Source organism: Anopheles maculipalpis, chromosome 2RL (genome assembly GCF_943734695.1).
Source record: "Anopheles maculipalpis chromosome 2RL, idAnoMacuDA_375_x, whole genome shotgun sequence".
NCBI classification, from domain to species: Eukaryota; Metazoa; Arthropoda; class Insecta; order Diptera; family Culicidae; genus Anopheles; species Anopheles maculipalpis.
Window position 1 is genome coordinate 95,498,674 of NC_064871.1, and position 134,869 is coordinate 95,633,542.

Below are 134,869 nucleotides of genomic sequence, written 5' to 3' on the forward strand. Positions count from 1 at the left end.
TCAAAGCGCGCTACAGTCTACCAATATGAATCGATGTTTCCACGCAACGAACCGATACCAACCGATACACAACACGGCAACTTTGTCTGTTACTATTTTCGGTCTCGGCAGGGACCAGTGTTGTATCAGCCAGCAGCCAGCTAAAAGAGTACAATAAAATACCTTGTACAGCAACCGTCATAAAATGTTATACCAACCATTCCGTGTGTTTTGTGGTGTAACACCATCAAGCGCGTGTGTTTGTATCGTGTCTTTCGGCTAGGCTTGAATTTCCTGCTTGAATGAAGAAAAATCGTTGTTGCCGTGCTTTTGGGCCGGCATAGAACGAATATCCAATCTTTTTTTTTTTTTTTTTTTTTGTTTGCGCTCACTGAAATCTAACCCGCTCGCAGGGAGAAAAAATAGTCAACTCATTCAATAAAAACGCAAACTCCCACCGCCCAAACCCCCGGCCAACTACATTCATTCATTCACCAATACACACCACCGTTTGTATGCGCTGCCAGGGTGCGACGCGTACGGTGGAATCGCAAACAAGGATCGCTTTTCCAATATATCTTGGCAATGAATCGAGAAATAAACGTTTGCGTAGCTAAAGTACACTAATTCATTTTTATGTTTGCTCATGTCCTGTTCGCCACCGTTCACCTTTCGTGCCGCCGCGAACAAACGAATCAATAACAAGCGAACGAGCGTACCGAGCTGTGCCGGGGTGCGGTAGAACGAAATGGGGCGAGCAATAGGATACACGATGGTTCGGTGCATTAGAATCGTTTTGGAAGCGCATCGGAAATCTATTATGCCACTTTCCAAGTGAACGATTGCACCGATTGTGGTGCAGGTCAAGGGTGCGAGGTGGGGACGCGTGAGGAAGAAAGGGGGACACGGTATGCAAATGTAGCAATCCCCTATCACGACTCGGTGGGCAAACAATTAAGAAAAATTCTCTTTCACCGAATCCGGGGGCGCAATGAATGAAATGTTGGGCGAGTTGCTGCTGCTAAGGGAAAAAAGGTTGCGAAAGCTTGTGTACGGCGAACTGAATGGGGCCTTTGCAAAGAGGACACATGTGTATGTATGTGAAAAAAAACGAAAACGAAAATTTGTCTGATGGTTTTGATGCATTTAAAAAACGAGTCATTGTAAGGTGTCTCTAAAGTTTTGCAAAAGCAAATTCACAACAATAAATTTAAAATGTTACTAATGACGACTAAAGTACAATCATATTGTTGTAGCTCAATATTTACTCTTGTGCACCGTAGGGTATCTAATGATCAGAATATTAACTGAACAACTCACTGCCCAATGGACGGATACTCTGAATTGCTAACAGTCAAACGTCGGAACATCCTTTCTCCCTGGGCTTTCTGACGTATGCACGAATGACAACTAAGGTTTGACTTACCGTTTCTCTCATGTCCAGGCTGAGACCGGGTATGTTGGAGATTCTGACGTACACATCATCAACAACATCAAACCATCTGAAAAAGGGCTAAACAATTTAGGAAAATCATTTGAATATTTGGTCGCTTTGTGACATTTAAGCTTATCAGAAAATGTTAGAAATTTGGAGGAAAATTTAGACGAAAAGGTAGGCCTTAAAAGTTTTCTTCTGCCCGGTTCAACAATTTACTAAGTTCGGACGAACGGCAGATCAGTCGTCAGAAGGTATAGAATATCCATGACTATATGAATATTGTATGATGAATCCTCCATTGTCACATATAGTCTCGATGTCGAGTTTGTCCTACAATTTTAAAGTTATTTGCCACATATTTTTTTAATCGATTAAGGGTTCTTTTGCTTGACGAGTTCCTGGTCTCATTAATTGTGTAACCCAACCACCCATATTTGAGAGACATCTGACAAAGATGTAATCATTTAAGCCCTCAACCGATACCGACTTGCTGGGTTACAAAGCAACGAGATCTATTAAAATGGCAAAACTAAACAAACAATCTAACAACTGTTAGACATTATTTGAAACCCGATACTTCAAAGTATCATCACCCGAATACTTCATCAATCTCATCAATCGCATAAAACTTACCTCCAAAAAAGCCGCCCGTAAAGCAGATTATACACTCCCAAGGGACTCATAAGCGCCCGGTCCAGTGTAGGCAATGTTTGATCATGTCCCAACGTACAACTCGACAGACAAAACACACCGTCCATCCGACATTCATCTCGGCACTGCCCAAAACTGAGCAAAACTACCAAATTGGGAATTGAAATTGGCCGTCATTCCGATTATTGCAGGCCTCGATGGTTCTTTGCGAACTGCGAATGATGTTCGATGGCGCTGCAGTGCAGTCGATTAATGGTACTAGAAAATAGTTGGAGGAAGTCTCTCTGTGGAGCAAAAAAACGCATGCAGCCATGATTTGTCGAAACGGAGAAAAAGAAACAACATCGAACCTGCGCTTGAGTACTCGTCGCCCGGGCACCACTTCCGGTGCATCGGATTGCTTCGCATGAAAGCCGCTTTTATGCAGCTCGTTTCGATTTCGCAACGTGTGGCGATGCGTGCAATGGCAGATGCATTTTTTGGTGTGATGAAAAGAGCCGCATTCGGGCTTTTTAAAACAAAAATACAACCAGTTGGACGAACCTCAATTTTGGAATTCCAAGTGCAAGAAAAAGCACAAAAATAAAACCTCTCCAAAAAGGGCTCTTCGTTTGATTCACCGATGCAATTCAAGCCGAGAGCCAACAACAGTGGTGCGAGTTTTAGTGCATCGTGGTTTTTTTATATTTTATTTTGCCTTCTTTCTTTGCTCGATCTCCCTCTTTCATGTTGTATGCATTGCTAGAAAATGGGATTTCGATTGGATGAAGTTCATCGATGAGGCAAGTATTAGTTGCGGTGAATTGGTTCCGGCCCGATTGAGGATTTTTTTTAATATAAACTAATACCTTCCAGCATTGCAGCGTGTACCGGGCCGATGCGTTTTGCAATAGTTTCAAGTGTATGCAAACCGGGAAGCGGATTCCATCATGCGTTCGCTTCTAGGCACGCGTGGTCGGGCGTGAAAATTCCAACATTCGGACCCGGCGTGCTGGACCGGAAAGACGTCGATAGCCGGGAGAAAACCCTTGCAGTCCTTCGGATGCTTGGCTTTGGAATGTACGTGCAGCAGGAAGCGGGATTTGGGGTGACCGCAACCGTACAAGCCGGAAGCTTGCACGGTACGGATCGAACCAAACTGGCCCCGATGCTATCGTACGAAAGCCGCCAGCTGGTACCAAGGCCGACCCGGACCAACCAATGCTAAATCACCCACCGACCAAAGACGTACGGGGTTCGGCCATTGAAAACCACATTTTAAATCAATGCACCGCCCCAGCAAGCTGGGACTCCGTCGTATGGCTGCAACCGTCAATTGATATTCACAAATTTCAATTAATTACACGCTTGACCCAATTTACACGCATCTTAACACACAGATTAATTCGGTGTCGATGTGTTCGCCTTGGTACGTACGGGTGTTACCGGCAGCAGTGAAGAAGTCAGATCGCTTTAGCTTCAACGGACGGACCACAGGGACGACGGGATGTTGCTGCTGGTGACGAGCCGGTGGCGGCTGTGGTCCTCGACCTTCTGATTAGACGTCACCGGTCTGGCCGGTCGGTCAATCGACGAAGGTGCCAGCGTTTGTGGAGCTAAATAAGTGACGATTCGATTTGAACCGGCGAAATTATCCTCACACACACACACACACACACACACACGCCCATGCACCTGCAGCCTTTGATGGAAATCTAATTTAAATCACCTAACCCCGGACACACGGAGGGATTGTTTCTCGACGGTTAGGTCACACAGAGGGCACGCTTGGTCACCAAGGTGCGCTGGGCATGGATTAATGGATACGATGAAGACATCGTTTGAACCTGTCCTGGTGGAGATCGCTTTGAGTGCTGAGATGATGCAACGGAAATAATAGAGCTTAGACACGTAATTTAGGCTCAATCAGTCTAAATCACTGCTGACCCCTTAAGAGGGGTGGACATCTTTCCATTGTCCTAACCAATCGAGATCTCGTTTCGACTTTTCTCAAGGAACTTTTCTCATTTTGAAGATAGAAACTGCACTACCAGGGAGATGGAAAATTCTTCCATTACTAGCTCTAAAACACCAGTTAATTCTTAATCTTATTGTTGATCTTAAGGCAAAAAATTTGGAGTTTTGAAGCGTGTTGACTGATCCTCTATGCTATAAGGTACCAATCTACTCGCTGGTCAGTTCGCTTTTGGAATACTGCTAGGTGATTTGGTCGCCATTGGCTAGTATTCTCAAATTCTGTATCGAGAGAATGTATAAATCCATCATAAGGTTTGCTACCATCAAAATCCTTGAGGTGTTGTTGCTTGAGGTTGCTCAGCTTTCAATGACTTGACTTACGTCGATCCGCTGTTCAATAATCCTTCATTATCCTCCCGCCTTCTCCACAATAATGATGGACCTTCGATGCTCTTGGCTATTCCTTGCCAAGTAGCCTCCCACATCACCATAATCCCTACGAAATCGGCAGACAGCTTCTGGCAGATCCTTTAAAGTGAATATATCCAAGTTTTTCTAGCAGCTTTAGAGAAGAGAAATCGCCACGAAAAACTTCTGTGGAAAACAAATATCATAGGAACCCTTACTTGCTCAGTAAGAAATACCTACAGTCGCTGTAAACTCAATCATAGGATTCCAATTAAATCATCAGAACCATCTTGATAGTTGGATAGTAAGTCCTTGTTACAGGAAAACGGTGCAGGATTTGAACCCAGACTCCTGGTAAATTTCAGTCGTTTTTCTGCTTTTTCATCCTACTTCCTGTGTTTTTACCTTATCAACAAAATACTACTTAAGTAATAGAGTAATTTTCTTTCAAAAAAGTCAATAAATCTCCTAACAATACTTAACAATTAAAACAGTCTTAACCATGAAACACAAACATCAGAACTTTATTTCCTTTCAAAAAGCATAAAAATGTCACCAAACTGAAACGCAAAACATTACGAATCAACACACGAACGCAACGATGAAAATTCAAAAAATCGTCACATTTATTAATGGCAATTTACGTTCGTCACTTCCTACGGCTTACAAAATACCTATTTACAATGGACGAAAAACATCAACAAATAATTTTGTTTTGCTAGAGATTAGATTCTGGGTTTTGTTTGTTTTGTTTTAGTTTTTTTTTTTTTTAGCACAAAGCATAAGACTTCGGATTTTGCTCCAACGCGCGCACACTAGATTGAGATCAAGTTTGTTTTTTTTTTTTTGTGTCGAATACAGTTTATCTAAAACATACATGAGCTGAACTACAGGCAGCATTACACCTTCTTGCCCTTCTTGATAACGGCCATTTTGCACTGGGATTATAGTATACCGATATACTTTGGTTTGAAAAATAGGTAACTCATAACTAAACACCCTAACGTTGCACCAATGCAATATGAAATATGTCTCTAATGTGTGGACGTTTCGCATACATGCCGTTAAGCTTTTGCCCCAATAGTTTGAACAAAGAAACGGAAACAGAAGTTACATAGTATTGTTATGTTGGCTAGTAATAATTGCTGCATGCCGAGCGTTAACTTTCTCGTCTTGCTTCTCTCGGTGGCACCATAAACAACACGTGGACTCGAAGTGCGGGAATTATAGCTTTAAATTTACTTCTACACTTGGAACGTACGGAATTAAAGTTTATCTCGTTTGCGTTTGCCGCCATTGTTTCGATGTACGCAGATGCACGGGCGTCTGGCGATTTGGGGGAATTTTAGAGGCAGGCAAGCGGAGAAAGCTATCAACACATCCTTTACTTTGCCTCACTACCCCCGATGCATCGGTTGATGTCTTCATTTGTGATTGGTTTTCCGTACTAATTTACATGTTTTCCCGATACTCGTCGACACTCTGACGCGTCCAATCTATAATTCAACCTCTGTACCAATCCCGCCGTTTTTTGTTTGTTTCTTCCACTGCACTCTTTATTGCTTTACCTAATGCTTCTCGCCCGCACCGAGTCCTCCGCCACCACCGGCCACTCCCGGACCAACACCAGCACCGGGACCGTGCTGCTGTTTCGGGGACTTCTTTGGCAGCAACATTCGCAGCGGGTCCTTGTGGTAGCGTGCAAACACCTCGCGCTTGAACACCTCGAAGTACTTGCGATTGACGTTGTTCTGACGTTCGCGCCACGCCGGTCGGCTCTTCTTGTTCTGCAGGCCCCAGTGCACGGTGAACAGTGGTGTCAGCACCTGGAACTGATAGCCTGCCACAAACATTTCGTACACCTGCAAGCGGAAATATTGTGGCATGGAATTGAAAAAGTAGCAAAAAAGAAAGAAAGAGGGAGAAAGAGGTGCGATAGAGAGATAGAGAGAGAAAAGAAAAATATTTTATTATGCTTCGGTTGAGTTGAGTGGGGTTAAGCTAACGAACGATACCGTAAGCCGATTGACGCAGAAGTATCGTTGAAATACAGCTGCTGAAGTTAGTATTTCTGATAGCGTTGATTCCTTTTTTTATGCAAATATTTGCACTCCAAAAGAGTACATAAGAAACATAAAATAAAGCAAATTTATAAAGCCTCTTATGATTTTGCTACAATTGCACACAATTCAAACAAATAAATTTTAAGATTTTCACACATTTGCCTGTCAAAACTCTTGACTGTTTCTTGACCATTCTTCCAAGACTTGTAATTCAAGGATTTCTACAGCAGTACGATCACCTAAACGTATCCAATTCACACTCAAAGAAAGCTAACAAACGTCTTAAGTCGTTAAACAACACGCATTTACAGTAAATGTTACACACACACACATTTGGAGACGATTCACTAAATCCCGGTGCTGACGATGTGTCACCAAACCCAAAAATGTCCTTCCGAAATCCGCTACTTGCTCCGATAAATTACAACACGCCGATAGTCATATTTCTTTGCAGTGTTTGCTTGCTACCACTGCAGCGTTTATGTCAGCAGTAAAGCACCTAAAAACAACCTAGTCAAGCCTAGCCATCATTTCCAGCAAACCTCTTGCCGCGCTGGTCGCCCATTTTGCAGCCATTCATTGTCAGCTTCTCGAAAGGGTCACGTTTCCGTCATCATCGAAAAAAAGCCAACCACCACCACCACCTTCACAGCACCCACCCACTGATGGGTGTTTGTTCTTTGAGGATGTTAACCCTCCTCCTTCACCCACCAACCCCATTCTTCTCCATCTTAGAACAAAAGGTACGATTTTTAGTAACATTCTCGTTATCCTCCCGAAACAAACAAAAAAAAACCCCCCTCCGATCGTAAAACAAGCCCCAAAATCTAAACAAACCCAAAGCTGACCCAGCCACGACATACATGCGCCCGATAAACGGCTTCCGATTGGTGTCCGGGTACGTGTGTCGAACATTTTTTGTTTGGGGGAGTTTGCAGAGAAGAAATCAATAAGAAACACGATGCATGATGCAAAACCGGCAAGTCTACGCGTTACAAGGTACATCAAACCGAAGCTGTTTGGGGGGGTTTGGGGCTTCCTTTCTCTTTTTTTTTTTCTCGCTTAAGGACAGTGTGAAGCTAAAGTATGTCCTAACGCACACCGTAAAATTGCTCCATCAGGCCGGTACTGAACGGTTTTTGTTACTGGTTGGATGAAGGGCGACTATAAAGTGGGCAAAAAAGAGGCTAACGATATTTTACGTTTAGCTCGTAATAAGAGATAAGCGAAGCTGTTTGATCCTGGTTTTAGACTTGTAGAGTGTTGAATATCTGTTGAGTAAACTAAAACGTAATAAATAATTTTCTAAATCAAGAAAGTAAATACGTTAAATCTTATAGTAGGAACAAGGAGCAAGACTTTTTCTTTTGAATAGTAGAAACACATTTTAAGCCATTTACGCCACAAATTATCCAATCTACAACACAAGATCTTTATGTTTGAACGGCATTTTACACTTTCACTAATAGATTCGCAAATTTGAGCTTACTTTCTATGATAGAACTATTTGAATTGTTCAGAAAACTCCACAAATAACATCTGCAAAACGGTGAGAAGATTTATTGCACACGGTAAGACGGCGTTATGAATTCCAACGCGTTACTGCACGCTTGCCCCGTTAAACAAACAACGTACCACTGGCGGTAATGTGACAGAAATTGAATCATATAATATTTATTGGGGCAAACGCCAAAACCGCTTGCCAACGCTCGTTTCTCGGCAAGGCAAAGGTTGTGTGGTTTGCTATTGGTGGGACAGATTTTTACGTCCGAAAAGGCCTCCTTGGCAGAACTCCCAGAACTAACCCAAACCCTTCGTAAAGGACGAACGAACGAAACGACGGAGCTGGCAGAATCTGAACGGTTCAAAACACTTTCCATCTCATCACTTAACGGCTCGCGCTACCGGCCGCTTCTTGTGTATTCAAACACACGGCCATAAAGTGTTCTTTTGAGAAAATTTAAGAACGGAACGCACTAAACGAAGATGATGTCGCCTGCGAAAAGAGGCAAAGTGTCCTCTGCCCGTGTGCCCGGTACGGGAGAGTTCACATGGGGTCGGCCTAAGCAGGTCATAGCAATGGTTTTAATATAGTTTTTATCAATTCCAAACACGCGCTAGTTAAATGTCTCTGCCGTAGAGAGCCGGGGAGGAAAATCACAAACTCGTTCGTGCACCATCCAGTAAACGACGGTATCGGGGGCACAAAACTACACACTTTGGCAGGGAAAAGTCATCGACTGATGTTCCTTTTTTCCCTATCCTATGCCGTTGGCTGGTGGCAAGTTTAATCTAGCCAGTAACAACAACAAAAACTACAAAAAAACTTGGAGATGGGAGGCTCCAATTTCTGTTCCCTACTTGTCCGAAGCACAAAATTCTCCTTTCCATACACTCGTATTGCACGAGGAAAAGAAGAGTCTACATAAAAAAAGGGGTAAGATTCTTACCTCCACTAAAGAGATCATCAGTATTCACCGATACGGGAGTGTCCCGGGTCCCGGGAAGTTCTTGTTTTTGGGCAATTGAGATGGTTTTTTTTCCCTCTTTCCCGGTTATTGGTTTAACAGTGCCTCAACTCAAAAGGAGATTCTTCGTGTATTGGATTTCTTTCCTATTTTTTTCTTTCTTTTGACACTAACACTTTATGACAAAACCCAAACGATGGTGACCTGGGAACAACCCACGCCGGTTGGTGATATGGTATTATCGGAAAATTATCGAACACCAAAAAAAAAAGGTCAAAAGCGTCAATGGCTTTCGTTGCCATGGGATTGCAAACCGGGGAAAGTAGTGTGCGAAACCCAAAACCCCGGTAAGCGGTAAAATAATAATTGGATTTTTAAATTATTCATGTAAGCTGATTGGAAGGCGGGTAAAATCAAATAAACTTTGCTTGATCGAATTGAGCGTGGTGCGCTCAAGGCAGTGAGCGCAAAGGGGCGGTAATGGCAAAATCTGCAAAACAACAATTCAATGTGCACGGGGCACAGTTGGTTGGCTGGTAGGTCTAAAAATAATCTTTGTAATGTTCATGTTGCTTAGGCTGGATATGCAATGGACTGTTTGTTTGGAACTAAATGTTCATGAGTAAATAAATCAAAAGCAACGATCAACATGATGACGAGCGACTGTGGCACGGCATTGTATGTGCTTTGAGACATTCTTGTGCCTATTTTCGACTAGAAACATTAAGCGACTCGTCTACAGTTGCCTACAACACGATAATTACATGCAATATCGTTTTCGCCCATAAACAAGGGAAGCTCTGCACATACAAAGAACTTGAATGCCGCCAAGATACAGCTCCTCAACTCGTCTGTAAGTTATTTTGTTTTACACACACAGTTATTTTGTGTACGTTTCACCAAATCAACGTTTGCATTCGATGGAATGAACAGATCCATCTTCCTTTCTTCAGAACTAGCCTTCGAAATGTATAGTAAAAAAATCTGCCCAAAAATGGTGTCTTCTTCTGCTGGAAGTGAGCAAAGCTGCAATTTAGCACTTGGGAAATCTTGTAGATTTCAAACATACCAACCTTAACGTACCTCAGCTCTGCCTGGTCGCGAATTTTTAAACCAATTTGAAGAAGAGAAATTAACTTATTGGCCAAATTCACGGATGAATTGATAAAAAAGCGACCTTTTGACTGAAAACAGTCCAACAAATTTGTGTTTATCACCTACGGCTAACTAAATTCAATTGAAAAAAACTGCATTTTGATTTGTTACAATTGCTTTTCTCGTTTCATTGCCCCATGCATCTGGAAAAAGCCTCTTTTAGAAAACATTTCAAAGAAATTTCCAATTAAAGTACTTCATCTAAAAAAATTACATATTCATCAGTCACTCAGTTTTCTGTTCCAGTTGCAAGGGAAAAATCTTATTTCAGGATATGACGTACCGCCAAGAACGGTGCTTACCCCGTTACCCATAATATTACGAAAAAACTTCATTCTATCAGTAATGAAAACAGCACAAAAAAATCCACACATTTGCATAGTAATGAAAATTATAAACTCATACACATTTGAAACGGCTCTACGGTGGGATTAATGCGACAAGTGACAAACTATTTTGTTTTCCGCGAATCTTATTCAAACCCATTTCACCAAAAAAGATATTGAAACGGCGTACAATGCACCCGGCAAGCACAAGCACAGTAACGTTTGTAATTAACAAAAAATACATTTAAAAAACCAAAAGCGTGACTCGAAGGACCGTCCTCTTAGGGACTACCGCTATAGACCATAAACTACATGCGCCTCAGTTGGAATGTTTCGTTGATGAACATTCTACGACTGTCTGGGTCTGGCATCCAGTACTTCCGGCGCACAGATTTAGAAGTACTTTTTCCCTTCGTTATGCCGTCCGGACAAGAAGTATGAACCAAAATCAAGCCACGAGTTGATGATGCAGCCGTTAGAAAAGACTAAAATTACAAAAAAAAAGCACACCAGAACACTACGCCACGAACGTATGCAGCTTCATCCAGGCGTGAAACTAATTTCCATAGCCAATTTGCAATCGGCGAAAGTGTGCAACCGAAGCGCGCGACCGAACGCACAAGTACGGCAATTTGTCTTTCGCTCAAGCAGCTCACCCAACCATTAGTGTACCGTCCCGAAAACTCTGGATCTGTTGAAGCGAAGTAAAAAAAAAAACTATACATCCCTTCCCACTGTGGTGTGTGGCGTCGATGCGTACCCCAGCGCGGACAGTGTAGGAAATTCCAGAAAACTGCCGTTGGCAAGTACGCTGCTTCAAAGTGGAACTTTTAATTTTCAAACCCCGGTGCGTACACTGGGGCGGATTATCTTTTCCGAAAACCCGGCGAGTGAAACGGGATTGGCACTGGGCACCGTTTCGTTCCGGGCATGACGCCGGAACTCTTTGGCTTAAGTTGCCAAGTCGCGCTTGGTGCGATCTGCCCGCGAGCGAGATGATTTATGCGATGGATGGAAATTTCTTCAGAATCAATGAACCGGTCGATGTTTGAAATGCGTCCATGCAGCTCTCGGGTAGCTGGCGTGCAGTTAAAAAAAAAAAGTTTCTTTCACCGCTGGATATGCCGGGAGCTTCTGCCGCGGACAACAATTAATTTCTGTAGCTTCTCCACTTCATGGATAGAGGATGCTACAGCGGCCTAGGTGTGTTTGGTGTGCGGGAGAGATGCCATGTTCATAGCTTAAAGCACAATCCGATTATTGGAGATCGGAAAGAGCCGGTTTTGATGTTATTGCAAGTAGGCAAGTTTTCCGACCAAAGTTTCCTTTTGGACGTTGCGGTAGCGTACAATGAGAGTTTTTCCTTAATGCTTGTCTCCATTTTTCTGGACGATAAAAATGAAGTGTTCAGCCAGCTTTTATCGAAACATTTTGTAAGGCATGACAGCAGCATTTCCATCGCAAAAAGTCAAAACATAAAGCTGGTAATAAAATATATCAACATAAAAAGGTTTGTTTTGATCATCATAGCTTCCAGTTTCCAAAACTACGCCGAGGTGAGGCTGTAGCTAAGCTAGCCAAAAGAATGCGGGAACGAGAGATTATTAATTAATCACACGTGTATGAAGAAATCAGTCAGAGAAGAGAATCTTTCAGTCAGATACATAAATTTTCACTGATCATGGCATCGAGAGCAAATCACACTACCCTGCTTCTGCGTAACTAGGGATGAAAAACAGAATCTGAGGTGGAAGCTAAGACTCGATCCCTAGTTGTATCAACCTGGAAACAATATCAAATCGTCTTCGAAAACGTTCTCTTATTCTTCTACATCTTCGTCTTCTTTTGAGTTTTCTTTGGCACTACAACCACTAAAGAACTCGAATTTCTGCTTGGCCTTACGACCTACACCGACCACCTAACAAGTCACACCGACCATCAAATGGCTTACTAGACTTATTGGTACCATGAAGTTAGATTAGCAGTGGCCTCTTCCATCGGATCACCCTTCCTGGACCTGCCTACTTACCTACCATTCCAGGATTCCTTCACTTAATTGTACCGTTTTTTGAGCTGTATCTTTTACGTGAAAGTGGCGTCGGTCTTTACACGACAGAACCGGACCTTAAATCCCATGCAGATCGTTCCCCCGTATCAATAGTTACGATTCAAAACCCTGTGGTTCTATTAGTCTAGTCTAGCCTCAAAGTCATTAAAGTCAAAGAGAAAATCTAAATTAATTTTCAAGATGACCAGATTTGCTGCTATTCACGCGGAAAACCAAAAGCTTGGCGCAGATATTTAATATTTCTTCCGAATCGTAGCACTACCATTTCTTCATGCCTTTCCAGTCACTTCAAGTAGTCTCAATTTAATGTAAATTTCCTTCACCTTACCTTTACCCTCAATCCATCCAAACCCTAACTTACCTGTGTATTCCGGGTGTAACCATAGCCGAGAAAACGTTCGTCGTGCGGCGGTACCGTGTCGGGTGCAACATAAAACGGTTCATAAAGAAACTCAAAGTTCGTCACATTGTGCGACACCTTCGTTTCGTCGCTTTCGGAAACGTCTGACTGCCACCTGCGGAAAAAAAACGAAACAAAAACATGCCAAATTTGAACATTACCTTAACTATGAAGCACATAAAATTGTGAAAAAAGCTGCGGGAAACCGTCATCGCTTCATAAGACCAGTTCATCGATCATTAACCGATTAAAACTTCCCCAAGAGCCGCTCGTAAAAATGCGTGCAATTACGTTGGATCCCTTTTTCTGTGTTTGGATGGGAGCGGTTACTGCTCTTGCGGCTTGTTCTACTGCCACGAGAAGGTAGCATCTTCCGGAAGTGAAGACAAAATTATGCGATCGGTGTTGTAAAAATCCATTGTTCGAACAGCACACCATTTGGGGAAGGTATTAAAATCTGGGTTAAGAATATTTTCCATCCGAGCGGCCTTCTCGCCAAGGTTTCGCACTTTTCTCGCCCCATTACACTAGACTTATTGCTTTCGTGGTTTGTGGTCTTCCTTTTTCGCAAAAAAAAATGCCTACCTCCCTTAAGCGCAAGACGGTTGCTGGTGAGGTCCCATGTGTCAGTTTTTCCCGAGCACATTACGCCTCACGCCACATGAAAATCAAAGCATCGCATCTTTTACGAGCTCTTAAATTAGAGAACTTATTTGAAGGAGCCAAATCCATAACGGTTTCGGGTTTCGAGGCTCACTCACAGCACAAGCATAAACCGCAAATGAACCGATGAGTAACCGCTGAGCTACGCACGGAGCCAGCGCAGGGACGTTGCGTGAAGCAAAAAGGTGCTTTTCCACGAGTGGCAGCGTTTGTCAGCGTCCATGCCAACACATCGAGGACACATAAATTATCGTAACGGAATCCTTACGTTGAACCGGTCTGTCTCGCAACTTTGCAACCATTTTCGATTACGAAAAGCTGGTCACGCTGGACTATGGGGCGTCGTAACACCAAAATGTGGCTAGAAAAATATTTCTTCTTTGCTGAAAAACTTTGGTAGACAACGGTATCGTAATCATCGTGGGCATTAAGAAGTGCCTAGTCTTGAAAATCACTCTTATCAACTTATTTATATCTTTCAAGCCGATTAATTTTTGACTTTATTTGTCATTTGACTTTATTTGTCTCTAACTTACGATCAATCTACCAATCGAACAAATAATCATTGTTTCTATTAGTATTTTGTTTCGCTCTGGTTGAGTAAAATAAATAGTTTATTGAATAATCTTATGAAGTACCGGGCGCCTCCATCAGCAAATAAAAAATAACGCTGGTGAAGAAAAATCTAAAAATTTTAAACCCTCCTCAACCAATAGGGCATGGTAATAAATCAATTAAACAACCTTATTACCATTTTTTAATAATGTTTTGTTCTGCTATGTTTAAGTATTCGAGATTTGTTTATTGTACATTTATATAAAATACCGGGCGCCTCCATAAGCAAATGTAAGCGCCTGAAGGAGTCGATTTTGAAATATGAATGACCTTCTTCACCACATGGTGTGCAGGTGGCGTCAATGAGATATGAAGATATTATCGTCGATATCCATTTGGACGGCTGCGTTGAAATGCCGTTGAAAAAAGGAACGTCTGTTTGATGGCTTAATTGTTTAATGGTATCAGAAAGGTACATAAACCTGCCAAACGATCAAACTGAAATCAAAAAGTTTTTCCAAGAAAACTTTGGTAGGACACAAAACTTTGATGTCTCAGAGTTTTTTTCCTCTATCATTGATTGTTATTGTTTTAGTTTTAGTTAGTGAAAAGGATAAGATAAGAAATTTACACGCCTTTTCTTTATTTATGTAGCAAACAATCACCGTCCAACATTTATGGATGCCAGTATTTCACACACTTTCATCTAATGCTACGCAAGACAATCAATTACATTCACGGTACCGATAATGGTCACAATGGTACGCACATACCCACACACCCACAGAAACCGTAAACCTTCCACCAGACACGTAATAAGCAAAATTAAATCCTTTTTCGTCTTGATCCTTCTATCCCACCGATGATTGTACCAGCCCTGGAACTTTACCGAAGCAGATTCGAGTGATGAATACACACGTACGATTCTCACTTTTAGTACGATTGCAACCCATCAGCTTGTTTTATTGCCTTACCGTTCGCAAGCTTCCTTTTTATTGCACCACTCGTACTGGCCCCCGTCCAGTACTGGCCACATTTGTGTGGACAGAGCCGTCTCCAGTCAGATTCATCTTCTCTAACCGATCGGCGGCAGTCCGTTGCAATACGAAACGAGCGAATGTTCGTCGTACACCTTGTCCCGTCATGTGCTTTGGCGTTTAACCGACTTTCCACACGTCCGTACAGCAAAGTACATACGTCACGCGAACAAGGTCCCCCGCTCTCCACCCCATACAGAATTAATGATTGCATCAGAAGCGATGATAAATAACGCCGGAGTGCAAATGGCCCTTGCAATAATAAATCTTGCTCGGGCCGCTTCACGCACCGTCGATCGTGAAAATCGAACCGAAGTGATTGTTACATGAAATAAATGAATAAACAGTCATTTGCACCACCGCTCCGGGAGAGTGGGGCTGTAGTTGCAATCACAATCACGCACGATAGCGAAGCCGGAGCTGAGCACTGCGTCCGGCGCGTTAAGCACTCATAAAACCCTAGGCACTTGTCATGAGACAGTAAAATCAATTTACTTCTTCTCGCTGGTTTTATGGATGGCAGGCAGCCGCTTGCCTTAACGACACTCTATAAATCCTAGACTAGTTATGCTGTGTGGCTTTTGGGTGATTGATATTGAGATTAACACGCTAGCATCTAGTTTTGATGGGAATGTTAGTATTAACGTTCAGTTGACAGCAGAGTTGATAAATGTGAAAAAGTTTTACTAATTGTAAGAGCTCCAACTATAAAGTCATGTTGCTTGAATGACTTACTGGTAGTAAAAGCTAGATACATTATTCTCATTGCTCAAGGATCGACTTTGGCACCGCTTGTTCAAGAGAATTTCGTAAACAAATGCGAACGATTCTAATGCAAAAGTTTGCCATTCGAAATAAGATCCTAACGAGAGTTGTCACTCGGCAAAGACAAACAACTTTGATTTGGACATTGGATGCATCAGGAATCACGTGTGCGATACTGAAGAACTCAAATAATAAGGCTTTAGTAAGCCATCGAAACTAAAAACACATCTTAATGCATCACTTACCTCGAAAAGTTCGTCGCAAACTGGTTGTAGATAAACACCTTATGATGGAACGGTCGCGCCAGTCCCTTGTTCGCCAGCCGTATCAGGTCAGTCTTATTCCGCGGGAACCGTACCCGCTCGTCCAGCTCGTACGTCGGCACAACGAACGCGGTCAGGTGGTGCGGTTTCTGCTTTCGCAAAAACTTGTCCAAGTGCTCGGCAAAGTTCACGCTCGGCACTATATCCACATCGGTCAGAAACACATGGCTGCTCTGGCAACCCTTGCGCGCTACATTGCGCAGATGGTTCTGCGGGTACGGATTCTTGATGCGCCACTTGCTCGTGTCCGGTTTGCGCAGCTTGAGCAGATCGTTCAGGGTCGCTTCCGGTTTGGCACAATCGAACTTGGTGAAATCGCTTACATGTACACTCTTCAGATGCGTTGGAGCACGCTCCTTTGGCAGCACCAGATGAAAGCTAACCCGCTCCCGGATCGGTCGAAAGCAGGCCCGCAAGTAAGACAGATAGATCTGCAACAAGTACAACTCGTCGTTGCCGGCAGCGAAGATCGCGGTCGATATCGGACCGGACCAGTGGTGCGATACCTGAACGAGCGAGTAGATCTTTTCCAGCGAGCTTTGCGTCGCTAGACACACGCTGTAGCTGTCGGACAGCTCTGGGAAACGTTCACCGACAACGGCAAAATCGAACACTTTGTAGAGGCGCCGTGTGTCCCAGCGTCCGAGCCGCAGATCTAGCCCGGAGAAGACGGCCTTATCCGTACTGTTGGCAAGGCTTTCGGCCAGCACGTACTCCAGGCAGGTGGCGGGCGTTAGGATGGGAGCTCGCGGTACCATCGAAACTCCTTCGTCCATACTGCTGCTGTACTGGTTGCAGTCGCCGCTGTGTAGCAGCCGTACCGTAAGGAACACATTGGACAGCGTTAGGGCTAGCACGCTCGCAATACTGAGATTCCAGAGGCGGCATGTCTGCAAATATTGAGAAAACAAAACATCGGCTAAATGATGGGGGTGGCCTCTAGGATGCGCTATCTCCATTCTTATTGCACGTCTTCGTTAAGCTAAGTAAATATTGTCACAGTTAACTAATCGAACACTTTTTCCCATTTCTTTCTTGCCTGGGTGCCTTATTACATTATGGCGCCATCCCTCCCGTAATCTTATTTTCGATTATTTTCACCTTCAAATAATCATCCATCGAATGATTGCTTTTCCGTGCCCGGGCGAACAAATTGAGCAGGCCGGGACAAACACCGAAGCCGGGACAACTGTTGCATAATTTATGTGAACCCATCCTAAGATTTTTATCCCTATCCGACCGTACACCGCGAAACACCGTGGATTTGTTCTCCCCCTCTCCACCGGGTTCGTCCGACTAAAGTAACGACTAATCAAAATGCAAAGCAGACCGTCCCCGGTTGCTTCCTTACAGTCCCAGAGTGCGCCAAGCTCACCTCACCGCACCACAGCTCCAGAAACACAGCAAAACAACAAGAAAAAGCAACAACCAACAAAAAAAAACCTGTGCGAAACAAGAGTAAAACAAAAATAAAATGGCGACTAAAAGTTTCCACCAGGTGAACAAGTCATGCCACGACTGATCATCGCGGGATTATTCAAACACCCGGCTGTCGCATTCGCTGAATAATTCAGCGCCGACTTTTCAAGCTTTCCGGGAGGTCTCTCTCTCTTTCACCTTCTCTCGCTATTTCCCTCTATTCTTTTTAACAAACGCATCGTCCCACCTCCGAAAAAAAGGCTTTGTTGTTAGCCGAAAACCCATCCCGGTAGGGCAAAAAAATGTTATATTCTATCCCACGGCACGGTGAAAGAATTATGAAATGCGATTAGTCATTCTTGCATTATTTAATTTCGCGCGACACAGAATGAAGACACAGATGGGCGCTCCCTGCGTTTGTTGGGTGTTGTTGGCGGCCCATCACATTTATCAATCAGGATTATCGAGCAGGTAATTTTCACTCACAACGCACTGGAATCAGGAACGAGAGGCACCCGGTGCGCTGTGACAGCGGCCCCGCTTACCCGTGTGGGACCCATCAATCGGCACGTGGTGGGCCATAAATCAGCGGTTGTAGAACCCAGCGGTTTTCTGTACGTCATCTTTGATGCAAAAGATTTGTCTTGGTTTATTAAAATAGAATCATCACGTTGGTTAGCATCCACCAAGAGCCAACATTGCTGTGCGTGGTTTGAAGTGTTGTTATTGGGCTCTTCATGCTCCAAGAAACGTGTGCCATAAGGAACACCCTTGACATTTTGACGATAAGAAATGAACTTATGTCTTGGAACTTATTGCCATTTTCAAGACCAATTTGAAAAGAAAGATATCAGTTCGAGCGTGCTAGAAAGATTTGTCTTAAACAACATTATGCACTATTTCTTCTTCTAGGTCACGCCGACCATTACTTAGTAGACTTATTGCTACCACATAATTAGACAGTAGACAGCAAGGGAACAGTACGGATGGGATTTGAACCCTCGCCTTGCTGTCTTTAAACTTTAAACACTGTCCTTCAACTGTCCATCATTCCCATTCTAAAACTGTTTATAAACGAACCCCTAACAATCTTACCTGAAACATTGATTACGATTGCTGTTCTACTACTAGCGGCACAGCAGTAAACAAAACGCTCATCACTTGCACTCGCCACTGGAAGCAACCTTTCGCCCCACTGCTAAGCTACCGGTTGACGCAAACGTTCTTAATCTGTACGTGGTGATTTGAAGCTCGTAGCAAGAAACTTTCTTCGTACATTAGCACGCGTCGCTTATTCGAACCAGTTCAGCTAACTAGCAAGCAACTCACACTGTGTACCGAACCGTGCGGCAGCAACTGTAACACGCCATGCTGGAGAGGCACGCGAACCTGAAGCGTCTGAATTATTATCTGCGGTCGCATTAATATTGCAGCACTGGATTGCTTTTCCCTGATGGAAACATTTATTTTTGAAACGTTCGCTGATGCCGCTGCATGTAATCACGGCCACCGCAATACGTCAACGATAAGGGAAAATCAATTTATCGATCGAAATTATGATGCACTCGGTCGCCAGAGGCCAACGAGGCGAGCTTTCCCTCGTGTAGTTTCGGAAGACAGTCTAGGGCTGAGAAGTTGATAGGGTGTTTTTCAACGCTGGGTATCCGTCAGTTTTAGGTCACTTTTATTAGACTTCAAGGACTCCTGTCCAAGGACATTTAGCCCGCGGGATGACTTTATCAGCAGGAGAGTGCACTGTTGTGTTTACTTTTTTTTTCGCAAACTGTTGTACTTTCTCATTTCATCATTTGCGAGACTAACGAACAGTATTTATTGTCCAGCCACATTCTCCGAGCACAATCACAAGGTACTGTTCACTTGAACCAAACTGATTTGTTATCAAAATGATGCACAACTTTCCTAAAAACCAGTACCCCGAACGTGCACGCCTTTATTTTCATTTCCACGTTTTGACAATTGTCACTGACAACACAACTTCAGTGGTGGGGGTTGAGCGAACAGGAAAACAACAACCACGATTCGGGATATTTTCCCACTGTCAAAAGAAGGGTCGTTTTTCACCTTCCGGAAAATATCCCTCCACGGATACGGTGCATGCGCACAACCTGGGGAGTGCATTTTCCAACAGATGATTTTGCTCGTTCTGTAAACAAATCCACGTTCTCACCAAGGGTTCGCTTTCGGGAGTGGTGAATACAGTTGTGTTGTTTGCCAAAGACCACGTGGTAACATCGAAGACGTTTGAAATAGTCAAATATTTGCTTATGTATCAGCTGCCCATGAAAAATGTCTTTCGAGAAGCAATTTATTGCAAAATATAATTTTCGACAGTAGCATTACGCTTTTACGCACTCGGTTGGACAATCAGCTTCGTCGCAGATTTCACATACATCCTGCTTGTCTACTTCGTACACCTTAATGGCATTGAAATCTGCAACAACAAAAAACGAGGGACTATTAGTAAGCCACACACAACCACGCTTGTCTTTCGTGCACTCACTTGGATTGTAATAATCGTACACAACCACATGTGCCGGACGTTTCAGTGCCACTTTGAACCGTCTGTAGGCCGTCACGGTGAAGCAGTTCTGCTCTACACCCATGTTGTTGTAATACACAACCACCGATGTGCCACCGTACCGTAACTCGATGTTCTGTAAATGATTGGTGACCGTCAATTCTAATAGCAAGCATGTGCGCTTCGCTCAGTCATCTTACCTCAATGGGATTAATCGTCGTCTGCTCAGTAATCGGATTCCGATCGACAACATACCCGCTTGGGAAGTTCACCTCAATAAGCGCCATATTCGAACGACTATCAGCTAACTTCGGTATGAAGCTGGCACACACCCTCATCTTCAGCTCATACTCTGAGCCCGTGTTCTGCTTCTCCAGCTCGAGCTTGAACCGATTCGCAAAGTTGACCAGATTTAGGCTGTACTGATAGATGACCTGCAGCAATCCAAACCCAATACCACCAACGTTCACTTCCAGCGACCGAGTGTCCTCCGGTATGTCCTCGTAGTTGGTAATGTTAACGTCCTGCGAGTTGATGTGGAAGTATCGCGTCGACCGCTTATACTTCAGCTGTATCGTGTAGTCGTTTCTTGAAGGGGAGATCTTTTCCGCCAACTTGGTCAATGCCTTCAGCCCCACGAACGTGTCCTGAGTGCGCGGGAAGCTGCCGGTAACGTACCGCTGGTTCACCAACCAGCGCATCACCGGTATGCCGTCCAGATACTTTTCCGCTATCACAAACGACAGCAGCGCGTACGCGGTCGTTTCAATGCTATTATCCGTGTTCCAGTACCGCTCCGTGCCGTTGCCAATGACGGTCGACTTGTCGACGAGCCTTTTAAATGCCAAAGTCTTCTTACTGTGCCCATTCAACATTAGCGCATAGGTCGCAATGGACAGATCGTAAGGATTGTCGATCAATTCGATCCGACCGCTAAGATAAGCCATTGCATTTTGGATCACAACCGCGTGCTTCACTTTGGCGTTTTCGTTCTCCAGTAGTGCCGTCAGTACGTACGATGTCAGCGCGATACCATTGCGCAGACCGCCCTGCATGTCTTTGTGGATCACGGAACCGACCTCATCGAAACGGCCCGAACTGTGCTGCTTAGAAGCAAGCCAATCGTACGCTCGTTCTACCATACCTGCATCCACTTCGCTTATGTACTTCGATGCAGTTTGCATCGATTTGGCTACGAAGGCGGTCAGGAAGACGCTGCCACCATTCTGCCAAACACCAAATGAACCGTCCGCCTGACGATAGCGCATCTGGTTCTGATAGCCCTGCCGCAGCAGATTCGTTGCTTTGTCAATCAGACTCTGCTCCTTCGACCCGGTAGCATGCAGGTAGTCAAGCACCACGATGTTCGGTACGAACCTTACCATATTCTGTTCTCCACAACCAGATGGGACAGCAAGCAGGTTGTCCAAGTTTTTAATTACTGTGGTCAGCAGATTGGCTACAGATACAGAGATATGGTAAACTATAGCGTCAACTATCAACCTCTACAGAGTCATTAGCCATTGTACTTACGATTCAGCTGGAACTCAATCTTTTTCGATCCATTATCAGCCTTCTTGTTAATGTCTAGGTTCATCAAGAAGGTAGTATTGGAGTACGTATCGAAGCAGAAGAATCGTGATTCCATCCTTGGCTGCACCAAGCTTTCTGGCATGACCCGAATCACCTTTTCCAGTGCGTCCGTTTCCAACCCAAGCATGATGGAGGCCTTCACCCGTACTGCCATCTCGCCAAGCTTTCGTGCCTTCACCAGAAACGAGACCGGTACACCTACCTTCGGTGGAACGCTGACGGATTTTGTGTAGCTGAGATCTGAACAAGAAAGGTACATTAGTTCCCCTTGAGATAGGACACAAATAGCGCCAAACCTCACCTTCTAAGGGTCGTCCAATGAATTCTGTCTGATTGGCTACGTTGTACAGCGTCACATCGGCGATATACTCTCCTCCAAGATTGTTAAACAGCGTGAACTGCAACACAACCGCTTCGCCTCGTTTGATGGAGTACGGTAGATTCTCCACAATGTAGAACGGTTGCACCGTTGTGAACTGGATCGGCTGCTTAATAATACCCAATCCATACACCGGATCAATTGAGAAGCCCGTCAAGTACCAGGATGTGGTCGTATCCGGAACTATTTCAATCATCCTCTTCGTACCCGATCGGCCAATCGTTACATTCTGCCACAGCCACGATTCCAAGAAATTTGTCCGGTACGAAACTAACTTCGTGATTGGATTGTTTACCTGCAACCCGTCACGTGCCGACTTATCGTTCGCCCCATCGAACATAATATCATCCAACGTTCTGGCAAACAGTCCCATGCTCTGTAAAGTTGGTACAAAACATTCTTACAAAAATGCATCCTACCCTGGACACTCACTGGTCCGGTCACTTACATGAATCTTGTCAAACTCGTTCTCTACAATCGCATGAAATTCGTCAAACACTTGCATTATGTCCTCCCAGAACAGATCGTGATTTTTGTTGTAGTACAGCAAACCTTTGTCGTAAGCCGCCAAACCTACGTACGCTCCCGGCCGCCCAGACATACGGAGCTCGATTTGTCGTCCTGGTTTTATTTCCTGCTCGTCGATACTTAGATCAAACTGCACGGGATGAGATTATTCGTAAGAAAAGCTAGTGTGCAGATAACTCACAAGTAATACAAATGGAACTCACATTGTTCCGCAGCTCTTCGAAATCAATGTCCACAAAGTCATACACCACGGTACGACTAGCGACGGTAGCGACAATGATTTTGGCTCTCGGAATCATCTTCTCCGTGGCGTTCAATTGTAGAGGATATTTGTTCTGCTTGTTCGGTCTCATGAAGCCCGAATCAATTATGTTTCCTTTCGACACAACGTAGTAGACGAAGAACGTCATCCGCTCGTTACACGTAACCATCAGTCGCAAAAAACGGTTCAATTTAATGCTGCAAAGAGAAAAGTGTTGAGCTGCTTTCCTTCTTTTCGGACTTAGACCAGATTTGGAGTAGTTTGATTTGACTTCATCCATAGCTGTGTTAATACTTACGAAGATTTTAGCTCCAGCTTGATGTAAGCGTTTGTCACTATGTCCACCTTGTCTACACGCTCGTAAAAGTAGAATCCATTATCATCGTTAGAAAACTGTAAAAGTAGTAAATTTCGTGGACAAGATTCACTTAATAAGAAGCATCACTACCAAACACTGCTACTTACGTTTATATCCATCCCGTCGAGACTATCGCTTGGATTGAGTTCGAGCCTTATCAAACCATTATTATCACTCGTTTCAGTTACTTCGAAATCGAGGTCGATTACCTCCACCTTGCCGGTAATACCTACAGCAGGTGTTCCGTCATGATTTCGGAACTGAAGGGCACACTTGAAGGGTAATCCCGGACGGAACTGTGGGCTATCCTTTATCAGCTCCACACGGTAATTGTATTTGTACACAGTGACGTGACTTTGTTTAACTAGCGTACGATCTACAGGAAAAAAAACATCGAAAGACATTAAACCCATTCAAACCCTTTCACTGAGCATGCTTGTTACTTGTGTACTGCTCGATGAACGTTGTCTTCACAAGTACATCCTGCTGATCTTCGTGCACTTCGAAGTGTCCTGCGTACCGGAGCGCCACTTGTCCCATACCGAATATCTCGAGCTCTTTCTTCTGGTCAAGCTTATCGTCCTCCAGGTACAGCTCCATCTTGACCACACCTTTTACAGGCTTTCCAAAGTGATAGTTGGCCGCTACCGTCAGGTTGAGACCTTGGTGTTCCTCCAAAGGAATGGTGGACGGTATCACCTCGACTTCAAACGACGACAGCACATACTCCTTCACCTCGAATGTCTTTGAAACGAGTTCTTCGCCGTCCACCAGTACCGAGATGTTCCACACGCCGAGCATGGGCGTTGGCGCGATCTGAAGATCACTCTCAAATACACCGGCGTACAGCTTTGCCGAGGACCATTTGCGAACGACATTTTTCTGAGGATCGCGGATCGACACATGAATCGTTTTAACGCGTGCCGGAGGCTTCAGCTCAGTGTCCAACACTATCACCCGAAACTGTACCGTATCTCCCGGCTTGTAAACGGGTTTATCGATCTGTATCAACCCGGATACGATCTTGTTCAGATACACCAACTCAGCCTCCTTGTGGAAGCTAAAGCCTCGCTGTCCGTCGATGGTAATTTTGTAATTCCCCGCTGATAAGTCCACGGGCATCTGCAAGAGGGCAAACGGTTAACACGCACAAAATCACACAATCGGCTATACAAAAATTCGCGCTCATCCTACATTGAAGTTGATCATCCTGTTCATGTTGCGCCGCACATCAATCATCTGCGTTATATTGAGTAAATTTCTTCCATCATCCGTTTGGCCATCTATCCGTAGCATCAGATCCACCTTGGCTTGGTGGGAGTTGAAGTTACTAATCACCAGCGTGTACTCTTGGTTGGCACGGATAAACTTAGGACCCACGACCAGTATTCTGGCACCAGAAAAAAAAGACGATGATCAGTTTCCACAGTGCAATTTATTCACGATCCACTGTAACACCACTAGAGCGTTCTTTTTGCCTACCCATGAGCAGCACCTATGAAGATTATCACCGTCAATATTCGTGACCTTATGAACTGCCACATGTTGTTCCAGCCGTTCTAGCCGTGATTTCGCGTCTACTTGGGATGCTGTCCAAGATTGAACTGAATCATGGCGCAGCTCGCATCGACTATCGTGGAAGCTGTGCCGTTAGTTGGGGAATTCCCTCGCCGTAAATGTTACGGTAAACATACGACCTGCAACAATACGGCGTGATAAGAATAAATCCCCTGTGCCTAGACGATCGGCGTAAAACTCCTATTTCACCGGCTTCTATCAAACTGCACTGATAACGTATTGTACATTTGCAACTACAGAACGCTGCACACCTTCAAAGTTTGATGCCCGAACGAGGTTTTGGAAGCTGCAAAGGATTTCTATTATTATATTATAATTATTGCGACAAAAGGTGCATCTACATGCTGATGGAGTAAGAATTTACGATAAATATCCTTTGTCTGAGAAAAAGTTTTCATTTGTCGCAATGGTTGTGCACAGAGTGAAACTTGTTCAATAATTTCTAATGGGTAACCATCAATATAAGCCTCATTTGCCATTGGAAAAGCTTTCCAAACAGATTCTTTTATTTTAATTTTATTTTTATAATTTTTTTTTCTGGGTGAGAGTTGAAGACCACGTAAAGCGAATAAAGTAAAACAACGAAGATTGTGGGTTTTCCCAAGAAGTATCAAACGTTTTGTTGAATCGCTCTGTGGCATATTTTTATAACCTTCTTCTTCACAATCTTATAGGTTCCGCGCAGGACAAACTTCGTGTGGTCGTACACCAAAGTGTTAAACTGTACAAAGACGCTATCTGTGAAAAATCGATAACATTTTTTAGATCTTAAACAATTGTCTAATTTTCTTTCATTACTGCACACCCCAAAGAAGTCTAAATTACACAACTTTTACGTTTTTTATTTTATATTCAAAACTAAAGTAATCAATCTAAATAGTACAGATCTTTGCTAACTGGCAGTTAATTGCAGTCGCTACACGTTTCTTGTGGCACCTCGTAAACTCTTATTGCTCTATACACTGTAGTAAAGAAACAAAGGGAAAGTTATTGCTTTATTTAATTTATAAACTTGAAGTACACATCAAAACTACTTACTTGTTTTATAAAAATCGTGCACAAGCACATAAGCTGGTCTTTGAAATGCTACCCGGAACAGTTTTTGCGCGGTCACTGTGAAGCAGTTCTCCTCAGGTCCCATACTTTCGTAGTATATCACCAATGATGTATAACCATACCGGTACTCTACATTCTATGTGGTAAGAGGAAATCTTAGTAAAACGAGTAAAGATAATTAAATACTGTCCATTTGTCTTACCTTAAAAGGATTCCGATTGGTAATGTCTACTATAGAATCTCTATCGACGACATACCCACTCGGAAAGTTTACCTCGACCAGTGCCAAGTCTGAGCGCGAGTGTGCCAACAGCGGTATAAAGCTGCTACACACTTTCAGTAGTAGCGTATGATCCTGATTGAAAAATTGCTTCTCGAGCGTTAGTTTAAATTGTCTGTTAATATTCCTCACATCTATCCCGTACTGGTAAGCAATCGTAAACATCCCAAACCCTCGGCCATTTACGCTAACCTTCAGCGTTCGACTGTCTCCTGTGAGCTCATCCCGAGACTGCTGATCAACCAATGTCGAGGTGATTTTGTACAACTTTCTCGTTCGGCCATGTTGAAGAATGATCGAGTAATCATTGTTTAGTGGTGATATCGCTTCCGCTAGCATGGCCAGCGCCTTCAGCCCAACAAATGTGTCCTGAGTGCGCGGAAAGCTCCCGCTTACTTTTCGACGATTGACAAGCCAACGCATCACACTGACACCATCCACGTAGCGTTTGTCGTGCACCAGACTTAGCAATCCGTACGCAGTCGTTTCAATCCCGGCCGTATCTCTCGTCCAGTACAGTTCCTTCCCGTTAGAGCCTTCCACCGACTGGGCTCTATTTATTAAGGATTTCAGCACTTCCTTCCTGAGAGTATGGCCGTCTAGCATTAGGGCGTACGTTGCAAGTGAAAGATCGTAAACGTCCTCTATTCTCTTCCAATGGTTTACAATGTACTGTACACCCTTTCGAACTACTTGCTGGTGTTTTTTGGAAGATTCCGAGTTTTCTAGGAACGCGATCATCACGTACGATGTTAGTGCTATATGGTTTCGTGATCCTCCCTGCAACGTGTGGTACGTGATCGGCGCTATTTCCTCAAACCGGCCCGAACTGTGCTGTTTTGATGCAAGCCAATCGAATGCACGATCAACCATATTCGAATCTACCTCCGATATGTACTTGGCAGCACTCCGCATCGATTTGCCCACCAGGGCAGTAACGAAGATGCTTCCCTGGGACTTGCGCCAATTGCCAAACGAACCATCGGACTGACGATACTGCATCTCAAGCTGATAGCCATTTCTTAGCAAGCCTCTCGCTTTATTTATAAGATGCGTTTCGTTCGAACCGATTGATGTTAGATAGTCCAGCACCAAGAGGTTTGGAATGAAATTGATCATACTAGGCGCACCAGAAGCGGTCGGTACGGTGAGTAGATTGTCCAGATTGTATGTCACCGGCGTGAGTAAGTTTGCTGAGGTGGTGAATACGGTAACATTAGTAGGACATTCAAACAGTTCGCGAAGGGCAGACACACTTACACGATAAGATGAACTCCAGCTTGATTGTGCTGAAGTTCGCATTCTTGAGAATATCCAACGATATGGGAAACTCTAGCGTTCCGTAACGGTCCAGATTGAAGAAACGCGATACAGAATTGGATAGAATTAAATTTTCCGGCATTACTCTAATGAACCTTTCCAGTGCGTCCGTTTCCAACCCAAGCGTGATGGAAGCCTTCACCCGTACTGCCATCTCGCCAAGCTTTCGTGCCTTCACCAGAAACGAGACCGGTACACCTACCTTCGGTGGAACGCTGACGGATTTTGTGTAGCTGAGATCTGAACAAGAAAGGTACATTAGTTCTCCTTGAGATAAGACACCAATAGCGCCAAAACTCACCTTCTAAGGGTCGTCCAATGAATTCCGTCTGATTGGCCACGTTGTACAGCGTCACATCGGCGATATACTCTCCTCCAAGATTGTTAAACAGCGTGAACTGCAACACAACCGCTTCGCCTCGTTTGATGGAGTACGGTAGATTCTCCACAATGTAGAACGGTTGCACCGTTGTGAACTGGATCGGCTGCTTAATAATACCCAATCCATACACCGGATCAATTGAGAAGCCCGTCAAGTACCAGGACGTGGTCGTATCAGGAACAGGCTCGATCATCGTCGTCGTACCCGATCGGTCAATCGTTACATTCTGCCACAGCCACGATTCCAAGAAGTTTGTCCGATACGAAACAAGCTTAGAATACGTACTTTTCGTCTCACTTCCGAATCGTGCCGATGTAGAGCTTTTTGGTGCCAGCATTTTTTCTCCGGCAACTCTTGTAAATAAGCCTATACTCTAGAAAACGATAGGAATGTTACTAATTGCAAAGCGAGAGATCCATTTTCCAAAAGCATACTCTCTTACGTGAAATGGATTAAACTCGTTCTGCCCGACGGCATGAAATTCATCAAACACCTGCATGACATCCTCCCAGAACAGATCATGCTTACCGGAGAACTCAAGCAAACCTTTATCGTACGCAGCAAGTCCAACATATGCGCTTGGGCGTCCTTTCAGCTGAAACTCGATCTCATGACCTGGTTTTATCTCCTGCTCCGCTATGTTAATTTTCAGCTGAAAACAAACAGCACAACTACGTGTCAAACATAATCCACCCATTGCGTACACTCGATTACCCACATGATTGCTCAGCTGGTTCAAATCAATCTCCAACGCGTCCCAAACCACAACTTTGTTCGACACGGTGGCAACAAGAATTTTCGCTTTTGGTATCATTTTCTCCGACACATTAATCTCGATCAAGAACTTGGTCTGTCGGTTTGGTCGCATGAAACCTGCGTCAAGTATGTTACCCCTGGCAATAACGTAGTAGACGAAAAATGTCATCCGCTCGTTGCACGTCACCAACAGTCTTAGAAGTCGGTTTAATTTAATTCTGCAAAAAAAAAACAAGAGATAGAGAGAACGAGTTCATTGACAGCAACGACTTGGTTTTTTAATAAGTTCCCATACTTACGGTGACTTCAACTCTAGCTTTATGAACGTATGTGTCATCGTTTCGACTTTGCTTATTCTCTCGCTCAAGGAGAATCCACTGTTATCGTCAGTTAGCTGTCGAGCGATATTAAAAAATACATTAAATAATCGGCACATCGAAAACCTATGCCATCTCTTACTGTTATGTCCATTTGTTCGGTGGATTCGGTAGGGTGCATGACAAGCTTGATAGTACCTGTCTTATCAGTTGTATGGATTTGCTCATGGTCTACACTGTCTCCTTCCACTTGTACCAACACGGAAATGTCTCTAGCTGGCGTACCATCATGGTAGCTCAAGATCAGATCACACTTGAAAGGAAATCCGGGACGGAACTGTTCACTTTCCTTTACCAACTTGGCTCGGTAGAGATATTTGTAGATGGAAATTGCATGCTCTTTTGTCACTGATCGGCCTAAAACAATAGAGTTCGCATTTAAGTGCCATTCTTTAAGTGTATGAACTCTTTTTTTTACCTGTGTACTGCTCGAGGAATGTCACATTTACTCGCACATCCTGCTGATCTTCGAACAGATCCAGCCTTTCTGTGAACCGTAGTTCTACTTGTCCCATACCGTATATCTCGAGCTCTTTCTTCTGGTCAAGCTTATCGTCCTCCAGGTACAGCTCCATCTTGACCACACCTTTTACCGGCTTTCCAAAGTGATAGTTGGCCGCTACCGTCAGGTTGAGACCTTGGTGTTCCTCCAAAGGAATGGTGGACGGTATCACCTCGACGTCAAACGACGACAGCACATACTCCTTCACCTCGAATGTCTTTGAAACGAGTTCTTCGCCGTCCACCAGTACCGAGATGTTCCACACGCCGAGCATGGGCGTTGGCGCGATCTGAAGATCACTCTCAAATACACCGGCGTACAGCTTTGCCGAGGACCATTTGCGAACGACATTTTTCTGAGGATCGCGGATCGACACATGAATCGTTTTAACGCGTGCCGGAGGCTTCAGCTCAGTGTCCAACACTATCACCCGAAACCGCACCTTATCGCCCGGCTTATAGACGGGTTTGTCGATCTGTATTAAGCCGGATACGGATTTGTTGAGAAACACAAGATCCTCCTCATCGTCAAAACTGAACCCGCGTAGTCCATTGATCTTCAGCTTTAAAATAACTGGGGAAGAGATAACTGGAATCTGCCATCCAAAAGGACAACTTCTTTTAAATGAATGGTACCTATTATCACCTGTTCCTGGAGCTTAAAATCGAAATCGAATCTCACTTCAAAGTTCACGATGCGATTCATGAAGCGACGCACGTCGACTTCCTTCGTGATGGAAAACACAGTCGCTCCCTTCTCGTCGTGTGCCTCAAGACGTAGCATTAGGTTCACCTTGGACGTTGTCTGATTGAAGTTACTGATTACCACCGTGTACACTTGGTTGGAGCGTACAAACTTCGGGCCCACTACCAGCACACTGCAACGGACATTGTGATCAAACAGTGTAGTTTGCTGATGACGACACTAGACGTAACATTTGCAGCTTGGAAGACAAACCTACCCCCAACAGGCGCCCAGCAGGCTTATCATTACCACTACTCGCATGTACAACGGCATGCTGACGAATTGATGATCGCACGTCCTGCGTGCAGCTGTCAGTGAATACAACTGACACCACTTTCTCATTTCCGATCGACACGGACCCGGGGAGCCGGCTCGCTTATCTCGGGGAATGCCCGCGCATTAAACATTAAGCTCAACGGGCATTGTGATTAATCGCGAGTGCGACGACGTGATTTGAGCCAGATAGCGATTGCCCCCTTCCCGTGCTAGTCGCATTTAAATAAGGCTGAAGCTAAACAGCAGCTGGTTATCGTATTCCTTCCGGACCGTGTCCCCGTACGCATCACCGAACGGATATTTGTGACGGTGTGCGGGATGCGTACACCACACTGAAACGAGATTCCGATAGGATTGGATTGGAAATCAATGCAATGAAGACAAAGTAATTGCTTGCCCGAGAGTGATCAAGTCCGACTCTTAAGCTGAGCATCAGTTTGAAGGTGATGCCGGTTTCAAGCCCCACCAGGAAGGTGCTCATCAGTGACCCATCCGGTACCAGGTGTAGAGTAGTACAAATGACACGTTGGCAGGATCAGGTAGGGTCTATTCTTGAGAAGGTTGGCTACAGCCGTAGAGCGAGCGTCCTGGAAACGGTTTGACGATCTGGTCAAGGTACATATTTCCAACATATAGCTTGAAGTGCTTTAGGTTTCTATATTAAAATGAAACACATCAATACATTTATTTTTCACATTTTGAAACACAACAAATTGTTGCTCTAAAAAGTCCTATAATCCTTTGCCGCCTTTTGCGGCGCTAAAGAAGTTTAAAAAGTTGTCGGCCAACGGTTGTAACCTTAAGGTTTTGTATAACACTTTCTACAATCGAGCTTTTCTAATAAAACCATTTAAAGCGCAAAAATTATTTAATCAAACGGTACACAATTTTGTCCAAAGGCCTTAGCCCCGGCTCCACACTCCGCCAGGATTAGGGAGCATATTTTGAAACCATCATCGCAATATGATGGCAACCCTACCGAAGCACACCTGGTCACACAATTAGCCTCAACCGCTCAGTGGCCCTCAATTAAAACGAGATAGACTGGGTGCCTTATTTGTCCGCCCAGAAAACACATGATGAACGGCCTATCGGTTGGGGTATTTAATTAAAATCATTTGCAACGCATCTCTTAACGCAATCACCGTATCTCCTGCTCGTTGAAGCATCTCCCCACACCAAGGGCCGAGCTTTTGGTTTTGGATTAGTTTATTATTGTGCAGCTCATAAGAATAGCATCCATCAAGCTTTGTTGGCGAAGGTAATGAAGCTAGAGCTCGTATTATGTGGTGGTACGCTTGATGAAAATTGCTCCTGAAACAGTACGTGTCTTGTATAAAAAAAAAACTATCTGCTATGAGCTGCAATTAGTTTATTTTGGCCATTTAAATTAAAACCGTTCCAGCTGGTTTGCGTATTCCGGCTTCGTACTTTTAAAATATTCAATTTAACTTTACCCATTTCTTACAGAACTGTCTCTTCCGTCACTGTGCATTCCACCACAACAACCGCTGGATGTTCTTTTTCCATCTCATTCACACACGGTGCACGGAGTGGCTCAATCCGTCCGGGATTGAACGGGATGATGCTCCATTGCCGGCACTAGTTCGACATGTTCGTTATGTTAAAATTAAAAGCAAACATGAAATCGAACGGGGAACGGGAAAAATTATAATCAAACAAATCACACTTTTTGCTCGCGCTGTCATACCTGGAACGTACGAGGACGACACATGTGGCATGTGGATTTGCTTGTGCCATGTATATCCCTGCTCCACTTTTGTCCATCAGCAACACATGCCCGGGTCCTGGAGAAGGCAGGATGGTATGCTAAGCTGACATTTTCATCAGACCAATTGTCGCTGCTCATCCACTAGCATGGCGCAGCCATTTATCGAACGGACCGATGACGAGCGCACACAAGTCGAAACGTGCATGATGGAGGTCAAAATGGGAGGCCCAATATGCATACGATGCTTTGGGGAAATGGTTTCGATTTTTGTGCGCTCATGAGAGCGCTTACTATTTTACGTGATTTGTTTTTAATTGTAAAAGAACCCATTTTTGACCAATGCAATGGAAACTTAGCGTCCTGATGTATACAGTTTTCAACGCGACCAGTTGCGATAACGACCACCGAAGTGTACGACAGCTGCTTCATATGGCGGACGGGAACATTAGTTTAGCATCTCTCGAAGGAATTGCGGGTCAGTTAGTGAGGACACTGTCATCGATATATATATCAGCGGTTGTCGAACAGACAGCATTTTTGTAGCACATTGACCAGTAGAGTTTTATAAAAGGATCAAACGTACGAGGCCTCAAACGAGTGAGTTGGAGTCCTCTCTGCGAAGCTAGAATATGGATTCTGCCCAACCCTGTGCAGGGTGTTTAGGAAGATTTTGGCTCTAGTCAGCGAAGAAAGAAAATTATGTAGCCACATAAGCACTCGAAAAAGACCCAAGTCCTTAGGGTTTTTTAGCTCCATTCAAGCACAAAACAAACCATAAATTTATGTAACCCAAGAGTCTCGTAGAAAAACAGTTTTATTACTGTGTCATGGGTACATCGGGCTTTGGGTTTGTTCTCCGTAGCCAGAAAAGTCTTTTCTGGTTTATTAGATGGTCAGCAATATTTTCTAAAAGGCTGTGTATGTCGTCTAATTCTTCTCATTTAAAATCTAGTAAATCTTTACTTTCCAGGCTTCGATAATGCCGAAAGAAGAGGAACTGAAGAACAGTGCATGAAGAGATTAGTTATTCATTTGTTTTTCATTCTTGCAGAAAATTTCAAGTTGTTGGATACCTGCAGCTTAACTTACACCCTTGTTTTATCAGGTGTTAAGAGGACCGATTATCACCAAGAATGTTCGTCAGTAGCAGAGTCGGATGATACAGATTTGTTTTCCAACAAACCATGGGAATCTTTTTAAGTGCTTTATCGACGATATCGATTAGTTTGACATCTCTGATCAGCGAGGCTGTTGGAATACTTTTTACAGCAAATCCCACGATCCGGAGCCACGTGAAACTGGATACGAAGTAAGCGACAGGAGACACTGTGGAGTATCTGCTACTAATATTCAAATAAAATACTTAAAAATAACTGCATGCTTGTACGCGTTTTGAAATTCATCTGCATTGTAGGCAAAACTGAATACTTTGCTTCATTTACAAACAACGACCAGCAAATTATTTTTGACCACCACCACGTCATCCATCTCACCAAGCTGTTCGATTGCGGAAACGAATGTTTGTATAGTGGCCTTCCATTAGTACGATGCGACAGCGTTCCGAACAATGTCCACCGAGCGGCAATTGGAATCTTTATTGCGACATCTGACAAGCGACAGAACATCTTCCTCCGATGCGCACCGATAGCGGAATACTGCTGGATAAATGTCGTTGCTTATTTACACGTCAAATGCGGACCGTGTGCAAGTTGCAACGATTTTCCAAATTCGTTTGTTCGCGCGTACGAGACAGGAAAGATGGAGAGACACAAACTGCGGGGTCGATTGCATGTTGGGGTTTTTAATTTTAGATGCTACCGGGATGGTGTGCCATCTAAAATGCAGTGTTCAACTGTTCAAACTGCCACAATGACATCCATTATGCATTTCTATGCACCGTGTGCATACACGGTGTCCGCTCTACATCCGTTACATGTACTTTCGATGTATGTTTGTTGCTGTATGTTTGCGTGTGTGTTTGTAAAAATGCCAAATTTTATCGTTGGCCAATGCACATTTGCCCGATAGTAGCGCATGAAGGTAGTACAGGGACAGGATTGAGTTCTAGCTGTTCTTGCATAATGCAGCTGGTTCACGAAGCCTTCATGAATTTATGATTTGTCTTATTGTGTGCATACTAGAACAATGGATATTGCATCGCGTAAACGGTGATCAATGGACAGCACTCAACAGATGGTTTTGCGTTTGCAGATTGCAAAAAATCCAGTTGATTGATCCACAAACATTTTCTTCAAGGAAGACTGTAGTTGAGTCTTCAATATTCAGACCTCGGCAATGGTTTGGACTACAGGAGATGGCCAAAATTGTCCAACTACTTCTTCATCTCCAAGCTCACCTTGTTCCTTATGTACCTTTTGCTAGGAAACGATTCTCAATGGGAACGTTTTCTACCTCTGACCAACAAGTTCATTTTGTGATACGAAGCCATTTCGGCACTGATATTAAGCAATTTGAAGCGTCCGATATTATTCCGATACAGCATACAAATTGCCCTTACCATCTGGTTTCGATACAATCATGTGCTACGACGTTCGGATGAATATCGAACATATCGTCTTCTATGGTGGTAATCTCAATACACTCGACCCATTCTACTCGGGCAGGTATGCAATACAGTCGAGGGAAAACATGTGCAGATGTTACCTGATTTTACGCTCAAGCCCTCGTGCTACTGGTCGAAATTTACTTTCCGTTGCCCGTTTCGTTATTGATCGTGTAACAGAGGAAACACGGATCGGCTTTATGGTTTTATTTCTCAATTGCACGCGCACTGTCCAAAGCAAACAAGATGTATAACAATTGTACCAATAAGATAGCAGAAGAGCTTGCGGGTTTAGCACCCTCTATGCTAACACATGATGACTCAGGCAATCTCTTTTTCTCGACAATTAAACATTCATTTTCTCCTCCATTCGTAGTTGCTTATCTCAAGCTGCACACACACACCACGCCAAGTGTGATTGAAAAACTTTTATTACGACTCCATTCTTCTTTATGCCACTTCTTTTATTAAATGATTTCCGAAGTAATTTCCCGAATCGTTTCTGGGATGTTTTATCGTTCGACATGCAACTGAATGTGGCATTTTCAATACGATACGCTGCGATTTTATTATTCTAAAGAAAAAAACAGGCAGTTCATATGGCTAAGCTACTATTGAATTTACTAATATTGGATGCAATAAATGTGTCGTGTATGCTTTGCTCCTGTGGACTGTTCTACTTACTCAAAACCTACTCAAAATGGGATTATCTTCGACTCTTGCCAACAGGTTGAACATGGTCTATGGACGAACATGGTCTAGCATTATGGTGGTTCTGCTTGTTCAGGGTCCCGGGGTGTTGGGGTTCTGTTGAAGAGGGCACACCCCCATACAGCTTGATTCTTCACTGAACCCGGTCACGGTATGTAGAATTGCAATGTCCCTGTTGCCTCCGTGCAGAAAATTCTTAGGGAAAACAACAAGCGATCTGTTCCAATCCATACGCCCCTCTTTCAATTTAAAGGGGGCCCAACACCATTTCTGCTTTTTTGCTCAGAAGGGCTAAATCTGGCTCTGAGTACTATTAAAATAAAGGTGTAGTTTGTACATACTGACTTGATACACTTCTTGTTGCTTCAGTTCTTTCTTTTAAACTCGGCTAATCGGTTATCTTAAAGAAGCTAAAATAAATCTGAGGCTAAGGCATTGGCAAATCATGTGAGGAACATATTTATGTAAGCAGTGGCGGATTTAATCCCTTGTAAGCTCTAAGCGGAACGGAAGTTTTCGTCCCCTACAGAGGCGAATTCCTACAGGGCTCGAGGCTCATCACTATCAAAATCATAAGTATTGACCTTTGATGTCCTGTGAAGACATGTGACCGGCAACATGAATTATAAGCTGCTCTTATACGAGGCAGCATTCGGTGCCCTTTACCTACTCGGGGACTCAGCGGCAGCGCACTCCGCTTACCGTTCAATCCGCCATTGTATGTAAGTGTTCGAAATTATTTAGCCAAATCATACAAACAAACATGCTTTCTTTTAAAATAGTGAATTATTTTATTGTATTTTATTTTATTAGGTCGTGTTCTAAATCTTTAAGTATCCGTAAAGAGTAATTTACATACGGTTTGAGGTATGAACAAATCCGCATGAATGGGCTTGTTGGGAAGTTAAATCACAAGGAGCAGGACGAGATTTGGATGCTACCAAACACAAGTACTCACGGAACAGATACAGCCATCTCCGCCCAATCGGATAATGCGTTGCAGACAACAAAACAATTATAAGAAATATGAATAACAGAGCTTTCTTTGAATCAAACATCTGTACGATACATTTTTTATACATTTCCTTTCCGACGATAGAAAAGCTCCACGTTCCACCATTCATCTCCAGAGCGTGCAGATCCCCTTCCATTCATGACGGTACGATCGTTTGTCTATTTCTCCAACAAAAACATCCGGTAAAGTTGTTCGTGATCCTTGTTGGCGAAATTCGGCACAAATTGCACCTTTACAATTTCTGTAAATCCTTCCGCGACGGTCGGTGGCTGAAATTTGGATCTACCCCAAAGTGTGAACAAAAAAGAGTAAAGATGAGATGGTCAGGCGTTACAGTTTCCGCACGTGGTAAGACTTACTTGTATGAATTGAAAACCATCTCCGAGATGGTGGAATGACTTCGGTCCGTCATCTCCCGAAATTCGTTATTATGGCGCGCATGCTTGTAGCTAACGTCCATCAGAAAGCAGCGCACAGGAATGTTGGCACGGTTGGCCACCAACAGGTACCGCTTACGGCTTTCCACATCCGGGTTAAGATTATCAACCACGACACGCTTACCCTGCCGAATCGCCACCTCCATATGTGTCACACACTTTTGCCACGAGCCGAGCGTATCGCGATTTACCACCTCGTACCCGTGCGGTGCAAGATGCTGACGGACAAAGTGACTTTTGCCTGAACCCGGGAATCCAACCATCACGATCACCTCCTGACCCGCACTGGTTAGCGATGCACTGACCGGTTGGAGTAGTGTGCCCTGGGTCGACAAACCACAAACCTCCTTCGGATCGAACTCGGGCTTCGTCCAGACGGTGTCGGGTAGGTTTTGAAAGTGTTGCTCCGGCGTCAGGAAGGTAATGCCGACATTTATCGCCAGCAGACGATCGGCACACGAGTGGTCCTTTTTGCGTTTGATCGGCTTTTTTAGTTCGGGTCGGCCAGCTGCATCGCCCACGTAGAAGCTGCGCGCCCGGTCGATGGGCAAACCATCATTTTGATGGTCGCAAAGCATTTGCCACATGCCTGGCCGAGGTTTTCGATATTTGCCGGCACCGGTCGATATGAATACCTGCATCGGGACGGACAGCTTCCGTACCAACGCTTCAATCTTCCGACGAAAGTCTTCGATGCGCACCTTTCCCTTGCCGATGCCGGCTTGATTTGTGAATATGACCAGCTTGAAACCGTTACGATGTAGCGACTTTAGCTTGCCCGGAACTTCGGGAAAAGCGATCTGCCAGTCGTCTACTGATTTCGGGAAAACGTTGCCTGATTTCGTCTTTATCAGTGTTCCGTCCATGTCGTAGGCGGCCACCTTCTCTGATGCCACCACACCGGCACTGGTGAAGACGTGGAGCAGCGAATTGTCGTATGATTGCCACACGTCTTGTACGCTGGGTTTCGGTGGTTTGGATTCTGGTGTTACCGCTGGTGACAATTCCTTCGCTTCCGCTTTCGAACGCTTCGATTTCTTACCACCGGGTGACTGTTCTTCGCGCGATCGTTTACCGGTACTGCTTGTGCCATTTTCATTCATGGACTGTGATTTAGTTTTCGTCATCGGTACAGCTTCCGGACTGATACTCGGTTCGTATATGAATTCAAACACGTACTTATACATTCCCGGTAACAGCTCGATGGTATCACCATGGACCGCTTCATAGCCAACGTTCCGTTGCAGCTCTTTGCCATTCAGTACCGAGGGATTCAAGCCAAGCGTTTTGACCAACACATATCCGTCCTTTAGATTGGCCTTTAAACACACTGCAACGGGAGGAAGCTTAGCACCCACTCAGCACATTGTGACTTAACGCTTACCTTGCTTGCGTGAACAGTTGGCATCCTGTATTAACGTTTCCGGACTTCGACCGACAATCGTTTGCTCCGTGTTGATGCGTATCGGTGGATGGTCCGAACTAATGGGCTTCAGAACGCATTCTTTAAGTTTTGCCGGCATATTTTCACGAAACGGTGCAGACCAGCCAGTGCGGGCAGCAGTCTACGGCAAAGCGAGTGTAAACAAACGTTGCATTGTTTACTTTTTTTCCCTCGCTGTTGACAGTTTAGTACTGAACGGCTGTTCGAGCAGTTAGTACTAAAGTGCTCGAGCTGCTCGAAGTAAACAAATATTTGGATTTCAAATTGGATTTCAAATCGTCGTTCGGTCCTACACACATTTGAAGACGGTTATTTAGTGGTAAAAATGATAATAATAAAATTATTTATCTTTAATAACGTCTCTTGAAAGACGGAGAGAGCTTTTAGTTTGCTAGATAAACCCCTTTCGACAGCGAAATCTATTGGTCGATGTGGTCCGACAAGATCGCTTGGTAGACGAGATTGTTGATCAAAAACGATTACCAACTTTAATTAGTTTTTTACACAAGAAACTTTCTCATATAGCCCCATTTATCAGTCTACCCAAGTTGACTAGTAATGTAATTAATTCTTCATCTTGCATTGAGTTTTACTAACCTGTTTATTTATCCGTTACATGATAATAGTTCATTCGGTATAACATGAGTTTTTGCTCTGCGCTTGATCGAATAGCATTTCCAACACACATACTCAAACACACAGACGTACACGGACACGCATCATACATCATTCAATCCTGATAAATATTTTTGCAAACGAAACAATATTACATTCATACCAACCCTACACACGCCCGAGGACACAGAACACAAACTCGCATACATCGTCTATGCTCTCACGGACCAGGCAAGAGATTATTGCACCTAGCAAACACTGCGAGAGTCCGGGATTTCCGTTATCACCATATTCCTCTTCTGATGATTGCTACATTTATCTGGGAGGTTACGCTAAGTGGTATTTCAACTGCAACCGGCTAATGAGGGTGTAATTACTGTGATTACATTATGTGGCTATAGTATTTTTTTGTTGCTTCTAACGCTCCATTAATTAAATTGATTTGTCCCGTGTGTGAAGCCCGTGTCTATGGACTTACGCGAGCCTTTGAGCTGAATTTCAAGACTATTCGAATGTGTCCAATACAAATACACCTTTTGTTCAGTAGTTCTAAGCAGCGACACGTTACAACTCACTAACGTCTAATATCTACGGAAGAAGCGAGATATGCTGGGGCTGACTGGCCGCGTGGTTACTGATATCTGTCATTGTAACATAAGACATTCCCTTAAAAATCAGCTCAAAAGTTCGCATAAACTCACACAGAGTGTTCCAGCCAGAGACATCCAAGGATTTTAGCAACCTTTGACCAGAAAAAAAACCATCCCAATATTTCAAAATGACCGATGATGCTCCGTAATGATTTCTGAGACCAAGATACAGGAATCTAATAGGGAATTTTTGTCAACATATTTTCGTGGACATTTGGAAACGGTCACTTGGCCGGTACATAATCTCTACAAAAGTAATCCAACAAATTAAAAGGGTCCTACAAATTAAAACGGAACGGAACACTCTGCTCTGAACGGAACACTCTGCTTCAGCTCAAATGACTTACCGGAGCAACAGCTCTGACAAGGTAAAAACCCACTCACTAAGTGTAACTCATAAAACACACACACGCACAAACTCTTCGGATAACGATATGGCTAATGGTGAGGGACCGTTGGAAAGGATGGGTACGGGATATTTCTTTTACTTTGTGTTTGTGTTTGTAATTGATCCAAACGGTTGTGTTCATTTACCGCCCACCGTCACTGGCCACTAAATAAGCGTGTTGTAATTTGTTTCAATGTTGAGCTAATATTGCTTCCTCTATGTACCACAGTTCGCGAACGATCAGTTAATTGCTAGGCGTCCACTATAATGTGTGTATCTTTGTTTCTTCGTTTCAATTAAATTACTAAGCCCAATTCGATATAACAAAATTACGCTCGATTTCCCGCCCGCAGCTACGTAGCAGCAATAGTAGCTATAGTTAATGTTACAAATAATATTACCAATAATGCAATTAGTATAATAATAATTATAGTGATAGCAAATGATAACCTTGTTCCTTATGTATAGTAAACAGTACTTTTTTTTAACGAGGAGTATCGATTAAGCAGTCCAACTTATTATGCATGGTGTGAGTACATGTAACTCTACTGCTTTGGAATGTGACACACTGCACACACACACCCAGTATCATCGGTTTCTTGTTGATTTGTGTTCTTTTTTTTTTTGTAGTTTTAATTTGATACCGGTAATAGCTGTCACTAAAGTTCATTGGAGGCTCGCACAACTTATATCTAGCACATGCAAATGAAGGTTAGAGAGAGTGGAGATGGTGCAGCAGTTGATAAGACAAAATCATCCCCTCTTATGAGAAAGGTGGCTTATACGTGTTGATGACTTTACATTATCAACTGAAGCACACTCCGCATCTTAAATAGCTTTGCTACGGTTGACCCATCCAGCCATGGCATGAGCCTATTGCATCTGCCCTGTTTCGTACCGTCACGCGGCTACGACTACCAACTACGCCTCCGTTTAAGGATTGTTTGGCCGTGCCGGTAACGGTGGTGGGCCGCCGCTTCGATTCGGGATGGGTGGTGGTGCACCACGGCGCATCGGAAGCGGTGGCGGTGCGCCTTTCGGTGGTCCGGACGATGGTGGTACGGCGGTACCAGCAGAAGATGATGGTGAACCCGCTCCAGAGCTGCCGGATGTGCCCGGAGGTGATGATTTGTTTGCCGCCGATTTGCCGCCACCACCATTGCTTGCCACGTCTAGATCATACACATCGCTCCGTGCAGGTGGTGGTGGTGGTGGTGGCCCACGTGGCTGCTCGGAAACAGGCTGCAAAAGTACCAGAGAAGGAGGTAACATTAAAAAGTGACCCCAACATTAGAGAGTTGTGATGAGAAAAACAACGATTAAGAACGATAATACAAGCGATAATTACGATTTCTAAAAGAGTTTTAACACTCTTCGAGATTCGAATCATTAGATAAAGAGTATGAATGTTTCCGCGCAAGTACTTACAATGTCGTCATGGATTTCTTCGTATATTGCACCGGTGTCCACTGGCTGTGGATTGGAACCTGGCTGTAATACTCCGTGAGCTGGTGACCCCGGCAATGGTGACGAGCTGGCATACTCTTCCACCGGCGGTGTAGGTCGCTGCGGTGCACACGGAATGGCCGGAGGTACCTTCTGCTGCTGCTGCTGTTGTTGCAACTTTGCGGCAAACAACACCTCCGGTCCCAAACTGATGACACCGGCCCTTGGATGCGGCTGATGCTTTGGTGATGGTTGTGGGGACTTTGGTAGTGGTGGTCGAGATGGTGGACCGGGACGGCTCGGCTGGGACGGTACCGACGGTGGGCTTTTCGGGCGCGAAGGAGCCTCCGGTATGCCGAGACTGTTGTAGTCGCCACCACACTGGCTACCATCATCGCAAAAGCTAACCGTGTTAGGTGTACAAAGCAGTATCTCTTTCTCCACCTGCTCGACCCACGCTTCCGTTTTCAGCTTGATTGCCAGTTGCACACCGCACACCAGCACCGTCCGTTTCTGGGCCGCCGTCAGCGCAGACTGACCATCCCGGAACGTTACCCACATCGTATCGCCGACGAAGCGCACCAGCGTCACCTCACCGATCTGCGTCAGCTCCTGGATCAAGGCCGCCATTAGATTCTCGTCGTAGATGCTGCCCTCATCATCATCACCAGAATCGGTTCCCCCACCTGTCGATCCACCATTACACGCCTGTATCAGTATCGTCCCGTCCGGTGGGCCAAGATCGCGGATCACATCACCAAACACGGCCAACCGACGCTGCGGATCAATCGTGTGCACCTCGATGTCGATCAATGCTATTACCGGCCGGTGATCGCTTTGCTTCAACTCTGCCCGTCCGTAATGGACCAACCGGCCCGGATTCCAACTCGGATGCCGGTCCGCATCCGGACACTGTTTGCGCCGACGCCACAGCACACGATCCGTCCACGCCGGGGCACGACACTTTTCGCTCGTATCGTAATCGTCACTGAACAGATCATACTTGTACGTCGGCGGGAAGGTGATCTCTCCCTCGAGGAACTCGTTAAATACACTGCCTGCGTTCTGCTGGATGCGCAGCTGATCGTACTGGAGCACCGCGGTCAAATCGTTCGGTGATTGTTTCAACGCATCCCGTAGCTCGTCCTTGTCCAGATCGATGCGATAATTAAAGTCTCCGCACCAGAATATGTAATCGTGTGACTTGAGTGATCGTCCCATGGGAAACGCAATCTTGCGCGTGATTTCCGCGTAGTCAGCATTCCGTTCCGCTACCTGCGACTGGCCGGCGGCAAAGTGGGCACAAACGAAACAAACCGACGTACCGTGCAGTACAAAGCGTATCGCGGCTGCACCCTTGTTACCGGTCGCACCACCCAATCCCGTTTTGACGCAATCGATTGCAACGTCCCGGATGTATGGGGCATGCTGGGGCCTTATATAGATATACAGGCAGACGCCTACCAGCTGCTGGTACGTGAGCAGTACGTACTCGTGATCGCGGCTCACCACCTTCTGCAACTCTTCGGCCCAGGCTTTTGCATTGTCAGAGCTAGTGGGTGAGGAAAGGTAGGACAAGAAAGGAGAAGAAAAATAGGATCATTAGAATCATTCATGTCCTATCGAAAATCAAATAGACTGTTTGCAGTGGTTGTTGGAGTCAAGGTAGACCCTCGAATAGAAAAAGTTGAAAATCGAAGAAGTAACAAAAGTCTATTTGATTTTGTTCCTGTTCCTATTTACCTAGCTGCCACGATGTTGGAAGCGTTCAGGTCAACAATTTCCTGAAATCCGATCGCAAATATATCCACCGGAGGTTCACTGCTGTCATCTACCTGGCTGAAATCAACCAATGCTGCAAAACGATAAAGCAAATTATTCATCATTAATCAAGAGAACTAAGGGTTTTATCCGCTGAGGTCTACTTACACCGAGAGCGAGCCAACCGATGGCAATCCAACAGCCAATCAGCCAACGAAACATCCTTATATGCGACGCTACGGAAATGTTTCCCTCCATTCACATTGTACGTACCGCAGGCCACCCGAAACACCAGCGGATTCACGTACTCCTCGTATCGTTTGCACATTTCCCTCAAAACAGGCGTTGGAGCTGCAAGCAAAAAAGAAGGAAACCCCGTTTAAGTTACACCTTTGTCACGGATAACCTGCATTTGTGCCCAGTATTACCGTGCAGCATGTTGGATGGGAGCAGTATCCGTGCTCGGTCTGCTAGTTCCGAGCTGAGTGTTGAACCGACCAGCAGCACATCGATTGCCTCCTGCTTCGAGTTGTCTAGCAGATTGTTCTGAATGGTACGGGCCGCCGAACGCGCTCCATCCATCAGCTTCGAGCCGCCCTGTATCGCACCGGTACCGGCGTAAATCTTGCTCACCTCATTCCCGTTATTGATCCACATCTGGCGAAACACTTCCTCGAACCGGGAATTCATCTGCTGCTTCTTGTCCGCCAGTGCCGCCATCAGCGCTATCTGTTCGTTCAACATCTCCAGCCCAATGTACGTCTGCACACAGTTCGTCCGATCGAGACAATCGAGACAGTTGGTGCGTATGGTGCCACGCTGCTCTCGATACACCGCATCACCAATCGCGTAGAACATACCAAACTCGGCACAGGTCGCATCAAGCTTCTGGCGCAGCTTCGACAGTGCAACCGTATTGCCGCCACGACACTCCTGATGATAATCGAACACCAGATGCGGCACATCCGTGTGCTCAGATTCGCGATGATGGCGTTGGAACTCGTTGCTCAGCATTGCCTCACCCTCTTTACTGCCGATCAGACTCGTGCCGAGCAGATTCACGATCGCCTGCAGCCCGTACCGTGCCTTCATTGTGCACATGTGCCGATCGAACGCGGACCGTGATGCCTCGAAACCCCGCGACAACTTCACCTTGTGTGACCCCACCTGTACGCCCGGTTGCTCCCAAAACAGTGGTACGCTGCCCCGCGTCTGCACGTACGACGTGATCTCATTATCCAGATAGATGCACTGCTCCGTCTCTACAAAGTTAGCCACGCAACCCTCATCGTTCGTGCCACGCACGTTGAAGCGTGTCCCGGCCCGTTCACAGCTCAATCGCGATATAATAGCTGCCCGAGCCTGCTTGCTTCCCGCATACACCGTCCGTATCTCAACCGAACCGCACATCGCCTTCAGCAGCCAAACGTTACACTCCACGCCGTACCGCAGCAGATGGATAAACAGCATCCGATTCCAGAAGAACCGATTATCCGTTTCGTTCGTGCGTCGGCGCCGCTGGGCCGAGAGCGTTACGTCGAACCCGAACGCTGGCAGCGGCTGGCCCACAACCGGCTGGCCCGTGTTCGAGAACGAAAAGTAGAACGTGCCCGAGTTGAGCACCTTGCGTATTTCGGCCACCTTATCCTCGCCGGTCGGTTGGTACTGCAGCGACACGAACTGGGTTTGCGTGATGCGAAAGATTTCGCTGTCGAGTATTTTGCCTACGGAAAAGCAACCGGTCACCATGACTAGGTAGAGGAGGGAGCTGTCGCCAGCGTTCAGCTGCAGCACGCCCAGACATCCGTACGCGTCCAGCACCTTGGTGTATTGCTTGCGAACGATTTCCGTCTCCTGTGCCGCTGTAGGTGTGTGTATGTGTGTGCAGATGGCCATGTAAAGCAAAGAATGTTTAGATAAGTACACTTGATCAAGAGAAAGAAATCCGATAAACGATAGGGGTCATCAAGGGTGAACGAATCTTTATAGGAGGTGCTTCATCAAGGTGGTTCAAGTCAAAAGGGTCCCTCCTAGTTCCTATCCTAGTTTTAAAGCTACCAAAAATATCAAGATGACTTCCCGATAGGCACTTCAGTGATAAGTAACGCTCAGTCTATATAAAGAGCAAAATCTCCTATCGAAGATCATGCGTTCCTCCGTATCCAGAGAGTTAGTTACCTTTATGTTTTCTGATCTACATTTTTGTCTCTATTGCTTGTTGAATATTATTCTACGCTAGATAGCTTATTTGACGCATGCTTTATTCTAGTTTGGCACAGTGACTTGGACAATGGAGGAAACAGTCCGTAAAGTCTTGTATCGAGCCCTTCAAAACCCATGCCGATAACTGAACCGCAAACAACAGTACCTCGGGAAAGGTAACATTCCACCGAGCACCATGTGCCTAACCATCTACGCAAGACCCTACAAAAGCGAGACACACGAAACGCGCTGTTATTCGAGAAGCAAGCGATACTTACACAACACTGCAACGGCCTGCGATTCAAACAGTAACGTTTCCGGCTTATTTCGATGCTCCAGTAACACGCTGTGCGGTGAAGGTGGTTTGGATTTCTCCAGCACACGGAATCCCTTCGACATGGCCATGGTGATTGCGGCAGGTGCTAGACGATGGTGGACAAGGTAAAGTGACCGTCGGTCAAGAAAGTTTCACGCGGATGAAACGCTTTCCCTTTTTTAGGTAGCCCAAAGGGCGTCACTGCCCGTGCTGCTTGCGGGGAGAGGGCCTTCTCTTCCCACTTTGGCTGTAAATGAACGAGAAAACACAAGCCATGAATACACTTCACGTATGCGCACACTTGTTCTTTGTAAGGACATTATCCCAGAGCACCTATTTCCCACCAACCGTGACAGTATCCAGTTTCCCAGCCAGTCTTCACTTTGAAGAGATTCGCCTTTGGTGGATCAGATTGCTGTTGTTGTTCAAGAATTCTTTCATCCAACCCCACTATAAACTTTAAAGGGCTCATCTCCCGCGAGATGATCTCAAGATGATGATGCTCTGAGCCCCCCTCACTTCCCTACCAACCGTTTCACTGATCCCGGCTCCCTTTCGTCTATAAAGGGCACAAGGTGAGCAGAAGCAACATCAGCAGCACCGTATCTTAATCTAATGTTGTTACGGGAAACAAATACTTCCCATCCCGTAGCTAAAAGTTTGCTCTCTCCCAACTCTCTCATGGCTAGATTGCGCACCGGTACGCTTCCCAGAACGATGCGGCCGTCTTCCCCGGTTTCCCGGCTGGTACGTTACTGCGGGTAGCCACCGCAAACCGGTTCCGCGGTGTGTATGTGTCCGCGAGAGCACTAGCAACGAGTTCACCACACCTGAATGGTTCGGTCTGCGTACACGGAAAGGAAGCGGAGCGGGAAAAGGGGGAAAAAAACGTGGCAGAGGAGCGAAGGTGTTGTTAGGAACTTTCTCACGATTCCGAAATTTTCCCACGACAAATGTTAATTACAGATTATGCCGTTTCATTCTTCGGTTTCGAAACGTACGCTCGTACGTGCGCTCTCGGGAGATTTCTCGACCCTGCTGGTAATTCCATGCGATGTACAGTCTGTTCTCGAGATACGCGGAGGTCCTAGGATTTGATAGGTAAATCTACAAATGATTTAAATTTTTCATTTTATCTTCACACATCCGTAAGCTTCAAGAAGTATAAGCCATATCATTGAAAGTGTGAAAATTCTAGGAAAAAGGTTTGTATAGTCGTCTAGTTTTTTTATAGACACTAGTAGTTTATAATCAAAGTCCTCATACGGCCATGTTTTTCTTCAAACACAGCTCGAATTTGCGGTGTGGTGAATCGGTTCATCAGTCCTTTTAATTAGGTTGGATTGGACAAATTTTAAGGTAAGAAAATCAACCCCTATAGAATGCTTTTAAAGTGGATGTTTGAAATATATTTCGTGTAAACAAAAAAAATAAATCCAAATACAGAGAAATTGAGAAATATTCACGATTAAATTATGGGCTGATCATTCGAGTATCAGATTCCTGTTTTTCGATCCGTACAATTTATTTTCATATGTTGAATTCGAGGTACTTAGACTTCAGCCCTTGTTCGACAAAAGTCGTCAGCCCTCACAGACCGCATAACTCGGAAATGGACTGTATTTAGTGTTTTCATTCGCGCTGCTCGCACCTCGCAGTGGGTTAGCAAATAAACAGATAGTTTTGTGTGTTTTGGTTTCCTTTGCAACGACCGTTTTCGGTGACCCACCAATACACAAGCCCGCTCTGCAGCCATGGGATGTCTGTTTTTGCCAACTTTTACGAATCGTTCGCAAACACCAAACACAACTCATTCAAAACATTCAACACAGCGAACCATCAGGTGGTGGAAGAGGAGCTCCCTGGGATTAAGGCGACGGGATCGACGATCGTTGGCCTGGGCAAGTGGGCAAAGCAATAAGCGGGTGCTGAAATCGTGGCATTCTTAAACCAAGGGAAGGACGGTTCGTCCGGTCCGGTCAACTTCTGGCGAGATCTTTTTTTTTCTTCTGTTTCGGGATTTCCTTTTTTTCGTCGTATTCGTAGCCGTTGCGTGGTTAGACGAGACTCAGAGATCGATCGGATGGGACGGGGTGTGTAGGTTTTATCCCACGCGGTCCAGCGGGTCCAGTGCTTGTACGAAGTCGGTTAGCAGCTTCGGTCTGGATGATGATGTTAGCCACGGATCGCTAGCACTCGATTGCTTGGGGTAAGTTTAGACGAAAGAGCGCAGAGAACTCTTCACCAAACGCCTTCTTTCGTGATTGATTACACTGCATAATACGAAGCGTAAATTGTGTGCCAAAGCTTACAATTTGTAAACTAATGTGACTGAATTTTAAAGTGGATAGTATTTTGATGTTGAAAATCCAACATTAAACTGAAGTTATGCAGTACACGGAATATCATTATCCAAATCGTCGTACAAGGAAATGCAAACTAGCCCAACTTAATATTTCATTCTTTAATTGTTTGAGGCTTTTCATCAACCTGGGGAAATAGTTACATCAGGGATAAGAAATCTAAGGTACGTAGCAATACGGCCAGGGTAACCTTCATTTATTTTAAATATAATGGCTTGCGCCGTATTGTGAGGTAACCTTCTTGTTGACTTAACGAACTACTAAGTCAAAAGCCCGTGCGCGATCGGTTGGGGCTTGGCTTACTAGACTTGTTGATACCACGTATTTAGATAGTCATGTACTCATTTACAGAAGAACGGTGTCAATGGGATTTGAACCTTTATCCTATCATTTCAAGACCGGTGCCTTTGGTTCTTCTACCAACAGGCCGTTTTGCCATACTCTTGAGAGTTGGACATTTGCCAGTACATTCATTTTTTAACAAATTATAGCAAAAAAAGTATGTTTTCCATATTTTCATTTTTTTTCTCTTTTTTTGTATCTCAAATATGACTCCTCGAAAAGTAAATCTTAACTTACTTAACTCGTACTTAAATCTTAACTTGTTTAATTAAAGCCAATCCAAAAAGTTGAAAACAATCCTGTTCTTGCTGTATCTTGCCTTCGGGCCCAGTTTAGAACATTGTACAACCAAATTGGAATTTTCTTCGGTCTTGAACATTTGACCTTTACCAAACGGTTGGCACAATGTGTTTTCAGCGTGTCTTTTTTGCGTAGGAATGATTCACTGAATCAGGGGGGCGGAGATTCTAGAGAATTTTTGTGTGCTACCAATATGCAGGGATTTTTCCAGTGCGTAGCGCTGTGTTCGGTAAATGAAATGATTGATTTTTCATTTTTTTTCTCTAAAACTACAACAATCGCCACATTCCTTGACGCCCTCTTTAGAACATGTTAATGCACATTTTACCATAGCCATTTCCCTTTCACGTATTCACTGTCTTTTTTCTCCCGCTTATCACCGAATCACAACACATTCTCATCACTGCACTGACCGCGCTTAAAGGCAGCCCCAACTGCACATCATAAGGATTTCCGGTGAGAAAATCACGACACACTCGTAGCGTGGGAAGCGACCCACAATATGACGTAAGCATCGAAGGAAGGAAAAAAGCGACAAAAAGCTAGTTCCTTCCAGTGGGAAGGCTTTCGCTGTTGGAGAAAAACTTCGCTTTCCCACGATGGACAAGTGAGAAATTGGGATGGGAAGCTTTACTTCACCTTATTGCTCACTCATATGCAACGTACGGTGGTTGGAATGCACTAAGAAAAGGCTTCATAGCCATATGGTACGGACACAACACTCTGGCACACTTCGGGGAAAATCAATAACAACACTACGATGGGACACATTCACGGACGCATGCACCCACGCATTGTTTTTCGTTTTTGTGGCCGATCTAAAGGCTTGAAGGGGCAACCTTCAAGCCTGGTGGCATGGTGCACCCCGTCGTCCGTCGTTTTCCTATGCACAAAAACCCGCACATTAAGGGATTTGCCTTACCCGGACGGACGAATCGGCGTTGATGAGGTGCGAAGGGTGGGGGTCGAGGAATCCCTTCTGCCTGGTCACGCACTAAAACACACCTTTCGCGTTCTCACATCGACCATCGTCCATAGTGGGATCCGACAACTGGCTGTGTTTGTTGTGTTTTCCTATCACTTCACAGCCTTCTTTTTCACTTCACTCGCGTTCGCGGCAGTGGACCGTGCTTGTGGGTCGTTGTTTTCCGATTGGAACCGTTTTGCTGTGGCCACGGAGTGCCCGTATTCTTCGATCGACCACCACTCGCAACGCTGGAGGAAAAAACAATCACAACAACAACAACAACAACAACAACAACAACAAAATGCATGAAAGCTTTCAACTCCTCAACTCTTGTGTAAACGGAGCTCCGTGGTTGAGTGATAAAATGCGAGCTCGAAAATCTGCTGTTCGAACGCTTAGCTACATTTGAATTTTCCGGTAACGTTTGGCAGAATTGTTGTGAGAATGATTAAATTAAATGTCCATAAATTTCGTATGAGATTAAGTATGAGTAGCCTGTAAATTGGCTTGTAAAAAAGCGGTCAATATCACATGCCAGGTTGAAGGTGGATAGAAAGGTTTCAGGGCACTTACCTGTCTTCTCTTCAATCTGGCCTCCAGAGAGAGGGCCTTTCGAGATTCGTAGATGGAAACAACGAAGATCATGTACTGTTACTCAAATGGTCACAGGTTTGAGAAAAAAATTGTAGTGCGGAAAACGTTTAAAGGCAACACGAAACCTCCAGAAACGAGCTTTGAAGTCCTCCTAAAAATTTTGCCAAGGAAAAAGAAGACAAAGCTTGAAACACTATTTGCAAATCTCGATGCCAACGCGCACGTGACCTTAAATTTATTTCTTCTAACCTTACTCCGAATCACTTATCACTTCGGTTTTCATGCTATCATCCTCGTGTCTGCTAATGCTGCGCCGCAAACTTACAGCCGCTGGACCATCGCTCGACATCTTAACCGTGGGCTTATCCTTTCCTCTCTCCTCCTCCATCGCTTCCACATGCTGCTTTTTCTTATCCGATTGATTCACGTCCGACGATGGTAGTTCGCCGTTAAGTTCCCCCAGCAGCGCATTCAGCTCACCGAGCGCATCGAGCAGCGACCCACCGATCGACTTTTCATTCACGAACCGTTCCCGCTCGGTTACTAGGTGAGTTTTCGTAATGCCCAAATTTTCACGCTGCAAACCCACGAGCTGGCTCAGCAACGATTTGAAGCCACCGAACTTCGGTGTAGGTCCATCTACTGCACGAACCACGGGCCGTACGGTGGTTGCTGTGGGGGGAATTAATTTTCTGCTCAGCGTCGTTGTACCGGTGGCAGTGGTGAGCAGTTGCTTCGGTTGGATGCTGATCTGAGGCAAACCGGACACGTGCGACGTACCTTGCAGCGATACACCGGTCGTGGTGGTGTAGAGCTGTTTGGTGGTACCGGCCGCACCGAGCAGCTGTTGTTTCGGTGCGGACCCGTCTTTCGAGAGTGTGTTGACTAGAAATACTTTCATCGGTGCGCCGGATGTTCCAGACGTTGCGGTGACTGTGCCGGTCCCGACACTGATCGGTACGCCCGGAGACGGTTTGGTGGATGCGATCGAGACGGTCGGTTTGGTGTACAGCTGTATCGGTTGCTTAAACCCGAGGGTGGATGCTTGCGGTTTCAGCAGAAAGTTGGTAGGAACGAGCGAAATTTTGCTCGGTGCGGTGGCCGTGGTGGTAGTGGTGGCGACGGCGGTAGTGGAGGCAGCGGCTGTTGCATCCGTTTTCCGCCCAGCGAGCGTTACCGTGCCGGCAGAACTGGAAGCGACACTGACAACGTTTGCCACCGAAGACACATTGAAGTTGGTGCCTCCGGAGTAGTTGATGATCTTGATGCTTCCCTGGACCGGTTGGCTGGTGGCTACATTTGTCGAAGCGTTTCCTTTGCCGGACGTTGTGCTCTTTCCACCGGGCGTTGGAATAGATTTTTTCGGTTTGTGTGCACGTCTTGTGCGACGTCGTAGGCGCGTGGATCGGTCGCTATAAGGTGGACAAGAAAGGGAGAGAAGAAAAAACCCATCAAATACATTTCATCGTGCGATGTAAACAAAATATCGTCGGAATACCCGAACCAACACGTGGTTGCATCGTTCGCGCCCTACACGCGTACTTTGCGCCGACGCATAGATAGCAACCACTGTTTCGCATAGGGGAAAATAGGTTCTACTCGTTGTCGTGTTCGGTTTACACCGTTTTAGGGGAATCATTGGACTATTGTTACCCTGCTTACGGTGATAGAAACGTACGCGCCGACGCCAAATAAGCAAAAGAGAAGCGCTGGTTAAAAATGGCTTGTCTGACAGCTTTTGTTTTTCAAACCCCATGTTCCAAGGACTCCAAGGAACAGTCCAAAACCGATGCGGTACTTATCACAATATTTCCCCCTCGCAATTACCTTTCGTCCGCCTCGTCCATGCCGGAACTTTCGTCGTCCGTTTCGCTGCCACCGTCATCCTCAAAGTCCGGATCGTTTGGATCATCTTCCTCCTCCTCCATCGGTTCATCCTTCGGTATCAGCAGGTTCGGTTCCTTCAGCTCGACTTGTTCCGCGTTCTTCAGCAGCTCTTCTGGCCGCAGCTCCTTCTCGTCATCGCTTACCAGCTCCAGCTTTACCTCAATCTGGTCCGGATCCAGATCCGGCAGCTCTGTCCCACTCGTTGCCGAACTACCCGACAGTCTGGGACATGCCACCCGTCCACCACTACCCCCACCGGACGTCCCGGGCGTCGTCCCACCTGCACTCAACGGTGTGGGTTGATAGCGGCTGGCCGCATTCGCACCACCAAACACCGGCCGCGTCAATATTTCATCCATCGCCTGAAAGTGTTTCCAGGACGGTTCGTTAATAACGCCCATTTCCAGATCCTTCTTGTAGCGGTTGTAGAAACATTTGAGATTTTTGATGCGCGTATTAATTTCCTCCGTCGACCGGTTGTACCCGTACTCGCGCATCTTTTCCGCCAGCTTTGCAATGACCGGATGCTTCTTGTGCGTGGTGATGAGCGTCCGCTGCACCTGCGGGTCACCCCACAGCGATATGAGCAGCTTCGTTTCCTCGCAGTCAAAGTTCGGATTGCGGCAGTGCGTTTTCTTCAGCCCGCCAACCGAACCGATCAGCACCTTGTTCGTCGAGACCCACATTTTGGCAGGCCACGGTTGGCGGTGCTTGTGCTTCCCGTTGGGACGTTTCGTGTTGGGACGCTGCGCCAACACTGTCTTCCGCAAACGCAAACGTATCGCGGCGGTTCGTGGCGGTGGCGACATTCAATACGGTGCCGGCACCGGTTCCCACTACCGACCCTCCCCCTTGTCACACAGCACTAACCGCTCAACAACACTTTCACACCGTCCGGCTAGGGCGCATCATCAAAGAAAACTTTATTGTTAGGCGTGTGCGCGCGTGTCCCATCCGTCCCAGCCCGCAACTGTTACTGGCGCGTCGCTATAGTTTGCACTGGTGGCGTAGGAAAAATCGATACCAAAGTTGGTCCAGTCCGCGGAAGCTTCTACCCTTTCTCCCTTTGATAAGGTGTTTTCGGTGAGCACACGCGTAAGAGAATGAGAGAGGGAGAGAGAGCGTGAAAGAACGAAAAACCACAGCACACTGAGACCAAAAAGGCTCGCACGGTTTAGGCTAACGTTGACGATGCGTGGTAAATGCGTACTGCGACTGCCGAACGCGCCCAGCTCGACTACGGCCCAACAGTACAGGAGGGTGGAACACTACGCTTGCATGGCATTGTGTCCTATCCAACCCCTCGGGCAATCGTGATACCAACGTATACGGGACAGGGATATATCGATTGTAGGTACTTGGTAAACTTGGTACGCAAGACACGCATGCGCCCGGGCTTTCGCGAGCGTGGTGGTTGCGTAGTTCGAGGCTTGGGCACACTTGCCCTCTCGGAGCGAAGATTTCCCACTTTCCCGGTGCGTTGTATTGCGTCACTCCGGTGAAGACTTTATACACGGCCGCTCTGTGTGGACGGTGTGTCCAGGCGAGAATGACATTACGGGCAGGCGCACATCACCCGGTGTGTACTAGCGTGTGTGTGTGTATGCACCCTTGTTGTGTCGCGTGTCGGCATGAGGAGATGCAGCCGGATGAAGCGGGTGCAAGGGTGTATGGTAGCCGGAAGTCTTGCTCAAGGATACGGTGCTGGACATTAGCTTCATTAGTGTAAATCCGTATTTTTTAAAGCATTTAAGCCACGATCCTGTGTTTAGTTTTTAGTGAAAGTCAAAAGGGATTAGGAACATTTTGTAGCTTAAAGCGAAGCGAATCAATTGGAAGCAATTTAATCCTTCTTTGTCAGATTTCACTCTACTGACGTTGCTATGGTAGTAGCCGCAACCAAACAGTGCTGTTTAAGCTAGGGGCGTCACACAAAGGTAACTTGGATCAAGGCTTCTAAAGTAAAGTCCCGTTGTGGATGACTAGGAAGAAAGAGATGTTGCTCTTGATTCGTCTGTTGCTCTTTAATCTTTTGGGCGTTGAAATCTCTGTCGCCCACTCCCTCCCACTTCGCCCACTCCCTCCTACATATAGCCCCTGGTTTTGTATGGTTTAATTCTAATCCTGTGACAATACGGCACTGGACCGTCATTATTAACTATAAATAATTCTAATCCTGTTTTCGTAATAAGTTAATACAAATTAAGTAACATTCCTTACTGCATTCTTTGCCTTGTTTTGTTACAGTTTATTGCAATTAGAAACGTGTTCTTTCAAGGGCTCAAACCGCACGGAGAAAAGGGCCATGTAATATTCGAAACTCCACACTGCTGCTCTCTAGTGTTCGATAACCGAACCATCAACCATATGACAACACATTTTGACAGCAAACCAGTGTTGTTTACATCCGTACCGATAACAGCTCTCGCTTGTGGACGCGTCGTACCCCGGACGGAAAAAAAGATAGCCCAAAATGGTCGAAGAAACGGTTCCGATAGCAAAAACAAAGGTAAGCTCAGCACTACAAGTACCAGCAGCCCGGAAAGCGCTTTGAGTAATCCCACGGTTTTGTTGCATCTTTCAGACGAAAACTGCACGCCCCAAACCGGTGTACATGTGGACCGTCGCCGATACGCTGAAATGGTTGCGAAGACACTGCAACGAACGTTGCGCACAGTATCAGGAACTGTTCCAGCGGGTAAGTTAATCCCCCAGCACAAGGGAACCACCCAAGTAACCCCTTCTGTTTTCGCACTCTTAGCATGAAATAACGGGCCGGGCACTGTTGCGTATTACGGACGAACTGACGCTACACCGGATGGGGATCGAAGACGAGAAGGATCGGGACGACATTCTGCGCGAAATCATCAAACAGCGGCTAAAAACGGACATTATGGAGATACGCGACATGGAGCTAATGAACAATGTGTACCAGAACTGTTACTAAAAAGTGGCAACTGTTTTCAGTTGTGTGTTCTGTGAAAGCTCTCGTTTGTGCATTGTTTTATTTTATTAGTTCCAAATGTCTAACCCCGAAGAAATTTGGCAGAAGATAACGAGGTTACATGGAGGAATATTTTCAGATTATCAGAGCAGAGGAACTCAAAACACTGCCCTGAGGTACACCAGACAATCCAACGAATATGTTGGAAAAGGAATTTTTAATTCCAAATTACAACTCTAACTTGGATTGTTTTATTATGGCTTGGGAGTTTCTTACTGATCGTCGGCATCGCTGATGATTTCCGTTTTAAGTGGATCGTCCGCGTTGTTTGTTTGCGAATGTTGGGCAGCGTTGCGTGTCATCATGCGACGCTTCTTCGGCAACGATACGTCCGACGTGGAGGATGCCTTTACGACGGAGGGGGCCGGTGTGAGGGGTGGTGGTGTTGAGGAAGGTTGGGTTCGTTTCGTACCCACTGTGGTCGGTTCCTTCGCTTCGGTTCGACCACCACCGTCTGGGGCGGGTGTCTTTGTCGTGGAGGTTACGGACGACGATGCAGTCGAAGATGAGGATGAAATTTCACGCACCTCCAAACCAGTTTCATGCCCTTCCGGATCGGTGATCTTTGGAACCGGTGGAGTTTTCACCTGTTCCGAGACGGGTTTTATCGATGACTCACTGCCCAACTTGTCAACCGGTTGTTTCAGTTGCTCTTGTTCATTGCGCTGGTGCTGCAGCATGCCGGAGAAAAACGTGCTCATATTGCGCACCATACCGACCAGTGAACCGCCAAACTGTTTTTCAAACTCTAACCGCTCCTTTTCCAACTTCAACCGTTCCTGATTGAGGGCCAAATTTTCCCGCTGTATAGCCACGAGCTGTGTCAGCAGGGTACGGAAACCGGCCGACTGGCCACCCGAACCGGCTGGCCGTGCACCAGGCGGTGGGACGAGCTTGATCGCTGCACCCACCTGCTTTGGTACGTTCACGGTCGGTATAGTAACGATCGGCGATTGTCCACCGCCGCCGACCGTGAGCGGTAGCTTGGAATGATGGTGCACGGGTGCCGGGATAAGCTTGGGCATGGTGGCTTCCGATGCAGGCGTCAGTATCTGCTGCGTGGTACCATCCTTCGCGACAGTGTTCACCAACAGCAGCTTCATCGGGGCCGTACCTACCGGTCCCGAACCGCCGGCCGATGCGACCATAGTGGTCGCCGTACCCGTTGGACCCTTGGCGATGCTTACCGTGGGCTGGGTGTAGATCTGTATCGGTGCGGTCATACTGGAGGCAACCGTGGACGGTTGCTTCATGAGCAAATTCGTCGGCACGACGGAAATCTTGCCAGTGGTGTTGGTGGTCGGTATACTCGTGGAAGAGGCACCAGTTGCCGTGATGGTGGTACCATTGCCGGAGGTGATCGTTTCAATCACCAGACCACTGGTACTGGCGGATTTTGCCGTACCGGCACCTTGGGTGGCCGTTTTTGAGACACTCGTACCACCGGCCCCGGGGGTGGATTTCGTCGCCTGAGCTTTCTGGAGCAACTCGTCCAACCCATCATTAAATTCACTACAGAACAAAAAAAAACAAAGATGGAGAGAAAGAGGTTAATCAAAATCTAAATTCTAAATTAAAGGTAGTGTATCCGTACTTACTTTTCAACATCAAAATCACTTCCCTCGTCATCGTCCTCTTCTTCCTCCTCTTCTTCCTCCTCTTCATCCCCTCCGTCATCTTCATCGTCTTCATCGTCGTCCTCGTCATCGTCTTCCGCTTGCTTCCGGGACGATGCTTTACCGTTCGCCACGCTCTTACCATTCCTACCATTACGATTACCAACACCATGCAACGTGCGCTCCGTTTCGGGGACGGTCGGTGAATCGTCCGGGAACTTTGCATCGATGGTAAGCAAATCTTCGGCCCGTATCTCGGTCGGTTCGTAATCATCATCATCATCGCTCATTACCTCCAGCTTTACCGGAAACTGTGGCAGCGCTTCTTTTGCACCATCGCCCTGGTCGGTTTCGTTATTGGACAGCTTCCGGACATTCTGTCGCAACAGTGGATGTTCCTGATTTGTCTGCTGTTGCTGCTGCTGCTGCAGATGCATCCGATGCGCGTTTCCAAACACCGGCCGGCTAATAATTTCGTCCATCTCCGCGTAATGGCGCCAGGTCGTCTGATTGATAATACCGGCCGCCATATCCTTCTTGATCCGGTTGTAGAAACATTTGAGATTTTTGATGCGCGTATTAATTTCCTCTGTCGACCGGTTGTACCCGTGGTCGCGCATCTTTCGCGCCAGCTCCGCAATAACCGGATGCTTCTTGTGCGTGGTGATGAGCGTTTTCTGCACCACCGGATCACCCCACAGCGCGATCAGCAGCTTCGTTTCGTCGTAGTCAAAGTTCGGATTGCGGCTGTTGATGCGCCGTCCGCACAGGCTACTGTTGAGAATTTTGTTCGTCGAGATCCACGGTTCGCGGGCACCGCACGAGGACGAATCGGTACCATCGCTGGGGGCGCGCTGCTTTTGGCTTATCCGACCACTGCTCAGGCGACTGCTGCTGCTACCACCATCCGGTCCACCCGTCGAAGAGGCCGTGGTCGTCATGCTGATTTTCCTTTCAACGCTCCAACGAGAAGCTGCTTATGCGACAAGACAGAAAAGCACACGCAGCACCAGTACGGTCAGCGCAGCACGTTTTGACGGATGAGTGACGTGTTTCACGCCCGAACCGTGCGCCAGCGGGAAAGAAAATCGATATTTTCTCCAGCACGAGTTTGCCACCGCCAACGGTGGTGCACCACGCTTAGGACAGGCGTCTCCGACAATGATGACGCGTGTCACACTGCTTACCGCTAGGCTGGGTAGGATACTTCCGGCAATGCAAGCAACTAGGCGAACTCCGTGTTTCCCCGAATCCTATCGATGACAGCGCCACACACACACTGTCTGAACTAGAGCCGCGTCCTAGTCGCAGTAGGCCCGAACCGCTCAGCTGACTTGATTTCCCCTTCGCAGATGCTCCGTTGGTTTGTGGTGAGTAAAGGAAAGAGCGTGAGCGAGCGAGCGGGACAGCAATACACATATCCTTTTGAGCTTCCGTTTGTCCCATTTGTCCACGGTTGCTTAGCCACCCTTGTTCTTTGAGCGATACGAATTTTTGTACGAGATTTTTTTTAAGACCCTTTTTGGGCAAAACCCTCTCTCTCTCTCTCAGCTGCCCTTTCGCTCTCATTTTTCGTTTTTCTTTGCGCAAGGCTTCAGTGGTGTTTAGTCACTTACTTAATAATAGTAGATGTACAGCTGGGTTAGAGGTGAAAATAATTTTTGATTTTTTTTAAAACGATTATTTAACTTTTTATTTACTCTTTTTTGTGTAGGCTCCACTAATGTCCTGTGCTTCGTGGCGAGCGATATGTGCCTTAGTTTGCCGCCGCTCTTCGATGTCACACATATATTTCGCACATGCGCATACTGAATCCCCAACAGAAGGGGAAAGGTGAGCAAGAAGGGTGCCACCAACGAACGGTACACGGCGACTACCGACTACGAGGGTGGAAAGAAGTGTGTCCGCTCGGTGCATGCTTTCGCCTCGTTAGTTAGTAGGGTTTTTTCTCCCTTTTTGTTGGCACAAGCCGAGCTAAGCATAATCGAAGCAGTCTGCTGCCCTATGCGGCTGAGCGTCGCTCAGTACCGGTTGCACCCAGAGGGAAACTGGAACGCACACATATACACACACACACATTTAAACACGCAGCGCCAGGTTGGCTTCGATCGATAAACGCGTTCAGTGCTAGGCTCAATTTTATTACGCTTTTACCTTTTCTTTTCTCTCCCCCTGTTTGCATTGCCCTTGCTGCTATTGTTGGCTGGCTTTCCGTAGCAACCCCCAACACATACATTCGGTAGGATTTGCCCACAAGGACGAACATAAGCAGGGAGCGTTTTTGAACCGCTTTCTGGCAGGGGTTGTTAAATCGTACGATATGTGTTTTATCATTAATCGTTTGCTTAACATAGCAGAAATCCTAAGATAGGGGTCTTTCTGGTATTAAACCCTATTTTACTAACTGTCTTAAGCAAATGTACTTACATTTGATGTATTTGCTGCTGAATTAGATCCAGTATGTCATAGATCGCAAAATATTTCGCTCACTTTAACCACATTCGCAGACTGTTTAACCAACAATCAGGATCAACATGTCTCTCTATTCATGTTTTCCAGTATTATAGTGTTATACTTTTCCAGAGAGCGGCAGCTGTTACGGTGTTTATAAGGCAGGACCGGGGTTCAAATCGCTTCCGGACCGTTCCTCCGCAGAAAAGACTGACTATCCAACTACTACGGCGTGACCTAGAAGGTCGTTAAGTCAAGATGAAGACGACTCTTCCAGATATGATAAGGAATAGTAGATTTGATTTATCATGGATTCATTCCCTTGTCAGAGATTTACAGCCATTCAGAAAATCGTCCTTTTATTCGTTTAATACTTCGCAAATACTCAGTATTCCTCCTTAGACATTTGCTTCTATATGGTCCTGACATTTCAAGAGCGCTTAATATGCCATTTCAAGCTTGCTGGACAAACGTGGCCCGTGTGTCAAATCCTTCATCTAGTCCCTTTCGGATAGTCAGTGTCGAAGACAAAAAAGAGTTTAATGTTCCATCCAGCTTTGCGGAAGATCGACACCACTACCAATAAGCCACTCTGGCTGGTCGGACATTAAACCTTCAACTGGTTTGCATCAATTCCAGTTAGATGGATTATTTTTCTCATAAGTTACATTACGCACACCTATACACTCAACAGCGTTGGAAGCAATAGTGTACGGCTTCTGGAAGGGCTTGACCGGTTTAAGCAATCCGCTACGTACCTAGAGCTAACCGCAGTTCCAACTTAGCTGCAAACGTCCGGAGGGATTGTTTCCCCCTTTTCGTTTGGTTTCACTGTCGTGGCTGGTAAGTGAGTCGGGTTACAAACGCGCAGAGATACAATAGGGACAAAAAAAGTACTTAAATCTCGATCGTAATCTAAGCAACACTATCAGAAAAAATACGACGACTTGTAACATTAATTTGGACTACAAGTAATATGCAAGAAAAAGACAGATGTCTTATACCTTAAGTACAGTCTGTTACACCTCAAGCTATGAAACATATCCAGTGAACCCTTAATTGTGCGCTGAGCAATGATTAAACCACCCTCGTGCTTGCTAGCGTTACCAGTAGGGGTTGTCCATTTTGCCGCAGGTTTGTCGTTTTTTTCTTACTGTATTTCGTCCCTCCCAACACCACGCAACCCTACTTCAGTGCGCAGTAGGTACGTACGCAAGGTGCATTGTGCGCAGAAACGACGCAGATGAGCTGCGCAGAAACGACCAAAATCGATATTGGACCATAAACATGGCCATTGAGGGAAAGAAAAATGTTTTTATTTACACATTTTTTGTACTTAAACATTTTAAGCGGCTTAATTGTGTGTGGGAAAGCTTGCTTGAGACTGATTAATGTTTCGGAGCTTGTGTTTAAAGTTTTATTTTCGTCTGCTAATTATATTTTGCTAAGCTCAAATTATTCCTAAAATCTGGTCCCTTTTTTCGTTGTGCTTTTTTAAATGAAATTTTATTTTATTCTCCTGTTGTTATATTTCCACTATTGGACATTGTTTTCAACATGTGATCACTTGTTGTATGACCTGAGAAACACTTGTATCGCTCAAGTCAAACCAGCCTTCCATCCTGCAGATGGCTTAGCCACGGTTGAGAATCATCTAAACTGTCGTTCAAATCGATTTGTGTTAGCAATCTCAAGCTGTTCGATTTTTCCTGGTGGCTTACCATACCCTCAAGAGATGCGCTTGCGTGTCCCATACTCTGTCTCCAGTGACGTCATGCTTCTTCCGAAGGACGCTAAGTTTGCTGTTTTTTCCTTCCTTCCATCGGGAAAGAAACGAGTTCCCCGCTACTGCAGTCCTTCGATTGCGATTAAAATAGGTGTGACGAGCAAATGTTATCAACTGCCTGGGACATTTATTCAAGCACAGCTCTTATATTAGATTAAACTTTACTTTATCAATCTACTGTTGTCGTCATTTGCAGGGGCACCGTGGGCAGGTCATCGACTGAATCGTTGTACCTTCTGCGCATGCTTCCATCTGCACCGACCAGAGTAGGCTGCGATTGCCTTTTCATCTCGTTTTGGATGAGGGGTTTGCGTTTTCACTGTAGGTTTGTGTGTGCGTAATTGTTTCCTTCCTTTCCAGGTCCACCCCAATCTCCCAATACACCCTTTCTTTCCCGTTGGTGGTTTGCGTGACCTTATAGGCACGTGTCAAGGGATGTTCCAGTAATATGAATTAAAAAAATGTTTTCTTGCTAGAAAAAGTACTGTGCGAAAGCTTAAAAGAACAAACGACTTAAGATTGTTTCTTTCGATGGTGTTCCTGGTGAGATTTGTGAGGTTCTCTAGCTGCGCTGAAATGGAAATAATTTGTTATTGTATGTAAATTTGTATGTATGTGTTATATGTAAATATAATTAGTATTTATATGAGCATTTGCACAATTTTCCTGAAAAAGTAAATTTCTAACTTGTCAGTATGTGCTTTCATAGAGGAAAAAAATATTTACAAAAATACTTTAAATGTGGAAGTGCTTCACAAACTTACTAAACTTAACAATAAAGACATGCATTACACATAATCCCTTATCCGATTGATTTTCTTCTCGTGCAAGGACTGGTTTTCCTCTTTTCATCAGAGTGCACAGTAGTGCTACCTAGCGAGGGGTGCACGTACTACAAAAAAACAATATTTCGAAGCTTTCGCAGTGCTTTGAAGATGGTAAATAAGTTCCAGTAATAGCTTTAGAGAATTGTATCAAACAGAAAATCAGTTACAATCGTTTAGAAGAATAAACAAATTTTAACGATTTTTACACTACATATCCGAGAGAATATTTTCCTAACGAACCTGCTGTTAGATTTTTCTACCTTCAAGAAGAATCGAAACAGGACAAAATTTGTTGTCTTTTGGATGGAAGTTAGTTCGGTATATTTTCACTGTCTCACTCAATAGCTAGATGATACCTTGTAGTTTAATCTGAGAAAGCCAATTAAATAACCTTTTTCAAATACAAAATTTAATAATGTAAGCAATCATGTTCGGATATCAGCAAACACCATAGCGAAAAACTATTTACTGAACACTAAGTCAATACATTCAATATTGAAACACCAACACCGGTTTGTTACATTTTCCCATCTTTTATTTATATTTAACAGTAATATATTTGCACTTTGCACTATAGTGCCAGTAAAAATCTGCTGCTAAAGTCTACTAACAAAAACAAAAGGCATTTGTCTACAATCTTTACATCCATTTCGGAACGGGATGCAGCGTTACGTGTTTGTGTATGGTGTGTTTTGTTATTGTGTTCAGTGTGTTTAGGTTTTGTTGCCGCGTAGCGTATTGTGACCATGTTAAAGAGTAAGGAACTCTTGTAGGTTTCTGTTGTTTGTGTGGTTGGATTTTCTCAACCTCCACATATTTTTTTTACCAGCAATGTTTGTTGAGCAAACGGAAAAAGTATGTGTTTGAATCATTGTTTTGTGTGGTGGTTTTAACTATCGGACATAAATAGTCTCTTCTTAAACACTGTTTAACGTTCAATCGGTAACAATGACGCAGTAGCAGGTTAAATTTAGCGACGTTCAACGTGTCACGTACGCATCGAATAAGAATTTGTGTTTTTTTTTTTTGCGTTAGGAAACATTTAGATTGATAGATAGAGAAAGTTGTAGCTTTATTAGATCTTTTTTAAACTCGCCCCACATTTTTTAAGGATTTTCGATTAAAGGGGCAAAGGAGAGAGGGTGGGAATTGAGGGTGACTGGGTGCGGTTCCTATCAACATCACATCACATGCATACATTCAGTTCCGGTGATATTATAATAAGAAGAATATCCGGACATTCTTATTCTCCACATCAAAGGGAGCAGCAAGCAAGAAGCTTTTTCTTATGAAGCCAGCGTAACATGGATAACATCATCTTTCTTTTTGTTACTGTAACAATTGCATTTAATCAATAACACAAACACAAACCAGAAAACGGAAATCAACACACTGTAATGTCCAAACTAAAAGCAGCAACAGTTGGTCTTTCTAGACAGTGTGTAAGTTTGGCTTTGAAAGAATTTCTATTTGAATTTAGAAAGCCGAAACGGTAGTGAATCCTATCCAACTGGTCCGGGCACACGATCCAGCTCCGGGTAATTATCATGTCAACGAAGAAAGAAAAGAGACCTTTTAAAGTTGTAGCATAAAACACAGACGAAGAAGTCTATGAGAATTTTGGTGTATCTATTTGTGTACTCTACATCAAAAACGTTATCACCGGGGCGGCCCGCTGGTGTAGGCGACAGCGGCGCCGGTCTTAAACCGACCGGTTGTGACCTTAGAAGGACGTTAAACCAAGCAGAAAAGGACATCAAAAAGCGGAACTGCTCAACAATAGAGCCAAAGCTCCCATCACATGAGTCACATAACTGGTTATTTGAATAAATACCTTAACTTTTAACATAAGAGTAAAGTGGAAAATAAGATTTTCCATTTTTGTTTCTTCAACTTTTAAACAACTTTTGTAGCTAATAAATTATCTTTGAGTCCTGTAGGAACAGCAAGCTCTAGCTCGAATCGTGCTTCCCCATTACCAAAACTTACATCTTTTTCCTCTCCCTGTTAACCCCATTAGCAGCTTCCGGTAAGTAAGTAACTTGGTTTAAAAATGTTAACTTATCCAAACACTTCGATTGGATTTGGGATAAGGATGACACAACACAATATTTGGCACTGCACTGTACCTCCAGTTCGGTTTGCAAAATGTTTCATTCCGTAGTGTGGTGCTCTGTTGCTTATGCAAACGCGTACCGGAAACGATATCGATAAGTGTGGTAAGTGTAATAGCACAATTTAGCCCTTGTCCCTTAGGCCACAACGATTCTCATATCACTCATATTTACGTACGTACGTAGGATGCAATACGCGTCATTTCTATCCACCATCACGTCTCAGTTTTGCACGTTGCCTGAGAAGTTTACCTTATGTATCATTTTTAAAACGATAAACCTTCAATCGCAAGTGTTTAGGGTCTATGATAAATTAAGTGAGAAGGTTTGAAAAAATTAACTGCTACCGGATACGGAATTCGAGTAAGTTTCGAGCAGTGTATTGAAGCCTTTCATTTTCCTATCTATTCGCTGCATTCTCTTCTTTTCTCTTCTAACCCTGCCAAAGTTTAAGGCATTTAACCGTGTAAATATTCAAAACTTTACATTCGCCTTTTTTTTCAAACCACAAAACAAGCATAGAATAAAATAGTTCGATCTTGCCACCTACAGTCCAGGCATCATTATTTTGATGTATTGTTAAGTAGCTGCTTTTGATGTACTGACTAGATTGAAGGACTGTCAGTTAATATTGCAAAGCTTTCAAATTTCAAAACATATACAGAAAAAAACCCTTCCTCCTAACCTATCATAGACCCCAAGGACTGCTTTGTTCGATTCCGTGTTAGTTTAACTTCTTCCCGTCATCCGGGGGTAAAGCAGTTTGAGCAGTCTCTCGATGTTATAGTTTACCAAAGAGAGATAGAGAGAGAAAGAGAAAACAGAGATTACAACACATCGAAAGGTGAAGAATGGATTCTAAACAGTCAATCAACACGTATCCGGGATCATTTTCTTCCGATAGAGAAGCGCACACACAACACGATTCCACATTAAGAAGGGTTAGTAGTAGTTAGTGGTAACGTACAGCTAAGCGGGTATTAAGTGAAATAGTTTAGATAAGAGAGTTAGTGTTGTTTGCTTAAATTTTAGATATGCCTTTTAAGTGTCTGTGTGTCGTTTGTATGTGTGTGTGTGTCTGTAACAACAAGTATTGAAACATTCATTTCCGGACACCATCGATGTTCCGGTTTGCAGACTTTTGCAGACGGAGTACGTAACACAGGTCGGTTTCGGAGGTGCCCGTACGACGGTTTACTTTCTTTTACGAGTTGTAATATTTCTAATCATACGCATCGTTCTTGTGCAACGGCACTGTAACAACGAGTGTAAATGTGTGTATGTCTGTGTTTGTGTTGGACATTACAGGACTGCACGGCCAGCACCCGTGAAGGGATGCGCGCTTATCGTTCAGTAGTGTTTTGGTGTTTTTTGGTGTGTGTGTGTGTGTTTGTGGATGGATGGTGTTCCATGGTTGCTCAACTGCTCACCAGTTCGACCTCCGTAAGTACTCCACCAGACGTTACGGGATGATAGCAGGGTGTTGCATCGTTTCGTTTACGATAAAGCACTAAAAAACACTAAGAAAGCATAGCTGCCCTGGTTTTGCGTGTTGTTGCTTTTGCTGCTGCTGCTGTTTGCCTAGTGCTGCTAGTCCTTCTTGTGAATCTTTCGCCGAAACTTACGATACAGATCCCTGATGCCGTCCTGCACGCTGGCGATGGGCGGAAAGAGGTCCTTGGTGATCGGGTCCTGGCTGCTGCTACCACTACTACTACAGGGCTGGCTGCTACTAGTAGTCTCGATGCAGACCGCCGACGCCATTAATTACTGATCGTCCTCTGGCGGGAGTTTCGCGAGCGCCAGCAAAATCATCGTCAGCTCTTTGCGCGAAATTTTACCATCCTTGTCGTAGCCGACGCCGCGCAAAATCGTTTCCTCAAACTCGATCAAATCCTGCGCATCATAGTCCTAGCGAGGGGAGATATAAATCATCATTACTTTATTTCTTCAATCAGTTGCTTTGCGGCGAGCAAGTGACGAACCTTCTTTACTAGCTCGAGCAGATCCTTCAGGAAACCTCGCAATTCTTCGTTCTCAATCGAACCATTATTGTCCTGTAAGAATACGAAAAAAGGCAAACCATTCCATTAGCGCCTGGTGTCGTGCTTTGATTCCAAGGTGGTTCTTACTCTGTCGTAGAGTGAAAACACTTTTTCGATGTCTTCTTTCGTTAGCTTGGCGGCACCCTTTGTACACGTGTGCAGGAAGAAATAGAAACAAAAAAGCGAAAAAGTTAGCAAACTCGGATACAAACCCTAGTCACTGCCGGAATGCAGGGCAAACAGTAGGTTGTCTTTGCCATCGATTAAAGGTTGTTTACATGTGCATCCTGCAACAAAACCAGCGATGTAACAGACACAATCCAAACAGCAAACATTTGTTACATTTGTTAACGAGTGCTAGAAACAAAACGGTAGTCAATGTTTCCACGAACAGTACAGTAGTAACTCAACCAAAACAGCCAAAGAAAACTACTAGAAAACAACTAAACAAGTTTAAACTTGTTTAACAGTAAAATTTAAGCTAATGTTAACAAAATACCCCATGTTTGCTAAAAGGTATGAGCAGTTGTAGAGAAGGAAGAAGAATATAGAATTTTTAGCTCAATACTAACACCAATTAGTAATTTATAAAGAGAACCAATTTGACCATCAAAATACCTCAAGATTGAAAAAAAGATATAAAGAAAGCAGTAAATGTTTCTTAAAATCATAGTTATTTTGTTGCAATGTAACAACTTGTACATGTAAATGTTTTAAAATGAATAAAATTGCAGTATGGAATCGATAGGTGCATTTGTGCTGTGTTATATGCGACTTTGTATTGCAAATTTCCTAGCCATAAGCACTCTTTACGAGCGTTTGAAATTATAGTAAAATATCAGCAACTTTTGCACCCTGTTTTCATGCACTTTTTAACGATTTCAGTGGTTCATTCACAATAAAACTATAAACATTAAAATATATTTGTTTAAACACCTATTAAACTAGTTGTTTGATGAAACAAAAAACCTATGAAGACCATAGAAAGAAATCTTTGGTTTAAGGAATATAGTTTACTCCACTATCAGAATGTTGGTCTACAAGTTCCTCGTCTATTTAACGCTACGAAACTGCCATCCTTAGTAAGCAGCTTAACCACTCAATTTGAAAAAATATCTCATAAAACGCGTACAACAAAGCACCAAAGTATTAGACAGTCTTAGAGCATATGAGAAACTATAAAGCAAAGATCGAAGTACTGGAACAAGGTTGGATCAAAGAATAAAAAGAAATGACACACAGTGGCAGCTTAATGCAGCAAGCCGGAGCAAGTCTAGCGCATTGAGCTATGCCCGACTGTTTGCTCGCAACTTCGTCTTCCAGTGCGTCCACAGAAAAATAGTGTGCTGTGTCGTGTGTGAAGACAGTAAAATAATCATCTTAATGGCGATACCGAGCCGATTGCTCGGGGAAGCCAAGCATCCCCAGCTGCTGGCTCAGGGAGCTTTTCTGCTCATTTGGCTTTTTTTCCTGGAAGGAAAGTGTCGTACGTCCTTGAGCAAAACTCAGCTATCTGCTCGGAGGAAACAAAGCTTTCGTGGTATATTGTTTTGTTTTGTTTTTTTTTTTTTTGGTTTGCTATCGTTCATCCTCTCTTTCTCTCTGGCTTGACGTGAAGGATGTTATTAAGCTTTTCTTTTTCCTTTCACGCATGACCGACTTTTTGTAGCATCTTGTAGCAACGAACGAAGCGTATGGTGTCGTATGCTTCAGTGCATAATATTCATTTGAAGGCATTTTAACAAGAGATCAGATATGAGCTGCTCAAGAGGGAATGCCTGTGTGCGTTGGTAAGAATACTACCAGTGGCCTTTAGTAAATCGTTACGTTGAAGCTGGTGTATTCGGAAGATAAACTCTACAATATGTTGGCGTAGTACAGGCTAGCGGGTGGAATGGACTTCAGCTTCAAGTTTACTGGATTTTAAATTTTATGCTAATACTTAAATAAAAAAGAAATCTGTTCAATTTTGCTACTACACTTGTCGTGTGCTGTTTTACTAGTTTCGAAATACGAACACTAAATCTGTCAGTTTCTTGATTCTTTTAGACTTGCACAACCACTCCACGCAATGGTGCAATTTCCTGAGCTGAGCTGCAATTTCCAGGATGGGAGCTTCACGCCAAATTTCTTACACCCTCTTATCAACACACTCACAGGACCTATGACATTGATTTACTTGGAAGTGTATTCCATGTAACACACAGGTGTAGAAAGAAAAATACATGATAAGAGTTGGAAATTGAGCTTGAAACTGGGGTGTCGAAAACAGGCTATTCGTGTTTATTCACTCAGGAGTTAAAAGGAGTTTAAAAGGAGTGATTTTACATAATTCCCAGTTATGCTGCTCAATAAATACTTGGATTCTTACCATTGATAGGGTTTTATTCGAACAAAATGCATTCATTCATTTCTTAACAGGTAACTGCCAAAACATTTCTTATGAAATTTTGTTAAAATAAAATAAAAGAAATAATTTCTGTACTTGTGCAATAACAACCCACTATAACTAAATGTTTTTGTCTCAACTGTTAGTTTGTAATGAGCATCGGAAGCATCCGCAATGATTATATCTTAATATAGCTAGTTTACTAAACTACTTCTACAGTAAGTGATAAAATGTTAAGCCATTATCTCTACACTGGAAAGGATCTCAATCAATCAACGAATCATGCAAATTAACGTTCATGCTTAATGTTTACTTAACATTGTTAAATATTTTTTAATTTAATGTCAACCAGGGGTGAATCTTCATCGTCTCGTTTATGAATTTAGTTTTGAGTAGCTGGACATGATATTTGTTTTTCTTTATTGTAGCGTGTTCGTGATGGTGATAGTGAGGCAGCACAGGAACTCGGGATTTATTGGTCCATTTTCCAAAAAAAAAAAAACGCACTCGGGAGAACATTTCAAAATGAACCGTTTTACTAAGCAATCACACCTGCATCGTTACGGATGTGCTTTATGACTTGTTGAAAACGACCAGAATTGTACCAGAAAATGGGAGAATTGAAATGAAAAACCGCAATACAATTTGGGTGAAAAAAATGTAAACGAACATACGGCTAACGACGTTTATGCCACCACCGTGTGCAATTGTAACCGCAAACGAGTGTCGTTATTGTGGCACTCACAAATTGAGTTCCCGGTTTCGTTTGCTTGTGGAAACCGCATTCATAAAGTCCGTTTTGTTTTATATTGTTCTCTCCCAAACGGTATAAAAGAAGCGATTAAATAAGAAAAACACAATGCTGCGGGTAACGAATGGAAGATAAAATTGAAGTCCGAGTCCCGATTGTCATTCCCCGAATGCAATTTGGGAAGGTGAAACAAATAAAAGCAGCCTGAATGGGTCGAACAATGCTTCAGTGAAGGACACGTCGGAAAAATAGAAATCAAACCAAAATGTATGAATTCGGCCACATTCGTCAACGAAATGTATGTGTGAGCTAGCCCCACGTTCAGTAATAAATGAAAGCGACGCAGCATAAACGAACCAGCGACAGCGAAAACCCATTGAGCTCGATTTGGAAGATTGCAATAAAACCACAAACAACTTGTTACCGCTAAGTTACACAACACAATAATAATAAAAATACATTCGAACATGATAACAATACAAAGAGTAATAGATAGAGAGAAAGAGAGAGAGAGAGAGAGAGAGAGAGAGAGAGAGAGAGAGAGAGAGCTTGAAATCAAAACCAGACGGCTAAGGAGCGAGTAAAACAGCCAGTTTTGAAAATCTGTTTTGACGCTTTCTGGTTGGACCGAAGCTCTGGTACTCACTTCTTCATCTATTTTCCCTTCCTAGGGAGTTCGCTCGTGAAAGGTTTAGAATGAGGTTGGTTGGATTTTCACATATAGTTTTGTTGTTGTTGTTGGTAGTGTTTGTTGCCGTTTTGTTGTTTTGTTATTTGTTTGTGCAGAGTGTTGGGCAACACGGACAGGTGAAGAGTTGTTAATTGTATTATGAACGTTCGGTAGGAGTGTTTGGTTTTTAGATTTTTTATTTGCATTTGGGTTTGAATCGTTTTATTTTATGGTTTAAAGATGTTTTAGTTATTTTTGAATAATTTGTTGCATTTTTTACATTTTTTCAGCATACAAACGGAAGAGTGGTGCAGAGATAGAGAGAAGAGAAGAATAGAGTGACATTATTATGATGAAAATTGCGTGTTTTGTTTTGCTGCTTTGAATGAAGCGGAAAACGAAATGAAAACATCGACGAAAGTGAGCAGTAAATTTACAGGATAAAGTTTTACATCAAGATCGAAGGAAAAAGAGTATGTAAAACAGTAATCAAAAATAGAAAAAAGTAGCAAGTGAGAAAGCTTTGGACGAAAGAGAGTTGCTTTGCGTTGTAATGTGAACAGAACGAATGATGAGAAGATAGAAGCTGCGAACCAGAGAGACTCTATTTTGATTCTCTAAACCGGATACACAGACAGACAGTAAGGCGAAATGGATCCTACAGAAATCTCACAGAAATACATTCGAAAAGCCGCTTATGACCGATGTTTTATCGTTTATTATTTTGCAGCATAAGTGTCTTGTTGCATCTGCATTTCGTGTCGATCAATAGTAATTCCAAAACAAAATCAAAAAACCTCACTGCATTATCCAAATATTCAGCCGACCCAAAACAGTCCAAATCCTTAGCAAGTTGGACAAATAACAAGACAAACCACGATTCCTACGACGCGTTCAGTCGAAAAGGGACCGAAAGTTGATGGCGAAAAGAAAAAGGAGAGATGGACAGTGAAAGTTTTCTGCCCCAACCATTCGCTTCTATTTGCAAATATTGGGACTCGCTTTTTAGTAGCGCGAGTCCTTGACGGTTACGGGGTTTGGGATATTTTGCGGCCCAGTTTGGATCATTCCGGAACGCTCCGAGCATATTGTTGAGCGATTTGTTGGCAGGCGAGCACTCAAAAATGTGGAAACCGTACAAATGGGTAGGTTTGAAGAAAAGTTTCCGGTGAAGGTGAAGTTTCAGTAGAAAGTTTTTGGTTCGGTAAACTTTTCCCTGTCTGTCGGTTAGTTTGCGAAAGGACAGCTACAACTCTAACCCTAAAGGGTGCCGATAGGGATTAAAGTTTTTTACACGTTGTATCTATTGTTACGCTTTTCATTAAAGTGAATCAAAAAAGCATGGTAATTACTATAAAAAGCCTTCCAGAAACAATAGTTGTGACCTTTAAGATTTAAACTTACTCAATAATTGGATTAAAGAGACTTGAGGACTTTAAACTAGAGGACTTTTCAAAGCTCTTTCGAATGTGTTTTTGAGCTACTAATACCTAATTTCTTATATTGTTACACGCAGGATTGCTTTCAAAAACGGCCACCGTCTTAAGGGTTAACCAAACCAAAAGAACTGAATTGGGCTATATTGTGGTCTATCCTTAAGCGTTTCAACCGTCCTTGGATGGTGCCTTCAAATTAGTCTTATGTGTATCACTCATCTTAGTTCGGAGCGGAAAAATGATACGGCTAAGCGATCGGAAAAAAAATAAGAATAGAAAAGCAACAGAAAACGGTCGAAGGACACGAACAAACTTTCAAACAACCTATTCCCTGTCTACCGAATACCGTCATATCTACAAGCTTTGTAGTTTTTTGCTGGTATGACTGGTGCTGGCCGGAACAACGGGAATGCGCCCAGACATCGGCTAACGAATGGACTGACGTTTAAAATTTCATTTTTCTTTCCTGCCCAGCCTAAATCACGGCATAAATCAGCTTTCATTACGCCGAAAGCCAACCGACCAGTGGTAACCAGTGTGGTGGAGTCCGCAGCTAACGGTAGGCCTCATAATGTACAGCTTACTGTTGACTGCACATAATCACGAAACGAGTGTAGAGCTAAATTGAGAGCATCATTCATACAAAGCTCAAGGAAAGGGGGGAGAATACAGAGTGACGTACGGAACAAAAACAACAGAAGGTTGTGCATCAGGATTCTTCTAGCTACACTGGTGCAGGGTTGCCATGTTTTTCTCAGCTTTTTATCCCGAAAAATGGTAAATATAATGCAGAAGGATATTCCAAGTATACGGAAAGCTTTAAATAAAGCTTTTCAAACAGTTAAGATTTCAATGTTGCATTTATCCACCAACAATGTTGTTGGATTCGTTTGTATTTTTGGACTCTACAAAATTTCTTTTTGAGGTTATGGATCTTGTGAAGAGAAAGGCAAACATGAAAATAGATACACAAATTAAACTACCTTAAAATGCTAAATAAGGGATAGATCTTTGGTTAGGCATAGATTTTGGAAATCTGGTATGTAAATCAATCATATGGCAACCCTGCTCATAAGCATTCAAAGAAAAATGTTGAACTCGAAGTGTAAGTTGTGAGGCTAAAAATGGGTTAAATTTCTATTAACTGTAGTTGCAGGATAGAGTTTAATTTTACCAAAAATCCGTAGCAAGCAAAGGATTATTTTTCCTAAGGAACTATCAAGCTGCAAAAGACTTGAATTTTCGTGTATGTGCAACATGGTTCAGAATTTGTTCGTGTCGGTGCATGTCTGAAAAAAATGGGCGTTTATCCCTACATCGTAATAGTTGCAAAAATATTAAAGGAATCCTAGTGGCCATGTGTGGCAATTTCATAAGAAAATATACAATAAAAAACACAAAAATGTTCAAAAATAGAATGAATGCAAAACATTCGGCCCACGCCAAACAGAAAGATCGTTCCAATTCCGGTGTTTCCGCTTCCGCCCATTCGCGTACCACGACGTAAAATATGCCGAATAAATTGGCTTATTGACACCTACCTTAAACACCTGCCGGCACAGGAAGTTTTCTTTCACTGGAAGCAATCTGAAAGTGGTGAAAAATGGGACGGAGAAAAGAAAAGTTTAATTAAAACAACAACGAGCCCACTCGCCCAAACACCCACTCGAGCAGGAGAAGCGTTTTCCTCTCGTTTTCGATCGCTTCTTGGTTGAAGTTGTGCCACGTGCACAGCAAGTTTTATATTGTTTGTAGGCAACAACAAAGCTACGAAAAGAAACGCACAGCAACAACAGGACACATTTGTGTTTGTGTGTAAGCAGTTTTTGTTTTTCAATCTGGAATGGTAATTTTTTATCAAAGATTGAGTGCGGTTTCTTTCGCACCGTACGCAACAAGTGGCTGTTGTTTAACGATACACCTGAAGCGCCTTTGCTTTGTGCATAGCGCCAACCCAACTGAGCCCATCGCATCAAAAGGGGTGTTAAATTTTGAGTAAAAAGAGATGACTTAAAACAACACAAGCGATACACGTTGTACGTTTGGGAAAAGTTTTGCTTTTAATTATTAAGGAATCGTTGGGGTTGCTGATGTGAAAAGACGATTTTTTAAAGTGGTTTTGTTTGAAAAGATTTCAATAAAGAAGAACATCCGGGCGGTTCTGTGGTAGAAGCGACAGTGGTGCCGGTCTTCACACGGCAGAACCGAAGCTTAAATCCCATCCGGTTCGTCACCTCAACTACGTGGTATCAGTAAGGCTCGTAAGTCATCAGATGGACGGCGATAGACTGACTGCTTTTTCAAAATTTTATACAAGCAATCCTGTTGCTCTCGACGCACTGTAACCAGCACTCCTCAGGGTATGTCGTAAAACCATTAAACACTCAGAAACGACGCTTCTGTTTTTATTAGCCAACGAGTGACCTCCGGCTACAAGATGCCTTGCAAACGGATGTCACAAACTATACACTTAACCCATGACTGTTCCATCGCTTATACTCACTTTGCCATCTCCGACAGCTGCAGTCTTCCATCTTTGTTTGCATCAAACACTCGTAGCTGCGAACGATAAGCGTAATAGCCATGTACGATAAACACTCACCAATAATCGTCAAATCGTTTAACTTTGCAGCAAAGAACCCATCGGGTGTCCCACCCTTTTCCCGCACCAACTCACCATGGTATCCGTGTACTCGATCAATTTGTCCTCTGACACGTCGTTTATCTTTTTCGCCTCCTTCAGAAGATCCCGCAGGAAGTTCTAGCAAAATGAGGTAAAGAGAATGAAAGGGTTAGTCAGCGCAGTGAGTTAGTGAAGGTTAAAAAGATTATGCTGATTGATGTTGATGTTGGTTTTCCCGGGTGTTTGGGCGAGGGGGATGGTGGTGGATGCACAGTTGCAACAGGCGGGTACAGTGCTCAAGATTGGTGCGTTGCGGTGGAAGCTAATTAAGACACTGTTGAGAGCCACTTTAAATGTCCTTTCTAGACGCCGCTGTGGTGTGGTAAATTATGTTTCCAGCTATTTGTCACAGCTGTCAAAGTTTTGGAGCACGAGTAGCACGATCGTGGGAACGGGGCGTTAAATCGCTACTTTATTATCTGTATTAACCACAAACTCGATCCGCGAAGGCGTGATTGTTCCTCAGGAATTAATGGGGAAAGGTTAAAGATTCACGGCTTAACTCTAGCCAGGGCAAGGGCTTATGAAAAACATTAAATTGTTTATGATTGTTTCGGGGGTCATATCTGGGTTCTATCTGAGTTGTAATTTATCAACCGGTCTCTTGACAAAAGGTTAAAGGCTAGGTATAAGTACAAAAAGGTGCATCAAGCGTTGTAAAGCGTAAGATAAAGGAACTGATTACACACTTCTTCTGCTTAAGAACAATGTTGTAAGAAAGATTAAATTCCATTAGGCTATGAAATGGTCTACTGACTGTGCGCCTAAGTTTTTACATTACAGAAAATAAAATACTTAGAAAATGACTTTAAAAAAAACCCCTCGTTTTGACGGTTTACGAGGTCACACTTTAAAGCAAGTTCGTCATGTAACGCGATACGTAGTCATCGTAGCTAATGATTGTAATGTAACGGGTGCTATATATAATTTACGTACCTTTAGTTCATCCGCCTCAATGTAGCCACTGTTGTCGGAGTCATATTCTCGCCAGATCTGTCACGAAAAAAGCACAGATTGAATCAATTAATGCAATTTTAATTACCTGCTGCACACACGTCCACACACACATAATCTCTCACGTGTGGTGGACATGCTGATTTATCACTTAGCGGTTGCGTTCCACGCTCGACAGTTTTTTGTCGCCTTACCTTCATAAATTCGACGCTCGATTCGAGCGGATTATCGAACCGAAAGAGCAGCAAAAAGTTTTCCTCCATCGGGAGCAGCTGGGCGAGCTGAAAGTAGAGCAGCACAGTGCAAAATCGGTTTCCCAACAGAATCATCATCATGACTAACTGCTGATAATATATTGCATCATAAAATTATCACGCTCGATGATGTTGGTGAAAATAAAACGATTAACTTTTTACTGCCACGAGTGGATTGAAGCTGGTGGTTGGGGTGTTATGGTGTTCGAAATTCGTTTAAAATTCAATTCTCATCATCCAATGAATGCTCGTGACCAGATGGTACGCTTGTGGTGACAAATAAGAGAATAAAACCCCTTTTTGCTTACGAACTCTTAAGCTCCGGGTGTGGATGATCAAGATTTGCCGATCGAGTTTGGAGGAAGCTGTGTCCTCCCTCGAGTGGAGATAATTAAGCTACAATTAGTTTCATAACGACCAATTCAATAGTTATTCCACTCAATTCGCTACAGCACAATAGAAGAAACTCGGAATCATTATGGTGAATGCAAGATATCCGGCTTCTTTTACATCTATTCGTCCAACGGCTACGGTCAAACGCATGGTCGCAAATGGCAAGCCAAGAAGCAAACATGGAGAACGTGGGATGAGCAAACCGAAACAAAAAATGGGAGAAAAGCATGAGTAAGGAAATGCTCTTCTCATTGTTGGGCGGTAATGACACAGAAATGGGGATTGGTTTTTGTGGCACAATTTGCTTGATGGCTTCCTTGGCCATAATTTCGGCAGCCAGTGTGCCTTTCATTTGGGAGGACGTTAAGCATGTGATAAGGGGTAGGAAAATCCGGCCTACCTTAAGGGAAAGTATTGTTATCGAATGAAGGATATGTGATTTCCAGAACATCTTGATTGTCTATTTTATAGTTGTATCTGTGCAAATTGCATTAATTGTTTAATTGTTTTTGTTATTTCTTAATTAATGTAGTTTTTCAATTATTTTTCGACTTGTTTAATTATATTCTTTACTGCTTTATAATTTGATTGCTTGAGCTAATAGTTGACTTATCTTCTGTCTGTTTATATGAATATTTATAGCCTTAACTTTTCTTAAACTCACTAAATTATATTATTTATTCGTCTTTCAATTTTCCTTTACAGAAAGGACTTTACGAATTTTTGTCCAATCGAACACAGTTTTAGCTCTAACGAAAAGCCTAACCAAAACACAGGGACAACCAAAAAAAGAGTGCTCCAAAGCCGTCCTACCCGAACAATGGGACCCTCAACCATAATAGGCAATGCGAAAGAATTTGTCTACCGTCGCGCTATAAATAGACGCAAAGTTTTCCTCCCGAAACCTGCTTTGTAATGCTTTGCGCCTTTTTCGTTCTCGTCCAACCACCCAAAACGGGATGATGCCGCATCATGCAGGCACACTAAAATCAACAGCAGTGGAAAATGTCCGTTCCATCGGATTCACCACGGCCACCGGAGAGCATGGACGGGACGGATTTATGGTAAAATGATTTTGAATACATTTCACAACGGGTAACGGCAAACGGGGCAGTTGGATGTGCCTGCGTGAGGGTGACGAAGCATCATGCTCACCATTTTTGAACTATCGTCGCGAAACGTGCGATGCATACAAAGTAAGTGACTAGGGCGCTGCTGTGCCCGATTCCGGCACGGTTCCAAGAACGGTTCCATGCGCTGGCGTACGGGCAATTTGCCAAATGAGAGTTCGGTGCAGACGGGCAAAAGGAAGCCTTTGATCCGCCAAGGCAATGGATGGTTGAACGGACGAATATCTTAAACGTCGTCGTTCGGTCGTTCGAGTGGATGCAGTTTTTCGTAAGCCGACAGGCTTTCGTTGATTGTTATGATTGTGCATGAAAAGTGCTAGCTTTGGGGTAGCGCTTTCATGATCGAAGTTTTGTAAAATATGGCCGGTGGTTTGAAATTTGCATAATTGTTTGTTAAGTTGTATTGTAAGCCTCTATTATGACAGTTATGAGCCTTTTGTGAAAAGTATAACTTATGCAATGCATGTTGATCAGATATTCCTTGTGGAGGTATTTTCTTCAGGCCTCTGAATAGTTGAGTAGTTGATATCCGCTCCTTTTTGATTAGTAATAGAATCTAATCTACAAAATGTTTGTTTCTAGTTGCTCGCCCAATGGAGGCGCCCAATATTTGACGCTCTCATTGAATTTCCCAGTGATCCTATAAACCTATGAGCCTATGTCCTAAGGGAAATATCAAATTATAGCTTTCTTAATGTAAAAATACTCAAAAAATCATCGTAACAAATCGTATCGGACTTAGCAAAGGACGCATTTTTTTATCACACATTGTACTCACCTCTCTGATGTCGATCTTTCCATCCTGATTATCGTCGTACGCCTCCATAAAGCATGACTTCAGCTCTACCAGCATCTCATCGGTAAGCGACTGTTACGGTTTTTTTACGTTTCCATTAATTTCCACGCAGAAAGGCCAGCACAAACGTAACAAGAGGAATGGGTAGAGAAGGAAAAAAATAGAATGTAATTCAAAACCTATTGTTACAAAATTTGCTCCAAGAAAAACCAATAAAGCAAACGTCACACCAAAGCAATGCACGCTACATCTTGCTAGTAGATCTAGGTATCGCTAGATTTATTCATCACCTAGCTAACACATGTTAAGAATTTTTGATCCCAGAAAACCGATCAAATTCAATCAGTGCAAAGGGGATTGCCGGGAAAATGCATGGAACATGGAACTGGTTTCACGCATGGATAATGTGAGTGTTTTGTGAGAGAAACATAGAGAGTTAGTGAGAGTGATAGTGAAAACTTCAATTACATGGTGCTTAGGATGGTGCTGATAAGATTCTTTTTACCTATAAGCTTGTAATATTAATCAGAGTTGTAAAGAACCACTTACAAGAAACAATAAATTTAAAGTCCACCCAAACCAGCACGGCTGAGCTATAAAAACCAAACGAACTCTGATAACAGCGGTCCTCTCACGATTGAATCATAAATCTTCGGCCGAAACCTTTGCAAAAGCTCTAAATCTCAATTAAAGCGACAAATTTAAGCATTTATTACCGCTCATAACGACGTACCGATAACGATACCGTTCTTTGGCGTCAAATATTCATACAGCAGAGATCATGATTTAGTGCAAGGTCAATGTGGCAAGCTTGACCGTCGGAACGCTCAAACCATAAATCAACGATACACATTCGAAAAGTAAATCTTTCATCAACATAGCAATGTTTTAAATCGATAGCAAAAATAGGTAGAAAAATATTAAATTTAATTTTAATTTTTTGATGCTGTCAATATCGCTGCTAACGCCATCAAAAAGCCGTCGTTAAAGGCATTAAATTTATACCCGACACCGGAGACGAGGCAAAATAAAAAAGAAAATAGTGTATCAAAATCGAGTCCAGTATGAAATTTCAATCATCTTCGCCTGCCGTAACGAAACGGGGAAAAATATTTATACACACAAACACAAAGCGATCGCTTTCGAATAACCACCATACTATCGTTAGAACTTTGCTTGGAAAAGCTTCAGGAACAGGTGTGTCTGTTTGTGCTGGTGGCACTTTTTTTTTCAAACAATCTTCCCAAAACGCTTCTACGATCACGATGACAGGAAGAAAAACTCTCGACAGTGCGTGATGAAAAATTAATATTAAAAAGCAACGTTATTAAAATCTTGGCCCAGGCTGCCCTCAAACCCTATGAGCGAGCGATCGTCGTGAGCATGAAATGATGAAAAACTTCTACCCAATCAATTGTGCCGTAGAATTGTCCAGAGCCTGGCTTATGAACAGGACAAACGCTAGCACAAGAAGTGCATGGTGTTGAACGGAATGGTGCAAAAACGGGACACTAAAGCCAATGTTTCTTTTTCATTTTATTTCAAACGAAAAACGACTTGCTCGGTTAGTGAATTTTGGGCTCACAAGACTTGCTACCGGACTTGCTAGGGTTAAGGTTTCCGTGCTGTTTTCTATTGTTTGGAAGCATTCAACAATGAATCAGTGGTCGGGTGTAGTGGGGAGAGTATTTTCTATTTTGCTTTAATTAAATGTAGGTGAAACTAGAAACAATCTAGCCCGCTAGCGCTCGTGTTCGAATTCGACTCGATTTGATCATGTTATAGCACGAGCACGGTTTGAGCTTGTCAAGCAATCAATCGTAAGAAAGGTTAGGAAAATCAGCGTTTGCATCAGGTTCAGTTTTTTTGTCGTGATTATTGTGTGCTGGTTAGTGGCGAGCGCAGGACAGGAAAAACAGCTGCTAAGGGAGTTAAATGTAATAGGAAAAGGATTTAATGTTTTCCCAAAAAAAGCTTTCCTCAAAGGATTGAATAGATTCTTTGCTTCGATATGAAAGAAAGCAGGAGAAAATTATTTTATATTGAAATGAAGAAATAGTAGTTTCATACAATAAACAAACAAGTAAATTAAGAATCAATTTACATTTTAGAATTGTATTGTTTAATATAATTAAATGTGTTATAAATTGTGCGAATGTCGTCTTTCTACTGCTCCTCTTTGTGTGTCTTGCCACATGCAAACGCTTAGATTTCCTCCCTAAAAATCAGTTTCCATCGTTCCGAAGCACAGGAGGTTAATGTGGGTTATAGATTTTCCGATTTGTTAATCATTTTCCTACACTAGCACAAACCGCAGTCTCACACAGTTTTAGGCAGTTTCTACATACTAACCGCTTTTTGCTGAGGGAACCGAAATAAAGAAAACGTAACACGAAACGTAATGAAACGAGAACCGAACCGAAATATGTAGGGACGAAAAAAAAAAACAACAACACATCAGTGAATTAATCAATGGGTTTCTTCTTTACTCGGTGTTGTTCATGGATAACGTTGACCGACGGAAGAATATTACTTCGCTTCAAGGACGTATACACGGTCCCATACATCCGCGCCAAACATCCACCCATGCATTCACACACACACACACACACACACACCACACACTCGCTCACGTACAGAAAAAAAAAACAGCCACACCGAGTAGAAAGATGAGACCGAAAAGTGCTGTCGGTGCAAATAAGTTATGAACTTACCTCCGGGCTGATGTCGGTCGCGTTGGCGCTTGAGACAAACTCCTTGAGAAATCCGTCCAGCTCGGAACCTTCGATGTAACCGTTTCCTGTTGTGATTGCGGGCAGACGCAATGTACGGGCGAAAGGAAGGAAGTTTTGTTATGTTAGCAAGAACACGTGAAGCATAGAAAAATGAATGTTTTGTGTGGATTTTGGATTTTCCTTTCCGAAACAAGTTTTTTTATATTTTTGAAAGATAATGCTAGACAAATATCTAAAACTGAATGCCAGAGCACTTTGAATTAAAGACCATAATACAAAAGAGGATATTGATACTGTTAATTGTTAAATGATACTGTGTAATTGATAGAAAACAATCTACAGATAAGTTACTTCAGCGAGTGCTATAAGAGTGGCAAGTACTCGGTTCTTAGTAGAGTCTTTTTTACGTCACGATGAAATGGCAGTACTACACCAGAGATCAAAGAGCATCTTCTCTCGTGTTCTGCTTTAGCACTGCAATCTCGAGTGGTTTCTTGACTTTAATTACCCGTAGCTGGGTTGTCTACATGTTGCACACAGGAGTAAAGCTTGCCTAAGATTTTACACTTTGTGTACGCTATGAAAACGAACCACCAAAGCAAGACGAAGATTGGTGATTATTGTCGTACACTTCAGTGAGAAGTTTACTCAGCTTTCAATTGCTTAGGATTCGTTCCATCCATATCCAACAACTGCACTGTGGCACAATTTTCGTCTAGAATTGTTTTCAGGTAATACAAATAAATTGTAGCTCCTGCTTACACCATCGCTCAATCACGTAACGAGTTCTCGAATTGCCTACATTTCGGCGCTAACCGACTATATTAGAAACTGATCGATTTAAGATGAAAATACTCCTCAATATACTAATCTAAGATTACGATATTCTCTATTAAAATACACCTTAGTTTGTAGGTCACGCGAGGTGAATAACACTGTACAATCTAGACGCTAGAATCATTAAACCGAGAACAAAGTCCAATGTGAAGTTTTAAAAGGTTTGCTGCGACATAGCCCTAGTTGAGTGAAAACTATTCGTCGTTTTCAAATCAAAAGTTGCTGTACTTAATTGCTAAACATTTGTATTCAAAATGTCGTTCCAGTTAATGCGCACGTATGCAATCAGCGCAGCAAATATAAATATCACTCTTAATTACGCACCCACCACGTTTGGCGATGATCAAGCTTTCGCGACTCCATCTACTGTTATCAATCATCATCATCGTCATCCGCTGGTAAAGGAGTTGCTAATGCTTACGTGACAAATTTATATGTATAGCCTGCTATGCTTCATACTGCTAAATACAAGCTTACCCATTTACAAGTGGTAATCATTTGACGATCCTATCGCAAAGGATGCCAGCAGCAACATTAAGTACTTTACCACTTTACGTTTTTCGGCAGCACTGGGTGTAGCTAGTATGGTTGGGAATCTCAGTTTTTTTGTTGTTGCATCGAACGCTCGTTACGAGCCTTTAATGAAGCTTTGGTTTACGGTTCCTGTTGACTGTATAAATTGTTAATCACATCATGAGTTTTGAAGTGATGGTGTAAAGTGGGCGAAGCAAGGGAAACCTAATGAACAGGGTGTTTTAATTAATGTTCAAAGCATCATCATCTTCAAGTGCTCAGCGTGCGGTTTTATTGAGTGCCACGGTGGCTTCCCAGAAGTGTGTTGGATAAAAGGGAAGTTTTGATTCCAAATATTATTCTTATGTTAAATTAGTCTCCTTTTACACACGAACTATCAATAGACAACAAAATGAAGGTTGAATAAAACTCACCCCGGAAAAGAAAGCTATCAGTTTCACGAGCTTCATTTCTGTACTAAAAAGGGAAAAATAGATCCCTCAAAACACTAGCCTCCCCAGGAAGCATAATAGACCGTAACGTAGGTGGCAAAACAACCGAAAACCCCATGCAGACAAAAAATCGAACCAATAAATTTGATTAGATATGCAGTCCAAAAGCATCATTATCGGCGCCAAAAGTTTCATCACACAAAGCTTTTCGCGCGAGAGTCATAAAACTTGCCACTGTAGACGGCAAACAACGCCGGGCATCAGGACTAGGAAGGTGGATAAAGTTTATAGCAATGGCCATCGTAGCTGTCGGAAGTTGGCAAAACACACCCCAGCAGACGCACAGAAATCATGCGAAAATTGAAGATTCTTAGCGTATCCGTCGTGGAGGTATACGGTGTACAATAAAATCTGCCAACATAAAAGCCCCGAAAGGCGAAGGGACGATCTATACCGTTTTGTATTCGTTTGGTATTTGGCTCCCAAGCGACAGCCACTTTTTTTTGCTGCAACACAAAATTCTTTATATCGTTGCCAATAAATTGTGCTAACCTTAGCTTGGGAAGAGAAACAAAAACAACACTGTACCTTGGGCTATAAGATAAGCAACTTCAATGCCAAAAAAGTGATATCGGAATCTTAAAAGCAACCAATGTTGTGCAAGGCGAGGGAAGAAGAAAGTCATAAAATAAATACGGTTTTTTTTTTTTTGGACAAGGAAATATCTAAAAAACAAAACATCACACAAAGTTTGAAATGAATTCAATTGAAGTTGTGAAGAGAGATGGAAATAAAATGTGAAAAAAAGTGTCCCGTAAGCAATTCCCATCGACAAAGGTCTTCAAACAAACTAAGGGTGCTTTAATTTTTTTTTTGAGGGATTTGATCAGCGATAATGATTCGAAACTGGGGACAATTATATCAAAAACAAGGTGGCTGAATATTTGTGCCAAGTTTGAGAATAATTGAGTGAGACAACGAGATGTTCAAGTTCCAGGCAATTAGAAACTTGTATAAGTCCAGCAATTGTTTAAATTTATGATCTGGTTTTAATGCTTCTTTTAGTCACCGGAGGTCTTCGCTTGCCAGCTTAATCTGGCGATTTCTGGCTCCTTTGACGTAGACTCCCTTGACGTAGGCTGCGTTGATTTAGACGGCCTTCCGAATCAGAAAGAAACACTGTCTCAAGATACCTTCAATACATCCCGAATTCGCTACTGTACTTGATTCATAAAAAGTTATCGTATAAAGGAAAATCCATCATTCCACGTACAAGGATTGTTCGTTTCGTAAACAGTTTCACCACTTCCAGCATACTCACCATCGCGATCGTAATGGCTCCAGACGTCCATGAACTGGTTGGCGGACAGCTTCTTCAGCTCGCGCGACTCCGGATCCCGGTACTGGCGCATGAAGTTTTGTGCCTTCTCCAGATGCACCTTGCTGTTTGGCGACTGCTCCATAATTGTGTTGTATGAAGCGTATGGACCGTTCTCCAAAGAAAAAGAAACCCTGGCGTCTGGAAGTATGATGTAGTAGAGAGAAGGAGAAATAAAAAACAGGTCCTTTTTTTGAAGAAAGATACGGATAGAACTGTCAGTCGGTGCCGACAACCCGGTGCTTAAGGTTTTTCGATCGAACAAACACCCCTGGAACATAACTCAGAGCAGATTGACCAGGTCAGCTCGGGGCTTATGAAGCGTGTAACACATTGTGGAGTTGTTCTTGGTGGTCACGAACTATTGCGGACATTCGAGCGAGCATGGGTTCAGCACGTCCCACAAGCGATGAAGCACAGACGACAAGAGAAAGGGTCCATACGGCTAAACCGGTAAGGTAAGGAATAAAACATGCAACAAAACACGCACAAACACACACTACAGCGCGTATCTTTTCAGAGGATATTGATTCTTCAGACGGATTTAACCGGGCTGGAAAAATACCGGGTGAAAGGCTGGATGCTGGAGCTGTCTGTAACTGCTTCAGGTTCCGGTGAAGCCAGTCAAGTAAACATGCCCAAACCCGGGCACTTGTTGCAAAGTGCCGCAAGATTTTACTGCTGTTTTTGAGATTGTTGTTGTTCAAAACCCTTCACCTCTCTCCCCCTCCCCAACGCTTTGAGCGCCCTTGCTAGAACTAGCGTCGCTTGCTGCCACGAACGTCAAGATGACCGCAGGCATCGAACCGTAGCGTACGGTTCATTTTTCGTTCGCTTTGTTCCCGGCCGCCGCTCGACAGCTTGTAATTTGATTTCCGATGTTATTTGTACAACCATCTTGACGTCGCTAGCTGACGGGGAGGCTTTATTTGCGTGAGCTAGAGTTTTGATAGCGACGCATAAATTACGTTAGTTTTTCGGTATAGCTTTTCTCTCTTTGTTTATGAAATAAACATGTTTGCCGTGTGGGAAAGATGCTGGTCGATCTTGTTACAGAAAGCGAGCTTTGGCGAAAGTTTGACACGTTTGTTTTAACGTTTGAGAGAAATGTTTGCATAAAGCATGTATTTGGACACGCGTGTGTGGCGTTGTAACTTTCTGTATGAAATGTATGAAACCAAAGCTGAAGATAGAGTTGAAATTAGTATATCTATACTAAAATAAACACAAATTAAGTGTCAAGTTTATTAATTTTACTAAGTGTCAAGTCAATTTAAGTGTACAAATTCGTTACAAACCAAAACTTGCTTCCTTTTAGAACAAATTTAAATCCTTTTAAACAAATATTAGAAAATATTTATAAATACATAGAGGAAATACATAACGTCGGCATACATTTCAAAGACACTTTTATTTTTGAAACTCTCCAATAATCTTCAAAAAACCAAAAAATTCACTCAGTAGAAAAGTTTTCTCTAAGTTAAAAAACACCTCCTACCATCCACGCTCCCTGTGGTTGAGAGTAAAAGGGCAAAACGGTATAAAATATTCACACTTTGACTCAATTATCTTGCTAAACGCTAACCCACACGGACCGGGCAGACATGCAACTTGAGCCGAGCGCTCTCGACCGCAACACAGTGCCGGCAAAAACGAGATTATGTAATTGATGGGTCCACTTACGGTGATGAAGCTACGTACTTCCCAATGCACTCTGTCAGCATGATATAATTAGTTGCACCCTAGAGCAACCTCAGCTTCGACCGCAAGCAAAATCCACCCACACAAGGCCGTTCTGTCGTTCCGTTCCATCTTCCAACATGCTGCAGACGATGGGCCAAATATTTGGAACATCCAGCAAATGTGAAACCAGTCGACATAAATGTTGCAGCAATGTGGAACGAACATGGTCTACCACCGACACCTGGTTTCGGGCGTTTCGGGCCACATAAAGGAAACTTGGTGAAGAAACTTTCGATGAACCTTTATCTCACACCAACCAAATCGGGGAAGAGTGAATGCAATAGTTTGTAAAAGGCGATGAGCTTAAGTGAATTAATGCGCCAACTTTACGCTTGTCTGATCATGTAAAAGCATTTACGTGGAAGTAAAGGAAGCTTACGCTGAATATATAATTGAAGGCGGACTTAAGAAAGAATCCAAGAAAACTACAGATTTCCACAATATGTATTTCATTTACTATGTTTAAGGTACAAATTATAAAAGCTGCTCTATAAAACATATTAATATCTGTGATTAGTGAGTGTTTGTATTGCGTACGAACCACAAACTATATAATGACCTTTGTAAAAGACACATCTAAACAACAAAAACAAATTTCAAAGCTACCGGAATTAGTACCTCACGTCTCCCATTGCTTCTACTTCTGCAGTTACGTCTTCCAAGATGCAACTAACTTCATCGACACAATCAAAAGACAAAGTACAGCGAATGCGTTTAACACACGTATTAACGTCTTCTGGACAATTGTCGGCAAATTTATACACCTCGGCACGGAAAGCTGGGGAAACCATGCGCAACCATGCCTTAGCACACACGATACGACCCCAGTGTTCTCATCGCGCGTGTGACATGACCACGACCATCGTACCCGGAGACGACTCACGATGACTCGACTCAAGCGACGAAGCTACTCCCGGGTAATTGAAAACCAAAAGGTGGAACACAGAGTGCAGGACGGCACGAGTATGTAGCGAAACTTACACCACCGTATCAGTTTACTACATATGACTAGTTTACCACCGGCATGTGTGCGGTACACCACCGTTAAGTGCACCCGAGTAAGTAAAGGAGCACGGTGAAACTTTTCTAATTACGGTGGCGCTGAAGGTACGGCGGAATGGTGGATAGCAGCGAATGAGCACGGCAAGGAATGTATGTATGTTTGAGGAAAGACTAAGCGAAGAAAGTTTTGGTTTGGGCAAAAGAAAAGGGAACAAAAAATTCCCAAACTTCTACACCGTTGTGATCACCTGTGTATAACCGTTTCGAACAGTTGAACCGTTTTGGGGAGCTAAGACACAAATGTATGTTAAAAACCACGTACACTTGATTTTATATGACTTTGTGCAAAAGTTTCTAGGATGTTATGGTTTCATTATACAATTTTATGTTGTTTCAATTATAAAAAAAATTTGTATCAATGTTTCGTCGTTCGTTTAATGATTCATGAACCACTGATGATTCTCTCATTTAGCTTTGGGTTTTTTAGCTACAACTTCAAGCGTTCGAGAAAAAAATTGAGTTGCTAAATAAATATTGCTTGCACCATTTATAATCAATAACATTACATTACTTCAAAAACTAAAACACACATAGCTGGAAAACTGGAACATGAATAGGTTCAGGTTGCATAATTATAGACGATTCAACGCAATTTTTTTACTACTCTTTATGAAACTTTCAAGCCGCTACAGATGGAAATGAAAACTGAAAACAATAGCCATCTGATTACCATCAACATTATCAAAATTCCTCATTCTGCTTCAACATCGTGCAGCGAGACTGGATGCTGTTGTGGCCACGACCCAACAAAAAAAAACAACTCGCCCCGGAATGTTACTTTATCGAGAAAAGAAAGATGTTTCCCTGTGGTTAAGTGGAACTTAACCTACAAAACAATGACACTGACTGGTGCCCGCTGGTAGCTGACACAGTTTGGTGTTACTATACGCTAGAATGTAAGCGAATGTCGCAATGTCGTGTCGAAGGTTCGGTTGGAACGCTGTAAGCGCTTCGAGCTGGGCGATAAAAATCGTTCTTCGGTCATGGAGCGAATTCAATGTTCCAAGAATGTGCTCACTATGCTTCCGGCCGGATGTTGGTGAAATTGGTCACATCAACGAGTCAGCCGGCTATAGCTCGCTAGCCAGAACGGATGCAATTTCCGTCCGTCCCATGAGAGTAGAACCCCTTTTCCCGGGACAACCGAACGGCAGCAGCATTCGAGATTTGAACCCATCTAACGAGCTTTAATCCCACGGTATCTCTGCTGATGCCGTTTACCACTATCTCTGTGCCATCGAACGGTCAAAATGTGACACACCAACATGCGTTCCCCTTCCGTTCCCTCACATTCGTCATACCCAAGAACTGTGTCTTTGATTCGTTTCAGTTTCAATTTATATTGACTTTCTGAGTCCATTCGGAAGAAGAGGGTTTTGAAAGGCAAACATTCCTGCAGATGAATGCAGGGTCAAAGGTGATGGCGTGGCGTCCGGATTAAGGCGTGGAATTAACTGGGTTCAACAACCAAACGGGTTGACAGGGTTTGTAACTTTTTGCAGCTTCTTTTATGTAGCGTAGAAGCGTTTCAATGGGATGCCATTGTGCGAATTTTGTATGGTAAGTTTGATTGAAAGGATTTCAAAATCTATTTTGTGATCGAAGAGAGAGACATATTAAAACTATCTGTTATACAAAACTACCATTTGGCTCTTATGAATGTGTGTGAAGCTTTTTGTTATGAATATGATTACGATATGCATTTATCGCTTCTTTCGTCCATTTTAAATTTATTTTTCCTTCAATTTCTTTCCAATATTCAATCCACATAAACGATCCAAACAGAAAATCAATTTCTACATTCAACTGCTAGATATTTAGTACCATTTTATGCGAATAACTTCCCATTAGGCAATGCCCATTATTCAAAGGTACACTAAGCGAGGCAATCATTTTGCGATCGGCGACGAAACGTGCCTCCATTTGCAGAGGACATTAAGTTGATTTAGTGCTTCCTGTCTCTAGTCTTGCTCGTCCGTCCTTCTTCCATTAACATTCCTTCTTCAGTACGTCGACTGTGAATTTATGCAAAATAAGGCAAACGATAAACGACAACACCCAATCGCATCGTGCAACTCGGTGCAAAAGCGTGTGAAATGCATACGAATGCATTTTCCCATGCACAGAAAAAAGGTTTGTCAGCAACGCGCAGGCAGAGACCGCTTTGCCAGCATCAAGGCGCACCGTTGCATAAATCTGGTGTTTTTGATTTCTAGATTTCCGATACGTGGTGTTGTCTGTTGGGCGCTTATCTGCATTGTGGTATCAACATGGCGCTACCTGCGTAATTCATCCCGTTTATAGCACGGTGGAAGATATAGAAGCGTGTGGTATGGAAAAGGCGAAGGATGCAAATAAACTGTGTGCTGCAATATTGGCAGCAGTATTGTTACCAATAACTCTTAAGAAAGCAAACATAAACTGTTGTGTGTAGGGAACTCAAAACGTTAAACTTAGAGGAATAGCTGTGCTTGCAGTGAATATTGTAGCTGTTTTTTTTTTTTTTTAGTAAAGGTATCGTTAGACTTTACAACGTTCTACATTTAAAATTGTCATACGATTTCGTCTTTCTTTAAACAATTGAAAGTGTTTCTTAGCCTGCTATGTGCCTGCTATTTTTTTAAATTTACCGGTAATGGAGACGCCCAGTACCTGACCTAAAAGTTGAAATTTATTAAATTGATCTAACTTCAAATTTATTTACGTTTCAGAAGGAAACATAAAATAACACATGAATGAATATTTTGAATTCTTAAGCTACGCAGCAGTAAGGGAAAAATATTGTACAAAAATCTAACTTAGCGTAACATTGATGAAAGTGTAACTAAATACATGCGTACTTCGAACTGAAACTTGAAACATTATTCATGCGAATTTATTTCAGAACTCTTGATGTCTTTTCTTTACATAAAACGGTTTTTTGTTGACGCAATGATTCACTCTCAAACATTCAAAGGTTTACACAAACGAAAAATTTATCACATCCAAAGCTTTCAGTTGTCCATTTCAAGAAATTCGCTACTAAACAAACAGTGCACGCTTGCTGAGAAGCTACATGACAGCAGTTACGGTATTGCTCCACTTACTAAACGTCCCTCAATTGTCGCATTGTGTGGTTTCGTTCGATAAAATACGTTCCACAGCCAAATGCCTCCCTGCAGGATGACCGCTAGTCGTGATTGTATTGCAACGACCAACTGCAGTTCGCATTGTGTGGCACTGTCCGTGACTGGTGCATCCTTTCGCCCCGAACGTTCGGTCCGGTTTTGCATGAGTTATGTTTGCTGAAAAACTGCTAGCGACGTTTCGATGCTCGCCTTCAACGGAGCGGTGAGTGGTTGGCAAGAGGCTAGATTAGGTGCACGAGCCACGCTCTGTATGGATCCACAGACATCGTACACAAACAAAAACACACATCGAATCTGCAAACAAGCGAGGGAGAGTTTGAATGCCTGACATTAGCTCCCTGTGCGGGTCTATGATTTGTGCAATCCCCGGACAATGCATTGTGTGTTGCGCAAGATCTGTCCGAAGCTGGGAAATGCGATGCTGCCCATTGCAAAAAAATACCGATATCGATGTCCACTCTCTACACGCTGCTTGGACAATTGAATTGTCACCCGGTGGTACGTGATACGGTATTTTTTACTGAGTACTGTGTTTAGATTACGTTGCGTCCAGATAGCGATTATGGTGTACTGGAAAGTTGAGCCAAATTAATAGGTTCAATTTCAAGGCAATAAGTAGTATAGAAAGTGAGACAGCTAAGGAAATCATTGTTTGTCTGGTGAAAAAGCGAATTTTATTATTATTACTCCAATTATCTGTTTAAGAACGTGATGTTTACTTAATCCATTCAAATTATAAAACTACTACAAAACGCCGCCATTCAAATAAAAACTGCTATTAAAGTCGTCGTACGATTTTTAAGACTTTAAGCTCCAAAACCAGCAATTGCTTGGGCTCAACATTTCTCATTTCCCTTTTTCTCCTAGCTACCATTTACCGGACGTAATATGTTTGCATTCCGTGTAAAAGGAATGTAAATTTGATTTCGCAGATTAAACGTGTAAAGCATCCAAGCTACGATTTTGTGCAATGGTTTGCAGGTGGCTGGTTCACATGCCACCAGTTCGTTACATCTATGCTTGTGTTTGAATATGTCTGTGTGTCTGTGTTTGCCTGCATCTCAAGAGGAAGAAAAATGCAACTTCATCATGGCAACGCAATATTGCTTTGGTTCGTTTCCAAATTGCATTTGAGCATCCTTTCACAAGCTTGGATAATCATTCCTGGGAATGGTAGCAGCAGATTTAGGGCTCTTTGTGCATTTATTTCGTTGATTTCAAAATCTATTTGATTCATTTGATGACAAGTATGGTAAAAATGCATCTCTCAGTTGAATCTGATGTAACTTGGATTTTGTGAAAGAATTCAGCGTAATGAAAACTGAAAGTTGTATGAAAAAAGCAAAACAAAAACTCAGAATGTTATTCACCTAGGTAAAAAAAGGCAAAAGATTTTTTTCATCCGATAGGAATTCGATAACCAGCACAAGAACACTCGCTCACAGAAAAGAAAAAGCTGCCTACAAAACATCAACCCACCCGTCAAAGTCAATCGTAAGCCAAGCTGGTCAACGGTAAGGACGGCAGGAAGTTCGTTACAGTTCGATTGGGTTGCGTTCGTCGTCCCGACACCGCTTCCAGGAAAAAGTATCAACCACCCTGCCCTGCGAGCGAAGTAATTTGAGAGGGCTGAATCGAAAGCTCAAGTGGCTCGATTCATTTCGGTACACCGTACAGTAAACCCGGCAGCTACGCCGTGTACCAGAACCCGACAGCTTTTTGCCATCAAAATACCAATTTATTTATAGGAAACGGAAAGGAAGCAAGAATGCAGTAAGTTCTGGACGGTATGGCAAGCAAGAGCGAATCCCTAAGAAAATGAACGATCATAAATAGATAACCAGCCAGACCCTTATCGATTTGGAGCATTTTACAGCGAAAGGGGTTGTGCGTTTTGTGTTCGAGCGTTTGGTAAAAGGAAAATGTGTAACGCAAAGCATTGTCCCACACGGGACAGCAAATTCTAGCAAACGGTAGCCAATTTACTTTTTTATCGCAGCAATGAAAAGATTATCCAATCGAAATGCTCGATCCGCGCGGTACGCACGGCGACGGGTGCTCAGAAGCGCTAGAGGAAAAAAAAGGCAAGAAGGGTGACAGTTTCAATGAATTTTAAATTACCCTCACAACTGTGTGCGGGGTGTTAAAAAATGCAAACAACGCAACGCAAACGAGATGAAGCGTAAAGTGGACAAGAAAGTGTAGCGCTTCACGCTGCATGAAAAACTCTCACCTTTTCACTTCGGTGAGTGAAGAGGCGAGTGAGGAAAAGAATTTTTATGATTTTGAATAAATTATTCCAAAACATTGAAAGTTAAATTTCATATCGATAACCAGATTAATCGCTGTAAGTCGCGTGAGTTTGAACCAGAAGTAACCAAATGTATAAAAAATAAATCATTTTTTATCAAAAATACATTCAATACGTAACTATGCTTTTGATAATCTAGCTCTGCAAAACAAACAAGATTTAACATCGAAAACTCCACACATCAAGCAGCTTTTATTGCTACCGTTTTTTTTTCGCGATGAAAAAGCACACTAAAACTGACAGTTGCACGAAGCACTAGGTGCAAGTTTATTTATGAGTCGTTTCGAATGAAATTTGCTTCTTCTTGACAAACGCGTCCCATCGTGAGCCGTCTGATCTAAATGTACATTTGAAAGTGACTCTAGGTTAGGTAGCCTTTTTTGGCTGTTTTGTTTATATAAAAAAAAACCCGTACCGTGGCGAGCGATTCCCTCGAATCCGGCCAGAGATAATGTGGGACAATGTTTTGGCATTGATTAAATTTTTACGTATATTGCGTGACACAAGTCATGAAACGTGCATCGTACCCACTTCCAAGAAACAAGAGCGAAAGAGTGGGAAAACAAGCGAACGCTCTCAGAATTGTCATGCTCGGTGTGAAGGAACACCCAACGTCTTCTCGGTAATGTGAAGCGCGTCTGGATTTGGTTTTCATTCAACTGCTTGTGTTATGGGTTTTGTTTTTTTTTCTTTTTGGAAAACTGTTGCACTATTCTCGTTGACTTTTTATAGCACTTTGGAATGCTATAAAAATAATCAAAGAAAGACTTTCATACTTTGATGTTGTTTTGCAAGCTTCATGAATATTACTGACAGTCGCACAAAGCATCAAATAGCAATAAATTTTTATTACAGGATCTACATCAGGATCTGTGGAGGATTTTTGGAAAAGATGCTTAGCATCCGGCTCGAACCTTTCCGGTCGCCTCTCTCTCTGTATCACATCAATCACCTACCCAAAACCGAAGAGTAGCCCGCTTGCCAACATCAAAGAGACTCTTAGCTAGGCTAATTGATTACTGCTGCTGATGAAGTGCTGACAAGCCTCATTGCCCCGCTCCACGTACGCTACCTTACACACTCTGTCTAAACAAGACGAAAATCCGAACCCAAGGACAGAACAATAAGATAACCGCTTATTGAGCCGGTGAAGAATTGGCACGATATTCGCTTCACTCTGTATATATTTTACTGAACGGAATACTTCTCAGATTCTAACATTCCTCCAAGGACACTTGTTGCGTTTTCGACGGAGCCATTGTTTTGCTTTTTTTGTGAGATAGGAAGTACACATATAATAGATTGAATTGCCAATTATCAACACTTTTTTCCTCGTTTTAATCTGGGAACCACTAACTCTTAAAGACAGCTCACCAGTGCGTTTGCTGTTCTGCTGTGGTCAGTATGATTGAAGGCCATATACGCAACATCTACACTCTGTTTGGCGCCAGAAAATATAAACAAGCAGTTCATTGGTTCCACTTTCCGAAACCTGTGGTTGGCTGATGCTGCAATAGCCTTGTGTGTGTGTGCAAAACGGAAAAGACGAGCTGCTGTCAAACCCAAGAATATGAGTTTACGTCCAATTTCCTATTACACGTGCGTGATGCGCTGGAAAGGACACTGAACCAAAGTGGCATCCAATTACGATAGTGAAAAGCTCATTCTGTGATCGACAGGCTTTCAATACGTAAGCAAGGGTCGTTGGTATATTGGGAAGCTTAAAATATGTTACAAATAGGTGGCTTCTAAATTTAGCTAAACAAGTTCTACGTGGTTCAGTCCTTTCGAAGATTTTAATGTTAGCCTTTGAAACATATTTGAAGATAAACTATTTCAATACTTGTTTATTTGTATCATTTGAAAGCTTTTCAAAGCTTTAAAATTTTGTTGCTTGATTTCAATCAATATTCTTCACTTAGTTTTCTTTTTAAATTACATTGCAGATAATTTTCTGCCAATTTTGAATACGCCAGCATTAACGCGTGTGGCTTAAAAAAACACGCTTGTAAGCATATTTTCGTTGGCACATCTTTCCCTATCCACACAAAAAAATCATTTAAAAAAAATTGGCAGCAATTTGTCTACCAATCGGAAACCGTTTCGCACCGTCTGGCTGTTACGCGTTTTTCGGCAAAAACGAATAGCATCACATGGAGACGCCTGGTCGCTCACGGTGTCCGCTGCCGGCGATCTTGTGCTAACGACTAGCCTGCCGGTCACCCGGTATCGGTTCCAGCTAATGGTGGCTATCAATTTCGTTCGCCCTTCCCATCAACGTCAATACCTTTCGGGGATCCATCAATTATACTAATATTTATCAGCGGCTACACAGAGAGCAAAGCAAGGAACAAAAAAAATAGCAAAACGTGCACAAAACCTATCCGGCATCTTTTCGCACCATGTGAATAAACTTGACGCCTCCCAGGAAACAGCCCAGCATTTGATCGTTGACAGGATGGATCGATTTGTATTGGCGAAAGCGATCGAAATGGTGTGTCTTTCTTTTTTTATTCCCCTCCGATCGAAATCATTCGGTACAAAATTTGTACCGAAATGTAAATGCAATGTTAGCTCGGTTTGCGAAAACACATCCGCACTGGATGGGTCAGACGGGTCTGGCTAGTTGTTTTCGATAAACTAAAGTTCGGTGTCACTTTGTCACGAACGGTGCTACTCTGGGGGCAGGGAAAGATCGATGGTTGTGATTTCCATTTGATGAATGACTAACCAATGTTTGCGGAGAATGAAGAAAAAAATACTGGATTTTGGCAAGAACATTTTAATAAATGCTTCTAGAGCTGTAAACGAATCAGAAAAAGTTTGGTGTTTTAAACACTCGAAGAAAGGTAATAACAAATCCAAAAGACAAACAAAGATTTGAAAGCTTTCATGAAAACTTCCTCGCAGTTTGTACACAATTTCTTCAACTTTCGGGACTCTTGGAACTTTTGGGGAGTTCTCATTCAAATAGTATTGGTACTGGCACCGGAATGCTGAGCAAAGAGAGAGAAAGAGAGCGCGCTGCTAAGAGAAAATTAACTATTTAATTAGATTTTTCTCTGGCCCATTTGGCAGTCATTGCCTGGTGTGCCGGCTGGCAACGTTTGCCACCCCTACCGGTAGCTTTATCACGTACCACCACTAATGAAATCGGATGGTGCACGAGGAAAAACTCAACCATTTTTCCTACTGGTTCGTTCGCAATCGATTGAATGCTATCGTTCGACTCACAGCTTTCGTTTGTGCAACCGGGGGTGTGATTTTAGGCGAATTGTGATAAGAAAGGAAAGCAAGAGCAGCTAGCATTCGCTAGAGAAACGAGATGCCTGTGTGCAATGTAATTTTATGGCATGTAGGTAGGTGATTGTCCATTGTTTTATGCGAAATGAAAAATAAGCGTAACAACACGCTTTTGCTGTTGGTGTGCCCGGATGGTAAGAGCAAAAGCGACGTAGATAAGCATCTAATCAAATGGAAATGGCAGTCGTGTTGCAATGCTGCTAAATTAGGTGTAAGATAAGGGAAACGATTCGGAGTATACAACTGTGTCGTACAACTTTTGTCATCTGTTTGACGCACGAATTACACAAAAACAGAGTGCAATGAGTTGAAGTGTAATTAAGGCAATTGAAACGTACACTTTGATGGTAATGGTTTTTACACTCTAAACCTTCAAAAAAAGGGAAAAAGACAGCTTAGTAGACTTTACAGAGTATTATTATTTTCGCTGCAACATGCCTTCTATATACATTAAACATTTACAAAACAACAATCGAGTATATTATACTTACTTTGCTGTAGGAGAAGTGTTGAACGGAGCTGACTTTCCCTGTGGACGTTTTATAACAAAAACTGAAAAAAATGTAGGAAAAAAAAGGTTATATTAATTCTTGTTTTGCTGTCAGGAATCTTTTGCTATAAAAATAACAACAAACAGCATCGTTTACAAAGCAACAAACAAATAAACGTTAAAGACAGAAACCCTAGAAAAGTTTCATTTTTTGTTTCACTCCCTCCCATTACGCTAAACGTCCCTGCTAACATCAACTCATGGTGTGGAATGATTTGTGATGTCCGAGGTTCCCGTGACTTAAATCGGCACCGGTTTGTACCAACAGGACAACAAAAATGAAACATTCAACTCAAATACTGTACAGGCAAACAGCAAACAACACTCATCCTTCCAACAGTGCGTCCCGGTTCGCGAACCCGAACCAAGTTTCCGGTAATGAAAGATGAACGCGCTTCCGGCGCACTGTAGCAATCAAACATTTTTCTGTTATTTTGCTGGTCGGATTTATATTTACGCCCTTTGCCAAATTTTATCTGTCCGTTCGTTGTGGTCATAAGTAATGAGCTGGAAATGGGGGTTTGCTCTGGGTTTTTCGGTCATCTTACTTCCTAAGTTGGGAGGTCATATTGGTATGAAGTTTGTTTCAGTCCTCTTTTTTGGTACGGAAGTATTGCGGTATAAATCTTTTCATGTGTTCATTTCAATAAACAACCCTCCTTCCTAGCAGAATTATTTAATTAAAATAAGTTTCACAGCGGCAGAGTTTTTGAAACAAAACTTTTAAGATGCAGTAAGCCAGCTTCCAATTAATAACAATATTATTTGCATCCTCGTTAAGGCGATAAGCGATCAAAAGATTATGAATTATTTCACCTTCTAACAAGGATGAATACCAATTTTCGAGAGGCTCATGAATTATACCTCCACCACGCGTTTAATGCACTTTTACTTCATTCCATACCCTTTCAGTACGCAGCACAGAAACAAAAAATGGAGGAAAACACTGTTTTACACCAGTTTCGCAATAAGAAGGGCACATTGGGCAATAAACAAGCCAAGCCGGGTCGATGGTATGGGGTGACGGGTGCTCAAAATTTAATCATAAAATATTACTTCAAAAGAGCCTGTTTGCATGGACACTCACAAACGCGCACACACTCAACCGTGTTAGCCATCACGATCAAAGGTCCGCTTGTTCGTAGTACGGATGGAGGCAAATTTTCTCTCCTGCAATGTTTTATTACAAACCATACATCTTCCCGGCCGAACCGGTCCCTAAAAAACGAACCCAAAAGCTCCGCGGATTATGTGGCCTTTATTATTGACCCTGGTGGAGCTTACAGCGGCAGCCAAAGTTTGCGACACGTACATGAGCAGCGTCCAAGCCAAAAAAAACCTAAACAAACACGATGGAAACGAATAATAACTTCAAAAGCGAAAGACTTATCGCGTAAATGGAAATTAATTGTTTTGTGTGTTACATATTGAGCGAGCGTGTGCGTTTATTGGACCACAGAAAAGCTTGTACAAAAATGTAATAAAACAGGGCTAAAAAAACATTGGAATTAGATCCGAAAAAACATTCCAAATATGGTAAGAACACTATTTTAAAAACGAGCAAACTTCTCAATACAACTGAGTAAATCTCTTTACTAATGTGCCTACAGAAGACATCTGAACAGAAACCTTTTTTTTTTAAAGAAAAGGATGCTCACACACGCCTAATGGTTTAAATCCATTTACCAACGCTAACAAGCGGACAAGAAAATCGATAAAACAGAAGTAAACCAATGGCTACCGGCTTCTATCCTCTATGATCCGGTTCATCTAGTTTGCGACACACTCTCTCACACACACACTCATGCAATCACATAATCAGAAAGAGCAACAAAGTTTAATTACAGCGTATGTTTTCGTTTCGTAGGATTTTGTCAGTTTTTCAACGACCCTCTTCAAATGCTGAGAACGAGTCACTACGGGGCCATTTTGGGATAGCGGCCACATCATCAAGCCCAACGTTCGATCTATACTCGCCCCCGGCCAGGGTATGAATCCGTAATCGTATTTGTAACGACCGTACAGAACTCATCGACACATGATATTGCTCCCATTGCTCGTCGTCGGTAGGCTTAGAATTATTCCCGGATTGAAACGATTGATAAGTGACTTCAGTTTAACAGAACATTTATTGAAGATTTGTTTTAAACATGTTCAAGCTCTATTTGCCTTTTTTCGGGTGATGCCCTCTGATCGATTATTTTTGAAAGAGCAATTAATTAACAATTTATTATACTTAACTTCCAATATCGTCCAGCTACTGTAACTTTTCGTACATGTTGCTCTCTTAGGTTCATGATTTACTTACAGATTGAAGCACTCTAGAGCGCTCTTCATCCATAGACGCATCAAACCGATTGAATTTTCATTGACAATCCCTTTCAATTCCTGCTAGCCCAGTTGTGGTAGTATGTGTGCATAGGTACCTCTCACACACAGGAGAAAGGGTCTAATAGCAGTACACACAACTACAATCACAGTTAAGGACCCACTCTTGATCGAGTGAATTTCCTCTCCATTTCAATCGGACATCCTTCGAAGCGTTGTGTGGTTATGTTAATTTAATTTACCGAACAATCAGTACAGTGCCTTGCAGGAGCGCAATTGAGTCAGATTTGTACATCGGAGACATTCGAAGGTAAACAAATCGTTTTTCGATTAGTATCATTATGGAAGAAGGTTTCATGTGATACGGAAGGAGTAAATTATATTGTAATTAAAGTAAAATGAGCTATGGAATTATTTGGTGTAGCAAACGAATGTTACGAATGCCTTGAAGCTCGAAGTTCAGTCAACACACTGTAGGTTGTGAATCAAAGTTATTATATTCCAGATCTCATTGCAAGTATGTAATGAATGTTGTACCTAACATCCTAGAATGCTTTCTAAAGCAAAAACTTAAGTGCTGAACAAGGAATGTGTAAATAATTCAAGAAAATCTCAAAAAATCCAATTCTAATAAACTTTACAATTACTTTGTGCTGGTTATTAAGCAATTAAAAGACGTAAAAGGTGGTTAACTTAATCATGTAAAATAACAAATTTACCATTCATTTCACTCTCCACACGAACGATGCTCATCCATCCCGGCACGATAGTAACGTGTCTAGTGCCACTAAAATAAACTTACAGTGAAGGAAAACGAAACGGGTGGAACGATCCCATTACAATTTCACTCAACGCTAAACGCTTCCCATTGTTCGGCCCTTTAATTGCATAAAATCGTGCCTAAATTTGTGCTGCCAGATTTATAAAGCCATATAACCAGCCTATCCCACGAGCGCCGTTTCGCTATGTGCAACGGCAAACGCAACGTCGAACACCGAAAGCGCTAGTCACGCAAACGTTCAACATGGTGTCAATTATGGCTGGCGCTGAGAGGTGCATGCCAATAGTGAAACCACGCGATAGTGTCGTGCTACCATTGGGAGACGCTCGGCTCAATGACGAGTGCATCTCAAATGCACAAATGCTATCAATGCTGTCAATTACGGAGTAACACCCAACCACCCTACCCTTACGGCTGACTTCATGAGTCCTTCATGGACTTCAAAACTTCACATTCGCACGCTTTTTGCAATTGAAATCGGTCTAGCACTGATGGCTTTGTGCGAGCGTCCCGAAAAGGAAACCTTTTTTTCTATAGAGTCAACTGTCAAGGCAGGTAAAATATCTTTTTTCCACCCTCGGATCTAGGTGTGTGAGCGTGGGTGGTTCATGAGGGAAAACTAGTGTTCTCATAGATGCCATTTATCATTTTGACAGTTGCCAGGTTTCACCACGAATGTCGTGCTAATGTGGCGAGCGGAGCAGCAATTCATTTCGAAATAAATTACACACCACACCGTCAGCATGCCATTTTGTAACGCATGCACCACCTGGCCGTATGTGTGTGTGTGTGTGTTTTTTACCACCTGGCTTCATAGCACGGTGGATGGAAATGTGATCGCCAGATTGTAAAGTATCCGTTCGCGCACGAGGCGTACGAAGCGAACGAAGCGTGTTGGTGAGAATGTGATTTCTTTTTTCTGGGCTGCATATGAATCGCATGGCGGTTCTTACCCATTACACGGCGGTGGTGGTAAGGCTTTCGCAATAGAAATGTCACATTAAAATAGTGTCGCTCTAACCAGCTGCTGCCTTTATGCGAAAATGCAGTAAAGCTTTTGCTTTAGAAATGGAAATGAATGGGTAACGCCAAGGTTAGCAAGAGTGAAGAGAAACGCTTGCATACAAATTGTGAGGTAAAATTGAGTATTTGTGTTCTACCATACCAATAAAAGGACTCTTTTGATCGTTTGCAATTCATTAACATGATTTCAAATTGCACTTTTCTACATTATATTCAAACGCCAAAGGACTGTCGTATTTTACAAACAAATAAAAACTATACTTTTTCACCGCTTTGAAGCGTTCACGTTTTGCTTCACCACGCACAATAAACCTGCAGCCCATCTGCCACTAGTGAGGGAAAACTGTAAAAGAAACGCTTTGAAAAACTAACCATACAATGAGCGAGCTCTTTGTCCCACTTTTAAGTGCTTGAACTTTTAAATAGGTATGGGAACTGGGAAAGTGCTCTTTGTTTTTGAGGTTCGAGGTTCGGGTTTTTCTATCGAGCAAAGTTTGCTTTTTGCCTTCATTGCTCGGCGCTATCGGTCTGCAATGACAGGGAGGGCTATAAATCTAATAAAACGCTTAGCGAAGGTACTGATAAACGAGCAAATGATTGTTGGAATGGACGGAAAGCTCTTTTTCGAACCGTGAGATAAATTCGAAACGTCTTTTTTCCTAATACCTGAGGGCGCTTTTTGTTGTGGTATAGCTCTCGTGTGTTGATTTCGTAATTTTTAAGTCTTAAAGCTAGCAATTAAACTAGGTTGTAAAAAAAAGTTTGTTATGAAATTGTTACAGTGTGTAATATAGCACGATCGTAAAAATATTTGGGAACGGTTGCTATAAGCCTGTGTGTATGCAATCCTTGAAACACCTATAACTTGAAGATGAACGTTTAGAAGAGTTTAGAAAAAGAATTTATTCTTCTTCTTGGCTAACGACCCACTGGGTCATACCTGCCATAAAATGGCTTACTAGACTTACAGATACCGTTTAAGTGGATGTTTCGTCCTTCTGGCGTCTATTTTCTTCAGTGAATTGTTAAAATAAAACAACACATATAGAAAATAAGCGAACGAAGCAAGACACTTCTCTTTTATGTGTCGGATAACAATTGTAAATCTCGTAACAGTCTACTTTTCGTTCACAAAGATACCAGTTGGAATGTATCTTCCAAAGCATCTTCCAAAAATAAGAATCCTAGAAAATAAAGATCAAAAAGTAAAAACAAACTACCCAAAAACCCGGAAACGGACCATAACTGGCAGTAGCAGTTCAACGGTGCAAATAAATTTGTTTTGTATCTAACCGGTAAGAGAAGGAGCGTTGGCAGTACAAGTGCATGATACTTGACGCCGGTGGGCGATGCTCAGCCAACCGAAGAAAATTGTACAAAGAAAGTAGAAAAAAACCTTTATTCTCGACACATCTCATCTGCGGGGCGGAGGACCGTACCATTCTCTACTAAAATCCAAACCATTGCATTTCCACTCCTCCCGTATCATAAGTCAGTCTACAGCTGCATCGTACAAGGTAACGTCAACCGTAAAGTGCCATTGAATGCAGCGGGCTTGAAAACGGGATACTTCCAGCGAAACAAAAGCGGATACTGGGCGAATAGAAAGGAAAGATCGCTCGTAACACGGTTGACTGTTTTGTGGCGTAGTAAATGTAACATAACCATAAGGCACATCTCATGTGGTGGTCAAATGTGAAGGAGATGGAAAAAAAGCAAAATTGAACCAAAAAACCTGAACCAGCAAAACAAGCTTCGTTGAACTGTTACGAAAACACTAAAGCGCAATACAAATTTAACATTTATCACAACAGCGTAGAATCATTCTAGCGTGTGTGCGTACATACAGGCACGATAAGCCTATAAATATGTATTGCGCTGTGATTATTTTACTGGTAAGGGAAGCGAGTAGGTTGGAATTGGGGTTTGTTTTTATTTGCTACCCGGTTTTCAGTACGATTTGCTACGAATTATCTTTTACTGTGGACGTTCGACTTTAATGCCGGTCTGGCTTTTGTTACCGCTCAATTTACTGGCAAACGCACAGCGTTATGTAGGTTCGATCGATTATTTTTCAACTAGAAAATGAGATATTTTTGTTCTTTTGGTACAAGTAATTAGGAAAAGATTTTCCATCGGGAGTTTATTCGATTAAGAAGCAAATGATGTAATACTGAACTAATAAAATAAGGAAAAAAAGATGAATACTATTAGACATCGATTGTTTTAGATGACCAAATCGTTTAATAAAACTTTGTTACTTTTCATCTTAATTATGGAATTCCTTTCAAGGATTTTAATCAGTCTTTAAGTAATATTTATTCAAGTTTACATAAACCTGCCACGACGATCATAAAACCACCCTCAAACACTTCCCTACTAAACGATTCTATTAAGAAGCGATTATTGCAGAAAGATAATTTGCAAACATTATGCTCAACCATGCAGTTATAATCCTACGAAATACGATTTGCCAACATGAAATCCCGCTAAGAGCGTGCCTTAAATCAAGCCTGCGAAAACCACATGTAACCGAAATCGAAATTTACCAACAAAACGAATGCCACGGTAAAAAAAACGCACGAGCAAGCCAAAAATCAAACAACCCTCATCACTCAACCACCGCCGATCGACAGTCAATAACAGATTTACCATTTAGAAGCACTCAGGGGAAAAAGGAGAGATCGTCTTGGTTATGTTCTTCACCTGCTCGTACAATCCGGACAGAAAAAAAACCGCATCCATACATCGAGATTTGGATAATTCAGTCCATAAAATTACCATCCATTTTCGTTTTTTCGGTAACAATTTCGCTACTCCTTTTCCCATAGCACACACACACACACAAATTGTTACCCCGAAAATCGCTAGCTTCCGTTTGTTTCGTAGAGTTGGAGAAAAATTTTGTGGGATCAAAAAAAAAACTCTTCTAAAAACAACTTTCCAAAAAGGGCTGTCAAACGAGTCACAGACGAGCACGATGTAAAATAACTGATACGAATATGTATATGCACAGTTGGCTCACGTCACCGCAATCGACCGCACACACATACACACACACAAGCTGTTCACAGATGATTGATGCATCCTATCAGCCGATGGAACGATGGAGGCGTACGCTAAGGACTTTTGACAGATAACCATCTGCCTTCGGGGCCATGTGGTGCCAATCGCTTTGTGTCGCTTTTTTTTTCTCGCCCATCCGTCCATTGTCAGTCTGTTGCCACCGGGCCACTGATTTTACATCATGCTAAAGAAGAGCATGAGTAATCGCTCGTCAGTCCATACAGACAGTCACACAGCCATGGTGAATCGATTGATCGATGCAACAACAATCCTGTGGCTCGACCACACAGGATGGACGGAAGGAAACCGATTTTTCACAGCTCCCGGTCAAATGGTTGGGTAGATAATCGGAAGAGCTGGAAGGGGCACGGGAGGCAGTGGATTATCCCAGTGTCAACTAGTGCCCGGGACGTGTTCGTCCCCACCGGTTTCCAACGGTTTCTGCCCAAACGATAATTGAATAGAGCGCCAAACTGACAAGGGCACACCATTAGTGCTTGTGCCACTCGTGTCATCCACTCGTGACAGGGCTCCGGTTAGCTTCCTTCCTTTTCAGCGCATCGTAAGCACATCCGGCACACAAGGTTCGCTTTTCGGTAGCGTGTTTGGAGGAGGGGGGGGGGGGTTAGTCGTGCAAATTTAACCCTTAATTGCTGCAAGATAACGATACCGATTCGTGAGCGGAATTAATTGAGTGAAAGAAAGGCTTTTCTTCTGCAATTGCTGCACTTCGCCGCGTGAAATAGCACCAGAAGAGCATGATAAGTGTAAATAAAGTACACCGAAACATAATTTACTCACGTACATGTACATGTCAATTTTGGTTTGTAGCTTTTTAAATGTAAAGCTGAATGTAAGCTGAGCTGACGATGCTTATATGTTATGGGACTGAATATGTTCAAGACTCTTTGTGAATTTAGTGACAAAAAACTTAGCTTAGGATTAGGGCCACGATTCTCCTGTCCGTACCACCTTTTCCTAATGACTCTCTGTTGCAAGCATAGGAATATCATTTTTGCTAGAAATCGATTCGCTATCTAGCAGAGTGAAAATGAGGAGCTTAATGAAGTACTCAAACGCACATGGTGCTGATTCATGCCAGCTGACAACGAAGCTCCATTGCCGGCGTATAGTTTAAATAATGAAATTTCATATTATAAAGAAAAACTATTAAGCTTGATACTGATGAGTAAAACTATCGACTAAATTACTGCATAAGTCCACCAGCAAATGCGCGTTTGTGCAGTAGATCAATCAATTATTGCTGACCGGTATCGCATCGATCAAATTTATTGATTTTATTTTACCTATTTTTAAAATTACTCTCATCGTCTCCCAGCACTCCACTCAGCCCACCAGCCCACCAAGTCAGCCCACAAACTCCCTGGGAGGGGGTTTTTTGTTTGGCGACAACATATTACACTGTCCGTCGCCGTACGACTGTCTGTCTTCGCATGGAATTTTCCGATCAAAGTTGGGATGAAAATAGAACCGACCCTGAGCAAGCGTATGACAGTGACCTCGAAAAAAAACAACAACGCCAGGGACAGATTATGCATCCAGTCAGTCGGCTAGGAAAACTGACAAAAATCAATAATCTCTCCCGGTTTTTTTTCCGTTCCCGTCGTGCGTGAAAGGATGGCAGCGAAATGGTGTGCTTCTAGCATCAACCACAACCAGCCACATCATGTGATGCATTTAATGAATCCGTAAAAGTGTACGGATTGCTCGATTCCATTTCGCTTTTTGCGTGTTTGGATTATAGAAACATTGTATAAGAAAAAGATTATCAAACGTGCGGCTTAAATTCGTGTGATATAAAAATCTATGCATAAAAGAGTATAATTACATTCGAAAAAATCTCTTTGACTGTAAAAAAGTCTTATAGGTCATAGTTTTAGTGAAAAACGTACTTAGCATGGAGTTTATCATACTGTACGGATAATACAGAACTCAACAAATAAATTTCCCGAAAATGGAATCTCTGTATGATGTAAATTTTCAGATCATGTGCACCGAAATCCCAACCATATCGTAAACATGCGGCTCAACGTGCAGACAAATGGCATAATCCAGCCGAACGGATGTAACAAACCCTAATTGCATAGCAAACATTTGCTCAAGAGAAGAGCGAAAACAAGGCCACCCGTCCAGCTACACCCCGACCATCCGACCACTCGAACTCATAAATTATGCCCACGATATCTCTTTCCCATGCCTGAAATGCTTATGCAGGCCTACCGGAACAACGAACAGCCATAGCATTTCAACAGCTTTTCAACCATTTTGTGAGGGGAAAACTTGGACGTGTTTGTTGCCAGTGGTTTTAGAAACATGTCCGGTGAAGTGCTCCTGTTATGCCGGTCCAATCAGGGTGCACAGTAAATACTTCGGGATGCACCGGAACACCCCAAAAAGGATCGTTTTTGGTGCGTTACGTTGAAAGACAATCAAATTAAAGCAAACGCAGCAAATAAGCGAATGTCTATCTCCCAAACCCTTATCGCTGATGGGTGATTTGGTTTGTGGGGCCGTCCTGTCTGTGGAGTCTCGTAAATTCTGTAAAATAAGCTCGTGCACAAATGACATACCGTCGCATCCAACATACTTTCGAGTCGCAAAATAAGTTTACGTGGCATGAAAAGTTGATTGACATGTGTATGAAACACCCTACCTGGTGGATTTTATGTGATATTTACACCATTCAATTACGATTGTGCCACCTCCTCTCCACAATACATCCAAAAGCTATGCTGCAAATAATGGAGACGCCTGGTCGTTTGTGGTAATTGGCTTTCCCTTGAAGGATTCATTGCATTGCCAAAAGCTTCTACATCCACTTTACCGCTCGTATGCTAACCGGGCAAACCAGTCATACATACATCTGGCTTAATTGAAATAATCTCACCATGCGGATCTGTAAATACCGTGCGAGAACGTAAACAATTAAGGAGTGCTCTTTGTTATGGGACACACTTCAGGCAAATGTAAGTGGTCGTATGAAGTGAATGGATTGCAGATGAAGGTTGAAAATCTGTCAGATAAATCATGCAAGCTTGAATAAGCGTATTGTATTGAAGAGACTGTACTTGAGACATTAATTAAAATAATATTGCAAAATTTTGAAGGCAGTGTAAGGAATTATATTCCGCAATTCTGCAGCAGATCTAAATTGTTTTTAGATATTCACTCTAACAGAAAAAAACCGATGGTAGCTTACACTCAGCACGCTTATGCTCAACCATAAATAAACAAAATTTGCATGAAATGTGTTAAATAAATATTCTCTCGATTGAAATTATTATGCCCGATGCTTTTTTTGTGCGTGTGAGTGTTTTCCATCAACATGCAAAATATGTTTATTGAGAAACGAATAAATCGCAAAATTGCTATGCAAATAAACAACCTAATTACCAGCACCAGCATTTAAGGTCAACGTCCATTACACAGTGAAGCACACCCAAAACACAACAACAACTGTTAATAAATTCAGTTTACTCCCCCCACGAAGAAAAGCGATTATTTGCATTTCGGTGGGCAAAAATAATTCATCCATCGTTCCCGGCGCGGGTCATTTTTTGGTCAATGATTCAGAAATGGTCTTATGGTGGTTGGAAAATAAATTCCAATCCCAAGCGTTTCAACAGTTGGAAACGAGTGCTGAATTTATTACCAATCTCATCTACGTACGCACCCATCCACCTTTCAATATCTATAGTTACACAGTTCATTTTCGCACCGACCGCACTAGCATAACATACAAAAAGCCCACAACGGAACACACCTGCCATCGGTTTTTCGTGCGGGTGCGAAAACAACGAAACATAAATAAACACCAAAGCAGTGAACCGTTTCGTACCGTGTTGTGACGTGTTTGGTGTAATGAAATTCGACTTCCAGTAGCTGCCTTGTACGTTGCTTGGTGCTTTGGGTAGAATAATTTTGGCAAAGGTGCGTTGCGTGTTTTCTCCTAGAACTGTCGTTCTGAGCTGAGGTTTGTGTTGGAACTGACAGGTGGCAGGAAGGGAGAGAAGAAGTAATGGAAAATTTTATTGCGTGTGAGTGCTCTTTCAACACACTAGCAACGGATAAGAGAAAGTTTGGAGTTGCTCAAAATGATATGAAACGAAATAAATGCTAAAATATCAAATACAATTTTTAAAACAGCAGTTGTACCCCTGGACCAGATCATTGTGAATTTACAAGGATTTTGAGATGAAATTACCACAAGAAACACCTGATTTATCTACTCAACCAAGACTTTGGTAACCGGAAAAGTCTGACCAAGCCACTTTAACTTGCGAGGAAAATCCCCCAAGAGAGCCTTTTCTCGCTTGTCACTCACGCCGCACAGGTATGCTACAGGTTTGACCATTTTCGGTCATCTTCCACCACTATTGAGCCGTTAACGTTCGTCACATCGTTGCCCCGGGTGTTGTGCTTCGACGTGTCATCGGTATCGATGACGCAAGGCGCGAGTCTCCTATATCCAGGCACCCATGCGGTAATTGGTGCCACCTTCGGAACGGCGACGCAATACTAACGCCACACGCATCACACGGCCAGCCTTACAAAACAGTGTCAAACAGTAGCATAAGCACGCACCAAACCAGTCTTTTAGCGGGCGGGATTTTTTCACGGAAAAGGCTTGTTTCGGGCAAAATGGTTATTCCGAAAGGGGCCCACCATACGGGCCCAGACACGGGATACAAAATCGATCGAGCTCAATCATTTGTGGAGCACTGTGGGTTCGTTCGCGAATGGCAAATAAAACCATTTTCGGCCCAGTCCCGGCATCAGTTATGTGTGGTTTTTGAACGCTTTTTTTATGTGTGTGTATTTTTTCCACCGATTCCAGTTTTGCATAGCCCTCGCCTACGGTATCGGATGCCACGGAAGACGACAGCCAACACATCAACGTACACCTGAATGAGGCGGGATTTAGCAGACAACTTCGGTGTGTGTGTGTGTGCGTATGTCTGTCCCATCGTGAGGGAGAATCCTCTCGGGAAATGTACGGCAGAGTGGTTCTGAAGTGGATACATGCTTACCATCGTTATGCAACGACAGTGAGGTTTCGCTTTGAGCAGGAACACTGGGCACAGAGAGTTCGGGTCCTGATACCCAGACGAGATAGAGGAGATTCTCTTTCGCCGGGAATCCCTTCAACGGTGGTATTCACTGAGATGGGAATACTTGCAAAATGGAAAAAGTGTGTCAGAGATACATGAAAAAAGGAGAAAACATATGCCCCTTTTTTTTTGGCTGCACGCGTTTGATTAGATGCATCGTTACGCTGGACAAGGACATGTGATTCAAAGGAAATGTGGGACACAAATATAAGAGATTTCAATTCTTTTATGCTAGTAGGGTTATGAACATAGCTTCAAAGTAGGAGCAAAGGGAATTTTTATTTGGATTAATGCTATGCTTTGGCCCTGGTTCTGGCTTGAGATTCGAACGATAAAAACTTAGATTGCATTCTCTTGAGCGCCTACCAATAAAAACTGAATAATGAGTAGAAAAAAAAATCCTTCTTTATTATTGTATTAAATATTATGACGTATGATAATTTAGGTTGAATTGATTTTTTTAATGTTTTACTGACCAATACTTGTGATTCGAATACAAGTAAGTAGAATTCGAACAATTTGATTCAAATAATTGCTGTACTTGTTGGAAAGCAGTTTTATCACTGTACAAATATTTTCCAATTCTTGATACAATTTCAGCAATGATATTCTTTCAAAAATGTTCAAAATCATTGGTATATTTAAAAATTATTTTATTTAAATTATTGTAGTTCATAAACTACATTTTGAAATTATGTTTAGTCTCATATTAATGTCAAAATGTATTTTAAAAAATGTTAAACGCACATATTCTTCTACGCAGCCTATTTAACGGCATTACATGCTACATACACCTTTCAAACATAAATCTATTAATCAACGCAACACAACGAAGCAAAGCGACAAAAATAGTCCCAAAGTACGATCAGAATTTGCACACGAATCCATAAATTTCCATACAGATGGGCCCCCATCCAGCCTGTGCGGTGGAAAGATCGCAATCTATCGGTCTGATTTCATTACTATTTCACCTTTGCCGTACCTCAAGCAAATGAAACAGCAAGTGAAAGTGCGAAACCCGAAGGTGGATGCGATGCGAGCACATTGTACCGCGGACAAAAGTCACGGTGAAGGTCGAGACTCTTGAGTTGAGCGATCTAAATAACACATACACAGAGCAGAAAAACTTTATGCCAGCCAGCCGCCAACAGTATTGTCTACGGCGTGGAGCAGCTCACGGAACACACGGAAATCGATATCGTGCGTAGCAGTTCCGAGTTTTTACCTTTTCCTTCTTTTTGGTTGCTATTGCTGCAAGTAACAAGGCTACATTTTCGGTTTCCCGATTTCAGTTTTAGTCGTTCTAGTGAACGTAAACATTAAAATCCACCCATCAACCCCGGCTTCCAGCCTGGCCTGGAAGCCGCGTCCCAGCATTTCCCGGCGGGCAGGAATCGAAGCAAAATAAATAATCAAAAGCAATTTATTGTGGAACGTGGTTGGTTTATGAACTGTCGCCACTAGAACAGTTTCTCACGATTCCTCTCGCCCGAATGGAAAATATAATCTAGGTCGTGAAAGCGTTGCGGTAGATTTGTGTACGCAGGGTAAATGCTGCCGGGGAAATGGTGATTTCGAAGGGTTTGGGGAATTTTCCTTCTACAAAAGTAACTCTCATCCACGCGTCGGCATTATGGTTTGGAACAAAGCTTCACACATTTTTAGATACTTTAATTTTTAACAAGATTCTATTCATAGCGCGAAGTGTGAAGGGGTTACACTGAAATTCAATTTAATTACCATATTTATAATAAAAGAAAACTACATAAACACATTGTTATTTTCCCTCGAGTATAGCATGATATTTTATTCAGATCACGACACCGCGAGGAGGTTAAATTAGCATTTCTATTATAAAATTTAATACATTTCAACCATTCCTAGAAGAAAATAGTTTAGGTCGTTTTGTTAAGGATATCTTCAAAGGGTTACAAATATTGCAAGCAATTTTTTTTTTTTTTCGTTACACCTCAATCCGCTAACTCTTCACTGACAAAACGCAACATACTCACAGTTTCATTCTGCCCGCTACCGCTCCATATGGCCAGCTCGTGTGTAATGTAATGGAATATGTATCGTTGTCGCATAAACAATGCAACCGGGCGGAAAAGATTGTTTACGCCACCGGCAAAACGAAAGGGACTGAACAACGGTGTGAGGAAGCATCTTGGCACAAAACTCTCCCTATATCTTCCCACATTCCCCTCTCCAACTGCTGTAATCGTTTTTCCAAATTTGCTCAAATTGAAATTCTACAATATTGCGTCCATCCATTTGGCATTGCACACACACACACAAAAAAAGAAGCATCTGGTGCCGAGTTGGAAAATTTCTTCGAAATTGGACGGAGATTGATTTTCCCCCCGTTTCATGTATTCTACAAAATTGGCATGTTAGTAGGAAAAACGGTCCGATTTGCGAATTTTCAAGACAAAAACCATACGCGGGATTCATGTTTAATTGGAATAGTGACGTACGCGCGTGTGTGTGACTGATTCCAGCCACCAAAGGGGCACCCCGTTTTCACTTACTCAGCGCATCAGTAATTTGACAATGTCCAGCAAGCGGGTTCCAGTGCCGGAAGTGGTGGGCCATGTTTATGGCGAAGAACAAGCAAAGATCGGACAGATTAATGATGTTTGGTGTTAGGTTTTGGTCGGCAAGATCGATTGCGTTTGATTGCCCCGTTTGCCGGTATGGGTATGGGTGGGTGACCAAACAAATCGTGAACAAATTATGGATCGGTCAATCGGGGTGTATCGAATGCCGGTTATACTGGTTGGGGGTTGTCGAAGGCACGCAACGGAAGTAGGAAAATAACTTTCGCAAAATTGTACAATTTGTAGGGCGATGATGTTTGACTGTGAACAGTTGCAGAATTAATAACATATTTCTTTTACTTTCCTCTGAATCATTATTTCTTTATTTTTAGTTTATTGGAATCTAGTTTCTTATTTTATTTACTATTGTTTGTACTGAAAAGAATATTCTCATATAGTTATACAGTACACGGTATACAAAAAAATGGTAAATAAAAATTCGAAATAAATTCTTCATTGAAGAAAAACTTTTTTCTTGCTAAAAGTTATTCCAAAACACAGCGTGCTTCACGCAACTGTCCACAGTCCATGAATTTTAAACAATATGCCAACGATCCGCCTCACACACTCACCGACCATTTGCAATATTCATCCTGTCGTGGCCGGAAACCAGCCAGTATATACGAAATTCAGTCGGAACAGTCTTCCCCTACCCTTTCCTCGCTCAACCGGGATGTCCCTTAAGGATGATGATGTAAGTTTCCTTTCGATCGTAAGCTACTGTGCATTGGAAAGGTAAGTCCAACCTTCGTATCTACTACACACCCGAGAGTTGTATTGTAATTGAAAGAGTCATTTTAAATTTGTTTCTAAATTCATCTTTACACACTGTGAACAAAACTACTGTACAAAATTAACAACAAATCAGTAGCAAATCTGTTGTACATTCCGAAATACTAACCGACTAACTGACAGCATATTAAACGTTACTCACACTCGGATAGCGCGCGGTACCGTGTTCGTGCCGTAAGATAAACGGTAATTAAAAGAATTATCGATTAGACAATTACATGCTCACAGCGATCGGTACGTCGCTGGTACAGTGCGGCTCTGCCATTTAATATGTGCACCGCACGTACGTGTGCTAGTCTTCAAGCGATGAAAGCCCACGGCATAGTGAAAGGAGGCTAATGAAGGTAGGCTTCGCTGCGTAAAGCTGCGAAAACACGATGAAACCACTAGCAGCAGCAGCATCATCATCAGCAACGGCAGGGTCTCCTTTATTTCACTCGCAAATGAATCCATTATACCCGAGCTCGGTGAGATGGTGCCGGATAAAAACCGAGCAAACTATTCATGCACACTTCTTCGGTCCGTTCGCTATACATGCACATGTAGGGAACGCTCTGTCTACTTCATATCTGATCTGAGGTGCTTGGCAAACGGTAACCAAACACTCACCCACATACACACACACACACGCTCAATTGAAACCGGGCCCATTTGGTCCCGGAATCATGCAAATGGAGCCGTTTTCGGAGCCGACAACAGTGCTGTACGTACTCGCACGCAGACAGGCGCGCTTGTCCTTGATCGTTGTGCTGTTAGGAGACACACACACAGTCACGCACAAAACGTCGAACAAATGACAATTAGTGTGCCATAGGTTCGCAGCTCTTCAAATTACTCGCATTCGGATTTGATTCTAATCAACCTATCTGCCATTGGAGTGGACTATCCTTTCACCCGGCACCAGGCGTCTCCATCGTATCCTTACTGGCGGCGGCACGATACGATAATCTTGATACACCACGCCAACCACATTTTCATCCTTTCGCGCTGTTATCTATTAAATTGGAAAATTACTAGTGCTACGTTATTTCCGCATCAAATCACGGCATTGCAGTAGCGGCATAAGCGCTTAAGATTAATAGCAAGCAAATCGAAGGTTTTGCTAGCCTGATTTATACGATGTAATAGGGTTGTCCGGTAGCTGATGCGAAAGAGGTGCCAGTTTTCTAACAGCAGAACCGGGATTCAACCCCCATTTGGGTTATCCAATTTGATCCGGCCTCAATAGAAAGCCTAGATAATAGTATGTATGCTTTGCCTGGGGAATTTTAAATCCTTTTTTGTCACAGAATAAGACATTGGAAAGAAAATATTTCACAGCATAGTATTGTGTTCTTAATTCAAGCAATTTTTATCCAGAAAGGTGCTCTTCAGCAATCCTTTCGACACGAGGCGTAGAGGAGCACAGGGAGGCCACTGACTGGGTCAAGTGAAATCAAACCTGTCGGGGATCGGATGCAGCCGTGGATGAAGGACTGCAGCTCTAGACTGACAGCTTGACGCTTGTAAAATAGCAAAAATAAGATTGAAAAGGGAACACCAAAGCTATTTATTCTTCCTGTTTGAGGCGCAGATGTTAAAGGCATTGGACCGATTCATTAGATTGTGCAATTCTATTGCAAAATTTGATCGTGATGGATTGGACTCTGAATCCCAAATTTAAATAAAAGAAATATTAATTTTGAAATACTTAACAATTTTTTTTAAGTACTACAGAACGTCATTGATCATTGATGTGAAAAAGGGTGAAAACTTATTAATGTAAATGCGTTTAAACATATTGAAGAACCTAATGCCTAATTTTAAACATATTAATATATCTTCAAATATTCTTCCTTGTCAGCTATCCCGATTTTGTGCAGTGGTGAACATTATTTTCTCATGTCACGATCATTCCCGTTTCAATTGCATTATTCCGCTAACTTCACTGCCATTGTCCTTTGTACAAATAATATAACTTAGCAAGTGAGAAACACCTTTTGTCGCAACCTTCCGAAGTACAGCGAGTAGTTCATCGATTAAACAGTACAAAAAATGACAAATCCTCACTCCCGACCGGCCGAGATCTTTACCAGGTAGGCAGGATAAAAACAAAACGCCAACAATTAAGCCTGGAAACAGTTCCGTCGCCATTAAACCTAACTTGGGCGTCCCTAGTCTTGGTAGTGGTGTTGTAGGTACGTACGTACTTCCCTGGCTGCTACAGCAACAGCAAAACAACCTGTAGACCAAGGAGACGTCCCCAACGGTCGCCGGTTCAACCGGATGGTCGGGTGAGTGGTTGTGTGATAATAATAACGATAACGATTACGATTATAATGTGGATGCGAAGAACGAACCGTACGTGGGACGACGGGCGTCCGTGTGTTAGTAGGTGGCCCAAACACAACCCTTTTTTCGACATAATGATTGACACTTTCAGGCAGGGGAGGAGTCGACAGGGATAACACACTTACTTGGGCTGTCCTTACAACAGGGCTTGCCTGTTGTTGGTGGCTGATTTTGCTGATGATGCTGGAATTACCACAATCACTGCCGTGTCGTCACTGACCCACACCCACCAGGGTGCACGTACCGAAACACCGTACCGTACACCGCGTTCACCAGACACTGATACTACTCAACTGGTAAACAATAATGTTGTGTCTCACTGGCGCAACGGCGGAACGAAACATGGAACGAAACTTACCAAAACGGACCCACACACACACACACACACAAGCTCTTACACACAAATAAAGAGGAAGTAAATCACGTCCCTCACGACGATGAGGGTGACGGGATTTTGCGTTTTAGCTGCTGTCCGAATCGCTCGGTGTCTCAACTCGCTGTGAAATGTGTCCGCATCGAACGGCGCGTATTAATAACATCCGTGCTGGCGTGCTGACGAGAAGCTCGTTCGTGCAAGCGGGACAGTGCGACATTTTCCGACCACGTGCCGAAAGCTTCCGACACTATCCGAATGGGGGAAAGTTTTGCCACCCACTGCTGCTAGGTGGCGTCTGCAAACGAGAATTTGTTGTCGTGCACAATGGTTCGGCTTTTCATGCGGTGCCTTTTACCATCTGTTTCCATTGCGAGAAGGGCCACAAACACACATACACACGAAGGTTCTCGCGTGTTTTCCCATGCGGGAAAAGCTGCTTTTCACGGTCGTCAACAAACCGCACCAATACAGGTAGCAACACAATGCTCCACGAACACGAACACACACAGCTTTGCACAAATCCTTGCCAGATGTAAAGCGCTTTGCCTAGCTTCGGGGGTTTTCGCTGGATCGGTGGCGAATTCATTCATAACAAGCGCAACGTGATGATGCGAAGACGCAGAACGGTTGAATTTGACCAACACACAACAGTAGCACAGGATAGAACGTGTCGTGAATAGCGTAACGTACGGTAACGCATAACTTCTGCAGAAAAAAGAGAAACAGTACATACGGAGCACAGAATCGGGTCGGGTGGTTGGAACTTTTCACAGGTGCGATGCTTTCGGCAGGAATCATCGGTATGCGGTCGTTTCGATACGTTCGAGATTGTGTGAGTGTTACGGACTTTCGATTGAAATCCAAACAATTTTCCGCATTGAAGGTGGAACATATCTTAAATCGAAGTAATTGAAAAAAGGGAAATCTACTATTTTTAACGAAAGATTTTTACTAGTCGCGACATAATTGTTTTGAACCACACATTAATCGTCTTAATTTGGTTGGATGTTCCAAAATCTTCCTAAAAATTATTCCTCCATTCGTAATCCTTCTAAGCAAATGCATCCGGCCACACAATTTTGCACGAACCATGAATAAAACATACATTGCATGCATGGACATCGACGAACCCACTTCCTATTCTACCGGGGGCGTGCCTACGATTATGATAAATAGCTCCGACTGTAAACGACTTCATCCTTAGCGGCTTATCGTGCTCGTTAACCACCATCATTCCGACACTATCTCAGCTCCGACTGGTGTACCGACTGACAAAGTTTGAAATATATCTGCAAGCATCCCAGAACCCGCTCGCTCCCACTCTCTGGAACCCCAGCCAAACCACACCAAATGCAATTTCTTATTCATGACCACTTTCACGACGTGCAATGCAAAAGCAGGGTGGTTTCACCATTCCCAAAACCAATGGAAACGGATTTGCCCGGGCTTGCCAAAACGCCGTTGCGACTGGCAATGAATAGTTTTTCGCCCCTCGCAGCAGCACACCAGCACGAGCAGGAAAAGGGGGTAAAACCAGAAAACTTTTGCGTCTTTTCATCGATGCAGTTGATGTTCTGCTATAAACCTCGATTCTGATTGTATGAACATTTATACTTCCTTATCTATCTGGTGGTAAGCCCTTTGAGTTTTTTTTTATTTGTACGTTTTGCTTGTATTGTCTATGGGAAAGCAATTAAAAAGTAGAAAAAGATCACCCACGTCGCGCACTAGAATTATTGCATGCCAATGTTTGGTTGGCCACAAGCACAAGCGCCAACCTTCTTTGTCGGTCACGAGCCATGGAAAACAATGCCCAAGAGCCAATCTAGGTCGGCTGTCTTCATAATTGGGTCAGGGTAACGTTTAATTTATGCTCGCAGCATAGCAAAATAATAACTGCATTAGCGGGAAGAAGCTTTTTTTTCAATTCGAACACTTTTAAGGGAAGAGAAAGGATTTCACATCGGAATGTGAGATGAATCATATTAGTTTTTGTAATCTTCTTTAGATATGAAACAACGTTGAATAGAATTCAAAAGAACAACAAAGCGGAACAGTTTTCTCAAGGAACAAATCACATGATCTACAGTATGCAGGGAGATATTCTGACGGGTATCTGCGCTCATTCATATACCGGATACCAGGCAGACACAATTTTCTAAAAGGAATAATTTTTAATTTCTTAACACGAAAGATAAATCTTTTTTTCTTAAACATATATTTTACAAACAGCTCAAACATTCCATCACAGTACTTTATCGATGCCACAGATAACAGTTCCCAGTATGACTAGTGCCATTCCACAATAGATTTCTATAATGAATCGTTCGACAAATAGTTCAATAAAAAAGAGATCGCAAGGTAGATGATAAACGAGTTTACTTACTCCAGCCCGATTGTCGTTCGCCCAGCAATCTAGCAGTGATGGCCGTAAAAACGAACGTTAACGAGTTGGCCATCGGTACGGTTAGCGACAGTTCTGTTCTTTGCAGAGTTAAAACATACACCACGCTGCCTAGTTGGTTGATGAGCAATGGAAGCAAATACTGAAAGCGAATTTAAAATAAATTAACTTATTCACTCGATAATAAGTAATGCGTTAACGAAACATTCGCTATACGTTACCTGCCAACGAGAGATGAGAAATCGTACTTCCAGCCATAGCTGGCCCAATTTGCTGTTTGCCTTTAGCTCGTTGTATCCGATGCTTCCCCGCTTTAGGAAAGGGTTCGTTGCACCCCACATCAGCGCGACGAGTAAAATGCTAAGCACCGCGTACATGTCAACAGAAACCGGTATGAAGTCTGCTGCTGGTCCGGCAAGCTTCTCAGGAGAATCCATAATGCTGTATCTTTACAATGTATTCATTTGGTTTCGATATTCCGGACTCTCAAAATGCACGTTTTTTCTCTGGAAACATTTAAATTTACAAAGAAATGTTAGACGGACCGCACAGAAAAAAATGTTTCACAAAGAGAAGATTCTTCACACAAATCAACTCTTCTGAACGAAATTGTTTTGCACATTAGTTAAGAATTACCTTTCATGTGTGTAGAACTAATGATGGAATGATAAAATAGGAAAAGACTAAGACTTTTTTATACAAAACAGCGTCCAAAGCGCGAATCTGTTGCACACGACGAGAAATGTAAACAATAACATAAAATACCAGAGATGTCAAATCGATTACGTTCGAACCCCTGTTTCGAACATCAATAAACTTTCGAAATTTAACCTCATTTAAAATGTCCGTTACAACCATCATTATTACGAAATTTCCTAACCATCTTTTGGTTACAATATTCCGAATGCTTTTTTCCTGAAATATCATCAGCATAGGGTAGCAATACGATCGGGCTGCTCCTCAAAGAAAGAAAAAAAAATAATTAGCATAGGGTGGCCCAGTGATGCGGCAACAACGGCGCCGATCTTCAAACGACAGGACAGCAGTTCAAATCTCGTCTGACTGACTGACTGATTGACAATCCAACTACGTTATAACAGCAAGTCTAGTAAGCCATGAGATGACTGGCATGACCTAGAAGGTCGTTCAGGTTGAAATTCAAGCTCAGGTTTCAGGTCGAAAATAATCACCCTGAATCAACTTTCTTTCTCATCCAACAAACCCGCGAACACATGCTTTATTATTCCGGTAGTTCAATGTCTCTTTATTATTAGATTATTGGGGATATCTGTACGACACGCATGTTAAAATAAAAGTCAGCATTCGTTTCGATTCGTCACCATCGTTTGCCGTCAGTCGTAAGTGTGTAGGCTCGACACTTTGTTAAGCATGGTTTCAGTTTTGTTACAATGGAGCGAAGGAGGGAAAATTCAATTTTACTTTCTTCGATCCGGTTTCATCCCAACCGATGGGATCGATGGGATTGTCTCCGGGGTGTAGTTGATTAATTTTTATTTTTATCATCGAAATACCCTCCTCAAGATAGCATTTCTTAAAACTCCGCTTGCTTACATTGCTACATTGAATTAATTAGTACGCATGTTGCTTTTTCTTTACTGCAGTCTACGTGTTAACCGGCGTGCAAAACTTCCGCTGCTTCTTATCGGCGATACTTCAAGGTAGACCCGCTAGCGGTGGTGCGTGAAGGATACTGTGCGATCGAGTCCTTCACTCGCCGTGAGCTGGGTAGCGTGGTAGATGCGTACGGTGTCCCTAGTCCACCTGCCTCTCGTGATCCACTCGGGCGACGCTGCTGGTCAGCACTGAGCCGTCGCGATTGCTCAAACGAGGAGCTCTTATCCGAGTCCGGATCATCGCGCCCCGATTGCGACCGATGCTTGGACCGGCTGAGCGTGGACTGGCTACCGGCAGTGGACTGACGGCTTGTCGCACCGGAGCGCGGTAGGGTTGAGATCGGTTTCGCCTGGTGCTGGTCTTTGTGGTAATCGATTTCGTAACCTTCGCGAATGTTTTTCGGCTTCCACGGTGCTAGCACCGATATTGAACGCGATACGGTACGCGTCATCGGTTGTACCTTCTTCGAGGAGGCGATCGAGTTGTTGAGCGACTCGCGGGAGTACGCCCGACGGCGTGCATTCGCTATTTGCGGGTGCGGTATATCACCCACTGTTGGAGAAAATTTTGGAGGAGACGTTTAATGGTTTTTTCTTTTGTGTAATCGAATAGGACACTGCGTAGAACTTACCGGTTGTAGCATGCAAGAATACTACACTGCGCTGGCTTTGTTGACTAGATTCACCTTCCGTCCCAGAGCTGTCCAGAATGCGATCAATGTCCCTGCAGAGTACAAAAAAATGTGGGATATTAGGTGCCTCCATTGCTCTCTAGGATTCCACCCCATCGACTTACCTATTCAAACTATCCCGACGTTCGAAGGCACGTGCGGGCTTCTGTGGACCTGAGGGTGGCTTTTTGTGCTCACCGCGACTACGACTGCCGGGACGATGATGGAGCGGTGTCTCCGATCGTTCACTATCCATCAGATCGACATTGTTTTCCCGTGATCGATGATGCTGATATGTCTTCCGGGCTACACGTTCCGGCGTGTAGTCACGCGCAGTGGTCCTATCCTGCCGATAATCCGACGGTGATGGCGATCTCGCTCGGTAGAAAGTGCTCGAATGTTCCTCCGAGCGATAATCTTTGCCCTGAGCAATAAATAAAATAGTAAGTGATTGCGGAATGGTTCAAACAGAGGAAAAGCTTACCCGCAGGCTCAGCTCATCCTCCTCGTCCAGGTTGTGCAACGAGGACGATCGATTGCGAGCTGTATCGCGCATCTTCGGGGCCGTGTCCAGATCGTACGCACTGCGATATTTCTTGTCCGTTTTCGAGAGATTACTCCTGCGGTAAAGAAAAGATAGTAGAAGTTTTTTTCTGCACCAAACCCCCCACCCATAACAACACCTACCGTGCCGATCTGTACGAGGACACATTCTGATCGCCATATTCCGTATCGGTGTCGCCGAAGAAGCGTAAGCTTTTCGCCTGCTTCGCTGGTGGTGGCGTTTTCGTGTCCGTGGTGAGGTTCGGTTTCGAGCTAGACTTTTTACGTGACAATCGATCGAACGATTTGAACCAATCCGAACGGGAGGACGCCTGCTTCTGGCTGGCGTCTGGTGGAGAGGATGCTGACAGTTTTGAGCTCTTGAACGAGAGCGATCGCTTAGCGGACGATGGACTGGATTTCGGTGTTGAGAGCCGTCGGCGAGTGGCTATATCCGGTATGCGTGATCCGTCGGCACTGTCCGAACGGAGACTTCCGGCACGGGAGTGCTCTCGCTTATCCGAACCATCCTGTCCCATGCGAACCAGCTTCTTTCTGGTAGAGCTAACGAACTGCTTGACCTGCGGAAGGAAAATGATTAGCCCGTGGTGGTCATCATTTATGTGTAGACATCTTCATCACTCACCTTGGCAAGACTACCGGGTTTCTTTTCAACCTTCAGAGAAGGTTTCAACGTATCGCGCGTGTAGCTGCGACTAGCCGATATCTCATCCAAACGTGGATCGTAGCGCGATCCATCATCGATGCTCCGTTCACGGTACACGTACGCTTTTCTCGACTTGCGCATGCAGCTGTTCGTGTGCGTTCGCTCCATTCGCAGGAAGTCTTCGCAGGTGCGTATGTTTTCCGTCAGTGTAAACTTCGTCCTGTAAAGCAACGTCAGAAGAGTCAGTCAATAACTAACACACAGAGCGAACATTGTGGCACTTCTTACCCCGAGATGAACTCCTGATTGAACGAATCCTTCCGGAAATCGTTTTCAATGCCCGAATCACCCTTATCGATCGTGTTCCGCCCGGTGTAACTGCTGGACATACCCTGCTCCGGAACGTACCGATTGAATCGCTGGATCTCCGTACGACCAGCAGATCCTTCACGATCGTACACCGTTCTGGAGCTTGTTACCGCTTCCACATTGTCTCCCGGATACTTGTACCGCTCGACATATTCCTCCGATACTGGTTTTCCATCTCGATTCACTACCGTCTTAGTGACAAACGTCTCCACATACCCACGGGAGTTTCTTCTCGGTACCGCGGTACGATCCTGTGATGACTCACGGAATTTGGTAGGTGTTGGTGACAGTGTACTCCTTCGCACCGGAGATTCGTGCCGATCGAGAACACGATCTACCGAACGACGTTCCGTTGTCGTGCGATACTTGCTCGTACTGCTGCTACTACTGGCTGTCCGGTGTGCTCCGGACGTAAGCTTTATCGGCACCGGTACACTCCTTTCCGGTGACGCCCGATCGAGCAAATCGCGCGATCCAATGCGTGATCTTATGCGAGACTCGAGAATTTCGCGCCGTTGGCTAAGCTCATGAAACTCCGGTAGATGTTCCTTCCCGTCCGCTTGGCCACGGTAATGGACACTGTAGCTGTTGGAGAAAGTCTTCTCCGCCGGTGTTAGCCGCACGACACTGGGAGCAATCGGCGGATCTTCGTCCGAGTTGGTGTGGAATGATTTGGGTGACGTTCGGGAAGTGTTCTGGGTGGTACTGCTCGATGTGTGCACATAAGCGGATGATTTGTAGCGTTGCTGCTGTCGCGAATAGTCAATTCCGAGTCCTTCGTCCTCGTCGCTGTTCGTGTGCTGCTTGCGACGAATCCCATTGATCGAGAGTGGCGAATGATCTGCCTCGTCCAAACGATACTTCGGCAGGGGAGGGCTAGGACGTTGAGTAGTGTCCAGAAAGCTACCCGTCGGTCTCATCTTACTGTCCGTGGATGTCCACATGGTTGGGCCAGCAGGATCTTCGTCCTCGGTAGAAGGGTAGTGCTGATGCTTTACGGTATGTTTCGATTTGTTCGCTTCGTTTGAAACGACTTGCGCGTATACGATCGGTTCACCTGGACCACGAGTGTACGAAAACCCACCGCCAACGATCTGTGCCGGTGGTGGTGATGTGTGCCGTTCGCTGGACAACCGTTTGACAATGTTTTCCACCGTAACGCCCTTGGTAAGGTGAGGCTTCTCAGGTGGTAGCTGTGAGCTGTGCAGTGCTTCCTGTGACTTGGCAGTGTTAGACGAGCGCAGCAGGGTGATCGTTTCCATAACGCCCGGTTTCGGTACTGCTCTCGACGACGATTTAGGCTCCTCGGAAACGGCACGCCCCCGGCGTACGTACGCCGTCAGCGGATCGGTCTGTTGCGTGTACTCGAGCGGTGATGCTTCGATGATCGGCGTCAGTGGGTCATTCTTTTTGCCGATAATCGACCTTAGATCACCCAGTTCCTGCGTTGCCCGGCGCGGTACTTTACGCTGCTTCACCAAAGAGCCGTTCCGAGTCGTGCTCGAACTACCAACATCACTTTTACTCCGTCCAAGGGTGCTTCTGCTCGAGGGTGCTTGATTGGCGGCGGACAGCGGTACCTTTACTGCACCATGCTCATCCGCCTGCTTGCGACCGAATAGATTCAGTAGACTCTTGGCAGTGGGCTTTTTGGAAGCGGCGTCACTCGACGACCGGGTGACCTTTTTCGTGCGTGACTTGGAGCGCGATGGAAGTGAGTTGAACCGTGCCGCACCGAGTGGATCGGCGCTGGAAGGTGTCGCCCCAGTGCCGTTCGCACGCGAACGATCGATCTTATCTGCCTGGGCAAGAACAAATTCGGCTTCCCGGCGTAACGCTTCCTGTGAGAGATTTTCTGGTAGTTCCTTGCGAACGGTGCCGTTCGCCGGGGAGCTACGGGGACCCTCGAGGCGGGGGCCTGCAATGATAAAGCAAATCAAGGGATTCGTTGTAACTGAGGCTTTTGTGTTAGAGTTAAGCTAGGGAAGCTGGGGAGCTACTGCTACTGAATAAAAATAGGAGCCAAGATACAGATCCGGAACCATTCGAACACACTACTGTAAGCGTAAAAGGCTACACCACTACAAGCAACGAGAAAAGCCTAGTCATAAGACCATATTAAATTTAAATTGAAAAATTTATAACCTTTTCAGAGCGATGGGAACCCCGAAAAAGCGAAGTGTTGAGTAAGTATTCATAATTTGTTATAAAAAGTCATATTTATTACAAACTACCATGGACCTGGACTACCTGGATGGAAATTCAAAATTCTAAGGTTACCAACAGCTTTCTTCACTTCCATCAAAGACCTACACCAAAAAGATTAACCTGACTGTCTACTCTTCAATCTTGAGGTGTTAGAAGCAATCACAATCAAAGACTTTCTCAAAGAACTGTAGCTTGTCTTACTCGGGAAAAAATACAAAAAGCTTGCTGTATCTTTATTGGCACATTTTAAATGTAATCAGACATAATGATCAACGATCAGCTGTAGTGATTTATACCTCCTAAAGGAGCTGCCTTGACGATGAATCCATAAATTGGAATATAATATCGTTAATCAGCATTATTGTATACAATCCCACAAAAAAGCTCCTAGCATATTAATCTGCCTGCAAAACAAACAAAAAACCCACAACTCAAACTACGCTTAATAACGCGGAAACGATATGATGAATCCTGCGTTCGAGCTAATTACGATCGTACACCATTGCGAACGAATTCGTCGGATCGCGCTGCTTTGAATGACACCCGAGACCCGTCGTCTGTGGGCTCCGGATCGCCACACTTCCTGGAGTGCCCTTACGACGAGACGACCTTGCTACCGCGAACGGGTGCCTTTCACTGCAAAAACAAACCCAACCACGCTGCACTTGCATCGCCACCGGTGTGGAATGCGATCAGATGCGAAGTACAACAGGCATGAACAAAAAAAAACTAAAGCTAAATGGGAAACAAAATAAATCAACCCGAACAACCGAACCGATAGGTTCGAAACGACCATTCCATAGGTGCTGGGGAGATTTTTCTCGGTGAAACCATTCCCCCCCCCCCCCCCCCTCACCTTTTTGTCCCTTGAGGTCGTTCGGTTTGAGCTGACAAGATGGAAAAACTTAACCCCTTTCTGTGCTAGCGACGAAATGCGCACTACGGTGGGCACTCACGGCACGGAATAAATTACGCTACAGCTTAAACAACCCATCGGCTCCGGTGAGGGACTCCATCAACTGTGCAGAGGCTCGTTGTGCGGGTTGTTCTAGCATAAAGCATTGCTATTATGCAAATCCTTCCCTCTCGCAGTTCGATCGGCTCGAGGGTTTGTTTCGCGTGCGTGGAGCCAAAGTGAATCCACTTTTGCACCGCAGCAGGATCGCTAATCCGAGGCATGCCGGGGTTGGCTCGCACGAACCGGTCAGTCACCACACTGGCAGGCTCTAGCACACTTGAGCCAAACTCGATCACAGCAATCGTGCTACTGACCGTCTCGCTAACGCATGTCGCGACACCACGCAACCGTCATAATGATGGTTTTGGGCCCCGTACACAATGCACTCACTACGGACCTATCTAACGTCCCCCTTATGGGTCGGCAAAAATTTGTAAACATCGTATGCAGTGGCCATGACAAATAAGTGAATTACACACACGTTTAGTAGAGGTAACAACAATCATAAGCAAAACAAAATCCCCAAACAATTTATCTTAGTCTTAGATGTCTTCTTCGTGTCGCTGTGTCAAAAGAAGGGAAGCCTTTTCTTTTGCGACTTGTGCCATTAGATGCTAAATGGCCGGCGTGTGGGTAGGCCGAAGTTTATTATGTATTTAGGCAAATAGAGCGTGAACTAGAATTGCCACCCTTCAATTGGTTTGCGTTAATGCCAATAATTGTCTCTGATGTGCATTAAGAGCTGTCTCTTTTGTTTTGCGATACGCTGTCCTTGAGCTAATGCGTTTGCCATTAGTAATATGATTGCTAAATTATATTTATTTGGAAATTTAGCTTGAAAAATGTATCTATTTGCGGTGAATATAATAAGTTTAAAGTTTGTTTTTTCTTTATATTTGTGTGTTCAATTTTTTTTCCTTTTTTGCTGCTCCATTAACAGATGAATTAATACACCTCGAGTTGTGCTATCTAAATCTAAATCGCGAATTATTGCCTACACTTCGGCTCCATGAAAATAAAAGATTTCAATTAAAGACAAAGATGGTTATGTTTTAAATATTTTATTTTAAATTAAAAATTACTCTCATATATTGTTCGTTTATTAGAGTAATTTTAAAGCAATACATTTTTTCAATAAAATAATCCTTAAAACATTTAAACAATCCCACAAGACATACAGCGTATAGCTCGTATATTCTACACCCTCTGTCCAATCATTTCAATGAACTGCGAATCAGATTGCCCAGATAAAAGACAACGTCCGACCGAAAGGGCGCTGCCAATAAAAAGAAACGACCTATGGCCAAGGTTATAACCGGCGAGGCCATCCCGGTACGCGGGAGAGATGCCTAGAAGATGTTCCCGGCCCGAGCGGCACGCTTTAAATCTACCTGATACGCAAAACGGTTGGTACGGCCGTGCGTAGCGTGTAATTTGCAGCCTGACAGGTATAAATGGAATCGGTGCGGCACTGATTGCAACTTTGTTGCACCCAGCACAGCCACCAACGATCGATCGTTTCGCTCAGCGGGGTTGGGTAGGCTCGTGGCACTTTCGGACGCTTCAAACGATCATGCCACGGTGTACGGTACGCAACCCGTGTGACAAACCGGCCAACCGGCAGCAAAGAGGAACCTCGATAATAGTCGCAAGTGGCAAGTGCCCGGGCGCGCGTAGGTTTGCGAGCGAAATGGCTGCAAACCGCAAATTGCTTATTACAATATTTTAGATGAATAAGTACCATGGGTCACTGCCATAGCTTTGGAATGGTTTTGAGGTGGGAAAGGGTAGTGCAAAGTAAACTTGGTAAAACTGACCAAGCTTCCTCGCATCATCACAGTGCCTGACGAGCTGGCAGTCAGTGCGAAAAATGTCCCAAACAAACGTGTTCGTTGTTAACTATGACATGAGCACTTCAAACGGTATGTAGGTTTTCGGAAGAAACTTGTCCACCAGCACTAAGCTTCCTTTTTGGTGACGTGAATGAAGCTGTTTGTTTTCCAAACGTTTCTACTCACAAACTTAAAACGTCAGCAAAGTCGCACAAAACCATTGGCTTATACCCTTCGTCACTGGCGATAATTAAATCATCCCACCGAATGGCGACCCATGTGACGACAGACATCCTCTTCGGCCAAGAACGTCAACTATCGTGCAAAATGCTCAAAGCCACTTCGAAAGCAGTTCACTGCGTAGGAGCTCATCCGTTTCGGTCCACTTTCGGAAACGCATACGCCCACGGTTTGCTTCCGATCTTGAGCCATCTCATCGAAGCAAGCGGAAAGAAATAATTTATGCATACAAATCGCGCTCCAAACAATCGGTCTCGGTGGCACCTGCTGTTGCTTTTGCCTTGATTAAAGTGAAGTAAAGTGCTGCATGGTGGAAGTAGTAAGTGGCGTTTACATGCAAGTTCCCTTTTTTGTCTTCGCTTTGTTTGAGAAGCTTCTTTGTGAGACTGTCATTACTGTGGCCCTTGAATATTCAGGCCATTAGGTGATTTTTATGAGTCAATTAATGGCGCATTAATTGCCAATACAATCGATATGACATTACCTCATTTTAAATGATTTATTTTTAAGCTTGCAGTTTCAATTATTTGACAATTAATTAGAACGGTCAATGTATTATAGTTTTAAAAGTTTTTAGAATCAGAGTTTTTAGAAGTAAAGAGGACTAATAATATCGGAGTAATAGAATATTATTTGAGATTATTATTAAAATAATTTTTTTGGAGAGCCTTAAGACCTGAATTGCTCGGGTCACAGATCGAACAGAATGCTGTTACAGACGTTCCATCCAAGAAAATTTGGAGAAACCCCTATAAATGGTATGATCTCTTCAGCTAAAGCTAAGCTTACACAGTTCTTTCACAAAAACAAACCCTGTCATTTGAAACAATCCGGAAGAGAATAATTTCACAATCGATTCTACCATGTGTCAAACGCCCTAGAAATGGAAACAAAACGCCGTCCCAACCGCCTACAGATTCCCCACAAAACCTTCCTTCAGACACTGATTTTATTACCGCTTGTAACAGCTAAGCTCACGTGTAGGTGTATGTCCAAGCGAGCAAATGGAATGGTCCGTTCGAACCGTGCCAATTTTCTAGGTGAATCCTACGAAAGTTTATCGCCATTTGTCAGCCCGAACGGGTATCTAACGAGGAAACAGCTCATCCAGCCATCGTGGGCATCCGCGACGACCTGTTCGCTCCAGTTCTAAACGTCAGCCAGCCAACCGACTGACGCCCATATGGGTGTGGTATCCATTTCACCCGCCGTTGTTTGTTTGGTGTAAGTTAATAAGTGTATTATCGTGTTGGTTAACTGACACACATCACACACACGCACACACCTCGGCCTCGGCGTGTAGTGTTAGAATGCAAATCGGGTGCAGCGGAACATTAAGTGCATTTGCGGTACGGTGCAATTAGTGCGGTGCTGATTCAACGTCGCCAGTGTCATTTGCGAAATTGGGGATGGGTTTTTCCGTAAGCCATTTTCCCTTTTTTTCCGATGTGCACAACGGGTGAGTCAATCGGTTCCGTCCAATGTTAATCAACTGTGACAGTACGAATGCAAAAACCCAAAAGAAAAGATTAAACATTAAACAAGGTTGAAGCGATGAAAGCTCAGTTTTAGTGCATAGAATGGAAGGATGAGAAAAATAAAACAGTACAAAAAAAAAAGGACAAACGGCACATGATGGGGCACAAACGTAAACAAAACAATAACAGTGGGAACACTGAGTGAAGGACATGAAAAGGGTACACTAACCGATGCGCTTCACGTGTACGTCCCTATTGAACGAGACACGTGGACCCGGCGAGCTACCGGCTACGGCAGACGTCTCGACTTCTGTCATCCTCCCGGACCCCGTACCGAACTACCGCACTGGACAGGGTGTACTGCAACCGACGATCATGGTGGCTAGCGTTACGCTTCTAGCACGATGGTTTTTTTTTTTGAGGATTTTTTGTGTATCTTATTGTTTGGTGAAAGTCTACGGGGCCCAGCACTTTCTAAAGAGAATATCCGAACTACTGCTTACGTACCAAATTCGAGCTTTGAGAATGAAGAATTTTGCTATAATGAATGGAAAGAATAGATGATGTAAGAAGAGGATGCAATTACAATGCAATGGAGTGGTGTAGCAGCACATTTCACAAGCTGTCATGCTTCGGTATTATCTTACAGAAAGTAAGGAACATTTAGGGAAAATATGTAAATCTTAATAAAAAAAAAATCAATTTGATGCTCGGCCTATCAAAAACCATTGGAGTGTGTTATGACACGCACTGCACTGGTTCTACAATTACATACACTTTTAGTTACTATTTAAGTGAAGGACATGTTCAACGATCGTGCATTGTGAGCGTCTCAATTTTGTTAATCAAACTGTATGTAAGTAACATAATCAAGTTGCGTGCAATCATGCTTGAATGAGCTTTGTATCGTGTTTTCGATAGAACAAACGAATTATTGTGTTAAATTTTTTATGTCAAATCAATCACTTATTGAAGGCAAATAGAATAAGCTGTCAATTTAAAATGAAGAACTGAATCGATGAATATATACACCTAATAAGAGATCAAGATAATGTTTGGCAGTTTACGATGAAAAGAGCTTCCTGACCTTTTCCTTCTCTTTTGGCATAAAAAGTTTGTTAGTATCTATTACTACTGGTCACCTGTAAAAGAAGCTATACAGAATAAAACTCTAACACTACTAGCTATTTTACCTAATATGAAATCTCTAGCTTTTGTAGCGAAAATATAAACTTTTTATAGAAGTTTCGTGTGGCTTCCTTTGCCCGTGAAATGTTCTTCAAGCAAGCAATCGAAAAGGATTTTCTCCATGATCTACTTAATAAACTACAATTTGCTATCTAGTTCTCGATAAATACGTATACTTAATGCATAATAACTCACTATCGTACACAAGTGAGCACTACCAGCAAGCAGATCGCTAAACAATCAGACTCCAACATTGATCCATCAATTTCCTCATCGTACGCAATGGACTAATTATCTGTACACCACTCTTTTATTGTTTCCTTACAAGAGCACCACTTTCCCGACGAGGTCCATTCCTCCCACTTACCGTCAGTAATTCGTTGAACTTCAACTCACAATTCCTCACCAACACAAGACCACATCACTATTGCCGAGCTGGTCCACGTCTGTAATCAAAAAAGAAGTGAAAAGAATTAAGATAAATCTCAGCAGATAGTTATGAGCGCTAGGAAGAAACGCATTTCCGGGCACTGTACGGTGCACATTCATCATCTGGCCTTGATTTGTGTTTGTTCCCTGTCTTTTTATTAACAGTCTGCACTGTACATCTTCCCTCCCGAAGGTCGTGAATCGGAAGCTTCGTGACCTACGGCCGCCACGTACTGCCCGGATAGGGAAGAATCATCCCCTGTCGAAGGAGCTACATTGACGTATCGTTGCCCCGTACGGAAATGGGGTATTCTGGGAGCGCAATGTAGCCGACGAGAGTTTCGCTTGATTCGAGGTCTCAACCTCCCCACCTTCCATAGCTGCTGGTGAACAGCATACCAGCAGCAAAGAAGTCGATTGCGAGAAAAGCCACGCGTGTTCGTACAAAAAGGAGGTTGCCTTCGGTGCGCCTTTTAAGGATTTGCTCAATGAGCTCAGCTCATTCGCTTCGAGCTCAGGGTCTTCACGGGATGGTGGCTGGATGCTGAAGCCGGAGGCTGCGTGTGGCAAGAGCATCGCGAAAAAGGGTTGTTCGTGCTTGGGGCGAGTGCGATGATGCTATCGGGCCAGACATTGTGTTCGATCGCGACCGAGCGGATGTCGCACGTTGAGTGTTTGCAATAATTTAATGACACAACGTTCATTGGTGAGGTTTGTGGAAATTTGTTTTGCCAAATTTGCCACAAAGACCCGGTGCGTCATTAGAGGTAGTTACAGTTGAGATATTGCAACACTTGATCATAATTTTGCTGCATTGGCAAGACCACTAATGGTACTAAAGATTTGTTGAAGTCATTTTATAGCCCCAATTATAGCAAGTTAAATTTATAAAGAGGGACACTCTTTTTTTAAACTTCGACTGAAGCATACGTACGAAAGCATGACTTTCAGTTGATTTTTTATTTCGCCACCATAACTTCTCGAGCTTCGAACAAGCAAGAAAATCTAAACACCGTCCACCCAACCTATTTTTACTTCAGACACGTTTGGGGCGGAAGTGATCATGGATTTATTGCCATTTTTGCATACGCACGCGTCACAATTCTTCTGTCCCGATCGCGTCATTATGCAGCCAGGTTGGATCTCTTCCGCTACGCTCTGTCTCCACCCACTACATAGTCCACCAAATTACCTTAGTTGCCTGTGAAAATTACCGCCTTTGGATGACTTAGACTACTCCACACTCCATGTTCGATGGTCCGTTAGATGTGTGTTTGGGTGTTTCGGACAGGGAGCCATCGATCGAACCAGAACTAGGCCACTAGGGGCGCCCAGTTTGGCTATTCTCAAACAGGGAGTTAAAGTTGGAAAGCACAACATCAGCTAGCACTCAACCTCAACCACCAACTACGGAAGTATGAAGTCATCGGGTGAACTAGTCCGTGGCCGTAAGAATGTTCCACACACTCACACACACACATACACACACCGCGTTGGTTGGAGCCGAAGAATGCAAAAACCGTATCCGGAGCAAGTGTGGGCTTTCGACCGCAGCTACACACCTGGATGGATGTGCGCGGCCACCATTTAGTGCGTAGGCCAGTACCGCCAGTACGTCCAAGCGTCCCCGGAACAAATCGAAATTCAAACCGTGTTGCGTCTGCTGCCCGTGCCTGCTGGGCGGATAGCTTTCAAGCACAAAATGGTGCACGGGGCGTCAATAAATAAATTATTCCAACCAACTCTCTTCCCTTTGTTCGTGTGCCGGGGGGGGGGGGGGGGACCATCACCTTGAAGGTGATGACGATCGAACACCCAGCAATGTACGGTGGCCAACGCAAAATATGTAGACTATTTTGCGTAAAAACGCCATCACACCGAAGGGCCGTAGATCGAGAGATCAACGTACGGTATCTCCATGATCGTTACCGTGGTGTTGACCTATCGGGCAAGTGCTCTCGATGCTTCCGCGCAGAGAGATGTTGATTATATGCTTCCCAAATTGGAGAGGTGGCAAAAAGCTTTGATCAGGCGTCAGCCTGTATCCAATGTCAATGGTACAGTAGGTCTTTAAACCGCCCGCTCTTCGAGCTAGCCTAATTTTGACCTCCAGACTCGCTCGGTCGCTTGCTCACTTCACTTCCTACAAGGACCATATATGGGAAGTCTCTCAAGTGCGAAGCCGTTGGACGACCCCAAACATCTGTCATCTGGCCTCACGCGCACGCCAATGTCAGGGACGGTGTGTGTGTGTGTGTCTTGAAGATCCCCACATATCTGCTGAATGCAATTGCATCTTAATAAGTCATTAAACGCAAATTTATGTCTTATAGTCCCTTTGGACAATTTCCAACACTAACTCCCGGGAACTCAACCGTTAAGCTATGAACTCTTGTATGTATATCCCAAACCGATCGGCGTCCATCGATCGCAAACGACCTTCGAAGGCTCTAGGTGGTTCCCTTGTTTTCTTTACACCGGTTCGGGCACGTTAATTATTCCGGTTTTGTTCCGTGTGTTCGTTGTTGTGTTGCAACTGCACAAAAGCCTTTCCCTTGCACGGATATCAAACACAGCGACACAACCGGTCGAAGAAGCTCAGCTACACGGTTCGGCTTATGATCATTGGCGTCCGATCGCTGCATCACATTCGGGGTGAAGCTTGCCGAAATAAAATGACTTTAACAGAAACAGGAATTCGCAGAACAAACCAAACGCCCGAATCAATCGGTAAAACTCCATTTCCAAGTGCAGGACTGTTTGAATGTCTGCTTGGTAAGGATTGAAAGGTTTTGGAGCTTTTCGAAGGTGGTTTCGACGACGCGAGGAAGTGCTGATTTACCCGTAAAACGCGATCAAGAAGCAACCAACCGCGGGCTACACAATCGAGAGGCCCATAAGCAATCAAACGAAACAAATCGCGAAAATATGCTAATTGTGTGCTGATTAGGATCGATTTCGGCTGGGCGTCTCCAATTAATGTGAGCTGAGCCTTCGTATGCGGTGAGCGAATTGGGCGTTATTAGGCGAAATCAAACAAAATTGATGATTCGTTTGTTGATCGTCGTCGTTTTTTTTATTATTTTTGTGGATAAAACCTACCCCAAAAAAAGGCTTAACATAGAAGCGGAATGTTGTTTTGTAGCAGAAACTCCCCCGATTCGCAAATTGTTCGTTTAATGGGCGAAAAAAGAGGCACGATATTTTGATCAAATGTAAGGAAAAGGCTAAAACCAACAAGGCGAGTCCCAACAAGATTTGTATTCGTGAACATTACGAAGGCATTTCAGAACCTTTTTTAAAAGCATTTCATCGATAATCGCTGTTGCCTATTTATGCTCGTTCCTTTTTTCTGTCCCTCACGCGAGCAAGCATTTTGCAGAATGATAAAGTGAACTTCCTAATTTGTAGGCGCTTGGCGAAATGGCGATGAAAGCATTTCTTCTTTCGATGTGCGTTGTCGGACTTAACGAGCGGTTAACAAATGGAGCGTCTGCTTATGGGAGTCGTCGTGGTGAGACATTTTTTTCGGACCATTTTACGACTTTCTTTTGCACGATAGGGTACGTTTGACCGATAACGTTCGGGACATATTTTAGTGTTTTGTCGCATCTTCGTGTGATGAAACATTTTTAATCAAACCATAAACGATAATCGGCTTTGAGGGACCGAATGCCGTTGTGATCTTCATTAATGATCACAACAGTAATGTTTTTTTTTTCGATTTTCGATCACCAACACTATTTAGAGGATTTTTTACTGTCATGATAAAAGACAAATTAAGTTATTTTTTCTTCGAACTAGAAATAAAATTAGAAAATGAACAATAATTTTCCGAGATACAAGGATTTCTACTTATACTGATAGACGGATGAGAGTTAAGAAACCCGAGACAAAGTAGTTGCTGTGCATGTCATTTGACAATATTGATTTATGTTTTGGACTTAAGACTTAAGGATAAGAACTAAATTTTACTCCTGTACGTTGAACGTTAATCTCTCACATCAAATGGCATTTAATAAGGATTACAGTAAACGAATCGTCTGTTGACCTCATTTATATTAAAATATGATAGCGAAGTAAATAATTACATTAGAAATGCGTGCTTTGAGCTCGTTCATGTGAGTTTTTTATCCGAAAAATTATTCTGGATTCATTCATTGCTCCTTAGCTGTTTAAATAATATATTTTAACGCCATTTAGCTTACCTTCCAAGATCGATTCAGTTAGTAAGATATCGAGATAAATATTGAATTTCTCTTGATATCTTAATCTTCAAAAACTGGAAAACATGATATCCAGTAGTAGGAAAAATAGTTTACTTAAACAACAAGACACACGTTTTGCATGTCTGATAAACACTAAAACCAGTCCTCCTTCCTAGTACGCATTATGGCGCATTCCTTCCTCTAATATTCTAACATAAAGCTCCAAATGTCAACCCCCATCACCTTACATCCCATCATCAAATTCCCAATCCTAAGCGGATCAACATGAAACGATAACATTTATTGACTGCCCAGGTGTTCACTGTTTTCGCATATTCACCAACCGCCCCCCATCCAGTCCAGTTCTCCTTCCGCTTGCAGACAACAATGTTTACGACATCGAGAGAACAGAATAAAAAAAACCAAACTTGGCGGGACCTTTCGTACCGGGACAAAAAGGGGTAGCTCGTATTGTCGAATTCGCATTGCCAATACGATCGGCACAGAAAGATTGCTGACCGTTGCGTCCCTCAAGGACGCCTATTTTTCGATAACAGCGACTCCGCCGCCAACCCACAGACTCATTTTGCAACCCGCGCAATTCGCTTTGGGTGATGGTGAGTTTTTTTCCCCCTACATTTCTTGTTTTCTTTTGAAATTGGTCCGACAACCTGTTTTTCTACGCGCAGCCAACAAACAAAAAAGGTGGCTTATTTGGGGCGTTTGTACCGGTGAAACGTTTATTTGCTTAATACCTTCGGGGGCTATTTGTAGACATACGTCTGGCGGTCGTGGCGGGGTTTGGTTGGCTGTGGGAGGAAGGGGTTAAAAGGTTGAGCTGAAAAATTGTCCGATAATAATCGGGTGAACCGGTTTCGGTGTGAAGGATGCGACTTTGGGTTGAGCTTACACATTTGTCAATCGTGATTGCCGTTTCGTGATGAACCAGTTCGATGACATTCGAGGCGCCTGAAATGATCACTATCGGGAGGTTAAACTGTTCGCTAAATAATCCTACATGGAGTTATTGCTTAAGATTGCTTTTTGTGAATCGATGGCTTATGCGATTGAAACACTACAACTGTTTTAGTGATATAAGTGTGAAATACCGTTTTATAAAGATTTATATCAGCGATAAGGAAGGTTAAGTAAGTAGGTTAACATGTAAGCCAACTAACTGGTATGAATTTCAACAGATGTTGTACAATGCATCAATCAATAAAATGAGGTTATTTATGACGTAGGCCTAAAAGAACTCCTTCTGGTTGATAAAACTGATTTAATTCTTCTATCCTCATCTTCACTCATCCGAACAACGGATTGTTTTCATCTTAAATGTGGACTTTTGGAAACTCCCAGGACTTCGGACACTCTGGACACACAGTCCCGAATAACTACTCATCAACCATCATTCGTATGCTGCCCCGGCATAGGCACACAAGGCTCAATTATGTTGCAACCGGTGACAATGTCTCCTCTATCCCGTTTGCCAGATGCTCATGAATTATGCAAACACAGTTTTTCGTTAGCACCTTTTAACAGACCGTCCCATACCGGTACCAATGCCGCCAATTGTCTTCCTTATACTTTTGCGATTCCGATTCCCATCTTGTTTCTTCCTCCTGTACTCCTGGCTCATTTAAATCTGAATGCCCGGTGGAATGTGTCGTGGTTATAAGTGTTGACCGAATATTTCTCACCCAAATCGTGCGCCTGCCAAAACATTGTAGCGTAATGGAACCTCCATTCAGCTGCCAATTTAGTGACCTCATTGGACAGAAAAGTGCCTTATTGAGGTGAAAAATTTAGCACCCTAGCGCTAGATTGGGCCGAGAGAGACAGAGAACAATTCGTCACGAATTACGAGCAGCGAACGGAAGTTTGCATTACCGATAAGCTTCGGTGTTTTCCTCCGCCAACCCTATGACGACTGGGCACGTTTAGTGGTTGGTACTGTGATTAA

The 134,869-nt window shown here is 43.4% G+C and overlaps 11 protein-coding genes across 11 annotated transcripts; 1 reads left to right on the forward strand and 10 right to left on the reverse strand.

Annotated features, from left to right (window-relative positions):
- Positions 1-6,000: 6,000 nt before the first annotated feature.
- LOC126568190 (beta-1,4-glucuronyltransferase 1) lies at positions 6,001-18,823 on the reverse strand. The gene is made up of 4 exons (XM_050224630.1): positions 18,770-18,823; positions 16,178-17,145; positions 12,874-13,027; positions 6,001-6,294 (listed from the first exon to the last, which is right to left on the reverse strand). Exons 1-4 carry the CDS (start codon positions 18,776-18,778, stop codon positions 6,001-6,003), a joined length of 1,425 nt encoding a protein of 474 aa, XP_050080587.1. The 5' UTR covers positions 18,779-18,823.
- Positions 18,824-20,031: 1,208 nt separating this feature from the next.
- Positions 20,032-24,964, reverse strand: LOC126567678 (CD109 antigen-like). Its single transcript, XM_050223895.1, has 12 exons — positions 24,816-24,964; positions 24,528-24,723; positions 23,777-24,455; positions 23,441-23,709; positions 23,274-23,368; positions 22,917-23,172; positions 22,634-22,843; positions 22,108-22,561; positions 21,747-22,046; positions 20,414-21,672; positions 20,196-20,349; positions 20,032-20,126 (listed from the first exon to the last, which is right to left on the reverse strand). Exons 1-12 carry the CDS (start codon positions 24,875-24,877, stop codon positions 20,032-20,034), a joined length of 4,029 nt encoding a protein of 1,342 aa, XP_050079852.1. The 5' UTR covers positions 24,878-24,964.
- An 850-nt stretch (positions 24,965-25,814) lies between these two features.
- On the reverse strand, positions 25,815-30,601 carry LOC126567679 (CD109 antigen-like). Its single transcript, XM_050223896.1, has 12 exons — positions 30,546-30,601; positions 30,266-30,461; positions 29,501-30,179; positions 29,165-29,439; positions 29,005-29,099; positions 28,668-28,923; positions 28,392-28,601; positions 27,869-28,322; positions 27,508-27,807; positions 26,170-27,440; positions 25,950-26,103; positions 25,815-25,873 (listed from the first exon to the last, which is right to left on the reverse strand). The coding sequence occupies exons 1-12, from the start codon at positions 30,599-30,601 to the stop codon at positions 25,815-25,817; spliced, it is 4,005 nt and encodes a 1,334-aa protein (XP_050079853.1).
- A 6,182-nt stretch (positions 30,602-36,783) lies between these two features.
- Positions 36,784-38,585, reverse strand: LOC126568084 (uncharacterized protein F21D5.5). Its single transcript, XM_050224502.1, has 3 exons — positions 38,447-38,585; positions 36,985-38,392; positions 36,784-36,907 (listed from the first exon to the last, which is right to left on the reverse strand). The coding sequence occupies exons 1-3, from the start codon at positions 38,583-38,585 to the stop codon at positions 36,784-36,786; spliced, it is 1,671 nt and encodes a 556-aa protein (XP_050080459.1).
- A 2,504-nt stretch (positions 38,586-41,089) lies between these two features.
- On the reverse strand, positions 41,090-45,991 carry LOC126567805 (synaptojanin-1). The gene is made up of 6 exons (XM_050224105.1): positions 45,847-45,991; positions 43,795-45,228; positions 43,535-43,717; positions 43,349-43,460; positions 41,588-43,157; positions 41,090-41,401 (listed from the first exon to the last, which is right to left on the reverse strand). Exons 1-6 carry the CDS (start codon positions 45,971-45,973, stop codon positions 41,093-41,095), a joined length of 3,735 nt encoding a protein of 1,244 aa, XP_050080062.1. The 5' UTR covers positions 45,974-45,991; the 3' UTR covers positions 41,090-41,092.
- A 4,709-nt stretch (positions 45,992-50,700) lies between these two features.
- On the reverse strand, positions 50,701-53,179 carry LOC126567963 (uncharacterized). The gene is made up of 2 exons (XM_050224346.1): positions 52,278-53,179; positions 50,701-51,862 (listed from the first exon to the last, which is right to left on the reverse strand). The coding sequence occupies exons 1-2, from the start codon at positions 53,144-53,146 to the stop codon at positions 50,701-50,703; spliced, it is 2,031 nt and encodes a 676-aa protein (XP_050080303.1). The 5' UTR covers positions 53,147-53,179.
- A 1,630-nt stretch (positions 53,180-54,809) lies between these two features.
- Positions 54,810-55,290, forward strand: LOC126568610 (protein aveugle). Its single transcript, XM_050225117.1, has 3 exons — positions 54,810-54,846; positions 54,922-55,035; positions 55,099-55,290. The coding sequence occupies exons 1-3, from the start codon at positions 54,811-54,813 to the stop codon at positions 55,282-55,284; spliced, it is 336 nt and encodes a 111-aa protein (XP_050081074.1). The 5' UTR covers position 54,810; the 3' UTR covers positions 55,285-55,290.
- A 263-nt stretch (positions 55,291-55,553) lies between these two features.
- On the reverse strand, positions 55,554-57,898 carry LOC126567923 (F-actin-monooxygenase MICAL3-like). Its single transcript, XM_050224289.1, has 2 exons — positions 56,940-57,898; positions 55,554-56,853 (listed from the first exon to the last, which is right to left on the reverse strand). The coding sequence occupies exons 1-2, from the start codon at positions 57,896-57,898 to the stop codon at positions 55,554-55,556; spliced, it is 2,259 nt and encodes a 752-aa protein (XP_050080246.1).
- Positions 57,899-65,722: 7,824 nt separating this feature from the next.
- On the reverse strand, positions 65,723-83,677 carry LOC126568389 (calbindin-32). The gene is made up of 11 exons (XM_050224858.1): positions 83,495-83,677; positions 80,351-80,436; positions 77,619-77,708; positions 75,258-75,344; positions 75,046-75,102; positions 74,104-74,187; positions 73,930-73,985; positions 72,968-73,013; positions 66,268-66,324; positions 66,121-66,192; positions 65,723-66,046 (listed from the first exon to the last, which is right to left on the reverse strand). Exons 1-11 carry the CDS (start codon positions 83,634-83,636, stop codon positions 65,903-65,905), a joined length of 921 nt encoding a protein of 306 aa, XP_050080815.1. The 5' UTR covers positions 83,637-83,677; the 3' UTR covers positions 65,723-65,902.
- A 32,601-nt stretch (positions 83,678-116,278) lies between these two features.
- Positions 116,279-116,920, reverse strand: LOC126568571 (transmembrane protein 234 homolog). Its single transcript, XM_050225069.1, has 3 exons — positions 116,703-116,920; positions 116,464-116,623; positions 116,279-116,390 (listed from the first exon to the last, which is right to left on the reverse strand). Exons 1-3 carry the CDS (start codon positions 116,916-116,918, stop codon positions 116,323-116,325), a joined length of 444 nt encoding a protein of 147 aa, XP_050081026.1. The 5' UTR covers positions 116,919-116,920; the 3' UTR covers positions 116,279-116,322.
- Positions 116,921-118,108: 1,188 nt separating this feature from the next.
- Positions 118,109-127,398, reverse strand: LOC126567800 (uncharacterized). The gene is made up of 8 exons (XM_050224101.1): positions 127,311-127,398; positions 120,285-122,283; positions 119,976-120,216; positions 119,474-119,910; positions 119,271-119,406; positions 118,912-119,210; positions 118,748-118,839; positions 118,109-118,668 (listed from the first exon to the last, which is right to left on the reverse strand). The coding sequence occupies exons 1-8, from the start codon at positions 127,396-127,398 to the stop codon at positions 118,142-118,144; spliced, it is 3,819 nt and encodes a 1,272-aa protein (XP_050080058.1). The 3' UTR covers positions 118,109-118,141.
- Positions 127,399-134,869: the final 7,471 nt, after the last annotated feature.

Bases quoted from the DNA above. Each gene is read 5' to 3' on its own strand.
- LOC126567805 (XM_050224105.1), bottom strand. From the start codon at position 45,973: ATGGCCATGTCGAAGGGATTCCGTGTGCTGGAGAAATCCAAACCACCT. The intron at 43,718-43,794 runs GTAATACTGGGC...TTTTGCTTGCAG, and splicing joins CCCATCCAACATGCTGCACG to CTCCAACGCCTGTTTTGAGG. The intron at 43,461-43,534 runs GTAAGTAGACCT...ATCGTTTTGCAG, and splicing joins TCGGTTGGCTCGCTCTCGGT to CATTGGTTGATTTCAGCCAG.
- LOC126567963 (XM_050224346.1), bottom strand. From the start codon at position 53,146: ATGTCGCCACCGCCACGAACCGCCGCGATACGTTTGCGTTTGCGGAAG. The intron at 51,863-52,277 runs GTAATTGCGAGG...TCCACCTTATAG, and splicing joins ATGGACGAGGCGGACGAAAG to CGACCGATCCACGCGCCTAC.
- LOC126567679 (XM_050223896.1), bottom strand. From the start codon at position 30,601: ATGCCGTTGTACATGCGAGTAGTGGTAATGATAAGCCTGCTGGGCGCC. The intron at 27,441-27,507 runs GTAAGTGTGTCT...TCACCACCTCAG, and splicing joins GCTGGAGTTCATCTTATCGT to CAAACTTACTCACGCCGGTG. The intron at 25,874-25,949 runs GTAAGTAGTTTT...TCTTTACTACAG, and splicing joins GCACGATTTTTATAAAACAA to TGTATAGAGCAATAAGAGTT.
- LOC126567678 (XM_050223895.1), bottom strand. From the start codon at position 24,877: ATGTGGCAGTTCATAAGGTCACGAATATTGACGGTGATAATCTTCATA. The intron at 23,710-23,776 runs GTAACAAGCATG...TTTTTCCTGTAG, and splicing joins GTTCATCGAGCAGTACACAA to ATCGTACGCTAGTTAAACAA. The intron at 21,673-21,746 runs GTAAGTACAATG...CTGTATCTGTAG, and splicing joins GATTGAGTTCCAGCTGAATC to CCAATCTGCTGACCACAGTA.
- LOC126568571 (XM_050225069.1), bottom strand. From the start codon at position 116,918: ATGGATTCTCCTGAGAAGCTTGCCGGACCAGCAGCAGACTTCATACCG. The intron at 116,624-116,702 runs GTAACGTATAGC...ATTCGCTTTCAG, and splicing joins TTCTCATCTCTCGTTGGCAG to TATTTGCTTCCATTGCTCAT. The intron at 116,391-116,463 runs GTAAGTAAACTC...GATTCATTATAG, and splicing joins CGAACGACAATCGGGCTGGA to AAATCTATTGTGGAATGGCA.
- LOC126568389 (XM_050224858.1), bottom strand. From the start codon at position 83,636: ATGGAGCAGTCGCCAAACAGCAAGGTGCATCTGGAGAAGGCACAAAAC. The intron at 80,437-83,494 runs GTGAGTATGCTG...CAATCACAACAG, and splicing joins GAGCCATTACGATCGCGATG to GAAACGGTTACATCGAAGGT. The intron at 66,193-66,267 runs GTAAGAACCACC...GTATTCTTACAG, and splicing joins TGTTTTCACTCTACGACAGA to GACAATAATGGTTCGATTGA.
- LOC126568610 (XM_050225117.1), top strand. From the start codon at position 54,811: ATGGTCGAAGAAACGGTTCCGATAGCAAAAACAAAG. The intron at 54,847-54,921 runs GTAAGCTCAGCA...TGCATCTTTCAG, and splicing joins TTCCGATAGCAAAAACAAAG to ACGAAAACTGCACGCCCCAA. The intron at 55,036-55,098 runs GTAAGTTAATCC...TCGCACTCTTAG, and splicing joins ATCAGGAACTGTTCCAGCGG to CATGAAATAACGGGCCGGGC.
- LOC126567800 (XM_050224101.1), bottom strand. From the start codon at position 127,398: ATGACAGAAGTCGAGACGTCTGCCGTAGCCGGTAGCTCGCCGGGTCCA. The intron at 119,407-119,473 runs GTAGGTGTTGTT...TCTTTACCGCAG, and splicing joins TCCTCGTACAGATCGGCACG to GAGTAATCTCTCGAAAACGG. The intron at 118,840-118,911 runs GTAAGTCGATGG...TGTACTCTGCAG, and splicing joins CGTCGGGATAGTTTGAATAG to GGACATTGATCGCATTCTGG.
- LOC126567923 (XM_050224289.1), bottom strand. From the start codon at position 57,898: ATGACGACCACGGCCTCTTCGACGGGTGGACCGGATGGTGGTAGCAGC. The intron at 56,854-56,939 runs GTAAGTACGGAT...TTTGTTCTGTAG, and splicing joins AGTGATTTTGATGTTGAAAA to TGAATTTAATGATGGGTTGG.
- LOC126568190 (XM_050224630.1), bottom strand. The intron at 13,028-16,177 runs GTAAGTGATGCA...TTTTTTCCGCAG, and splicing joins TTTGCGACGAACTTTTCGAG to GTGGCAGTCAGACGTTTCCG. The intron at 6,295-12,873 runs GTAAGTTAGGGT...TTCCGCTTGCAG, and splicing joins GTTACACCCGGAATACACAG to GTGTACGAAATGTTTGTGGC.
- LOC126568084 (XM_050224502.1), bottom strand. From the start codon at position 38,585: ATGCCGGCAAAACTTAAAGAATGCGTTCTGAAGCCCATTAGTTCGGAC. The intron at 38,393-38,446 runs GTAAGCGTTAAG...CTCCCGTTGCAG, and splicing joins CAACTGTTCACGCAAGCAAG to TGTGTTTAAAGGCCAATCTA. The intron at 36,908-36,984 runs GTAAGTCTTACC...ACTTTGGGGTAG, and splicing joins ATGGTTTTCAATTCATACAA to ATCCAAATTTCAGCCACCGA.